The sequence below is a fragment of the Macaca fascicularis genome, chromosome 7 (genome assembly GCF_037993035.2).
Source record: "Macaca fascicularis isolate 582-1 chromosome 7, T2T-MFA8v1.1".
NCBI lineage: Eukaryota > Metazoa > Chordata > Mammalia > Primates > Cercopithecidae > Macaca > Macaca fascicularis.
The window spans coordinates 51,902,615-52,038,078 of record NC_088381.1 but is presented as its reverse complement, the minus strand read 5'-3'; the positions used below and the strand labels follow the sequence as shown (position 1 = coordinate 52,038,078).

General features: G+C 52.9%; 7 protein-coding genes and 1 long non-coding RNA gene across 77 annotated transcripts; 3 read left to right on the top strand and 5 right to left on the bottom strand.

Annotated features, from left to right (window-relative positions):
- The first annotated feature begins 4,556 nt into the window (after positions 1–4,556).
- FAM219B (family with sequence similarity 219 member B) lies at positions 4,557–12,226 on the top strand. 18 transcript variants are annotated; one of them, XR_012415199.1, is made up of 9 exons: positions 4,557–4,793; positions 5,015–5,102; positions 6,156–6,233; positions 6,348–6,405; positions 6,655–6,703; positions 9,507–9,631; positions 10,229–10,337; positions 10,943–11,051; positions 11,618–12,226. XR_012415199.1 is itself a non-coding variant. In XM_045395793.3 (6 exons), exons 1-6 carry the CDS (start codon positions 4,580–4,582, stop codon positions 10,257–10,259), a joined length of 588 nt encoding a protein of 195 aa, XP_045251728.1. In that variant the 5' UTR covers positions 4,557–4,579; the 3' UTR covers positions 10,260–11,251. The 18 variants fall into 18 exon arrangements, 6 of the variants coding, with proteins under 6 accessions (XP_045251728.1, XP_015300216.1, XP_005595710.1 ...); XR_012415195.1 differs by lacking the exon at positions 6,348–6,405; XR_012415194.1 differs by lacking the exon at positions 6,348–6,405 and having other exon boundaries at positions 9,504–9,631.
- Positions 12,227–13,961: 1,735 nt separating this feature from the next.
- Positions 13,962–22,222, bottom strand: MPI (mannose phosphate isomerase). Of its 19 annotated transcripts, none has more exons than XR_012415190.1 (8): positions 22,073–22,222; positions 21,620–21,747; positions 20,676–20,892; positions 19,472–19,613; positions 18,952–19,134; positions 15,833–16,006; positions 14,941–15,498; positions 13,962–14,648 (listed from the first exon to the last, which is right to left on the bottom strand). XR_012415190.1 is itself a non-coding variant. In XM_045395789.3 (8 exons), the coding sequence occupies exons 2-8, from the start codon at positions 21,715–21,717 to the stop codon at positions 14,430–14,432; spliced, it is 1,242 nt and encodes a 413-aa protein (XP_045251724.1). In that variant the 5' UTR covers positions 21,718–21,836; positions 22,073–22,222; the 3' UTR covers positions 13,962–14,429. The 19 variants fall into 19 exon arrangements, 15 of the variants coding, with proteins under 15 accessions (XP_045251724.1, XP_073852477.1, XP_073852481.1 ...); XR_012415188.1 differs by having other exon boundaries at positions 20,676–20,876; XR_012415189.1 differs by having other exon boundaries at positions 20,676–20,876; positions 21,620–21,836; positions 22,185–22,222.
- Positions 22,223–40,521: 18,299 nt separating this feature from the next.
- On the top strand, positions 40,522–72,099 carry SCAMP2 (secretory carrier membrane protein 2). 5 transcript variants are annotated; one of them, XM_045395785.3, is made up of 10 exons: positions 40,522–40,688; positions 60,492–60,560; positions 61,022–61,120; positions 61,647–61,775; positions 62,956–63,073; positions 63,669–63,794; positions 64,473–64,632; positions 66,401–66,502; positions 70,260–70,380; positions 70,628–72,099. In XM_045395785.3, the coding sequence occupies exons 1-10, from the start codon at positions 40,632–40,634 to the stop codon at positions 70,760–70,762; spliced, it is 1,116 nt and encodes a 371-aa protein (XP_045251720.1). In that variant the 5' UTR covers positions 40,522–40,631; the 3' UTR covers positions 70,763–72,099. The 5 variants fall into 5 exon arrangements, with proteins under 5 accessions (XP_045251720.1, XP_045251716.1, XP_045251717.1 ...); XM_045395781.3 differs by lacking the exon at positions 61,647–61,775; XM_045395782.3 differs by lacking the exons at positions 60,492–60,560; positions 61,647–61,775.
- LOC141407217 (uncharacterized) lies at positions 66,003–72,517 on the bottom strand. Its single transcript, XR_012415186.1, has 3 exons — positions 72,305–72,517; positions 67,645–67,837; positions 66,003–66,310 (listed from the first exon to the last, which is right to left on the bottom strand). It is a non-coding gene; the product is annotated as an uncharacterized lncRNA (long non-coding RNA).
- A 158-nt stretch (positions 72,518–72,675) lies between these two features.
- Positions 72,676–79,621, top strand: ULK3 (unc-51 like kinase 3). 25 transcript variants are annotated; one of them, XR_012415185.1, is made up of 16 exons: positions 72,676–72,828; positions 73,410–73,550; positions 73,713–73,756; positions 74,323–74,427; positions 75,188–75,331; positions 75,515–75,597; positions 76,116–76,271; positions 76,457–76,562; positions 76,773–76,813; positions 76,926–77,175; positions 77,315–77,379; positions 77,480–77,558; positions 77,632–77,672; positions 78,027–78,074; positions 78,305–78,371; positions 78,494–79,621. XR_012415185.1 is itself a non-coding variant. In XM_065548199.1 (16 exons), the coding sequence occupies exons 3-16, from the start codon at positions 73,744–73,746 to the stop codon at positions 78,508–78,510; spliced, it is 1,068 nt and encodes a 355-aa protein (XP_065404271.1). In that variant the 5' UTR covers positions 72,676–72,797; positions 73,410–73,550; positions 73,713–73,743; the 3' UTR covers positions 78,511–79,621. The 25 variants fall into 25 exon arrangements, 14 of the variants coding, with proteins under 14 accessions (XP_065404271.1, XP_065404267.1, XP_073852465.1 ...); XR_012415176.1 differs by having other exon boundaries at positions 73,636–73,756; XM_065548199.1 differs by having other exon boundaries at positions 72,676–72,797; positions 77,073–77,175.
- A 4,950-nt stretch (positions 79,622–84,571) lies between these two features.
- On the bottom strand, positions 84,572–89,675 carry CPLX3 (complexin 3). 2 transcript variants are annotated; one of them, XM_073996374.1, is made up of 3 exons: positions 89,352–89,675; positions 88,189–88,276; positions 84,572–86,241 (listed from the first exon to the last, which is right to left on the bottom strand). In XM_073996374.1, exons 2-3 carry the CDS (start codon positions 88,273–88,275, stop codon positions 86,017–86,019), a joined length of 312 nt encoding a protein of 103 aa, XP_073852475.1. In that variant the 5' UTR covers position 88,276; positions 89,352–89,675; the 3' UTR covers positions 84,572–86,016. The 2 variants fall into 2 exon arrangements, with proteins under 2 accessions (XP_073852475.1, XP_005560153.1); XM_005560096.4 differs by having other exon boundaries at positions 89,435–89,675.
- Positions 89,676–90,542: 867 nt separating this feature from the next.
- LMAN1L (lectin, mannose binding 1 like) lies at positions 90,543–103,386 on the bottom strand. 4 transcript variants are annotated; one of them, XM_073996363.1, is made up of 13 exons: positions 103,169–103,386; positions 99,837–99,991; positions 99,614–99,721; positions 99,459–99,517; positions 97,344–97,443; positions 96,898–97,018; positions 96,067–96,122; positions 95,399–95,531; positions 94,941–95,092; positions 93,545–93,612; positions 92,583–92,706; positions 91,811–91,938; positions 90,543–90,824 (listed from the first exon to the last, which is right to left on the bottom strand). In XM_073996363.1, the coding sequence occupies exons 1-13, from the start codon at positions 103,380–103,382 to the stop codon at positions 90,692–90,694; spliced, it is 1,551 nt and encodes a 516-aa protein (XP_073852464.1). In that variant the 5' UTR covers positions 103,383–103,386; the 3' UTR covers positions 90,543–90,691. The 4 variants fall into 4 exon arrangements, with proteins under 4 accessions (XP_073852464.1, XP_045251710.2, XP_065404265.1 ...); XM_045395775.3 differs by having other exon boundaries at positions 90,543–90,821; XM_065548193.1 differs by having other exon boundaries at positions 99,459–99,721.
- Positions 103,387–112,949: 9,563 nt separating this feature from the next.
- Positions 112,950–134,774, bottom strand: CSK (C-terminal Src kinase). 3 transcript variants are annotated; one of them, XM_015453087.3, is made up of 14 exons: positions 133,845–134,198; positions 133,578–133,630; positions 117,841–117,920; positions 117,425–117,538; positions 117,215–117,327; positions 116,661–116,880; positions 115,629–115,722; positions 115,386–115,451; positions 115,208–115,307; positions 115,028–115,118; positions 114,529–114,602; positions 114,234–114,429; positions 114,040–114,126; positions 112,950–113,791 (listed from the first exon to the last, which is right to left on the bottom strand). In XM_015453087.3, exons 3-14 carry the CDS (start codon positions 117,853–117,855, stop codon positions 113,609–113,611), a joined length of 1,353 nt encoding a protein of 450 aa, XP_015308573.1. In that variant the 5' UTR covers positions 117,856–117,920; positions 133,578–133,630; positions 133,845–134,198; the 3' UTR covers positions 112,950–113,608. The 3 variants fall into 3 exon arrangements, with proteins under 3 accessions (XP_015308573.1, XP_045251709.1, XP_015308572.1); XM_045395774.2 differs by lacking the exons at positions 133,578–133,630; positions 133,845–134,198 and adding an exon at positions 134,334–134,774; XM_015453086.3 differs by having other exon boundaries at positions 133,578–134,198.
- Between the last annotated feature and the right edge of the window lie 690 nt (positions 134,775–135,464).

Here is a 135,464-nt window from a genome sequence, read left to right as displayed (position 1 = left end):
GTAATCCCAGCTACTTGGGAGGCTGAGGCAGAGAACTGCTTGAACCCAGGAGGTGGAGGTTGCAGTGAGCCGAGATCACACCATGCCCTCCAGCCTGGGCAGCAGAGCAAGACTCCATCTCAAAAAAAAAAGAGAGCTTGAAAGGGAAGTGGCAGGATAAAAAGAAAATCTCTGGCTGGGCGCGGTGGCTCAAGCCTGTAATCCCAGCACTTTGGGAGGCTGAGGCAGGCGGATCACGAGGTCAGGAGATCGAGACCAGCCTGGCTAACACAGTGAAACCCCATCTCTACTAAAAATTCAAAAACTTAGCCAGGCGTGGTGGTGGTCACCTGTAGTCCCAGCTGCTTGGGAGGCTGAGGCAGGAGAATAGCATGAACACGGGAGGCAGAGCTTGCAGTGAGCTGAGATGGCGCCACCGCACTCCAGCCTGGGCAACAGAGCAAGACTCCGTCTCAAAAAAAAAAAAAAAAATCTGTCCTCCATCTCTTTTAATGTTTAACCTCAGATACTTGCCTGTATGAAGGAATCAGCTCCAGTCAACAGCAGAACGAGAATTCTTTTTTTTTTTTTTTTTTTTTTTTTTTGAGACGGAGTCTCGCTCTGTCACCCAGGCTGGAGTGCAGTGGCCGGATCTCAGCTCACTGCAAGCTCCTCCTCTCGGGTTCACGCCATTCTCCTGCCTCAGCCTCCCGAGTAGCTGGGACTACAGGCACCCGCCACTTCGCCCGGCTAGTTTTTTGTATTTTTTAGTAGAGACGGGGTTTCACCGTATTAGCCAGGATGGTCTCGATCTCCTGACCTCATGATCCGCCCATCTCGGCCTCCCAAAGTGCTGGGATTACAGGCTTGAGCCACCGCGCCCGGCCCAGAACGAGAATTCTTAACTAATGATGGATCCACATCTGTTCCAGGACCAAGAAAGTTTAGAGAATAACTTAGATTTAGAGCCAGGGATAAAGAATAACTGCCCAATGAGGGTTCCAAAAGCCAAGGTAGTAGTCCTTGCTCCTAACAGCCGATAAACTCTCCCCAAGGATTCCCTACCCCCCAATACAAAGAAACAAGACTGGGAACTGGGAGATACCTTATTTGTCATCACTAGGTTTACAGGACCCAGCATAGCACCTGTGACACAGTAGGAGATGAATAAAGCTATGCTGAGTTGAGGAGCCCTAGGCCCAGCAGGGCAGCCAGCACAAGCACTGGGTTAAGGTCTGAGTAGCCGGGGCAAGGAAGCGGGGTTTTGTGCCCTTTCTGCTGTGGCAATTCTTGCTCTGGAACCTCATCCCCTTACAACCTAGAGTTGGTTGGGGGCATTTTTGGTGGTGGGGTGGGTATTTATTTTTCTTAGATTCCTAGTGAACATAATTTCTTTTGTTAAATTGTAAGTTATTTATTTTTTGAGACAGGATCTCACTGTCATCTAGGCTGGAGTGCAGTGGTGCCATCACAGCTCACTGCAGCTCCACCTCCTGTCAGATCAACCTCAACCGCCTGGGCTCAGGTGATCCTCCCACCTCAGACTCCCAAGTAGCTGAGACCACAGGCACACACCACCATGCCCAGCTAATTTTTCTTTTTTGTGTGTGGAGACGGGGCTTTGCCATGTTGCCCAGGCTGCTCTTGAACTCCTGGCCTCAAGCAATCCACTTGTCTTGGCCTCTCAAAGTGCTGGGATGACAGGCGTGAGCCCTAGTGGACATAATTTCTTAAGTGGAAAAGGGAACTGCCCACATCCAGGCCAGGATCATTGAGCACAACTATCACAAGATCACAGTTTCTTCATTAATAATGACTTTAAATTATATAATCTCTAAGATCTCTTCCAGCCCCAAAGTTCTATGATACTAGTTAACCAAAAGAGCAGAAATAGGATATTAATTCCACAAATATTTATTACTATAACCTTATGCTAAAAAGTGAATAAGGCAGTCTGCCCTTGGGGAGTGTAAAGTCAAATGAGAGAATGAACACTAAATCCTTGTAATGCTGTATAAGGGTTGTGTAAATAATAGCATATATTTCTTGAACACTTACTATATGCCAGGTGTCATTCTAAACACTTTACAACTGAACTTCACAATTCCACTTCCATTAGATGGGTTCTGTTATCTCCACTTAGCTAAAGAAACTGAGACATAAAGAGGTTTAATAATTTGCCAGTAGGTGACAGCAAATAATTTGGCTTCAGGGTCTATGTTGAGTCACTCAGCAGTTAAGAGCATTATTGATGGAAGATTGGGAAGAGCGTGCGTGAAGGCTCTCACAGTTTTGTTACAAGTTCCTAGTGATTTTGTGACATTAAGTGGGTTTAGGTCAGGGTTCCCAAGCCCCAGGCCATGGATGGATACTGGTCCATGAGTGAGCAAAGCTTAATCTGTATTTACAGCGGCTCCCCATTGCTCACATTACCACCTGAGCTCCGTCACCTGTCAGATCAGCGGTGGCATTAGAGTCTCATAGCAGCATGAACCCTATTGTGAACCGCACATGCAAGGGATCTAGATTGTGGACTCCTTATGAGAATCTAATGCCTGATGATCTGTCGTTGTTTCCCATCACCCCCAGATGGGACCGTCTAGTTGCAGGAAAACAAGCTTGGGGCTCCCACTGATTCTAAGTTGAGTTGTACAATTATTTCATTATATATTGTAATGTAATAATAAAGTGCACAATAAATGTGCTTGAATCATCCCAAAACCAGCTTTTTTCTACCCCATTTCCACCCCATGGAAAAACTGTCTTCCACAAAACCAACCCCTAGTGCCAAAAAGGTTGGAGACTGCTGGTTTAAATAATATTTGGCTCTTGGTGAAGTCTCCATCAGCATAACCAGAAGAAAACCACTTCTTTGTTGTTGGTTTTTTTTGGTGGGGGAGTTGTTTGTTTGTTTTTGAGACAGCGTCTCTCTCTGTTGCTTAGGCTGGAGTGCAGTGGCCCGATCTCGGCTCACTTTTCACCATGTTGCCCAAGCTGGTCTTGAACTCCCTACCTCCGGTAATCCGCCTGCCTCAGCCTCCCAAAGTGCTGGGATTACAGATGTGAGCCACTGCGCCCCGCCAGAAAACTACTTCTTTGGAGTCCACAGGGAGCTGGGTACAAATTCCAGGTTTATCACTTAACTGGTAAACTTCACCAAGTCTAAGCTTCATTTGTTTAACAAGAATAACTATTGGCTTCATTAGGAGATTATAATGATTAAATACTAAGTTGAGCTATATGAACCTGCTGTTTCTGGAGGCAAAAACAGTCTAACATCATGGGGAGTGGGGAGAATCTACCAAAATGGTAAGGATTCCTTTGTGCTTCTGATTTTTGAAAACTTCAGCCCTAAATTCTTCCTTTTTACCTCTCTTGCCCAAGGCATAGTGCCACGCAACGGTCTGCGTGTCCCTGTGAGCTCAGAGGTTGCACACTGTTGACCTGCCCTACTGAGGCCAGTAAATTAGTCAAGGGACAGCCTCATGAGATTTGGGAGTTCCACAAGGATCTGGAGTTTCTTTCCAGCCAGTCACAAGCACATCCCTTGGGGGCTAGAGAATTCAAGAGCCCTGACACATAGCCTACCACACACAGACTCAGAGTGCACTTTCACCCGCCTTTTCAACGCCTATTTGCCTCACTGTACAATGAGTAGTGACACTGGCTCTATTTTTAAATGTGGAAACTGAGGCCTAGAGAGGGTCAGGTCTTGTCCAAGGTCACAGGCACCTCTTGGTGGTGTTAAGAAGGTGGGGTGCCGGGCGCGGTGGCTCACGCCTGTAATCCCAGCACTTTGGGAGGCCGAGGCGGGCGGATCACAAGGTCAGGAGATCGAGACCACGGTGAAACCCCGTTTCTACTAAAAATACAAAAAATTAGCCGGGCGCGGTGGCGGGCGCCTGTAGTCCCAGCTACTCAGGAGGCTGAGGCAGGAGAATGGCGTGAACCCGGGAGGCGGAGCTTGCAGTGAGCCGAGATTGCGCCACTGCACTCCAGCCTGGGCGACAGAGCGAGACTCTGTCTCCAAAAAAAAAAAAAAAAAAAAAGAAGGTGGGGTTTGGCGTCAGTCAGATGGATCAGCGCAATTACTGCCTCTAGGTGTGTCACCTTCACAAGGTTCTTTAACCTCTGGGGCCTCTTTCTTTTGCTAGAAAAGGTCGCTGATAACGCTTGTCCTCATGTCTCTTCAACTCAAGTCTGCTCTCTGGCAGCTCCATATGTGGGGAGACCCCCAAGGAGACGCTGCGAGAAGTACAGAGTGCGGCGCGCCAGGACTCAAACTGTGGGCGCCCGACCGACGCACACGCGCAGCCCCACAACAATATCAGTATTTAATTTCCACTAGAGGCAGAACTGAGCCTAACCATCACCAGGCTCAAGCCGCCTACCCCAAGAGCGAGAACGGAACTGCCCGGCCTCCCGGAAAGAAGGGCGGAATATTTGGGCCAAGTACCCAGACTACGGAACCGGAGAGCTCCGGAAGAGGACGACCTGCGCCTGCGCACCGCTCTTGCTAAAAGACAGCCCGCCTCTCCCTCGGCCGTCCGCTTGTTTGCCACGGGCGGGGCTGCATCATCCGGCAGGGCGGAGCCCGGCCATGGCGACCGCGGAGCTCAGCGGGCGCGCGGTGCGGTTGTCTACCCCGGGACCCCGGCCTAGCGGGGCTCGGGACCGCGCGCCGGGAGCTGCGGGGCCACCCTCCGGGCAGATTGGTAATAGAGCCCTCCGTCTGGGGGAGCGCACCCCCGCGGCCGTGGAGAAGCGGGGGCCATACATGGTGACGCGCGCACCCTCCATTCAAGCCAAGCTGCGTGAGTGTGGCCCGATGGTCGTGAGAGGTCTGTCCCTGGGCGGGCGGCCGCGTCCCCAGGGCGGGCTCCGGAGCTTCGCTGGGCCTCGGCCCCGGAGGGAAGGGGTTAGCTGCAGCCTGCTCCCGCCCCTTAAAATCCTTTCGGAAAGAGCGGCCTCCCAGCCTTCGGGAGACGCTGCGGAGTGGGGAAGACCCGGCTGACCCGGGCCCTTTAACTTCCAGAGAAGCACCGGGACCTGGCCAAGGCCGTTCTGCGGAGAAAAGGCATGCTGGGGGCCTCGCCGAACCGCCCAGACTCTTCAGGGAAAAGGTCTCAGCAGGCGCCACACCTCCTCTGTGCTAGCAGTTTTAGAGAAGGCTTTAATCCCCAGGACGAGAGACAGGGTGCTCTGGTTTAAGGCCGAGCTAGCGATTCCCCTGGTGCAACCTGTCAGGTTCACTATCTTTAAAATGGGAAGAGGAACAATCTCTTTTCCTTTAAGGATGTGACAGGATCAGAGAAAGAGCTTCGGAATAAGGGAGTTCTGTGAGTGCACGGGCTCATTCACTATCCTTCTCCTCCTCTGTTAGGGAGGAGAATGGTGGCTGGAGTCCCCAGGAATGAGGACGAAGAGCAGTAGGGGTACGGCTAGACCTGTTTTTGTTTGTTTGTTTTCAACAGAATAGTAAACTCTCAGAGCTGAATAGAACCTTATTCAATGCCTCCTTTTACAGATGAGGGTTGAAACTCGGAGAAGTGAAGGTTAACCCTAACCCTTTACCCAAAGGCTTGCAGTTTTTGTGTCCTCTGATTAAATAAGTGGGGAGAGGGTGCTTTTCCTAGTTCAGGCAAGGGGAGGTGTGCTTTTTTCCAAGACCTATAGGAGTATAATACAGGCCGGGCGTGGTGGCTTACGACTGTAATTCCAGCACTTTGGGAAGCTGAGGCGAGTGGATCACTTGAGGTCAGGAGTTCGAGACCAGCCTGGCCAACATGGTGAAACCCTGTTTCTATTAAAAATACAAAATTAGCTGGGCACACCTGTAGTCTCAGCTACTCGGGAGGCTGAGACAGGAAAATCATTTGAACACAGTAGGTGGAGATTACAGTGAGCCGAGATGGCGCCATTGCACTCCAGCCTGGGTGACAGGGCCAGACTCTGTCTCCAAAACAAAAACAAAAACAAAAAGAATGAGGACGTACACATTCTGAGGCACTGTAGCCAGGTACATGGAGCTGCAGGTGGTGGTGGCTGTGACCAGGGAGAAGGCAAGTCAATAGTGCAGTCAATTCTTTCTCCTTCAGGGCAAGGACTCTGGCTATCCCTGTGAAATGCCTATGCTTTCATCTATGCTTGGTCTCTTCTCCCCCATCTCCCCTCAGGTCAGTGAAGTTTAACAAGGGCTATACTGCTCTTAGCCAGAGTCCAGATGAAAACCTGGTGTCCCTCGACTCTGACAGGTGAGTGCTCCCCTTGGAAATACCCCCTTGGGAAGCAGCTTGGCTGGAACTGAAGATCGCTTGATGCCTTTGCTTGTTCCCTGTCTCCTCCAAGGCCCTTCATGTATATTCCAGGGCTGTTCTCTTCTGAACAATATCCCTTCCCAGGATGGCTTGGTTAGAAGACTCATAGGTAATCATGCTGCTCTAGAATTCGGAGCACCAATGTCCAGTGGATCATCCTGCCCTGTTATGTCTGCGTTGTTAGAGTGACCCTGTTCCTGCCAGAACCATTGAGGGAACCCTGTTCGGGCTTGAGTTCTGTTGTATAAGGCCTTTGCTTCACAAGTTTTCCAGATGCCCTTGCATGCTCTCCACCTTATGATTTATAGTCATGCGCCACAGGTACCTCCCTGAACTGACTGTTTTCCTCTTCTCCTAGTGATGGGGAGCTGGAATCCAGATACTCCTCCGGGTATTCCTCTGCAGAGGCAAGTCCAGAGCACCTTTCTGCGCAGGGCCAGGCTGCAGGCAGCATTACCACCACTGTCAAATGCTTGTTTGGTGCCCGCTGTCAGCACAGTACTGTGCCAGACTTCTGGGCTGTTCTACAGTCTTCCACTCTGCCCTCTTCTCCCAGTGGAGGTATAGGTGACCAAGGAGGGCTGTTGAGAATCGAGGAGACCATATAGACTCAGGGCTAGAAATGATCTCAGAAGTCATGTAAGCTGGGCATGGTGGTACATGCCTGTAGTCTCAGCCACCAGGGAGGCTGAGGCAGGAGGATTGCTTGAGTCTAGGAGTTCCAAGACCAGCCTGGACAATATAGCAAGACCCTATCTCTAAAATAAGACTCTAAAATAAAGTATTCTAGGCCACAGCTTAGAAAAGGAATCCTTTTGATAGATCCCAGCTAAGTGTTTACTAGTCTGTGCTTACTTGAATGCTTTTTTGTTTTTTTTTTTGTTTGTTTTTTTTTTTTTTTTTTTTTTTTTTTTTGAGACGGAGTCTCGCTGTGTCGCCCAGGCTGGAGTGCAGTGGCGCGATCTCGGCTCACTACAAGCTCTGCCTCCTGGGTTCACGCCATTCTCCTGCCTCAGCCTCCGAGTAGATGGGACTACAGGCGCCCGCCACCACGCCCGGCTAGTTTTTTGTATTTTTAGTAGAGACGGGGTTTCACCATGTTAGCCACAGATGGTCTCGATCTCCTGACCTCGTGATCCACCCGCCTCGGCCTCCCAAAGTGCTGGGATTACAGGCTTGAGCCACCGCGCCCGGCCACTTGAATGCTTTTTGTAATTGGGTACTCACCACCTCCAAGGAGCCTTGCTACCCACCCTTCCCTCAACACACACACAATTTTTTGTTTGAGTAGCTCTTAGATAAATCTTCCTTAATCTGAATGGGTCCACTGGTCCTTGACCTGCTTTCTTATGTCACACAGCAACTCTAGTCTCTCTGAGATCAGCATTTCTGTCTCTCCCCTGCCCATCTTCTACCAAGCTTGCTTTCTTCCAGACCAAACAACTTCTGTTTCTTCATTTGTTCCATCTATGAAAACTCAGGCTAGGCTGGGCGCGGTGGCTCATGCCTGTAATCCCAGCACTTTGGGAAGCCGAGGCGGGCGGATCACGAGGTCAGGAGATCAAGACCGCGGTGAAACCCCGTCTCTACTAAAAATATAAAAAATTAGCCGGGCGTGGTGGTGGGCGCCTGTATTCCCAGCTACTCGGCAGGCTGAGGCAGGAGAATGGCGTGAACCCAGGAGGTGGAGCTTGCAGTGAGCCACTGCACTCCAGCCTGGGCGATACAGTGAGACTCTGTCTCAAAAAAAAAAAAAAAAGAAAACTCAGGCTAAAACACTCCTGGGATAGCCATGTGGACGTTCTTCCAGAGTGACTGTCCCAGATAGAAACACAGGGATGTAAAATCCTGGCATTTGCAGCTTATTCCCTTTGACAGGTGAAGTGCTGGGGACCTGACTCTACACCACTGGCTTTTCTTACTCTCCTGGAAGTCTTGGCTAATCTCTGAGTTTCTGCCACAGAATACAGCAGTTTGCAAATTGTGTCGTCCTTAAATGTCTGAGTGTCAAAGATTGTGTCTAAGAGGAAGTCTTACACTTTCCCCAGCCTCATGTCTTTTTCTTTTTCTTTTTTTTTTTTTGAGACGGAGTCTTGCTCTATTGCTCAAGCTGGAGTGCAGTGGTACGATCTGAGCTCACTGCAAGCTCCACCTCCCGGGTTCACGCCATTCTCTTGCCTTAGCCTCCCAAGTAGCTGGGACTATAAGCGCCCACCACCACGCCTGGCTAATTTTTTTTTGTATTTTTAATAGAGACGGGGTTTCACCGCGTTAGCCAGGATAGTCTCGATCTCCTGACCTAGTGGTCCACCCGCCTTGGCCTCCCAAAGTGCTGGGATTACAGGCATGAGCCACTGTGCCCAGCCTGCTTTTTTTTTTTTTTTGAGATGGAGTCTCGCTCTGTTGCCCAGGCTGGAGTGCAGTGGTGTGATCTCAGCTCACCACAAGCTCCGCCTCCCAGGTTAACGCCATTCTCCTGCCTCAGCCTCCCGAGTAGCTGAGACTACAGGCGCCCGCCACCACACCCAGCTAATTTTTTCTGTTTTTTAATAGAGACGCGGTTTCACCGTGTTAGGGTGGTCTCGATCTCCTGACCTTGCGATCCACCCTCCTCGGCCTCCCAAAGTGCTGGGATTATAGGCATGAGCCACCGTACACCCAGCCTTATTTTTCTTATGCTCAGTGAACTGATGAAACCAACCAACAGATTCCACTTTTGTAGGGACCCAGCTCTGCTGGCATCAAAGGATAAGTCTAAGTCTAACTGGCAGTGTGTAGAAAAAGCTGCTCACCACCCCCTTCCGCTGTAACCCATGTTCTGCTACGGTAGCCCATTGTTCTGTTATCATTATCCCATATTTTTCAGCCTTGATAGGGACTAGTCTGGGTTCCCAGTGGGAACAGTCAGAGCACTGATTTCAAACATAATTGGGAACTTGATATTTTTATGAATGCCTCAGGATTTAGTGAGAACAGATCCCCTGGGGGTCAGTGACAGTGAAGCTTGGACAGTACTAAGGCTTACTGCTGACTGAGGCACAAGTAGGAGAAGGTGGCACTTCCTCCTGTAGTCCTGGGATATCTGGGGTTGGCCTGGGATGGGACATGGACAGGAAGCCCTGGTAAGGGAATGTGGGCCTATCTTTTGAGTAGCAGTTATTTCTGCTTTGCATCTTGGCCTATAGTTCCCTCCTCTCCTTCTCTTAGCAGGTGAACCAGGACGTGAGCCGGCAGCTGCTTCAGGATGGGTATCACCTGGATGAGATTCCAGATGACGAGGACTTGGACCTCATCCCTCCTAAGCCCATGGCCTCTTCAGCGTGCTCCTGCTGCTGGTGCTGTCTTGGGGACTCTTCCTCCTGTACCCTCCAGTAGACATTACCCTCCAAGATAGGCCCTGCTCACCACGAGGCCTACAGAGCCCTGTTGGCCACTCATAGCTCACAGAGTGCAGTGAGCACTGGAGTCGCTGACCCCTAGAAAGTAACCTGCAGGTAGCCCTTACCTGTTGCTTCTCAGGCCAAAGACCCCCATCTGGGCTGTCGGCTGATAGGTGGAATTCTGCAGTTTTCCTCTGCTGTTGGAGCAGAGTTTGGAGAAGTCACTTTAATAAGGGCAGGACAGAGGAATACTGGTTCTTATGGTGGGTGACAAAGGTGGCTAAGGAAAACACTTGCAGACAGCTTGACTGGTATTTGTCATAGTGCTTCAGGGAGGCAAAAAGGGAGCTCTTGTGCCCAGGCTGTGCTAGATGGTGTTGTATGGAGGCAGAAAATAGCACTTTATGGTTTATTATAGCTGGCAATCCAAAAAAGAATTTAACTGTTTGAGACCAGTTCGAGAAATTCCATTTGCTCTATTTCTAGCTCTAAGATGGCTTGCAGGCTTGTCCTTCAAGAGAGCATAAAGTTAGTCCTTTTGTCCCTCTTCAGGTTGCACCTGTCTAACTATGATGGATCATAGGTTGCTTAATGACACAGCAGGATCCTGGCTTCCAGAATCCTCGGACCTGGGGTATCCCCAACTGGTCCAACTGTCTGGGTGAGTTTAGTGATTCTGGTTCGCCCTTCCCTAGTTAGGAGAAAAACTTCCGACATGTTCATATTTATTTATTTGTATTTGCTTGGTCTTGGTGAGTTTCGTCACCCAGTCTTTGAGCTAAAGATTGGGTCAAAGGTACTGGGGCTGGCCCCAGAAGCCTGCAGTTTTTATTATTACCAGCAGAGGGAGCTACAGGGAGCAGTCTGGTGCCTTCCTATTTGTTTAGCTTTTAAACTTTTGAGAAGTAGCAATGGATGAGAGTGGGTATACAGCTGTGTGGGCTTTGTCCTAGACTGAGGCTTACAGACAGGAAGGGTAGGAGAGACCTAAGCCAGCTCCTAGACCCTTGCCTGAGGAAATCAGTCCACCAGTGTAGAGGGCCTCCCTTCACTGCGGTATGGACCATTCTATTGCCAGATTCTTCTGGTCACAGCATGGGCCTCACTGGATACTCAGGATTGGGCTTTAAGCAGACCTCTGGGTGTAACACAGCCTCTTTCAGCCCCCAGCCCAAACAGCAGGAACAGGCATAATTTCGCTGTACCAAGCCTCTTTCTAGAATTTTTCCAACAGGTTTTTTGGTTTTTTTTTTTGGCTTCACTCAGAACCATGGTGAGCATTCTGTTTTGTTGGAGAGAGGGTCTCTGTCACCCAGGCTGGAGTGCAGTGGTGCATTCACAGCTCACTGCAGCCTCAACCTCCCAGGCCCACAAGGTGAGCTTTGAATGGGCATAGACAGGGTTCCCAGCCCAATAGTTGGGATTGGGGTATAGGTTCTACATGGTAAAGTATCCACTCTCTTTCCCTAGTGGTCCTGTGACCACTAGAGGCATATGAGGGACAACACACTCTTTTTGCTCTACCACAAGGGGTGACTGGAAGATGAGAAAGTCTAATAAAAAGATACAGCCTTATTTGTTATTTGTCTGACAACTGTCCTCACAATGGTAATCCTGTGAGTGCTTGATGGACATCTATCTTTGTGTTTTTCTCAAACCAAGGTTGAGAGGAATATACAGTATCTAGGGGCTGACTTACTCTACCAGCTAGCAGCATCGCAGCAGGGAGATAGGACAGAGACAAGAGTCATGCCATCTTGGGGTCTTGGGAAGAGAGGAGGCAGATGGTTACTCTATTCTGGAATGGGACTCTGCAGCTCCACGCAGGTGGCCAACATTCTGAGCACTTTGTGCAAATGCCTGTAGAGAGCAAAAACATCTCCATCCAGAACCCCTTCCCCATCTGCAGAGACCATGTCCAGGCCTTTCTTGTGTCTGCAGAGGTGAAGTGCACATGTGGAAAGGGATCAAATGTAGCACAGTGTAAAGAAAGACATCGGCGCGGGTAGAGGGACCCCAGTGCGTGCTGGGAGGTGTCTGTGGAAGGTAAGTATAGACCCACATCTCTGTCAGGGAGGTGGTCAGGGCAGAGTGGCCTGGGTGTTTAGCAGCTGCTAGGGGTGAGGGTGGTAGGACCCCAAAACCAAGGCCCTCTTCATTGTTGTTGTAATAATCAACTCTGGCATATTCAGCAGCAGCTGTCCCTGAAGAAGAGGTTTCTGAGCTGGCTGACCCCATGTAGGAGGGTGTTACCTTGTAGAAGAAGCTGGATGGACCTGGTGGGAGAGTACAGTGAGGCAGGGTAGAAATGGTCAGTTGTTTAGGGCCAGTGGCCACATACCAAAATACCACCAATGTGCCCAGGGCCAAACTGCCTTAATTCTGAGTGCTGGGTGTTCTGCAGGTGACAGTTTCCTGGGGAGAAGGGTGTATCCAGGCTTACCTCCCAGCAGGAGTGGTACCATATGGTGTTTATGTACTACTCTGCAGAACTCTTGGCTTGTACTTCTACAGCTCTGTACCTTTATAAGAATAAATGCAATCACACTAGTTGAGCTGTGTCTGTGTTGCAGCAGGATTTTAAAGAAAGGCCTTGGCCGAGCACGATGGCTCATGCCTGTAATCCCAGCACTTTCGGAGGCCGAGGCAGGCAAATCATGAGGTCAGGAATTTGAGACCAGCCTGACCTGACCTGCAATTGTAGATCCTGTCACCCCGTCTCTACTGAAACCCCATCTCTACTAAAAATACAAAAAATTAGCTGGGCGTGGTGGCAGGCGCCTGTAGTCCCAGCTACTCGGGAGGCTGAGGCAGGAGAATCACTTGAACCCAGTAGGCAGAGGTTGCAGTGAGCTGAGATCGTGCCACTGCACTCCAGCCCAGGAGACAGTGCGAGACTCCGTCTCAAAAAATAAAAATAAAAAAAAAGAATATCCTGGATATCGTGAAATGAAGAAATAGCTTAATTAGCTGACTGCAGCAATTCTTTCTGGAAACTCCCTCCCCTTTCTGCTGTTCCCAGTGGGTACAACTTTCAGGCCTCTTTCATTGGACAGCATGAGTGAAATAGGCCCTTGCAAGTCACTTCTATAGAATGGGTTCCCTTTAGCAGAACCTTTCTTTCCAGCTCATATTTATTGTTCTTTAGCTGAAGAAAATTTCGAGGCAAAAAAACCCAGTTTTTTTTTTTTTTTTAGACAGAGTCTCACTCTGTTGCCCAGACTGGAGTGCAGTGGCGTGATCTTGGCTCACTGCAAGCTCCGCCTCCCGGGTTCACACCATTCTCCTGTCTCAGCCTCCCGAGTAGCTGGGACTACAGGCAGCCGCCACCACGCCCGGCTAATTTTTTTGTATTTTTAGTAGAGACGGGGTTTCACCATTTTAGCCAGGATGGTCTCCATCTCCTGACCTCGTGATCTGCCCGCCTCGGCCTCCCAAAGTGCTGGGATTACAGGCGTGAGCCACCGTGCCCGGCCAAAACCCAGGAGATTTTTGAAGGTGGTTTCCTGGGACTCTATTGTATAGGGACTCTAGTGTGGGCAGAAGCCCAGAAAGATTCTTTTGTATGAATTTAAACCTTTATCCCACAGGAAGGAGCCAGTGGACTAAGTGATTAGCCTATTGTGACAGGATCTACGATTGCAGGTCAGAAACCTCAGCAGCAGCAGACAGCTGACAGCTTCTTGCAGGTGTGTCCCACCCCTGGAGCAGGGCATTGGGAGAGATTCCCTCCTTCGCACTTCCTGCCAGTTTAGGAAAGCTAACTGGGCTTCTCCTCACCGTGAAAATTGTCTAATTCGGTTCCTGAGTCCCTGTAATCTGCAACAGTTGAGTATGTTCTAGAGAAGTGGTTGACGATCAATAGTTTCAGCTTTGCAGGCCGTATAGTCCAGTGCAACTCTTCAACTTTGCCACTGTAGCTTGAAAGCAGCCAGACCATATGGAAATGAACAGGTATGGCCAGAACTGGCCTGCCTGCCTGGTTTGCTGACCCCTTCTCTAGGGCCAATTGAAAAACAGGAGCAAAGAGTCTTGCACTGGTGACTGGTGTATCCTTTGAGCCACCTCTGTGTAGGGCTGCTTGCAAGCTGTGCCTCTGAGGCCAAAGCTGGCTTCCTCTCCCACTCCTTCCCATACAAGCGTTCTGGAGTGTAGCCTGCCCACCCCCAGGAAGCTGTATGAAGTAGGAATAAAGCAAAAACTGGGGCATCATGCAGGGAGGGCTCTTTTGGCCCACTTTAGAACAGGTACCCCAAAGGCTGAGTGCTCATTACTCCACAGCCTCGACACAAGTGACCTTTAATTGCTTTGACAGAATAAAAGGGTGTAAACAGTGTTAGTCCACAGGCCTACCCTTTCCCTTTCCTCCTCTGCAGCTGAGGAAATGGGCAGTCCCAGCACTAGAACCCTGTTCTTAGAAATTACCCGGCTGGGTCACATATTTTACCAGCTAGCCTAAAGCCATAGGCTGGAACAGAGTTGGCAAGAGCCTGGCTCAGGTGTAGTGAGGAGTAGAGAGGGAAGACAAGGGGAGTATCAGACCCCTTACACAGGCCTTTCATCCCCAAAGAAGATGGTTCTACCTGGGTGTGTTCAGGAGTCACTATCTTCACGCTCCCTCCTCCACCCCAGCTCTTCTAGGATATACCTAAGGAGTCCAGAGCAAGGAAGGCTGCTTGAGCTGGGCCTCAGGAGGCAAGGCTGGCTGGAATTTAGGGTGGCTGGCAGAGGAGAGCTAGGGAGGCTGCAGCCTCTACAGCAGACAGCAGGCACGGAATATCAGCAGGTCCTTCGGCTCAGTAAGCTTCAGTGAGACACTCTCATTGGCCCCAATGAAGAGCACGCCACCACGCTGCAGAGGGATTGGTGTCTGGGTTGTGGGTGTGCTGGCTATCACTGTCCCCTGTACCACCAGGAGGATGCTGGCAGAGTCCAGTGCCAAGACCTTGTATTCAGTGACAGAGCCAGGGACCTGGGCAGGAAGAAACGATAAGGCAATGCAGCTCAGACTCTGCTCTCATCAGCTCATGGGCCCAGGACAGTCCCCAAGGCACAAAGGAGAGCTCTGCCACCTTCTCCCACAACCCAGGCTCAGTCAGCATAGAGGCCTGGTCCCTGGTATAGGGAGGAATGGGCAGGCCCTGGGGCCACCCTCCACCAAGTGGGCTTGACAGGAAACCCAGCCCCAGGTGTCCTCTACATCGTGACCCTTGCCAGAGATTTTCTTGGCACATGAAGGACACCCATCATGGCCCCTCACTCACCTCCATCTTCATAATGGCGAAGTCTGGTACAGGGGGGTCATAGATTGAGAGGTAGGGGTCTTCCTGACTCCGTGTCGGGAGAAAGAGCCTGTCCTTGCTGGAGCTAGGGGTATAGCTGAGCATTTCACACAGGGTTGGCACATCAATGAACTTGGGTGTCAGGCCAGCACGAACTGTGTTGTCTGAACACGCCATGCACTCCACGCAGTCTGGAGAGACAGTCGTCATGTGCTAAGCTGATGAAGTATGCCTTGGCTCTCCAGCTGTGGGCCTCCTAACCTGAGCTCCATGAATCCCATGCCAAGTTAGGCAAAAATTTCCATGAATTGTATTCTCTGGGAGAATGGGGCTGAGATATCAAATACCAAAAACAGGTGACAGGTCACCCGTCACTGTCAGAGGGGAGCCATGTTAACCCCTGGGGGTTGGGAAGCCCCAACTCTGTAGTCTCCCACTTCTACGACAGAATCCTGTGCATGAGGCATGTGTGGATAAGCAGCCAACGGTCAAAAGGTGGCATCCTTCTGTGGCAACATGCGTATTTTAGTGTAAAAATCCCTGGGTAGATAGGACAGACATACAAAGGCTGTGACATAGAACAACAGCTTTGATCCAGTATAGTCTATGTTCAAATCATGGTTCCCACACTGACTGGCAGGGCTTAAAATCAGTAGCATGGCATCATAGGGTTGGTGGCAGGATTCAAGGCGTGTTCAATGCTAAATGCATTCAACATCCCTACCAGCTGTTGCTTGCTGAGCTCAGGAACCCTCAGAGGTCAGAGCTGCAAGGTCCTTGGGGGTCTCCTTGACCACCCTTCTCCTTTTGTCCAGACAGGGAAACAGGGCCCAGCAGGGATGGCAGTGGGGCTCACTGCTGAAATGTGGCTCACCTCCTTTCAGGTAGGCATGGGGCACATTGGCCTCCAGAAACATGGCCTCCCCAGGCTTCAGGTTAAGCAGGTTCAGGAAGTAGATGGCAAAGCAGCCGATATCACCTGGGTATTGCTGGTGCAGCTGCAGCAAAAGCTCCCCAAAGATGTCTTCCATGTTGTTTCCAGCAGCCACTGAGGGTCACAGAGCACCCCAAGGTCACTTAGGGGCATACTCAGTGCTGTTCATAGCCCCACATTGGCCAGGGAGTCCTAGGAAAAGGTCCCTGCCACAGGAATCCAGAAGCCAAAGTGGCCCTGTCCTGGCCACACCTCCAGCCCTTTGGGGGTCCAGCCTTGCTTGATACTCCAGTCCATACAAATACCATCTTTCATCATATCTTGACTGTTCACATGCCTAGGACTATACTAGCCACTAAAAGGGCTAGAGTATGGTCCTTTCAGGATGGGATTTCTCAGCCTTGGTGCTACTGACATTTGGGCTAGGTAATTCTTTATTGTGGGGGCTGTCCTGTGTACTGATGGATGTTTAGCAGCTTCCCTGGCCTCCACTCACAGGATGCCACTAGCAACCCCATCTGGGTTTTGACGATCAAAAATGCCTCCAGATGACAGCCAAATGTCCCCTGGTTGAGAACCACTGCTCTCAGAGCTCAAAATCTAGGGAGATAACTCAAAAGTTTCATGAAGGGTAAACAACATGCCTGAATTTTCCTTTTTTTTTTTTGAGACAGGGTCTCGCTGTCACCCAGGCTGGAGTGCAGTGGCACGATCATAGCTCACTGCAGCCTCAACTGTCCAGGCTCAAGCAATCTTCCTACCTCAGCCTCCTGAGTAGTGAGAACCACAGGTGCATGCCACCATGCCCAGCTAAGTTTTTTTTTAATTTGCAGAATTAAACGGGTGTCGCTATGTTGCCCAGGCTGGTCTCGAACTCCTGGGTTCAAGTGATCCTCCCACTTAGGCCTCCCAAAGTGCTGGGATTACAGGTGTGAGCCACCACACCCGGCGACTTTCTAGTTTTTAACACTGAAAGTTCTATGTCTTGGACGGGCGCGGTGGCTCATGCCTGTAATCCCAGCACTTTGGGAGGCCGAGGCGGGCGGATCACAAGGTCAGGAGTTTGAGACCAGTCTGACCAACATGGTGAAACCCTATCTCTACTAAAAATACAAAAAAAAAAAAAAAAAAGCCGGGCGTGGTGGCACGTGCCTATAATCTCAACTACTCGGGAGGCTGAGGCAGGAGAGTCTCTTAAACCCAGGAGACGGAAGTTGCAGTGAGCCGAGATTGTGCCACTGCACTCCAGCCTGGGCAACAGAGCGAGACTCCGTCTCAAAAAAAGAAAGTTCTGTCTCAGAGAATCTCTCTAAGTCCACTACTCCAGATAGCATAAGGCAGAATGTGCCGAGGGCCAAGATGTGTCCTGGAGACGACGGGAAAATGAGCTCAGCCTGGGTAGAGTGGCAAGGTTGGACTTCTTTAATTTTTAATTTTTTTTCTTTTTTTTGAGACAGAGTCTTGCTCTGTCTCCCAGGCTGGAGTGCAGTGGTGCGATCTAGACTCATTGCAACCTCCACCTCCTGGATTCAAGTGATTCTCATGCCTCAGCCTCCTGAGTAGCTGGGATTATAGGCACACACCACCATGCCCAGCATTTTTTTTTTTGTTTTTGAGACAGAGCCTCGCTCTATCGTCCCGGCTGAAGTGCAGTGGCACGATCTAGGCTTGCCGCAACCTCTGCCTTGCCCAGCTAATTTTTGTATCTTCAGTAGAGATGGGGTTTCACCATGTTGGCCAGGCTGGTCTCGACCTCCTGACCTCAAGTGATACGCCCACGTCAACCTCCCAAAGTGTTGGGATTACAGGCATGAGCCACCACGCACAGCCAAGCTTCTTTAAAGTGAGGCAAGGGGCCCAGCATAGTGGCTCACGCCTGTAATCCTAGCTGTCTCTACTAAAATATACAAACTTAGCCAGACGTGGTGGCACACACATGTAATCCGAGCTACTCAGGAGGCTCAGGCAGGAGAATTGGTTGAACCCGGGAGGCGGAGGCTGCACTGAGCCAAGATCGCATCACTGCACTCCAGCCTGGGGCAACAGAGACCTCAAAACACACACACACACACACACACACTCTAAACAAAATATGCTTGGGTAAAATAAATAGTCCCCTAAGGCTCAAAGGTAACAGGGGAAACCTGTAGAGGTAAAATAAAGAGAGAGCTCTGGGCCAACTAGAGATGGGGCTGTGGCACCAGGCACGGTGGCTCACGCCTGTAATCCCAGCACTTTGGGAGGCCGAGGCGGGTGGATCATGAGGTCAGGAGTTTGAGCCCAGCCTGGCCAAGATGGTGAAACCCTGTCTCTACTAAAATTACAAAAATTAGCCGGGTGTGGTGGCGGACACCTGTAATCCCAGCTACTCAGGAGGCTGAGTCAGGGAACTGCTTGAACCTGGGAGGTGGAGGTTGCAGTGAGCCGAGATCGCACTCCAGCCTTGGTGTGGGCTGTGGCTGCCAGGCTAAGAATCTTGAGAACTTATTGCCTGCACCACATAAGCTCATTGCTGCAAGTCTGTTATGTTTCGTGTTTCTTACTGCTTGTGTTGACTCCCCACCTTTGGGGTGACACGACCACACCTGTCACAGTTACTTCTTGAACTCTTCTTAGCACAAGATCGGGCACACAGCAGGTAAAGGAAAGATCAAATGACCGAGTGCTGGAGGCATCAGGCCTTTCCAGGAGACGGAGGATGCTCTTGTCCCCTTCCTGCCTCTTTAGCCCCAAGATACAAGTCCATCCATAGACGGCAGCTGCAGGGCTGGGGAAAATCTCAGAATGCCTAGGTGGAAGGCATCCTAAGAGTCTTGTATGCCAGTCTGCCTCCAACCATCTGGAGAAGATGACCAGTTGGGAAGCAGCACTCAACTAAGAAGGGCTCTGCTCCACAAAGACTAGGAAAGCAATGCTAAGTTGCCAACAGGTCATCTAAGTTGGGCCCCTTTTAGTGTTCCACTTGGGCAAGGGGGTTGAGAACTGTCCCTAGAGTCTGGTGTCTGCCGGGGAGCCCAGGCCAGAGCATTGCACCCAACCAGGAATATAACCATGCCCACCTTGCTGGGAGATCCGCTTCACCAACAGGTTGAGCTGTTCCGCCACCACCTTCTTCTCACTCTTCATCAGGTGGGAGAAACAGCTCTGCAGAGCAGAGGCCACAGCCTGGGAGTCATGGCTCATGGTCTGTTTCAGGTGTGTTGCTGCCTCATCTCCAATCAGGAACTGAAACTCAGGCACCTCTACAGGAAGGCCAGGCCCAGGGCCCATATCAGGAATGGTAAGATGGAACCCACACAAGTGGGGAGTTGGAGGACGCCGTCCCATCCCAGCCCTAACCAAAGAGCCAGCAATGCTAAGTAAACTTTGCAGTAGAAACCAATCACTCACCACCAGCCCTTGGCAACCACACCTGAGCCTGGTCTCACTGGCCTGGACCACTGGCTCCAAAAACTGCTTCATGAGGCCCTTCAGTGCCTGTGACATGTGACCCCTGTTCTCAGCCACTGTTCCTATCATCTTGCTTTCCCAGATATCCCTGGCCCAATACGCATGCCTTCAGCATTCTGCCCAACTTACTCTTCAGAAAGGTTACAATCTCCTCAACTGGCCGGAAGCCACACAAGCCCTGGAAGGGGGTGAGGGCAATGGCCATCTCTGGCTTGTGGTTGGCATCGGGGTAGTGCTGTGGAGCCTGGAGGTGCAGCTTCTCTGCCAGCTCCTGTGGGGTGGCCAGGGGAAGAGGAGGATGGTGAGGGTACAGCCATTACCTAGCAGGAACACCAGTGCCACCTAGCCCCTGCTGTCCACCCTCCCCAGTCGCAGGATGGCAGTGGCTGCCTACCTCTGGCAAGGAGCCCAGTCAAAGCATGATGCAGAAACTTGGGGTTCAGCCAACCCAGGGAAGGGAAATGGGGCAAATCCAAGGAAAAGCTGGGGCAGACTTCAAGAGGCTTGGTCTGTAAATCAGGAAACCCAAACACCAGGCCAAGCTCTGACACTAACAAGCTGTGTGGCTTTGGGTAAATCCCTCCCTTCTCTGGGTCTTACTTGGTATATCCAGAAATAAGGAGTTTTGGCTGGGCACAGTGGCTCACACCTGTAATCCCAGCACTTTGGGAGGCTGAGGTGGGTAGATTACAAGGGCACGAGTTCAAGACCAGCCTGGCCAACATGGTGAAACCCCATCTCTACTAAAAATACAAAAATTAGCCAGGTGTGGTGGCACGTGCCTGTAGTCTCAGCTATTTGGGAGGCTGAGGGAGGAGAATTGCTTGAACCGGGAGGAGGAGGTTGCAGTGAGCTGAGATCGTGCCACTGCACTCCAGCCTGGGCGACAGAGCAAGATTCCGTCTCAGAGGAAAAAAGAAGGAAGGAGTTTTGATCCACAATTGCTTAGAATGGGACTCAGGCTTGTGTAGGAAGACTCCAAGGGGGTGGAGCTGAGGGTACCTGCCCTGCCCTGCCCTGCAAGTTGAACTCTTCCTGAAAGCAGGTTAGTAAATGGCAGATATGAATAGATCTGGGTTGGGTGAGGGAAGACCAGGAACGAGTCCCTTGGAATGAGCTTAGAGAAACTCCCCTGGCACAGGCCGGTCAGCTGTTTGCTTAGACTTAGTTGCTGCATGTGGCTTTGCAGAGCTAAATTGGGAGTTGTCAGCCTGGATTTGGCCTTGGGCAGGAGCCTGGCATGGGTGAGGTAAAAGTGGCAGTAAAAGTAATGGGAGGGCGTTAGCATAAGCCCTTCTGTACCCTGACCTCTGCACCGCACTCTGTCCTTTACCTTGTTAGGGTGTGCCTGGATAGACAGGGGTGTTTCAACTGAGAGCACTTTGAAGAGGAAGGGCAGATTGCCATTAAAGGTGTCCTTGACCTTTGAGCCCAAGCTGTCCTGGTTCTCAGCAATCCACTGGCCTAGGGTCTTCTGTGAGATGCGGTTGTCAAAGATCTTGGCATCCCCTCGGGGGTGAGTCCCCATCCACAACTGGAAAGACAGGAAACTTGGGAGGGGAAGGGGGAGAAACCTGGCACCCTGAGTTGGCCTGTCCCAATCCGTTATGCTGTGCTCCCCAGAGGGCAACTGAGTCCTGGGAAAGGCCTCTCAGGTCTGGATACAAATGTTCATGCCATCGTGGACATACAGGGAGGCAGCAGACCCAGGCCCTTTTCCAGACTCTGCCTCTAGCCATCTGTGGAGCCTTGGACTAGTTATTTCCCTTCTATAGATGTAGCTTCTCTGTCTGTCCAAAGAGGAAAATGACACCTGCACTGTCAAGGTAGCAGAAAAACTATAACTCTTAAATGATTCTTTCAGGGTTAACATACATCTTCCAGTTTCAGAAGCAGAGGCGAAAGCCTTCCTATGCTTTGGCTTTTTCTTCATTAAATAGGCAGGAGAAATATTTTAGGTTAATAAAAATGCAAAAAAAAAAACCAGTCAAAGTAAAAAAACTGAATTGTCAAAGAGGGCTGAATTAAAATTCACTAAGTGCTAAGAGTGGTTGGGGGAAGGAGAGTGCTGGAAATCCCAGCCTGTTATGACAAAACCTCTCTTCTTTTTGGTAACACTCTTCTTTTTGGTAACACTCTAGTCCATTAGCCTGAAGAGCCAAGTGGGCCTCCTCCCTCCTTGCTGCCTCACCCTTCCCAGCTGATTCTTATGACTTGCCTCAGGCCCCTTCTCCTGACCTGCGGGTAAAGTAGGCCGAAATACAGCCCGGGACTCACCTCTGCATAGGGCTTGTCCTCTGCGATCTGGGCCAGTGGGTCACTGCTGGCCAACAGCCGCGCCACTTCGCTGTTGTAACCCATCTTCCCCCAGGCATACTGCTGCACCGCACAGGAAAGTGGGAATACTAGGGGCACAGACAGGGTCAGCTGCCACTCCGCTCCTCAGGCCTCACCCTAGTGTCCCAGGAAACCAGGCAAGAGCCGGGGGTGCTCACTGGCGACAGAGTAAATAAGGGGTTTGTAGGCTGTTGGATGAGACCCCCCCTCAGCTGCAGGCCTCGATGTTCCCAACTGTCAGATGGGCAGCAGTAAGGACCATGTGCTGATCTGAGGCGGGGTGGCGGGGAGGGAGCAGGAGGTGCCTATCCCACGGCACAACGTCTAGAAGGGCCCCCTCCCCTCGAAGGTCAGTCCCCATCGCAGGTGGCCCCACCTCTACCCGGCACCCACCCATCTTTCCGCGGAGCGCCAGGAGCGGACTCAACCTGGCCGATCATGCCGGGAGTCGTCCCCAGGACGCGCGCCACCAACACACTCGCCAACACCCCGGCCAACGGCTCACCTCGCGGAGCCGCCATGCTCGCCCCCTGCACCGGGATTAAGCACGTATGTCCTTCCCGGCAGTCCGCGCGGCCCTCTGCGCCCAGAGCTTCACGGGAAATGTAGTTCCCTGAGCGTTCCGCCAGGCCCCGGGGCACCAGTGCCCAGAGGCTTACGGTCGCGATCTTCGGTCTTAGTATTCATTCATTCTTTCCATCGCCGGGCACAGATGTACTGAAAGCCTACTAAGTACCACGGACTGTTCTAAGGGCTGGAGGATACATCAGAGAGCAAGACAGTCTTCCCTCTGCCTTTGTAGAGCGCTTACATTCTGGTGAAGGCAAGACAGACAAATAATCATGTAGTGTGTTGAAAGGTCAAGGCCACAAAAAGTAAGGGGGCAGGTGGGAGTGGGAGGCAGTTTGCAGAATTTAAAAGGCTGTCTGGGCCGGGCGCGGTGGCTCAAGCCTGTAATCCCAGCACTTTGGGAGGCCGAGACGGGCGGATCACGAGGTCAGGAGATCGAGACCATCCTGGCTAACATGGTGAAACCCCGTCTCTACTAAAAATACAAAAAACTAGCCGGGCGAGGTGGCGGCGCCTGTAGTCCCAGCTACTCCGGAGGCTGAGGCAGGAGAATGGCGTAAACCCGGGAGGCGGAGCTTGCAGTGAGCTGAGATCCGGCCACTGCACTCCATCCCGGGCTACAGAGCAAGACTCCGTCTCAAAAAAAAAAAAATAAATAAATAAATAAATAAATAAAAGGCTGTCTGGGCAAGCCTCATGGAGGAGGTGAGGTTGGAACCCAGACTTGGCGATGAGGAAGGCAGGAGTGTTCTTCCAGGACGAAACAGCCACAGCGTGAAAGCCAGGGCAAGGCGGGAATGTGGGACTGTGCCGGGCGTGTTCGGGAGGGAACAGCAAGGAGGCCACTGTGGCTGGAGCAGAGTGAGTAAGACGGGCAGTGAGGAGGTGAGAGAAGAGAGGCGAGGGGGCAGAGCTTTGCAGGCTCTTGCTATTGTGAGGACTTTGGGTTTTACTCCGAGTCTCTTAGCAATTAGAGATTTGAGCAAAGAATTGCTGTGATGTGAGTAGGGACATACTAGTGATGATGATAGTAAATGTCACATGCAAGGACCTTCACTTCTCTGAGCTTTATAGAATAGGGTGAATAATGCCAGCCTGACACCCTTGTTGAACGGTCAGATGGGATGATGTGGGACACCTACAAGGCAGTCAGCACTCTGTGCTCCTCTGATCCTTCCTGTCCCAGGTGCTGTAGAAAGTCAGAACCCCAACTCCTACTCCAGGCTGAGCTGCTTACAAGTTGCACACAGAGAAGTCAGGGGAGTTAGCAAGAGCTGTGCATGGGGAAGGATGGCCTTGGGCCTTGACTCTGCAGTAATCTTGCTATATCCTGTGGTGAAAGGCTTGACATCCAGACCTCCTCAGTCAACAGCCTCCTAGGAGGAGGGCAGTCAGTGGCTCAGGCCTGTAATCCTAGCACTTTAGCAAGCCGAGGCAGAAGGATTGCTTGAGGCCAGGAGCACAGCAGTCAAAGCTCCGGGGAACCCAGAATGAGGAGTTATAGTCCTGACTCTACCCTCGTCACCCTTGCAATACCCTGATTCCCACAGCCTCTACCACATGTGCCCAGGGGAAAGAGGGGTTGCTATTTTCCCTGTAATCCTCTGCCCAGGTGTGGGTATCTGTCTCACCTCCCCTGGGGTCCTCTGGCTCAGATAATTCAGCCTGCATTTCAAAGGAAGCTTTACCATGCACTAAGGAATAATAAAATGGATAATACAAGACTCATGAAACAATGTACTCAATACCTCCTGCTTTGGAATACCACTCCTTCCCCTCATCTCCACTCCCCCAGTGATATGATTTGGCTCTGTGTCCCCACCCAAATCTCATCTTGAATTGTAATCCCCACATGTTGAGGGAGGGACCTGGTGGGAGGTGATTGGATCATGGGAGTAGTTTCCCCCATGCTGTTCTCATGATAGTGAGTGAGTTCTCCGGAGAGCTGATGGTGTTAAAATGTGGCACTTTCTCGCTGTCACTCTCTCCTGCTGCCATCTAAGACATGCCTTGCTTCCCCTTTGCCTTCTGTCATGATTATAAGCTCCTGAGGCCTCCCCAGCCATGTAGAACTGTGAGTCAATTAAACCTTTCTTTTTTTTTTTTTTCTTTTTGAGAAGGAGTCTTGCTCCGTTGTCCAGGCTAGAGTGCAGGGGCGTGATCTCAGCTCACTGCAATCTCCGTTTCCCAGGTTCAAGTGATTTTCCTGCCTCAGCCTCCTAAGTAGCTGAGTGCACACACCATGCCCGGCTAATTTTTGTATTTTTAGTAGAGGTGAGGTTTCACCATTTTTCCCAGGCTGGTCTCAAACTCCTGACCTCAGGTGATCCACCCACCTTGGCCTCCCAAAGTGCTGGGATTACAGGCATGAGCCACCACATCAGGCCAAACCTCCTTTTTTTTTTTTCTTTTTTTGAGATGGAGTCTCACTCTTACCCAGACTAGAGTGCATTGGCACGATCTTGGCTCATTGCAACCTCCACCTCCCAGGTTCAAGTGATTCTCCTGTCTCAGCCTCCCAAATAGCTGGGACTACAGGCACGTGCCACCATGCCTGGCTAATTTTTGTATTTTTAGTAGAGACGGGGTTTCACCACGTTGGCCAGGCTGGTCTCAAACTCCTGACCTCAGGTGATCCATCCACCTCAGCCTCCAGAAGTGCTGGGATTACAGGCGTGAGCCACCGTGTCTGGCCCAAACCTCCTTTCTTTATAAATTACCCAGTCTCAGGTGGTATCTTTTTAGCAGTATGAAAACAAACGAATACACCAAGCAATAGGAACCTTCTCAGATAAGAATGAGGGATTAATGAGGCCCAAGGACTTCTTGGAGCACTCCCCACTACCACTACCACAGAAAACATAGTCAGGGTTACTTGCTCATAGTATCCCTGCAAAGTGAAGGAAGAACTTAGATTGTTGGGAGATACAGACCTCCCCCCAACCCCATGCCACCCTCCTCCAATACAGAAAAACTTATCTGTAAGGGAAACTAGGGTGTGTGGAGAACCTAGAACCTTCTACTTCTTCCCTCTTGCTGGTCTATCTTGAGAAAAGCGATTTTATCTGAGGAATGTGCATCCTTTTATACAATCAGGCCCTGAGAGACATTGATATGGAGGACAGACCCTTCTTAGGTGCCTGTCTGGCCCGCAAGTATGGAGATAAAGGAAAACTTTTGAGTCCCTTCAAGGGAGATTCGGGAACCTAGCTAGCCCCGCACCCAGCAATTAGGGAAGTAAATGAATAACCCACTAAGGAAGAAGGTAATAATAACTTAAACAGCCATCCAAGTAAGCCAGAGTCACAAGATGTTTAGTTCCCTATAAAAACTGAAGATAGGGGCCGGGCGCAGTGGCTCACTCCTGTAATCCCAGCACTTTGGGAGGCCGAGGCAGGTGGATCACGAGGTCAGGAGATCGAGACCATCTTGGCTAACATGGTGAAACCCCGTCTCTACTAAAAATACAAAAAATTAGCTGGGCGTGGTGGCGGGCACCTGTAGTCCCAGCTACTTGGGAGGCTGAGGCAGGACAATGGCGTGAACCCGGGAGGCGGAGCTTGCAGTGAGTGGAGATTGTGCCACTGTACTCCAGCCTGGGTGACAGAGTGAGATTCTGTCTCAACAACAACAAAAAAGCTACAGATAGGGTGCACCGGCTCAGGCCTGTAATCCTAGCACTTTAGGAGGCAGAGGCAGAAGGACTGCTTGAGGCCAGGAGTTCAAGACCAAACTGGCCAACATAGCAAGATCCTATTACTATTAAAAAAAAAAAAACTGGGCCGGGCGCAGTGGCTCAAGCCTGTAATCCCAGCACTTTGGGAGGCCAAGATGGGCGGATCACGAGGTCAGGAGATCGAGACCATCCCGGCTAACACGGTGAAACCCCGTCTCTACTAAAAATTACAAAAAAACTAGCCGGGCGAGGTGGCGGGTGCCTGTAGTCCCAGCTACTTGGGAGGCTGTGGCAGGAGAATGGCGTAAACCCGGGAGGCGGAGCTTGCAGTGAGTGGAGATTGTGCCACTGCACTCCACCCTGGGCGACAGAGCAAGACTCCGTCTCAAAAAAAAAAAAAAAAAAAAACCTGAAGATAATATCTTGGCCAGGTGCAGTGGCTCACACCTGTAATTCTAGCACTTTGGGAGGCCATAGCAGGAGGGTAACTTGTGTCCAGGAATTCGAGACCGGCCTGGGCAACATAGCAAGACCCTGTCTCTAAACATACTTTAAAAATTAGCTGAATGTGGTAGCACATGCCGGTAGTCCCAGCTACTCTGGAGGCTGAGGTGGGAGGATTGCTTGAGCGTGGAAAGTCGAGGCTGCAGTGAACTGTGATTGTACCACTGCACTCCAGCCTGGGCAACAGAGTGAGACTCCATCTCTAAAAACAAATAACACCTTGACATGTCTTCTGGTTTTGTTTTGTTTTTTTCAGAGATGGGTTCTCTCTGTGTCATCCAGGCCTACTGCAGCCTCGAACTCCTGGGCTCAAGCTATCCTTTCATCTCAACCTCCTGAGTAGCCAGGACTATAAGCACATGCCACCATACCTGGCTAATTTTAAAATTTTTTGTAAAGACAGGGGTGTTGCTATGTTGCCTAGGCTGGTCTTGAACTCCTGGACTCAAGCTGTTCTGCCTCAGTCTCCCAAAGTGCTGGGATTCCAGACTCCTACCAGATGGAAAATGCCCACTGCTGTCACATTGACCTCAGATAAGGGGGAACTGAAGACTGACCTCTGACCACCATCCTTTGTTCCAAATTATCCCTGAGGGGTGTAGAGAGAGTCATACCCATGGGCCAAACCTTAGCATTCCTTTCTGCTGACCCCAAGTTTTTAGACAAAGCCTTGCTTACTTAGCCAATTACAAATCAAACAATCTCTGAATCCACGTGAGCCCCCGCTTCAAGATATCCCACCTTTTTGGGGCAAACCAATGTGTAACCTCTATGTATTGATTTATAATTTTGCTTTCCTGAAATGTGCCCCTGCTTTTAAAAACCCTTGCTTGTAAGCCATTGTGGAGCTCAGGTCTCAAGCATTAGCTGCCTGGTTCTCCTTGCTTTGGCACCTGCAATAAATTATCTCACTTTCTCTTGCTGGAAGTCCCAGTGTCACTGTTTGGCATTTTTGTTTTGTTTTGTTTTTTCTTTGAGACAGAGTCTTGCTCTGTTGCCCAGACTGGAGTGCAGTGGCACAATGACAGCTCACTGCAGCCTCTACTTCCAAGACTCAAGTGATCCTCCCACCTCAGCCTCTTGATTAGCTGGGATTATAGGCACATGCCACCATGCCCTGCTAATTTTTTTATTTTTTATTTTAAGAGATTGGGTCTCACTATGTGGCCAGGCTGGTCTCGAACTCCTGGCCTCAAGTGATCCTCCTACCTCAGCCACCCAAGGTGCTGGGAGTATAGGCATGAGCCACTGTGCCTGGCCAGTGTTTGGCTTTTTCTGTACACTAGGAAAGCAGACCCAAGGTCAATTCAGTAACAACATTAAAATGAGACAGCAACCACATTCTACTCCCTTCCTTTTGAGCTATTTATTTATCTCTTGAAACTGCTTGCTATGCCACAACTAGGTATAAATTAACCTAATAATGCCACAATGGACACTGTAACCCATACCCTACAGCTTAACAATGTATTGCCAATCACTAATCAGTGCTATTTCAGTAAACCAATGAGAATTCCTGACAAAAGACTGTATCAGCCCACTCCTTGTCCCTGCCTTTTACCTTTAAAAACATACTTGTGGCTGGGCACGGTGGCTCCTGCCTGTAATCTCAGCACTTTGGGAGGCCAAGGCAGGAGGATTACCAGGTCAGGAGTGCAAGACTAGCCTGGCCAACATGGTGAAACCCTGTCTCTACTAAAAATACAAAAAAAATTAGCTGGGCATGGTGGTGCATGCCTGTAGTCCCAGCTACTCAGGAAGCTGAGGCAGGAGAATCGCTTGAACCTGGGAGGTGGAGGTTTCAGTGAGCTGAAATTGCACCACTGCACCCTAGCCTGGGTGACAGAGCAAGACTCTATCTCGAAAAAAACAAACAAAATAAAAAAAACTTGTAACAAAGGCCTAACAGAGCTCATATCCGAGGTTACTTGGGTCTGAGTCTGAGTCTTGTGGACAGTTGTCTCACTGTGAATCAAGCAACTTTAATTTTGTGACTCAGCCTTTTTCTTTTAGGTTAGCAATCTCTAGTAGAACTGATCACATTCTATTATCTAGTGACAATACGCTTTCCTCACTCTCTTCCCCTCTAGACCATATGTCTAAATCAGCTTCACATTTCTGCCAGTGTCCAGCTTAGGGTTCAATCTATAATAGCAGCATTTTTTTTTGAGACAGTCTCCCAGACTGGAGTGCAGTGGCAAGGTCACAGCTCACTGTAACCTCCACTCCTGAGCTCAAGTGATCTTCCCACCCTAGCCTCCTGAGTAGCTGGCACTACAGGCACACACCACCACGCTTGGTTAATTTTTGTATTTTTTATAGAGGCGGGGTTTTGCCACATAGCCCAGCTGGTCTTGAATTCCTGAGCCCAAGGAGTCCACTGGCCTCAGCCTCCCAAAGTGCTGGGATTACAGGTGTAAACCACCACACCTGGCTGCAGCTAACTTTTATTGTTAGATAGTGGCAGGAGGCAGGCAAATCCTAGGCAGACAGGGACAGATCCCCAGTGAAAACCAACCTTCAAACCAGAGACAGTTTAAAGCCTGAAAGCCAAGCTACAAGTCCTGGGTAAATCCATGGACTGGATCGAGAACCTCTCTTCCTGTTTGGTGCATTTTCCTCTGATTGATCCCCACCCCTCACCTATTTTACATATACCTACCCTTCCCTAATTGGTTTCTTTTTTTTTTTTTTTTTTTTTGAGACAGAGTCTTGCTCTGTCGCCCAGGCTGGAGTGCAGTGGCCGCATCTCAGCTCACTGCAAGCTCCGCCTCCCGGGTTCGGGCCATTCTCCTGTCTCAGCCTCCTGAGTAGCTGGGACTACAGGCGCCCGCCACCTCGCCCGGCTAGTTTTTTGTATTTTTTAGTAGAGACGGGGTTTCACCGTGTTAGCCAGGATGGTCTCGATCTCCTGACCTAGTGATCCACCCGTCTCAGCCTCCCAAAGTGCTGGGATTACAGGCTTGAGCCACCGCGCCCGGCCCTAATTGGTTTCTTACACTGTCGTGCCTACCTTTGGGTGATGACTTTGTTTTAGCCTGTTTTGCATACTCACAAACCCAATCAGCATGTACTCCCCCATTCTGAGCCCATAAAAGCCCCAGACCCAGCCACATTGAGTGAGAGACTATCCAACTTCAGGTGAGGGAACGCCTCACATCCTCCTCTCCACTGAGATCTGTTTTGTCACTCAGTAAAGCTCTTTGTCCCCCTCATCATTCAATTGTCAATGTAACCTCATTCTTCGTGGACATAGGACAAGAACTTGGGACTACCAAACGTGGGTAAAAAGAGGCTATAACACTGGTCCTCTGCCTTACACTGGCTGAGGTCAGGTGCCTCATGTGATGGGAAGCAGTAGCAGGGCCAAGCCAGTACTGGAGCCATAGGCTGGAGTGGGGCAACAGGACTGACAGAGCTGTTAACACACCCGCTGCTGTCCATCAGGCTGCAAACAGTGGGACCAAAAGAACTATTAGCATGCTGTAATACCTACTCTGGGGCTCTGGGGTCATAGGCATCCCTGTTCATACACCACCACTTTCCCCTCAGTGCAACACACTTGGTCCAGCCGCAAGCCCTGCATGGAACCCACTCCTGTGTCTGTGCTTGGTGTGGTGGCCAGACCCCACACTTGCTCACACCTCCTCCCTCCAGGGGCTGAATGCAGGGATCTGCATTGGAGTGGAAGCCAGGCGTGGCTCAGGCGTGACCTGAGCAGATGGGGCATCTCCTGCAGCAAGCCTGGGCCTGAGCAAGGCCCAGGCAAGGGTGTCGCCAGCTGGAGCTGAGGCTGACAAAATTCCTGCCTCAGTTATACACTGGGTAAGGCCAGAGTTCAGTCCTCAGTTCTCCCTTATCTGGAGTCTATGTGACTGCAGTGGGTGTTTTCCATCTGCTAGGGGTCTAGGTTTCTGGAATACAACTCAAGGGCATGTGTCAGCCAGGTGCAGTAGCTCACGCCTGTAATCTCAGCACTTTGGGAGGCTGAGGTGGGCAGATCACTAGAGCTCAGGAGTTCAAGACCAGCCTGGGCTACATGGCAAAACCCCATCTCTACAAAAAAATACAACAATTAACTGGACATGGTGGCACATGCCTGTAGTCCTAGCTACTCAGGAAGCTGAGGTGGGAGTTTAGCCTAAGCCCAGGGAGGTTGAGACTGCAGTGAGCCATGTCCCTGCCACTGCACTCCAGCCTGGATGACAAAGCAGACCCTGTCTCAAACAACAACAACAATAACAAAAGAAAACACAAAAAACAAGAAACCAAGGCTGAGCGCGGTGGCTCATGCCAGTAATCCCTATAATCCTAGCACTTTGGGAGGCCGAGGCTGACAGACCACTTGAGGTCAGGAGTTTGAGACCAGTCTGGCCAACATGGTGAAACCCCATCTCTACGAAAATATAAAAAAAAATAACTGGGCATGGTGGTACGTGCCTGCAATTCCAGCTACTTGGGTGGTTGAGGCAGGAGAATCACTTGAACCCAGGAGGCAGAGACTGCAGTGAGCTGAGATCATGCCATCGCACTCTAGCCTGGGCGACAGAATGAGACTCCATCTCAAAAAAAAAAAATGCTTTGAGATAGCTGAACACATGGTCCCTGGAGGTCACTGGAGGGTAGTCCTCCAGACAGGGCATGGAAACACAACACCCCTTCCCATGGGCCTTGCTCCATGCATCTCTTCCATCTGGCTGTTTACCTGTATCATTTGCAATGTCTTTTGTTGACCTAAAGAGAAAAGAAACTTAGACAAATTTAATACAAGTAGTGTTTATTTGGGCTAAATTTGAGGCCTGTGATCAGGAGCATGGATTCAAGTTGCCCGTAATATGTGCTCTAATTAGCAACAGTTACTAATGGTTTTTTGTTTGTTTTTTCTTTCTCTCTCTTTTTTTTTTTTTTTTTTTTTTGAGACAGAGTCTCACTTTGTTGCCCAGGCTGGAGTGCAGTGACACGATCACAGCTCACTGCAAGCTCCGCCTCCTGGGTTCACACCATTCTCCTGCCTCAGCCTCCCAAGTAGCTGGAACTACAGGTGCCCACTACCGCGTCCAGCTAATTTTTGTATTTTTAGTAGAGACAGGGTTTCACCGTGGTCTCGATCTCCTGACCTCGTGATCTGCCCGCTTTGGCCTCCCAAAGTGCTGGGATTACAGGCGTGAGCCACTGCACTCAGCCTATTTTTTTTTTTTTTTTTTTGAGACAGAGTCTTACTGTGTTGCCCAGGCTGGAGTGCAGTGGCACCATCTCGGCTCACTGCAACCTCCGCCTTCCAGGTTCAAGTGATCCTCCTGCCTCAGCCCCACTAGTAGTTGGGATTACAGGCATATGCCATCATGCCCAGCTAATTTTTGTATTTTTAGTAGAGACGGGGTTTTGCCCTGTTGGCGAGGCTGATCTCGAACTCCTAAACTCAGGTGATCTACCTGCCTCAGCCTCCCAAAGTGCAGGGATTACAGGCGTGAGCCACTGTGCCCAGCCACTAATGGGTTTTTAAAGGAAAAGAAGAGGCAGTTCCTATGTTGTTTACCAATAATTTGCATTAGGCCGGGCATGATGGCTCACGCCTGTAATCCCAGCACTTTGGTAGGCCAAGGTGAGTGGATCACCGGAGGTCAGAAGTTTAAGACCAGCCTGGCCAACATAGTAAAACCCTGTCTCTACTAAAAATACAAAAATTAGCCAGGCATGGTGGCATGTGCCTGTAATCCCAGCTACTTGGGAGGCTGAGGCAGGTGAATTGCTTGAACCCGGGAAGTGGAGGTTGCAGTGAGCCAAGATTGCACCATTGCACTCCAGCCTGGGTGACAGAATGAGACTCTGTCTCAAAAAAAAAAAAAAGAAAATTGCTTTAAAATGACATAAGCTATTGATTGGCTGTACATTGCTCGCTGTATCACAAATTTCAGAAACTTGAAGACAATGGTACAAAAATGCCTTCAACAATGGCCCCAGGCATGTGTCCAGCACCTGACTGAAGTCCCACACTCATCTCTCTCTGGGCCTGATAAATTTTGCATACTTCACATAGCTTACAGTGCTCTGAGGTATTTTTCTTTTTTCACTTTATTTATTTATTTATTTATTTATTTTTTTTGAGACGGAGTCTCGCTCTGTTGCCCAGGCTGGAGTGCAGTGGCCGGATCTCAGCTCACTGCAAGCTCCGCCTCACGGGTTTACACCATTCTCCTGCCTCAGCCTCCTGAGTAGCTGGGACTACAGGTGCCCGCCACCTCGCCCGGCTAGTTTTTTGTATTTTTTTAGTAGAGACGTGGTTTCACCGTGTTAGCCAGGATAGTCTTGATCTCCTGACCTCGTGATCCGCCCGTCTCGGCCTCCCAAAGTGCTGGGATTACAGGCTTGAGCCACCGCGCCCAGCCTTTTCACTTTAATAATAAACAGTTAAATGTTAGTTTGTCTGAGTTCTCTGAGCTCAGATAAATTAATTAATAAATTAGTCAGACTTATGGGAGTAGCCATAGGAATCCTGATTTATAACCAGTCGGTTAGAAGAGACAGGTCACAACCTGGGGCTTGGAATTGGCATCTGAAGTAGTGTGGCAGCCTTGTGGGACCTTGTGAGATCTTGAAGCTGTCCTCACAGGGTTAACAAGAATTCTGGACATAAAAAACAAATATATTTAAAATTAAGCATTAATCAGTCTGGGCCAGGTGCGGTGGCTCACGCCTGTAATCCCAGCACTTTGGGAGGCCAAGGCGGGTGGATCATGAGGTCAAGAGATTGAGACCATCCTGGCCAACATGGTGAAACCCTGTCTCTACTAAAAATATAAAAATTAGCTGAGCATGGTGTTGCACGGCTGTAGTCCCAGCTACTTGGGAGGCTGAGGCAGGAGAATCACTTGAACCCGGGAGGCAGAGGTTGCAGTGAGCTGAGTTCGCACCACTGCACTCCAGCCTGGCGACAGAGCAAGACTCAGTCTCAAAATAAATAAATAAATAAATACATAAATAAATAAAGTAAAATAAAATTAAGCATTACTCAGGCTACACTTAGGGCCACCTCCTTGTAACCAAAAGTCACTGCAGCCCTAGATACTAACCGTCTGCATCCACACTGTTCCTATAAATAGGATGTCTGACATTAGAATCATAAAGCTTTTGTTTAAGAATTGCTTAAGATGGGCCGGGCGCGGTGGCTCACGCCTGTAATCCCAGCACTTTGGGAAGTCGAGGAGGGCGGATCACGAGGTCAGGAGATGGAGACCAACCTGGCTAACACAGTGAAACCCCGTCTCTACTAAAAATACAAAAACAGTAGCGGGGCATGGTGGCAGGCGCCTGTAGTCCCAGCTACTTGGGAGGCTGAGGCAGGACAATGGCGCGAACCCGGGATGCGGAGCTTGCAGTGAGCCGAGGTAGCGCCGCTGCACTCCAGCCTGGACGTCTCAAAAAAAAAAAAAATTGCTTAAGATGTTTTTCAGATCCTTAATTCCGGGGGAACAAGTGATGCCAAGCAGTTTAAAGACTCCTGACCAGGTTCGGTGGCTCACGCACTTTGGGAGGCTGAGGAAGGAGGAACGCTTGAGCCCAGGAGCTTGAGACCAGCCTGGGCAACATGGCGGAACCCCATCTCTGCAAAAATTAGCCATGCATGGTGGGCGTTCTCTTGTGGTCCCAGCTACTCAGGAGGCTGAGGTGGGAGGATCGCTTGAGCTTGGGAGGTTGAAGCTGCAGATTGCAGCCTAGGCCAGAGAGCAAGAAATACCCTGTCTCAAACAAACAAACAAAAAACCCAAGCCGGGCGCGATGGCTCACACCTGTAATCCCAGCACTTTGGGAGGCTGAGGCAGGCGGATCATCACCTGAGGTCAGGAGTTCAAGACCAACCTGGCCATCATGATGAAACCCCATCTGTGCTAAAAGTACAAAAAATAGCCAGGCACGGGGGCAGGCGCCTGTAATCCCAGCTACTCAGGAGGCTGAGACAAGAGAATTGCTTGAACCCAAGGGAGGCAGAGGTTGCAATGAGTCGAGATCGCACCCCTGAGCGCCAGAGTGAGACTCCATCTAAAAAAAAAAAAAAATCCCTAACCCTAAACACTTTGGGGAAATATATTTGGGGTTTTCTCCCATCCCCTCTTTAGGTTGCCCTACGATTAAACAAACCTTTTTCTTTGCTGCAACCTGGTGCCTTAGCGTATTGATTTGCACATCTGGCAATGAACTTACTGCAGTTACAATCTGACACTATCTCCAGGTAGAAAGTATTGGAATTAAATTAAATTGAAGGACACCCAGTTAGTATCTGCTGCAGAATTGCTTGATGTGTGGAGAAACAACCCACACACGTCAGGTGTCAGAAGTATTATGTTGAATGACTGTTGAGGGAGTCTGTAGTTGTGAGGGAGAAAAATCACTGCTTTTTTCATCAATTCTCAAGATAACCCTGTGAGATTGTAACCGCCTGACGGCTTCACCTTGCCTGCTGCCTAGACAGAGCCAATGTATCAAGACAGAGGAATTACAATGGAGAAAGAGTAAATTCATGCAGAGCCAGCTGTGGAGAAAACCAGAGTTTTATTATTACCCCAATCAGTCTTCCTGGGCATTCGGGGATCAGAGTTTTTATTTTATTTATTTATTTGTTTGTTTATTTTTGAGACATTGTCTTGTATTGTTGCCTGGGCTAGAGTGCAATGGCGTGATCTCGGCTCACTGCAACCTCCACCTCCCGGGTTCAACCGATTTCCCTGCCTCAGTCTCCAGAGTAGCTGGGATTACAGGCACTCGCCACCACGCCCGGCTAATTTTTTGTATTTTTAGTAGAGACAGGGTTTCACTATGTTAGCCAGGCTGGTCTTAAACTCCTGACCTTGTGATCCGCCCGCCTTGGCCTCTCGAAGTGCTGGGATTATAGGCGTGAGCCACCGCACCTGGCCTATTTATTTATTTATTTTAGACGGAGTCTCGCTCTGTCTCCCATGTTGGAGTGCAATGGCGCGATCTCAGCTCACTGCAACCTCCACCTCCCGGGTTCAAGCAATTATCTACCTCAGCCTCCCGAGTAGCTGTGATTACAGGCGCTTGCCACCACGCCCAGCAATTTTTTTTTTCTTTTTTTTTTTTTAGTAGAGATGAGATTTCACCATCTTGGCCAGGCTGGTCTTGAACTCCTGACCTCATGATCTACCCGCCTCGGCCTCCCAAAATACTGGGATTACAGGTGTGAGCCACTACACCCAGCCTCAGGGATCAGAGTTTTTAAAGATAATCTGGCTGGTAGGGGCTAGACAAGTAGGGAGTGCTGATTGGTCAGGTTGGAGATGGAATGATAGGGGGTCAAAATGAGTTTTTCTTGCTGTCTTCTGTTCCTGAGTGGGATGGCAGAACTGGCTGAGCTACATTACTGTCGGGGGTGGTGTCAGCTGATCCATCGAGTGCAGGGTCTGCAAAATATCTCAAGCACTGATCTTAGGTTTTACAATAGTGATGTTATCCCCAGAAGCAATCTGGGGAGGTTTAGACTTGCAGCTGGAGGCTGCATGGTCTCTAAACTGTAATTTCTGATCTCGTAGCTAATTTGTTAGTCCAGAAAGGCAGACTGGTCCCCAGGCAAGAAGGGTTTTTTTTTGTTTGTTTGTTTTTGGGGTCGGGGAGGGCTATTATCAATTTTGTTTCAGAGTTAAACTATAAATTCCTTCCCAAGGTTAGTTCAGCCTACACACAGGAATGAACAAGGACCGCTTAAAGGTCAGAAGCAAGATGGGGTAGGTTAGGTCTAATCTCTACCACTGTCATAATTTCCTCAGTTATAATTTTTGCAAAGGTGGTTTCAAGATCAAGATGAGAAAATGGGTCGTGGAGAGGTAAAATAACTGGTCCAAAAGCAAACAGCTGCATTCTCTATATCTCCTCTCTTGTAGAATAAATGAATGATGTCTCTCTTATAGGGAATTAGACAGATAGGTGGGCAGCCACCACATTGGTTATAATTAAGTTCCATTCTTTCTTCACCAGCCCAGCATTGTACTTGGCTGCAGCAGACCCAGAGAGGCAGGACAGCCCTGTGGGGTGTGGACTGTTCTCCTGTGAGGCTGCAAACAGCAAAGATCTGTCTGCTGCCCTTGGAGGGGTGGCCATAGAGGCTTGGGGACAGGCAGTTTCTAAGGGGATACAAAATGGATCCTTCCCCATCCTCCCACTTGCGTGCAGTCATTTCCTGAAGTAAAGCTGAGCTAAACCCTAAAGGATAGTCAGGATTTAGACAGGGGAAAGGAAGGTGAAAGAAACTGATGACCAGGTGCAGTGGTGTGTACCGGTAGGCCCAGTACTTTGGGAGGCCGAAGTGGGAGGATCAGTTGAAGCTAGGAAGGAATTCAACACCAGCTTGGGCAACAAAGCCATACTCTGTCTCTAAACAACAAACAAACAAACAAAATGAATGGATGAGGAAAACAGTAAAATAGTTACTAAATGTGTATCATGCATGTGGGCTGGGCACAGTGGCTCACGCCTGTAATCCCAGCACTTTGGGAGGCTGAGGCAAGCAGATCATTTGAAATCAGGAGTTCCAAGACCAACCTGGCCAACATGGTGAAACCCAGTCTCTACTAAAATTCCAAAAAAAAAAAAAATTAACTGAGTGTGGTGGTGCATGCTTGTAATCCCAGCTACTTGGGAAGCTGAAGCAGCAGAATCGCCTGGACCTGGGAGGCGGAGGTTGCAGTGAGCTGAAATCATGCCACCGTACTCCAGCCTGGGTGACAGAACGAGACTTTGTTTCAAAAACAAACAAACAAAAAACAAAGCAAAACCCAAACCCACAAAAAAAAATAAATAAATGTGTATCGTGTGCTTTATAATACTATGTTAGTGACAGAAACACAACAGTGAGCAAAACAGACCTTAACCCTACCCTCATGGAGCTTCCAGTCTAGTGGAGGATACAGGCATAAAGAACCACCTGTACTAGTATTGGCCGGGCGCGGTGGCTCACGCCTGTAATCCCAGCACTTTGGGAGGCCGAGGCGGGCGGATCACAAGGTCAGGAGATCGAGACCACGGTGAAACCCCGTCTCTACTAAAAATACAAAAAATTAGCTGGGCGCGGTTGTGGGCGCCTGTAGTCCCAGCTACTCGGGAGGCTGAGGCAGGAGAATGGCGTGAACCCGGGAGGCGGAGCTTGCAGTGAGCCGAGATCGCGCCACTGCACTCCAGCCTGGGCGACAGAGCGAGACTCCGTCTCAAAAAAACAAAAACAGGCCGGGCACGGTGGCTCAAGCCTGTAATCCCAGCACTTTGGGAGGCCGAGACGGGTGGATCACGAGGTCAGGAGATCGAGACCATCCTGGCTAACACGGTGAAACCCCGTCTCCACTAAAAATACAAAAAAAAATTAGCCGGGCGTGGTGGCGGCGCCTGTAGTCCCAGCTACTTGGGAGGCTGAGGCAGGAGAATGGCGGGAACCCGGGAGGCGGAGCTTGCAGTGAGCCGAGATCGCGCCACTGCACTCCAGCCTGGGCGACAGAGCGAGACTCCGTCTCAAAAAAAAAAAAACAAAAACAAAAACAAAAACAAAAACAAAAACAAACAAACAAAAAAGAACCACCTGTACTAGTATTAATTACAATCTGCAATAGGTATTGTGAAGGAAAAGTACAGGGCAATAGGAGAGCTTATGTTGGGTGTGAGGTGATGATGTAACCAAGAGAGCGAAGGGAAGCTACCCCTGAAGAAAGACATCTGAACTTGCATTTGAAGGGTAAGGAGAGGTTAACCAGAGGATGATAGTGGGGCATGGGTTAAGTGATTACCAGGTAGAGGGAACACATGTGCAAAGGCCCTGAGACACGAGGGCAGAAGGAAGGTTTGAGGAATTGAAAAGTACTTGCATGGATGGAACATCGGGGGTTGGGCACCAGAATGGGCCAGAAGGAGAGAAAGGTAGGGGCAGATCCTTTAGGACCCTGAAGACAAACTAAGAATTTGGGCCTTTATGAATTTTTTATTTTTTGAGACAGAGTTTCATTCTTTTTGTCCAGGCTGGAGTGCAATGTTGCAATCTTAGCTCACTGCAACCTCCGCCTCCCAGGTTCAAGCAATTCTCCTGCCTCAGCCTCCCAAGTAGCTGGGATTACAGGTGTGCACCACCACACCTGGCTAATTTTGTATTTTTAGTAGAGACGAGGTTTCACCATGTTGGCCAGGCTGGTCTTGAACCCTTGACCTCAGGTGATCTGCCTGCCTTGGCCTCCCAAAGCGCTGGGACTACAGGCATGAGCCACCTTGCATGGTCTGATTTTTTTTTTTTTTAACTGAGACAGGGTCGCACTCTTATCACTCGGAGTATAGTGGTGCAATGATGGCTCACTGCAGCTTCGACCTCCTGAGCTCAAGCAGTCCTCCTGCAGCCTCCCAAGTAGCTGGGAGGACAGGCGCAGGCCACCATGCCTAGCTAATTATGTGTTTGTGTGTGATATATATATGTGTGTGTGTGTGTGTATATATATATATATATTTTTTTTTTTGTAGAGACAGGGAATTTTTTTTTTTTTTTTTTTTTTTTTGAGACGGAGTCTCGCTCTGTCACCCAGGCTGGAGTGCAGTGGCCGGATCTCAGCTCACTGCAAGCTCCGCCTCCCGGGTTCACGCCATTCTCCGGCCTCAGCCTCCCAAGTAGCTGGGACTACAGGCGTCTGCCACCTCGCCTGGCTAGTTTTTTTTTGTATTTAATAGAGACGGGGTTTCACCGTGTTTGCCAGGATGGTCTCGATCTCCTGACCTCGTGATCCGCCTGTCTCGGCCTCCCAAACTGCTGGGATTACAGGCTTGAGCCACCGCGCCCGGCCGAGACAGGGTCTTGATATGTTGCCTAGGCTGGTCTTGAACTCCTGGCTTCAAGTGATCCTCCTACCTCTGCCTCCCAAAGTGCTGGAATTACAGGCATGAGCCACACACCTGGCCCGTTATGGAAATTAATTGAAAAATTTTAACAAAATTTTGTGACAATTTTGCCCCCTTTAAACAGATCTTTGATTACAGCATGAGGAACAATAGACCAATTAACAGCACTGTATTAGTCCAGGGTAAAAATGACAGTGGCTGGGATTCGGTGACAGCAGAGATGAATACCAGAGAGATCCAAATAAATAAGATGGATTTGGCCAGGCAGTGGCTCATGAGTATAATCCTAGCATTTTAGGAAGCCAAAGCGGGAGGACCACTTCAGCCCAGGTGTTTGAGACCAGCCTAACATAGTGAGATCCTTATTTCTACAAAAAAAAAAAATCCATAAATTAGCTGGGTATGGTGGCGACCAGCTGTAGTCCCAGCTACTCAGGAGGCTGAGGTGGGAGGATTGCTTGAGCCCAGGAGCTCGAGGCTGCAGTGACCTATCATGGCGCCACTGCACTCCAGCCTGGGCGACCGTGAGACCCTGTCGCAAAAAAAAAAAAAAGAAAAAAGAAAAAAAAGCGGAGTTGTGGAGAGTGAAGCAGCCACCTCCCCCATGATTGAGGCTCTGTCGCTGAATTCCTTCATTCACTTAATAAATGCTTGATGGCCAGGTTCAAGTCCCAACTCAGGTCCCAAAGCTGATGGACCCGGGAACCCTCGTTCCTAAAACGATGAAATGACATCAGAGGGCGAGCAGCCCTAAAAGAAGCAGGCTCAGCTCTGGTGGAGGACTGCTGGATGATCCTGGCACTTCTCTCTCCCGGAGCACGTTCTGCAGAGCAGGCGCTTTCCTAGTTCTCCCAAGGCCTCTGGCCTCACCTGTCACCCCTGTCCTCTGGCCGGGAATCAGTTTGGACTTCTTCCCAAACTTGGTCTACAGGGAAGTGAAGGGGCCGTTTCCTGTCCCACTTTTGAGAGTTCGCTTTAGAAACATAAAATTGGAAGGTGTCAGATTGATAGGCAGTTGGGAAGGACTCCGGCCACGCCTCTGGCTCCGCAGACCCTCCAGGCAGCCGAGACCCCTGAATCCCCGGCAGAGCGAAGATGTGGACGGAAGCCAAAAGCCCACCCGCCGCACTACTGTGGGCAGGGCAGGGGGGGAGGGCCGGAGCGGACATCGGTGACGTCATAGGGTCACGCCCCTCGGGGAGGGCACCGCGCCTGCGCCAGAACCGCTGCCTCGCTCCCGGAAGTGGAGGGTCTACACGAAGCGCCGCTGGGTCTGGGTGCCCGGAGGCATCAGCGTTCGCGGAGTTCGCCCGCCGGCCTCCGATCGCCATGTCGGCTTTCGACACCAACCCCTTCGCGGACCCAGTGGATGTAAACCCCTTCCAGGTAAAGCCCCCCTCCTGCCACCCAGCTCTCAGATTTCCCTAGGGCCCACGGCCGCCGCCCGGGCCTCTTTTCGCCAGAGCCGGGAGACGTGGCGTAGGAGGGACGGGTCATCTGCCCAATGGGAGAGCGGGCTTTGAGGCCTGGCCTATCGTAACTCGTGGGGGGCGCGACTAGCAACAGGTGGAACTGCAGAGGAGGCGGGGCGCTGAAGTCTTGGAGAGAGTGGGGTCTTCTAGCACCCGGAGACTGGGCTGTGCTAGTGAAGGGGACTGGAGCAGGCACCGTCAGACCCTTAGGGAAGTCCCCTAGCGTCAGGGGGAAGCGAAATGTGGCTATCACATTCCCTCATTCTTGGATAGACACCTGTCCTGAGTCACCTTAGAAGAGGGGGTGACAGCAATATATGAGGAGGTGGTGAAGCCTGTGGTGGGGTGGAAAAATGTGGGAAAAGCCCAGGACACCTGCCACCGCTCCACCACCTGCCAAACTAGTGTATACAGTACAGGAGAGCCCCTGAGATTTGTCAGGGAAAGAAGGCTGGGAGAGGGTGGGAAGGTAGCCCAAGTTGAAAAATGTCCTTGATAAGAATTCCGCATTTTGGCCATGGGTCTAGTTTGGAGTGGATTTTGACCAGATAGGAGAGTCTGGATTAGGGAGGGAGGAGAGGTGCGCGGGGCTCTGAAAAAGTCTGGACCAGGGAACGTTTGTCTGATGGACCTATGTGTGGTGGCAACATAGTTGAGATGCACTGACCTGTGAGCTGGCCTGACTTTTTTTTTTTTTTGAGACGGAGTCTCGCTCTGTCGCCCAGGCTGGAGTGCAGTGGCGCGATCTCGGCTCACTGAAAGCTCTGCCTCCCGGGTTCACACCATTCTCCTGCCTCAGCCTCCCAAGTAACTGGGACTACAGGCGCCCGCCACCACGCCCGGCTAATTTTTTGTATTTTTAGTAGAGATGGGATTTCTTTTCTTTTTTTTTTTTTTTTGAGACGGAGTCTCGCTCTGTTGCCCAGGCTGGAGTGCAGTGGCCGGATCTCAGCTCACTGCAAGCTCCGCCTCCCGGGTTCACGCCATTCTCCTGCCTCAGCCTCCCGAGTAACTGGGATTACAGGTGCCCGCCACCTCACCCGGCTAATTTTTTTTGTATTTTGAGTAGAGACGGGGTTTCGCCGTGTTAGCCAGGATGGTCTCGATCTCCTGACCTTGTGATCCGCCCGTCTCGGCCTCCCAAAGTGCTGGGATTACAGGCTTGAGCCACCGCACCCGGCCTAGAGATGGGGTTTCACTGTGTTAGTCAGGATGGTCTCCATCTCCTGACCTTGTGATCCGCCCGCCTCGGCCTCTCAAAGTGCTGGGATTAGAGACGTGAGCCACCATTTTTTTTTTTTTTTTTTTTTTGAGACAGAGTTTCGCTCTTGTTGCCAGGCTGGAGTGTAATGGCGCGATCTTGGTTCACTGCAACCTCTGCCTCCTGGGTTCAAGCGATTCTCCTGCCTCAGCCTCCTGAGTAGCTGGGATTACAGGCATGCACCACCACGCCGGGCTAATTTTGTATTTTTAGTAGAGTTGGGGTTTCTCCACGTTGGTCAGGCTGGTCTCGAACTCCCGACCTCAGGTGATCCGCCTGCCTTGGCCTCCCAAAGTGATGGGATTACAGGCGTGAGCCACTGCGCCTGGCCCTCTTTCTTTCATTTTTAAGACAGGGTCTCACTCTGTTGCCCAGGCTGTATCGCAGTGGAGGTTATGGCAGCCTTGACCTCCAGGATTCAAATAATCTTCCCACCTCAGTCTCCTGAGTAGCTGGGACTACACGCATGTGCCACTGGGCCTTACTCCTTTTAAAAAAAAATTTTGTAGAGAAGGGGTCTCACTGTGTTGCCCAAGCTGGTCTCGAAATCCTGGTCTCAAGCAATCCCCCGGCGCCAGCCTCTCAAAGTGCTGTGATTACAGGCATGAGCCACAGGACAGTCTTCCTACTTAAAGCCCACACCTTTCTGCCTTTGAGCTGAGAGCACAGGGATGATCTTTTTCTACCATGAGGGGCTGAACTGTTAGCTCCAGAGCTCCTATGCCTCTTGTTTCACATCTGCTCAAAACCTGTTCTAGGGAAGCTTGTTTGTGCTGACTGGTGAATGATGAGCCCTGATGTTCTGCTCTGTCAGGATGTCATCGGCACGTTAATTCACCCTGCTTGTCCTTTATTTTGGTCACTGGCAGCTTTTAAGTTTCCTGCAGGTGTCAGAGAAGTCCTTGAAGTAATCCTTCCTGCCATTCACAGCATGAGTTTTCCCACTTTGAATTGCTTCAAGGGTCGGAGCAAAATCAAAGGAGACTTGAACTAAATAATTATACGCTGTTAGGAGAGTGAAAATGTTTCGCTTCTTTCTTGGTCTCAAGGTGTCTTAGCCAACAGGAGCCCTCAGGGCAAATTCTGATAGCTTGTTCCTTAGAACATCAGGAAATTCTGAACATTCCTCTTGTAGCTTAATGTTTCTTGACAGAGCCTTTGCAAGGACCTTGTCTCTTATGTAAGGCAAACGGTCATCTCTATTCATCGAATAAAGAAAGATTTGCATTTTTTTTCCTGCCAATGTCTTCTGGTAACAGACTTTAATTACAAAACTGCTGTATACTGGGGTTTGGGTTTTAGTAGGATCTTGTAGCCTTATGGTATATGCCATATGTGATGATTTTCCATTTTTTATGTGTTTTTTTTGGTCCTGTCAGAATCAGAAATAAAAAGTCTGATGCTGTCTGACAGAGAGGAAGTCAGTTGTCTAAAGATGCAGAGAGCTTTGCTCTAGTGCTAGCAGAGGGCAAGATAGTTCTACCCTGTATTAATAGCTGCTTGACAGTCTTAAACCTCATCTCTGGCTCCAAAAATGACTGTGCAAACTGTGGTAGAAGTAACTTCTGCATTCTAGCAAGACAGTCTGTCCATCAGGAAGCCCCAGGAAATGGCATGACAGGAAGCAGCTGTGGTCCTGTCAGCCACATCTGGTGGGGAGTCCTGGGTGGGAAGGAGAGAGCTGGCTGGCTGGTGCGATTTGCTCCTCCTCATCCTGGGCTGGGCTTTTCCTCTTGGCACACAGTGGTATGGGGAGAAACAGCTTTGGATGTGAGGCCTCTGAGTCTTCTCCTGGTCAGAGCTACCCGCCCTTTCCTTGAGATGGTGGTGTCTGCTTACCCGCCCTTTCCTTGAGATGGTGGTGTCTGCATTCCCAGGGCTGGGATGTTGGGAGATGCAGCCCTTGGTGCCTGGGTGTGAGCCCAGCTTCATTTACTCAGGGTGTTGGCACCAAGCTCAGGAGAGAGCAGGTGGAAAAGCGATAGACTCAGAAACTGTCACACCTAGTCACACTCCAGAACAGTCGTTTTTATTTCCGTCATGCAGTGTAATGGTGGATTGCAAAAATATACCTGGTGTTTAGAGTCCATGGTTGACTGTTAGAGCTGAGAACATTCTTAGAACTCTATTCTAACCTCTTCAGTTTAGAGATGAGGAAACCAAGACCTCAATGAGGATGGTATGTGCCAGAGTCATCAGCTATTTAGCAGCTGGAAGGGGCTGACCTGGGTCTCATTCCCAGGACAGGGCTGTTTTAAAGGTTTTGAAGCTCAGATATTGGTGTTAAACTGCACTGGGGCTATTTTAGGCTGGCTAAGGAAAGAATGGAATGTAGCATCATCATGTTGTCACCATTCTTGAGAGTACTGGGAGTGGTGAAAGTAACAAATTAGTATTAGCTAAGCTACCTTTTTTCTCCAGTGTGAGGGGATGGAATAATACAGATCTTGTGCTTTTGTTTTTTAAATGTTTTATTTTTTATTATTGTTTGTTTGTTTTATTTTATTTTTTCCACTGGAGAAAATTCTTGGGCTTTTTAAGACAGTTCTTTAAAGCAATGCCAGTCCTGAAAGGTGCTCAGGGTTCCGTGGTCAAATAGGTTTGGGTTTGCTACCTATTTCATTTTTGTTTCTTTATTTTTTTTGAGATGGTGTTTCACTCTTTTCGCCCAGGCTGGAGTGCAATGGTGCGATCTTGGCTCACTGCAACCTCCACATCCTGGGTTCAAGCGATTCTCCTGCCTCAGCCTCCCAACTAGGTGGGATTACAGGCACCCACCACCACACTCAGAATTTTTGTATTTTTACTAGAGACAGGGTTTCACCATGTTGGCCAGGCTGGTCACGAACTCCTGACCTCAGGTGATCCACCCACCTCAGCCTCCCAAGGTGCTAGGATTACAGGCATGAGCCACTGTGCCCAGCCTATTTGTTTTTTCAAAGATTCACAATGATTGGCCAGGCACGGTGGCTCATGCCTGTAATCTCAGCACTTTGGGAGGCCAGGGCAGGTGGATCACTTGAGGTCATGAGTTTGAGAATGGCCTGGGCAACATGGCGAAACCCCATCTCTACAAAAAATACAAAAAATTAGCCGGATGTGGTGGCATGCACTTGTGGGCTCAGCTACTCGGGAGGCTGCGACAGGGGGATCACTTGAGCCTGGGAGGTGGAGGTTGCAGTGAGCTGAGGAGTGCCATTGCATGCCAGCCTGGGTAATAGAGTGAAACTCTGTCTCAAACAAAGAAACCAAAATAAAGATTCACAAGGCTTGTTAGTTTGTTGAAGACTCTGAGAAATCCTACAAAAAGACATTGGCTCAGCTTTATTTGACCCAACATTTCTCACAGTTATTCGACCATGGAATCTGTTTTCTGCTCACTCGTTATATCCTTTGAAACTCCAGTGCACCATTTAGTTGACTTCCTCATCCAAGGTTCTTTATTAAGTGCCTGCTTCCACCCTGCACTGTGGGCGTGGGCTTTTAATGACCTCTTCCTTGCATGTGGTTATAATTGGGATGATTAGAAAACTTCCTGCACAGAAAGAGCTGTGAATGGGAAGTTAAGATATGAGTGTGCCACAGGGGTTTGCCCACCTCCTAGGAGGAAGCAGGAAACTGCAAGCCAAGTGTTGTTGATTTCACAGCCTCCACTGGCACACCCTAATTCCTCTGTTGGTTATGGTGGCTGCTCTGTACCCTCTGAGTATTTCGGTCTCTGCTTCCGAATGATCCAGGGTGTCTGCTCCCAAAAGTTTCTCACTAAGTCTTGTCAGGTGATGAAGGGGTGGAAAGCTAAAGGGAGGCATTGTACCATCCATTTTTCAGCAGTCCACTAGAAATCAGACCACCCAGGCAAGTGCTAGGGCTGCTTTCCCACTTGGCACTTTTGCCAGATTATCCCAGGCAGACAGCATTGATCTCAAGGAGAGGAAGTGGAATAGGTGGTGGCATTGAACAGAGAAAACCTTTCAGTATTTGTAAGTTGCCAAGTCACACAATATCACTTTCACACATTGCCTCCTTGCAGTTAAAAGATAATCTCGGTGTTGTGGCTGCCTCCCAAGGATTTGAAATACTTCTCTCCTGTGGGAGGAGAAAGTGGCAGCAGAAACGTGATTTGGGTGTGAACAAAAGTTACTTGAATTTCCCTGTGCAGACACTGGGACCTTCGCAGAGAGGGTCGGTCCCAGCTTGACTGTAACTTTGGGAATTCTTGGAACCACCAGATGGACCTGGTAGAACTTTACTGTGTAACAGCTCATTGTCTCAAGAAATTTGAAAATGGCAAGGTTCTTACAGCTTCACTGTGACTGCAGACAGCTGCCCAGACTGGAGGATTCCTGCCTTTATTGTTGGCACCTGGAGCCAGGCTGGGTGTTAAAACTTGGGTTAGAGAGACAGATGAACTTTGACTCTTAAGTCTTCTTGGAAACACTTGGGGTAGGATAATCTTGTGTTCAGAGAAATGGTAATATTTAACTAGGACAAACAAGGGGTACTTGCTACTCATTGAGAGAAGAGTGCTGTGCACATTTGCAAGCTGTGACCCATCCAGCAAGTGCTGCTTTGAGATGTTCACGTTAGTGCACATCACTAAGGTTGTGCTGCTCCGCAGGCCTGTGCAGGAGACCATGGTAAATGAGCATAGTATGTGGTCAATGGCTTCTGGCAGGAGAGCTAAGAAATACTCACTGAGGCTGGGGAGCGGTGGCTCATGCCTGTAATCCCAGCACTTTGGGAGGCTGAGGCGGGCGGATCATAAGGTCAGGAGTTCAAGACCAGCCTGACCAATATGGTGAAACCCCATCTCTACTAAAAATACAAAAGTTAGCCAGGCATAGTGGCGGGCGCCTGTAGTTCCAGCTACTTGGGAGGCTGAGGCAGGAGAATCACTTGAACCCGGGGGACAGAGGTTGCAGTGAGCCAAGATTGCACCACTGCACTCCAGCCTGTGCGACAGAGCGAGACTCCATCTCAAAAAAAAAAAGAAAGAAAGAAAAAAAGTGCTCACTGAGAGTGACAGCACATCACAAGTGGGATCAAGGCAGTGTCCAAAGGAGCTGGGAGGGCTCTCAGGAGGAAGGGCAGAGCCCTATGGCACAGAGGGCTTGGGCTGAAAGCAGAAAGCCTGGCAGATGGGAAAACAGGGTTATTCATTTATTTTTTGAGACGGAGTCTCACTCTGTCACCCAGGCTGGAGTGCAGTGGCGCGATCTCAGATCACTGCAACCTTTGCCTCCTGGGTTCATGAGATTCTCCTGCCTTAGCCTCCTGAGTAGCTGGGATTACAAGTGTGCACCAGCATGCCTGGCTAATTTTTGTATTTTTAGTAGAGATGGGATTTCACCACGTTGGTTAGGCTGGTCTCAAACTCCTGATCTCAGGTGATTCACCCACCTCGGCCTCCCGGAATGCTAGGATTACAAGTGTGAGCCACCACGTCTGGCCAGAAAACAGTATTTTTGGGTGAAGGACTGCCAAGAACCAAAAGTCACTCCTGCTTGCTTTCATCCCTGCACTCCTGTGTCGACCCTCACCCCTGCACCCTGAGGCACATCCTCACTCTTAGATCTTATGGTCTCTTGGAGAGTCATGAGCCTGGAATGCGTCTGCTGCTTGTGACTGACATGCTTGTTTGGCCAGTCTCTTGAAATTCTCTCCATCCTTGGCCTCTTTTATCCTGGTAATTCTCACCTTCCTCAGCCTGTTTTCACTTCCTGTCTTGTACGTTTAGGAGTATTCCAGAGTTCTTTTTTTGTTTTTATTCATGCTATTGGAAGTTCAGAAGTTAAACTTTCTCTTTCTTTCTTTTTTTTTCCTTTTTTTTTGAGACGGAGTCTCGCTCTGTCACCCAGGCTGGAGTGCAGTGGCACGATCTCCGCTCACTGCAAGCTCCGCCTCCTGGGTTCACACCATTCTCCTGCCTCAGCCTCCCAAGTAGCTGAGACTACAGGCGCCTGCCAACACGCCCACCTAATTTTTTGTATTTTTAGTAGAGATGGGGTTTCACCGTGTTAGCCAGGATGGTCTCGATCTCTTGACCTCGTGATCTGCCCGCCTCGGACTCCCAAAGTGCCAGGATTACAGGCGTGAGCCACACACCCGCTTTTCTTTTTTTTTTTTTTGAGTCAGAGTCTCACTGTGTTGCCCAGGCTGAAGTGCAGTGGCACAATCATGGCTCACTGCAGCCTCCATCTCCCAGGCTCCAGCAATCCTCCCATCTCAGCCTCACAAGTAGCTGGGACTACAGGCAAACACCATCATGCCTGGCTTTTTTTTTTTTTTTTTTTTGGAGAGATGAGGTCTCACTTTGTTGCCCAGGGTAGTCCTGAACTCCTGGACTCAAGCAATCCTGCCTCACCCTCCCAAAGTGCTGGGATTACCCTGTTCTCACTTTATACCTTCATTTCTATGGCTTCAGAATAGCATCCACATTCCAGCGATTCCAGGTCTAGATCTCTAGTTCTCAGCTTCCTCCTGAGCCTCAAGCCACTATTTCCAACTCACACCTGCGCCTTCCCAATCCTTCCAACCAGAAATATTCCACAGCTATCTCCAACCTGACTCAATATCTTCTCAGATCCTCTCTCTACCCCACCACACCCACCCTTGAAAAACCTGTTCCTGCTCTCCCACAATCACTTATTTTGGGCACTCCTTTCTTTCTTTTTTTTTTTTTTTGAGACAGAGTTTTGCTCTGTCGCCCAGGCTGGAGTACAGTGGCACTATCTTGGCTTACTGCAACCTCTGCCCCCCCGGTTTAAGCGATTCTCCTGCCTTACGAGTAGTGGGGAATACAGGCTCATGCCGCCATACCTGGCTAATTTTCATTTTTGTTTTTGTTTTTTTTTGAGACGGCGTCTCGCTCTGTTTCCCAGGCTGGAGTGCAGTGGCACGATCTCCGCTCACCACAAGCTCTGCCTCCCGGGTTCATGACATTCTCCTGCCTCAGCCTCCCAAGTAACTGGGACTACAGGCGCCCACCACCATGTCCAGCTAATTTTTTGTATTTTTAGTAGAGACGGGGTTTCACCGTGTTAGCCAGGATGGTCTCGATCTCCTGACCTCGTGATCTGCCCACCTCAGCCTTCCAAAGTGCTGAGATTACAGGCGTGAGCTACCGCGCCTGGCCATGCCCGGCTACTTTTTGTATTTTCAGTAGAGACGAGGTTTCATTATGTTGGCCAGGCTAGTCTCAAACTCCTGACCTCAGGTGATCCACCTGCCTTGGCCTCCCAAAGTGCTGGGATTACAGGCATGAGCCACTGTGCCTGGCCTTATTTCCCTTCCCTTACCTGCCCTATAGTCTTTCCATTCCCAGGCCAACCCAGAGAGTTGCTGAGCCCATGGCATTGACGTGAGGAAGGTCTCTGAAGTCCCTCTTGTTCCTCTTCTCCATCCCTAGCTGCTGTCCCCCAATTTGGTCCTCCCTTCACCCATGTTGACAGTTGTGTCCTAGCCAGTCTTTCCACTGTTGTCCTCCCATGCTGTTGCACTCCCTTCACTGCTGTTTGATCATGGCACCCCTGCCTGCAAATCTCTAGTTTTTCCCCGTTGCCTGTAGAGCCACATCCAAAGTCCTACAGTCTGGCCCCACCCTCTTCAGACTGGTTCACTGATATTCCAGACTTCTCTCCACACACCCCTCTACAGCCTCCATAACCTTCTCTCATCTTCTGAACACATGCAAGCTGTTTTTAAAGATTCTCGGCCGGGTGCGGTGGCTCAAGCCTGTAATCCCAGCACTTTGGGAGGCCGAGGCGGGCGGATCATGAGGTCAGGAGATCGAGACCATCCTGGCTAATACGCTGAAACCCCGTCTCCACTAAAAATATAAAAAATTAGCTGGGCATGGTGACATGCACCTGTAATCCTAGTTACTCAGGAGGCTGAGGCAGAAGAATCACTTGAACCCGGGAGGCGGATGTTGCAGTGAGCAGAGATCGCACCACTGCACTCCAGCCTGGGCGACAGAGCGAGACTCCGTCTCAAAAAAAAAAAAAAATATATATATATATATATATATATTTTTTTTATATAGAGACATCCACTCTGTCACCCAGGCTGGAGTGCAGTGGCCGGATCTCAGCTCACTGCAAGCTCCACCTCCTGAGTTTACGCCATTCTCCTGCCTCAGCCTCCTGAGTAGCTGGGACTACAGGCGCCCGCCACCTCACCCGGCTAGTTTTTTGTGTTTTTAGTAGAGACGGAGTTTCACTGTGTTAGCCAGGATGGTCTCGACCTCCTGACCTCGTGATCCGCCCGTCTCGGCCTCTCAAAGTGCTGGGATTACAGGCTTGAGCCACCGCGCCCGGCGCATATATATATATATATATATATATATATATATATATATATAAAATATATATATATATATATAAAATATATATATATATATTAAATAAATAAAGATTCTGTGGTTTTGCAAATGTGGTTCTTGCCTTCCTCTTTACTGTTTGCTAAGTTTCTTTCATCTCTCAAGATCCAACTCAGATTCCAGCTCAGTAGAGCCTTTCCTGACTCTCCCAGACAGCTTAATTGCTCTCTCCTCTATGATCACATTGTGTCTGCCCTCACCCTGTCACAGTGCCGATCATGTGCCATCACCTCTTGCCCTGGTTTCTGTGTGGTTCTCTGTACTATTGCTTCTCGAAAGCAGGAATCAAGGCTTTTTCTTGGTTTCCCTAGCCCAGTGCTTGATGGAATGGTTTGTGTATGGAGAGACTACACAGAGGTGGGAGGAGATAGTAACTGTCCCATTTTGAGGGTAGACTCCTTTAGAGGAGTGGTGCCGGCTCCTGGAAGGCCTTGAATGCCAGGCCAGGTGACTCAGACTTGCTTTTCTGGATGGTTCCACACATCGCAGCTGGTGGCAGGGAGCGAGGCCTGAGACTGTACCTTGCTCACTGACTGCTTTTTTTTCTTTCTTTCTTTTTTTGGAGATGGGGTCTGTCTCTGTCCCCCAGGCCAGGGTGCAGTAGCACAATCATGACTCACTACAGCCTCGACCTCCTGGACTCAGGCAGTTCTCCTGCCTCAGCCTCTGGTATAGCTGGTACCACAGGTACCCACCACCACACCTGACTGATTTTTTTTTTTTTTTTTTGAAATGGAGTCTCGTTCTGTTGCCCAGGCTGGAGTGCAATGGCGTGATCTCGACTCACTACAACCTCCCCGCCTCTCGGGTTCAGGTGATTCTCTTGCCTCAGCTTCCTGAGTAGCTGGGATTACAGGTGCCTGCCACCAACACCTGGCTAATTTTTGTATTTTTAGTAGAGACTGGGTTTCACCATGCTGGCCAGGCTGGTCTCAAACTCCCAACCTCAGGCGATCCCCCCACCTCAGCCTCCCAAAGTGCTGGGATTACAGGTATGAGCCACTGCACCTGGCCTCATTTTTGTATTCTCTGTAGAGACGGGGTTTCACCAAGATGCCCAGGCTGGTCTCAACTCCCGGGCTCAAGCGATTCTCTCGCCTCAGCCTCTTAGAGTGCTGGGATTACAGTCATGAGCCACTGTGCCCAGCCTATTTTTTGTTTCTTTCTCTGTTTAAAAATATGCTTGTGTGTGTGTGTGTGTGTGTGTGTGTGTGTGTGTGTGTGTGCGCGCGCGCGCGCGCATGTGTGTGTGTATGGTGTATTTTTGTTTTGTTTTGTTTTTTCTTTTTTTTTTTGAGATGGAGTCTCACCCTGTCACCCAGGCTGGAGTGCAATGGCACGATCTCAGCTCACTGCAACCTCTACCTCCCGGGTTCAAATGGTTCTCCTGCCTCAACCTCCCGAGTAGCTGGGATTATGTATGTGTGTTTTTAAAATCAAAATAACATGATCACATTATAGAAAATTTAGAAAACAGAAAATAAGTCTTCCATATTTCTACCAGTCATTTGCAACCATTGTTATTTATTTATTTATTTATTTATTTATTTATTTATTTTGAGACGGAGTCTCGCTCTGTCGCCCAGGCTGGAGTGCAGGGGCTGGATCTCAGCTCACTGCAAGCTCTGCCTCCCCGGTTTACGCCATTCTCCTGCCTCAGCCTCCCGAGTAGCTGGGACTACAGGCACCTGCCACCTCACCCGGCTAGTTTTTTGTTTTTTTTAGTAGAGATGGGGTTTCACCGTGTTAGCCAGGGTGGTCTCGATCTCCTGACCTCGTGATCCGCCCGTCTCGGCCTCCCAAAGTGCTGGGATTACAGGTTTGAGCCACCGTGCCCGGCCTTATTTATTTATTTATTGAGATGGAGTCTCACTCTGTCTTCCAGACTGGAGTGCAGTGGTGTGATTTCGGCTCACTGCAGCCTCTGCCTCCTGGGTTCAAGTGATTCTCCTACCTCAGCCCCCTGAGTAGCTGGAATTAGAGGCACATACCACCATGCCTGGCTAATTTTTGTACTTTTAGTAGGGAGGGATTTCACCCTGTTGGCCAGGGTGGTCTTGAACTCCTGATCTCAAGTGATCTGCCCACCTTGGCCTCCCAAAGTGCTGGAATTTTAGGTGTGAGCCATCGCGCCTGGCCTGTATTTTTTTTTTTTTTTTTTGAGACAGAGTCTCACTCTGTCACCCAGGCTGGAGTGCAGTGATATGATCTCGACTTACTGCAACCTCCACCTCCCGGGTTCAAGCGATTCTCCTGCCTCAGCCTCCAAAGTAGCTGGGATTACAGGTGCATGCCACCACACCTGACTAATTTTTGTATCTTTTTTTTTTTTTTTTTTTTTTTTTTTTTTTTTAGTAGAGACAGGGGTTCTCACCACGTTGGCCAGGCTGGTCTCAAACTCCTGACCTCAAGTGATCCGCCCGCCTCGGCCTCCCAAAGTGTTGAGATTATAGGCATGAGATACCGGGCCTGGCCCATAATTTGGTATTGATGTAACAAAGCCCCTTTCCTTTCCTTTCCTTTCCCTTTCCTTTCCCTTCCCTTTCCCTTCCCTTCTTTCCCTTCTCTTCTTTCCCTTCCCTTTCCCTTCCCTTCCTTTTTTTTTCGAGACAGACTCTCGCTCTGTCGCCCAGGCTGGAGGGCAGTGGCGCTATCTCGCCTCATTGCAAGCTCTGCCTCCCGGGTTCACACCATTCTCCCACCTCAGCCTCCAGAGTAGCTGGGACTACAGGCACCTGCCACCACGCCCGGCTAATTTTGCTTTTGTATTTTTAGTAGAGACGAGGTTTAACTGTTAGCCAGGATGGTCTCAATCTCCTGACCCTGTGATCCGCCCGCCTCGGCCTCCCAAAGTGCTGCGATTATAGGCGTGAGCCACCACGCCCGGCCAGAAAACCTTTTCTGTATTGCTGCACCATCTTCATAGCTGTGATTCTTAGTGGCGGTTTGGGCCTTCAAGGAGATGTGTACCAAAATATACCTGTGCTCTCTGTCATTGGATGTTTGTTTCCTGCTTTTTTCTCCTATTGTTAAGTCCTGGTCCTATGAATATCATTGCAGGCACAGAATTTTACATGTTTTTGTGATATTTTCTTAGGACAGATTCTCAGGTACCAGGTCAGAGAGCACCAAGGTCAACCGTGGCTCTTTGTGCACTGGGACCCAACTAGCCACTCTGGAGTTGATTGCTTTTTCTTGCTCTGTCACACTCAGCCTCATCTCCAAAGCCCATAGGACTTCACAGAGGTTCCAGAGTGTTGCTGACTCTCTGCCTCTCAGCGTGACCCTGAATTTTTAATTTAAAAAAATTTTTTATTTATTTATTTTTCCCTGAGTCGAGTCTCGCTCTGTTGTCCAGGCTGGAGTGCACTGGCACGATCTTGGCTCACTGCAACCTCTGCCTCCCGGGTTCAAGTGATTCTCCTGCCGCAGCCTCCGGAGTAGCTGGGATTACAGGCACCCGCCACCATGTCTGGCTAATTTTTGTATTTTTAGGAGAGACGGGGTTTCACCTTGTTAGCCAGACTGGTCTTGCCCTCCTGACCTCAGTTGATCCACCTGCCTCGGCCTCCCAAAGTGCTGGGATTACAGGCATGAGCCACCATGCCAGGCCTAAACTTATTTTTTATTTTTAATATTAAAAAAAAGAGACACGGTCTCGCTGTGTTGCCCAGGCTGATCTCAAACTGGATTCAAGCCACCCTTTCACCTCAGCCTCCCAAAGTCCTGGATTACAGGCTTGAGCCACCGTGCCCAGCTGGCCCTGAATTTTTTTTAGTGCATGAGATGATATTTATTTAATGTGTTTTTTGGAGCCTGAAATAAACCTCACACTGGGAGCCTGGGTAGAATACAGGAAGGGAAGGCAAGGAAAAGTCACAGAGAGCTCAGACAGCCAGCACCTGTGAAAAGCATAGAAAGAGGTTTCCAAACCAGTGACAAGTGTGGTTTTCAATTAGCTGGGCGTGGTGGTACGCACCTGTAATCCTAGCTACTCCAGAGGCCGAGGCATGAGAATCGATTGAATCTGGGAGGTGGAGATTGTAGTGAGCAGAGATTGCGCCACTGCACTCCAGCCTGGGCAACAGAGCGAGACTCCGTCTCAAAAAAAAAAAGGTGTGGTTTTCATGGCCCTTCCTGGCAGAGCTGCAGCCTAACTCTGCCTTCCTCTCTTCCCTCACTGCCTTTACCCTCCAGCTATGAGGAAGTGCCCCACTGTCCTGCAGTGGTGGGGAGCCTTACTGATCTGGGCCTTTGCTCTCTGTCTTCCTTCTGCAACCTGGCCTTTCTTGAAGCCCACTGAGGTATCTCCCCTTCTTCCTGTTTTTGCTCTGCACCTTGCTGTGGTCCCCAGCACCCCCTCAGGGGGTGTCCACTTGTCTCAGATACCAGATTGTGGACTCCAGAAGGGTGAGAGCTGTGTCTTATTCACTGTGGTATGTTTCTCACACTATAGCTGGTTGCTGAATGAAAATAACTGAGGTTAAGAGCCTTTTATTTGTTATAAATTCAGTAAAGGGCATTAGCCAGTCTGAGTGGCACTGCAAGGGGTTTTAGGTTACTCCTCCTTGTAGGTGAAACTTAGCCCTCACCATCCTAGGGCCGGGCACAGTGGCTCATGCCTGTAATCCCAGCACTTTGGGAGGCCGAGGCGGGCAGATCACAAGGTCAGGCAATCGAGACCATCCTGGCTAACACGGTGAAATCCCGTCTCTACTAAAAATACAAAAAAATTAGCCGGGCGTGGTGGTGGACGCCTGTATTTCCAGCAACTTGGGAGGCTGAGGCAGGAGAATGGCATGAACCTGGGAGGCGGAGCTTGCAGTGAGCCGAGTTCGTGCCACTGCACTCCAGCCTGGGTGACAGAGTGAGACTCCATCTCAAAAAAAATAATACTAATAAATAAATAAGAGCCAGTTAGTTGATGCTCAGTTAGTGGGAAAGAAAGTTTATGCTGTTGATTTCCTATTTGTAACTTGGAGTAAAAGCTCATGGTGCTCATTTAGGCCAGTCAGCGTGATCCTTACTCAAAAGACTGTGCATATGTCTTACCAAAAGTGTTCCTCAAGAACCAGCTCTATGGCTGGGCGTGGTGGCTCACGCCTGTAATCCCAGCACTTTGGGAGGCCAAGGCTGGCAGATCACAAGGTCAGGAGATCGAGACTATCCTGGGTAACACGGTGAAACCCCGTCTCTACTAAAAATACAAAAAAATTAGCTTGGTGTGGTGGTGGACGCCTGTAGTCCTAGCTACTTGGGAGGCTGAGGCAGGAGAATGGCGTGAACCCGGGAGGCGGAGCTTGCAGCGAGCCAAGATCGCGCCACTGCGCTCCAACCTGGGCAACAGAGCAAGACTCTGTTTCAAAACAAACAAACAAACAAACAAAAAACCCCAGCTCTTTGAAGGAAAGAAGAAAGCAGGGAAACAAGCGGAAGCCCTTGTCAGTGTCTTCCTGGAGTGGGGTTCATTCATTCAGCCACATATTCACTGAGTGCCTTCAATTTGTCAGGCTCCGTACCAGGCTTCGGGATGCTTTGCCCACTCAACTTTACCATCTTGTGTCCCTGGAGACAGACTTGGATTCACTGACTACTACCCCTGAGATCTTAAGACAAGCTACTTCCCCTCTCTGAGCTTGAGCTTTTCCAGCTGCAAAATATAAATATTCCTCCCTCGTAAGGCTGTTGTGAGGGTTAAATGAGGAGCTGTATTGTAGCTTTTCTCAGCCAGGGTCTCGAGCTGAGCCACAGAACAGAAAAGCTGATTGGAGTGACTCTCTCAGCTCTCTCAAGTACAGAGTATAACTAGTACCATCCTAGGTAACAGGAGAGAAGTAAAGCCATTATAAATAGTGGATTAGGGGGTCATAAGTCTCTCGAAGAACCAGGTCAAGGAAGGCCAGTACAACCCTCTTTTCTGACAGCTCGACATAGTGGCCAGTTCTAGGGCAACTAGAATTTCACAGTAGCATCATTGTGTGGTGAGTTTGGCACACCATAGACACTAAGTAAATGTCAGCTTCCTTCCCCAGTCCCTCCTCCTCCCTCCCTTTCTTGCCAGGACTCAGCTTCTCTTAAAGCCATGCACATCTTTCAGAAAGAGCCTAGGTTTTCTTAAATGGGAAAATATCCACTTGTCTTAGCGTTTTAGGTCACTCTTCCTAGGCAACGTGCTTCCAGGCCCTTGGGCTACTGCTGTGATGCAGGTGCCTCCTGTTTGCTATGCCCTGGCACTTGGGCAGTGCTTCCTAGAGAAGGGGGAGGCCCTACAGCGTGCTGCATGTCTTCTCAAACCACTGAGCTGCTGTGCTGCCGCAGGCCCTTCACCAAGCACCAGGGAACTAAAGTATGAACTAGACACAGATGCACATGGCTGCAGGGAGTTTCTAGCTTACTAATGGAGATCAGATTTGTTTATGAGGAGCCCAGTGAGGGGTGCCAGGCCATGTCTTTAAGATTTTAGGAAAAGGGGAAGGATCAGAGTGAACAGGGCAGTCACCCTATCATCCCCATCACAGTCCCCTTCTGTCTGCCATTCATAAAGGAAATGGCATCTCTTTGTGGGCCTGGAGGTCACCTGTTAAACATGTGCACCTTGGCCAGATGTCTGTATGCTAGCACCTGAAAGTGCTACCAGAGCGGCCCCTTTTCTTCTGTCCTCTGGTGACTCAAGACTCGAGGAGCCAGTTCTGTGGATGGTAGATCCGATTTCAGTGACTTCAGCGGTGGCTAGGTTCTGCTGAGTCTGAAAGGGGAACAGATACCAAGCCCCAAATCTTCCTTGCAGGAAGCCAGATGATTCTAGTAGTAAACCACTGGTCCTTCAGGCATGAAATAACCTCAGGGCCAATTCCTCAGCAACACAGAGCCTCCTGAACTTCACCTGGTCACTTCGTCCAAGTTGCAGGAGCCATCAGGGCAGAGTTGGTGTTCAGCAGGAAGGACACAGCCAGTCTGTCACAGACGAGGTTGGAAGGGGTGGAGGCTGTAGTATGAGGCACGTCCAGACACAGTGAGTTCTGGCTGTATGCCTGGGGACAGTCAGTCATACCCTCTATGAACTGGTGACTCAGGTGGGAAGATAAGAGGTAGTATCTGTGATAAAACCAGAGAATATTCAATGCTGACCCTCAGCTCTATGAATGTTTAGAGTAAGGAGAAAGCTCCCATTTTGGGTCCTTGGATCATGGTGAATATCAGTTTCTACATCTGTAAACTGAGGGGGTCACTCTGTGGATGCATCTAATATTAGCATTGTATTTAAGAATTGGATCTGGACAAGGTGAGGTGGCTCACGTTTGTAATCCTAGCACTTTGGGAGCCCAAGGTGGGAGGATCACTTGAGCCTAGGTATTCAAAACCAGCCTGGGCAACAAGGCAAGACCCCATCTCTACAAAAAAAAAAAGCTTTAAAAATCAGCCAGGCCTGGTGGCTCATGTGTGTAGTCCCAGCTACTCAGGAGGCTGAGGTGGGAGGACTGCTTGAGCCCAGGAGTTTGAGGCTACCATGAGCTATGATTGCACCACTACACTCTAGCCTGGGCAACAGAGTGAGACCCTGTCTCTTAAAAACAAAAAAAAGAGAGAAAGAAAAGAACTGGAGTCGCCGGGCGCGGTGGCTCACGCCTGTAATCCCAGCACTTTGGGAGGCCGAGGCGGGCGGATCACAAGGTCAGGAGATCGAGACCACGGTGAAACCCCGTCTCTACTAAAAATACAAAAAAAATTAGCCGGGCGCGGTTGTGGGCGCCTGTAGTCCCAGCTACTCGGGAGGCTGAGGCAGGAGAATGGCGTGAACCCGGGAGGCGGAGCTTGCAGTGAGCCGAGATCGCGCCACTGCACTCCAGCCTGGGCGACAGAGCGAGACTCCGTCTCAAAAAAAAAAAAAAAAAAAAAAAAAAAAAAAAAGTCCAGGTGCAGTCTTGCCCAACATGGTGAAACCCCATCTCTACTAAAAATACAAAAATTACCTGGGCGTGGTGGCAGGCGCCTGTAATCCCAGCTACTCAGGAGGCTGAGGAACGAGAATAGCTTGAGCCCAGAAGGCGGAGGCTGCAGTGAGCTGAGATCGCGCCACTGCACTCCAGCCTGGGCGACAGAGCGAGACTCCGTCTTAAAAAAAAAAAAAAAAAAAAAAAAAAGAACTGGCTCTACAGAGGCTTCCGGTGGAGGTGAGGCTGGGCCTGAAGTATGGGAGCATCTGGCTTAATAATTAGGGGTGTGGGGTGAGGTGTGTAACCCAAGCAGTGTCTCCACAGGCAGGAACAGCCCTGAATTTGGCCACCCTCAGGGCTGTTCCTCATGGAGCCCAGGCATGGCTGTGAAGCTGGACCTGAGCCCTGCATCTGTTACCAGGAAGGGGAGGGTGCGGAGGAGCTCTCCTGGGGGCGGGACAGGGTGAAGACAACTGCCCCAGGCCAGCAGGGGCACAGTAAAGAGGATGGCAGAGCCCCATGCAGAGATCAAATGGGAAAAGGAGACAAGGTTGTGTTCTGAGGACATTCTTGGATTTTATTAAAAGACTTTAGGCCGGGCGCGGTGGCTCAAGCCTGTAATCCCAGCACTTTGGGAGGCCGAGACGGGCGGATCACAAGGTCGGGAGATCGAGACCATCCTGGTTAACACGGTGAAACCCCGTCTCTACTAAAAAAAAATACAAAAAACTAGCCGGGCGAGGTGGCGGGCGCCTGTAGTCCCAGCTACTCGGGAGGCTGAGGCAGGAGAATGCCGTGAACCCGGGAGGCGGAGCTTGCAGTGAGCTGAGATCCGGCCACTGCACTCCAGCCTGGGTGACAGAGCGAGACTCCGTCTCAAAAAAAAAAAAAAAAAAAAAAAAAGACTTTAAAAAATCCCCGAAACCCAAAAACAACATTTTCTTGGATTTTCATCTGAGCCTATCATATCTCTGCTCTTAGCAAGTGTGCCCGATTTAATAAAATCAGTACTGGCAGCCAGCAGCATGTTTTTGTTCTAGAACCTTAGACTTTTTTTTTTTTTTTTTTTTTTTTTTTGAGACGGAGTTTTGCTCTTGTTGCCCAGGCTGGAGAGCAATGGTGCGATCTGGGCCCACCACAACCTCCACCTCCCAGGTTCAAGTGATTCTCCTGCCTCAGCCTCATGAGTAGCTGAGATTATAGGCATGCACCACCACACCCAGCTAATTTTATATTTTTAGTAAAGACAGGGTTTCTCCATGATGGTCAGGCTGGTCTTGAGCTCCCGACCTCAGGTGATCCACCCACTTCAGCCTCCCAAAGTGCTGGGATTACAGGCATGAGCTGTGTCCGACTACCTTAGACTATCTTTTGGAAAATAAGAGGAATGGCCAGGCACGGTGGCTCACGCCTGTAATCCCAGCACTTTGGGAGGCCAAGACAGGCGGATCACGAGGTCAAGAGATCGAGACCATCCTGGCCAACATGGTGAAACCTTGTCTCTACTAAAAATACAAAAATTAGCCGGGTGTGGTGGCGGGTGCCTGTAGTCCCAGCTACTCAGGAGGCTGAGGCAGGAGAATCGCTTCAACCCAGGAGGCGGAGGTTGCAGTGAGCCAAGATTACCCCATTGCATTCCAGCCTGGGCGACAGTGCAAGACTCTGTCTTGAAAAAATAAAAAAACAATAAGAGGAATAAATGAATGATAAATAAAACAGTACAGAAAGGTTATAAAGTCAATAGTAAGTCTCTGCCCTCACCACCCCATTCACTTGCCCCTCAGCACCCCACCCCGCAAAAAACAAAACAAAACAAAAAAACCCCCACTCTCTAGAGGTAAATACTATGAACCATTTTGAATCTGTATAGGGTACCAACAGGAGCCTGTGTGGTGTGTACTCTCAAGCTTCTGGGTAAAGCTTGCTCTGGGTCTCTCCTGGGCTGAACCTTTTCCAGGAAGGGAGAAGGGACTGCAGCTGTGGTGTGGCAGGGGCAGGCACAGAACCCTTCCAGAGAGAGGTTTCTCAGGGTCCCGGGAGCGTGATCAGCAGCCCCACTTCAGTCAGGCGTCACCGGCTCGCCCGCCGGCCCTGGCCAGGGTTTTCTCCTCTGTGTCTGAGGGCTCTTTTTCACCTTCTCAGGATCCCTCTGTGACCCAGCTGACGAACGCCCCGCAGGGCGGCCTGGCGGAATTCAACCCCTTCTCAGAGGTTGGTGAGCAGGCCCTCTTTCCAAGTCCCGTGACCCTCTGGGGTGGTGCTGGGGTCTCCAGGGCAGGGAGCCTTGGCAAGGACAGAAGCAGCTCTGAGAAGCGGCAATCCTCAAAGGGACAGTCCTAACATGAACCTGGGAAGCAGGGTAAGGATGGGAAAGCCACCAAACGCTCTGTGAAATTCTCCCCTTGAGATCTGTGACCAGGGCCCCTCCCCAAGGAGGTCAGGGCGATGCCCAAGAGTGCTGGACCCAGCGAGCCCAGGGGTGCTGGGTTAGGGATCAGATGGCCTGAACCTGAGGCTTGTTGGCTAGGAAGCCACAGGGGAAGGCCCAGTGCAGGCCCCAAGGGAGTCCCCTCACAGTCAGGGGCACATCACCCATCCTGCTGTGGGTTTGCCCCCTCATCACCAACTAGTGGAGTCCCACTCACTTCTGTCCTTTGATTTGTTCCATGTAGACAAATGCAGCGACAACAGTTCCTGTCACACAACTCCCTGGGTCCTCGCAGCCAGCGGTTCTCCAGCCATCAGTGGAACCAACCCAGCCGACCCCCCAGGTACTGCTGACAAAGAACTCTGGTCTTTTCTCTCCAGTGAGGGAATCACCCAGACCAGTAGCTGAGCCCTGAGGCTCGGGGCAAGCAGAGAGCCTTCAGCCTTGGCCCCCTAAGGACCCTTTTGCTAATTTGTTTGGAGCTGGTCACCTACAAGTAGAGGGGCTGCTCTGCCAATTAATAGCCTTACTCCCTGCATCCCATCCACCACCACCACTGAGAAATAAGCTCTACTCACCAGGCTGGGCTCCTTGGTGCCTCCAGAGAGGGCATTTGTCCCTGTCGTACCCCTCCAGGTCCTCCTCAGGCCTTTGACTTGTTCTCTCTTCCTTGGGGCCCAGAATCTCTCTTTTTTTTCTTTAACTTCATTGATTCTCACCTTCCTTCCTGTCTTCCTTTGTCCCTTCACCAAATACTGTGAATCTTTTCTGCTTTGTGCCTGGTGCTCCACTGCACTGCCTCACTGCCCTCCCACCGCGCTCCTCGCTGCCCCTATGAGCGTGACCCACGGTGGAGTTGTGTGTTGCAGCTCCTGCTTAGACAGGCCGGCAAGTTCCCGCCTGCCCAATTCCTGGCAGCGAGCGAGCTCTCAGAGAGGCAGATGCTCCTAGGAGGAGAAAGTATTCTCAGAGACAGCTACATGCAAAAGCTTCCCAAGGTAGGCCTAGTGTAGATGAGCAGGAAGAAGGGCAGGGCACCCGGAGCCTGCCCAGCGCTCCTCCCAGGCCCCAGAGCCCTGTGGAGGTGAGGCAGCCCTTACATGCGGAGGTGCCTTTCTGTGCAGCTGGGTGGTGGGCTGTAGGGAGCTGGGTCCTTCTCAACTGACGTCACAGACTTGGAGGAGGTCAAGACCCCCAGCGTGGCACAGCGGGGTCAGTTCTGCTCCTGCTTCTGCCACCAGTGCCTGAAACTTCCCTCCCCAAGGCAGCCTTAGGTCTTTGAAGAGTTTTTGGAGAGGTTGGTGTGTGTATACATGTGTGTGTACACATTTGCCTGGTTTGTCATCCTGTGAGATGACCAGTTTGAGATCTCTCCCTAAAAAGGACTGGAGTCTCATCTATCAGGAGGAACCTGGCCCTAATGGCAGCAGCTGCCAGCAGGTGCAGGGCCCCGGGGCCAGGTCTGTTCAGCCTCATGTACAGTCAGTCCCTTACTGTCACTCAGAGGCTCTGCCCTGCCTGAAGAGGAGATAAGCATGGACTCTGCACACCACTAAAGCCAGGCAGGGCAGGGCTACACCTAAGGGGCTGTCCTGGGGTATAGCCAGTCGCAGTTTAGGGGGACCTCAGGAGGCAGCTTCTGGGGGCAGGCCAGGGGACAGGCTGCTTGTGCAGATCCTGAGGCTCAGGCACACGCCATCTGCCCTCACATGTCTCCCCTTTCCACTCACTGCTAGCAGGCTTGCACTGTTTTCCTTCTCATACATACACCCAGGCTCTTCAAATGAGGCTTGGGTCTGTGGGTTTCTTGTTATAGTTTAGTTTCTTGTAAGGTCTTTTTCCCAAAGGTCACAATCACTGAGCTCTGCCTTGACCCAGTATGAGGAAGAGGTGGAGAAGCCACTGGGGATAGTTTTCCCAACTCAAGCTTAGGGATGAGGGCAGAGGAGAACCTAGTCATGGCCAAGGGACCAGGAAGGTGCGGGGGCAGTGGAAGACAGGTTGGCTTCTCTAAGGTGGTCTCTGGTACCTAAGACACTCTGGGAGGTGGGGACTGCTTCTGGGACTCCTTGCTGGCTGTCCCTGCCTGGGGCAACGCCTCTCTGCCTGCCCACCCAGGCTGACACTGTTTCTGTTTGTTGTGTCTGGCTGTCCCTGTACCTCCCCTGTTCTCTCCAGGCTGCGGTGTCTGCAGCCCAGGCAGGCCTGCTTCGGCAGCAGGAAGAACTGGACAGGAAAGCTGCTGAGCTGGAACGCAAGGAGCGGGAGCTGCAGAACACTGTAGCCAACTTGCATGGTAAGGGAGGCTGCTGGGGCCTGGGGCTGCCCTGCCTGGCATAGATGAGTATCCTGAACCCTGTGTGGAGGGCCTCCCAGCATTCACCTTGAGCTGCCTCAGAGTTTTGTGGGGCTCTTCTCGTCACAGGACACTGGTCCTAGGAAGAGCAGTACGTTGCAAGTCAGGAGACCTGTAGTGTGGTTGTAATGGCTGTAGATTACTTCTGCACTCCTTCCTAGCTCTAAAATGACTTGATTCTTTGATAGCATAGGGGCATTGGTCCCACAATTCCTTGCTAATGGTGATGAACTGAGTTATCACACTTGTGGGCTGCTTGTTAATAAAAATAATCACTTAGGCCATTTAGCTCTCTGTATTTCCCAGTGCATTTGGGATCTATTATCTCAGTGTGAGCTTGGTGGTATCTCTTTGGGTTCCATTCCTGTTCCATCCCACTCCATGCAGACTCCAAGCCCTGCTTGCTGGAGCCCCTCTGGGAACCAAGCCCTGCTTGCTGGAGCCCCTTGGCCCATACACTGTGCTGGCGTGCACGCACCTCGATGCCCCTTCTGAGGCTGGGCCCTCACCTCGTCACTCCTTTTCCCCCACACAGTGAGAGAGAACTGGCCCCCTCTGCCCTCGTGGTGCCCTGTGAAGCCCTGCTTCTATCAGGATTTCTCCACAGAGATCCCTGCCGACTACCAGCGGATATGCAAGATGCTCTACTATCTGTGGATGTGTGAGTCCCGCTCCTGCCCTCCAAGCTTAAGGGCGAATTGGGTGTGACTTCAGAGCCCCATCTTGGCCCTGGCTGCTCCTCCCTGGTATACAGGCTTTTAGCAGACTCCAGCCTTCCTCAGTGCCTGGGCTGGGTTGGGGAGGTGCCTCTGCCCACAGGCTGCCCCCTGTCTGGAAACCTCCTTGAAAGGGGCAGTCCAGACCACAAATCGCGGAGGGTGGGACTAACTAGAGGCTTCCAAGTTCCTTCAGAGCTCACTGCACTAAAAGGCCCTCCTTAGGTGAAGGCCTTCCCTGTCCACAGGCCTGTGGATTCTGAAGGGTAAGGAAGAAGACTTCTCCAGCAGCTCCATCGGGGGCCATCCAGGGCCAGGGAAAAGCATTGCTAAAGGAAAGACTTCCTTCCCCAAGGACCAGCCCTGGGTCTGCATCTTCCCTCCACACCCCTCAGACACCCGGGCTGTCCCATCACCTCTCAGGAATGTAGTTTGATCCCTGGTTTTGAGGTCCCATAAAACCAGGATTTGGGAGCTATCCCTGCCTAGGTACAGAGTGGGCTCCTCTGTCTCTGCAGCTGCCTTCGCAGCATGAACCTCACCTCTCCTAGGGAGTGGCCGCCACATTGGAGCCCCTCAGCCACCGTGGCGCAAGTCATAACTCTGTCCTGTCCCCTCCCCAGTGCATTCAGTGACTCTGTTTCTGAACCTGCTTGCCTGCCTGGCCTCGTTCTCGGGTGACAGCTCCAAGGGAGTGGACTTTGGCCTCTCCATCCTGTGGTTTCTGATCTTCACTCCCTGTGCCTTCCTTTGTTGGTACCGACCCATCTATAAGGCCTTTAGGTGAGTGAGGCCGGGGCAAGGGGTGAGATTTTATGGCTGGCACCCCAGGTAGCAGGCTAAGGGCTATAGGCCCTGGGACCCCATCCAAGTCTTAGAGCAGAACAGAATGTAGGGAAATCCACGTTCCCTACATTCTGTTCCTCTGTTCCCACCCAGAGCAGAGACTGGGGGCCCTGTTCTTCAGTTTCTGTACCTGAGGTCTACTCTGGGCCCTGTCCTTGGACCAGGCACAGGAGACTTAGAGAAGGGACCTGCCATCCCACTGCTCCCAGTCTAGCTGATGCCGTTACTGGGAAGAGGGAGGGGACGCTCTTTGGGAACTGCCTTCTGAGGCTCTAGGGTGTGCTTCTCTGGTAGTGTCAGATGAGTGCTCTCCAGCGCTCTTCTCCATGACTATTGATGCTTCCCAATAACTCAGAGTGCCAACACCTAAGCTAGATACTGGGAACATAGCTGGATACACCTTACAGACCCCCAGGGGTTCTGGAATTGTACCTCAGGGTTGATGCTTTCAGGGCTGTGAGCCCAGCAGGCCCTGGGAAGAGGGGATAGGGCAGTGGCTGAACCATCCCTGTACCATTGGAGGCCCTGAACCCTCATTGTTCTAGCCCTCAAGGACACAGAGATGGAAGTCCTCAGCTCTTGAGAGAGTTTTGTCTGGTGTCCCCTATTCCCCAAATATTTTTTTCTTCCACTCAGATGTACAGGTTTTGTTTTGTTTTGTTTTGATTGTTCTTTGTTACTACGTATCCTTAAGTTCTATTGTTTTTGTTTTTTTGTTTTGAGAGGGAGTCTCACTCTGTCACCCAGGCTGGAGTGCAATGATGCGATCTCGGCTCACTGCAACCTCCCCCTCCTGGGTTCAAGTGATTCTCCTGCCTCAGCCTCTGGAGTAGCTGGGCTTACAGGCACACACAACCACACCTGGCTAATTTTTGTATTTTTAGTAGCAATGGGGTTTCACCATGTTGACCAGGCTGGTCTTGAACTCATGACCTCAAGTGATCCACCTGTCTTGGCCTCCCAAAGTGCTGGGATTATAGGCGTGAACCACCGTGCCCGGCCTGTTTTGTTTTTTTGAGACAGAATCTCTCTCTGTCATCCAGGCTGGGGTGCAATGGCACAGTCTCAGCTCATTGCAACCTCCACCTCCCAGGTTCGAGTCTCCTGTCTCAGCCTTCCAAGTAGCTGAGATTACAGGCACACACCACCATGCCCAGCTAATTTTTGTGTTTTTAGTAGAGACAGGGTTTTGCCATGTTGGCTAGGCTGGTCTCAAATTCTTGGCCTCATGCGGTTTTATTATTAGAGATTTATGCCTTTGGCTTAGTTTTTCTTGCCTGTTATGAAACGCAAGTACTCCAGAAGATGGAGTGTTAGGCTCTTTATTTTTTAATTTACTTATTTTTCTGAGACAGTGTCTTACTGTGTTGCCCAGGCTGGAGTGCAGTAGCACGATCTTGGCTCACTGCAGGAGCGTTAGGCTCTTTATATTGTCCTTTGGGGGAGCAACTTTATCAGCTCTTTGAGGAAGGGGTCAAGCACTGACCCCTTAAATTGGAAGGCAGTGAAAGGCAAGCTCTTCTTGGTTATGGTGGGGTATGTGTGTGTGTGTCCCTGTGGATGGTGTGGCTGGGCCCCTGGAGCTCTGTCTCTTGCCCATGCTGCCTCCTGGCTCCTAGAGAAAAGAGATGTCACACCAAGTAAGGATGCTGAGGAACATGGCCCAAGCCCTCTTGTGACTTCTCATTTCTCTCTCTCTCCACAGGTCCGACAACTCTTTCAGTTTCTTTGTGTTCTTCTTTGTATTTTTTTGTCAAATAGGGATCTACATCATCCAATTGGTTGGCATCCCTGGCCTGGGGGACAGGTGAGACCTGGGCATCACAGAGGGAATTAGGCTTTGGATAGGGGACTCAGCCTCTCTTGCCCTGTTTTCTAGCTCCCAGAGAGCCCCGCCAGTGCCCTGCTTTTCCCGTGGCGGGGAGTGGGTGAGTGGGCCAGCTCAGATCTGCTTTGGGCCTTCTTTCCAGTTCTTTATCAGTAGCCACTCACTTTTTTTTTCTCCTTGATACTAAAGGCATCAAAAGACACACATTATCGGTCGGGCGCAGTGGCTCATGCCTGGAATCCTAGTACTTCGGGAGGCCAAGGCAGGCAGATTGTTCAAGCCCAGGAATTCGAGACCAGACTAGGAAACACAGGGAGACCTTGTCTCTACCAAAAATAAAAAAAAATTAGCCTGGTGCAGTGGCATGCACCTATATAGTCCCAGCTACTTGGGAGGCCCAAGCAGGAGGATCGCTTGAGCCCAGGAGGTTGAGGCTGCAGTGAGCCATGATTGCACCACTGGATGCCAGCCTGGGTGACAGAATGAGATCCTGTATCAAAAAATAAATATTAAAATAAAAAGACACTATCTTTCCCTGCTCTCCACTTTCTAGGGTGTTGTGGGTGAACTTGGTTTGACTCTTTAGGCTACCATGACAGTGTCTTGCACTGGATTGCAGCCTCTTCCTTTTCTCCTGCCACACCCTCCTGGAAGCTGATGGATGCCCAGGCCTTTGCAGACTGGGCTGCGACTTTTTTCAGATGCCTTGTAACTTAAGGAGACAGGTCCCTCACCTCCCCTGGACAGGCTTGCTTCTTCTGGCTGCCCTCTTTGAGCATACAGCTGGTTTGAGTTTCCAGGATACCTCAGTCCTCAGCTCAAAATTAACCTCAAAAGAAAAGCTGATGGCTGATGTTTTCCTTTCTGCTCCAGTGCACAGGGAGCATTGCAGAAAGGTCAGACTGGCACTTGGCTGACAGCCTGAGCCTGGAAGGGCGGTGCTATTTTGGTCCCCTCCCTCCGGCAGAGCTGGCAAGTCCAGAGCAGTGGGGAGAGAAGGGCTGCCTCCCCTTACCCTCCAAGCAACTGCACGCTGCCCCCCCACCACCCCTCATGCTTCTTGCCCTGCTCTTGTTAATCTGGTCCCTTTTGACCAGTGACCCAATTTCATTACTCATTACCTAAGACAGACCCTGCTAGAAAAACTGTGATTCATGACGGCCGTTTGCACCTGGACTGGGAATCAGAAGGCTTGAGTTGGCTGGGTGCGGTGGCTCACGCCTGTAATCCCAGCACTTTGGGAGGCCGAGGCAGGTGGATCACTTGAGGTCAGGAGTTCGGGACCAGCCTGGCCAACATGGCAAACCTTCATCTCTAAAAAAAAAAGAAAAAAAAAAAAAAACAAAAAAATTAGCCGGGTGTTTTGGTGGGAGCCTGTAATCCCAGCTGCTCTGGAGGCTGAGGTAGGAGAATCGCTTGGACCTGGGAGGTGGAGGTTGCAGTGAGCCAAGATTGCGCCACTGTACTGCAGCCTGGGCGAAAAGAGTGAAACATCATCTCAAAAAAAAAAAAGTGTTGCTGTGTCACCCAGACTGGAGTGCGGTGGCAAAATTATAGCTCACTATCACCTTGACCTCCTGGGTTCAAGTGATCCTCCTGCCCCAGCCTCCTGAGTAGCTAGGACTACAGGCATGCACAACCATGCCTGGCTAATTTTTAAAATTTTTTGTAGAGACAGGGTCTTGCTAGCCGAAGCTGGTCTCAAATTCTGGCCTGAAGTTATCCTCCTGCCTTGGCCCCTCAAAATGCTGAGATTACAGGCATGAACCACCGTGCCTGGCCTACATTAATTTTTGTATATGGTTGAAATAAGTATTTAACTTCATTTTTCTATATGTAGATATCGTTGTTCCAGTACCATTGGTTGAAGAGACTATTCTTTCTCTTTGAGTGGTTTTGGCATCCTTGTCAAAAATTAATTGACCGGCCGGGCGCGGTGGCTTATGCTTGTAATCCCAGCACTTTGGGAGGCCGAGACGGGTGGATTACCTGAGGTCAGGAAGGAGTTTGAGACCAGCCTGGCCAACATGGCAAAACCTCATCTCTACAAAGAATACAAAAATTAGCCGGACGCATTGGCAGGTGCCTATAATCCCAGCTACTCGGGAGGCTGAGGCAGGAGAATTGCTTGAACCTGGGAGGCGGAGGTTGCAGTGAGCCGAGATCATGCCACTGTTCTCTAGCCTGGGCTACAGAGCAAGACTCAATCTCAAAAAAAAAAAAAAAAAAAGAAAGAAAAAGAAAAATTAACTGACCATAGGTGTATGGGTTTATTTCTGGAATCGCAGTTCTATTCCATTGATCTGTTGATCTATATGTCTATCTTTATGCCAGTCCTACACTATTTTAGTGACTGTAGCTTTGTAGTAAGTTTTGATGTCAAGAAATATGAGAATATCCCTTTTACAGATGAGGACATGGGGCTCAGACAGGTGACAGCAAGTTGGCCAGTGATCCTCCTTCCAAGAAGGTGGGTCCTCAGGAGTGAGCAGCCACGCTTTCCATACTCCCCACCAGCAAAGCATCAGAAAAAGGCCCAGCCCAGTGCTACTTTATTTATTTATTTTATTATTATTGTGTTTTGAGATGGAGTCTCTGTTGTACAGGCTAGAGTGCAGTGGCGCGATCTCTGCTCACTGCAAGCACCGCCTCCCAGGTGTTCACAACATTCTCCTGCCTCAGCTTCCTGAATAGCTGGAACTATGTAGACACCTGCCACCACCACGCCTGGCTTATTTTTTGTATTTTTAGTAGAGACGAGGTTTCACTGTGTCAGCCAGGATGGTCTCAATCTCCTGACCTCGTGATCCGCCTGCCTTGGCCTCCCAAAGTGCTGGGATTATAGGCGTGTGCCACTGCGCCTGGCCCTTTTTTTTTTTTTTTTTTTTTGGGAGACAGGGTCTCACTCTGTTGCCCAGGCTAGAGTGCAGTGGCGTGATCACGGCTCACTGCAGCCTTGAACCTCACAGGCTCAAGTGATCCTCCCACCTCAGCATCCCGAGTAGCTGGGACCACAGGTATGTGTGACCACAGCCAGTTAATTTTTTTTTTTTTGAGTCGGAGTCTCGCCCTGTCACCCAGGCTGGAGTGCAATGGCATGATCTCGGCTCACTGCAACCTGCACCTTCCAGGTTCAAGTGATTCTCCTGCCTTGGCCTCCCGAGTAGCTGGGATTGCAGGCGTGTGCAACCACGCGCAGCTAATTTTTGTATTTTTAGTAGAGACAGTGTTTCACCATGTTGGCCAGGCTGGTCTCCTGATCTCAAGTGATCCGCCTGCCTCAGCCTCCCAAAGTGCTGGGATTACAGGTATGAACCTGGCCTTTTTTAATTTTTTGTGGAGACAGGGCCTCCCTCTGTTGCCCAGGTTGGTCTTGAACTCCTGGGCTCAAGTGATTCTCCTGCCTCAGCCTCCCAAAGTGCTGGAATTACAGGCAAGAGCCACAGCACCCAGCCCAGTGCTACTTCTGACTCTGTGAAGGCAGCAACCACATCCTCCCCTTCAGACCTCACATAACCAGAAGATTCCCCTTGTGAGTGGGGTAGTGTGGGCCCGTCAGCCTTCATGGAGGTCTGGCCTCACAGGCCAAGGGCTTCTGGCTCATAGGGCTCCCTGTGCTGTGGGGAGATGCCAAGGTGATGGTCAGGACACAGTGGCCAGTTGGAGAAGAGCCCCTTATGCTGACTCTTGGGGCCCACTACCACTTTGCTCCCTCTGGCCTCTTCTTCCCTTATAGCGGTTGGATTGCAGCCCTGTCTACACTGAAGAACGGGTCCCTGGCCGTATCAGTCATCATGATGGTGGTGGCTGGCTTCTTCACCCTCTGTGCCGTGCTCTCAGTCTTCCTCCTGCAGCGGGTGAGTGGTGTGGGCAGGGCTGACAGCAAATGGGAGGAGGCAGGCAACTGTTTTGCCACGAGATGTTCTTCACCACTGCAGTTGGGTCTCCTAGGCTCCCAAAGGTCCAGCACCTTTCTCCGGGGATCTGGGTGGGGGGTCAGGCAGTGCCGGGCTTCTGGTGACCCCTTTGGGAGTATGTCCTGGATGGCTGGGTTCCTGGTGGGCCCAAAGGGCAGGCTCCTCTCACCCCACCCCTCTTCGCCAGGTGCACTCCCTCTACCGCCGGACAGGGGCCAGCTTCCAGCAGGCCCAGGAGGAGTTTTCCCAGGGCATCTTCAGCAGCAGAACCTTCCACAGAGCTGCTTCATCTGCTGCCCAAGGAGCCTTCCAGGGGAATTAGTCCTCCTCTCTCTTCTCTCCCCCTCAGCCTTTCTCTCGCCTGCCTTCTGAGCTGCACTTTCCATGGGTGCCTTATGTGGTGGTGGTTGTGCCCAGCACAGACCTGGCAGGGGTCTTGCTGTGGCTCTTCCTCCTCCCTCAGCGACCAGCTCTCCCTGGAAGGGGAGGGACAGGGACTTTTTTTCCCCCTCTATGTACAAAAAAAACAAAGCTCTCTTTCCTTTTCTAGTGATGGTTTGATAGGATTCTTTTGTCTCTGGAAGCAGTGGGACTGAAGTTCTCTTCATCCTGTGCACACACAGACACCCCCACACAGTTGGGATCACAGGCTGACCTGGGCCCACCCCAGCTGGAGTTTTCTGCCAGGGTCCTGGGCCTTGACTCCCCCACCCTGCAGGCCTGGCCTGAATCTGGCTTCTCAGACACAGCCCAGCCCTTCCTGCCCCGGCTGGGGATAAGCCTCTCACAGGCTCTGGTGGACAGATCTGTTCTCCAGGTCACTCCAGTGGTCTCCAGGCTTCCAGAGAAGGCTGGTTGCCTCAAGTTCTTGCCTGCCTCATAAATGGATCCAGAGAAAACTGGCTGCCTTCGGCTCTTCCCTGCCTCACATTCCTCATAAACGGATTCATAGCCCTTTAGCCCCCTGCACCCTCCTGCAGGGGACTGCACTTTGAGCCCTCTGGAGCCCTCCCTTGCTGAGCCTTACTCTCTTCAGACTCTGAATGTGCAATGCGGTTGGCTGGGGTTTGGGGACGGGAAGGGACCAAGGACACTGACCCCAAGCTGTCCTGCCCAGCGTCTTCCAGGAGGGCAGGGTCTGCCTGTGCTGGTGAGGTTGGTTTAGCCCTGTTTACTGTGACTTCCCCTCCCCTGAGGGACGGCTGCCTTTGCCTCTGCCTCAGATGCCACCTGCCCTACCCATGCTCCCCATCAGCGGCATCCAGAGTTTCAGGAAGGGCAGGGCCAGCCAGTCCAGAACCGCATCCTTCAGCAGAAACTGATGAGCCATCTCTTGGAGGGCCCCCTAATACCCGGTGGAGTCTGGCTCACACCCCGGTGGGGGGTGTCACTGTGATGGACAACTAGGAGTCCACCTTTAAAACCAGCACCCTGTTCCCCCAGGCTGCCGAGCCGGTGTGTGGACTGGGGGGCCTTCCCACAAAACTAGCCTCCGGCTCTAGGCCCCAGGCAGCCGCAGGCCCCAAGCCACTGAATGATACTGGCAGCGGTTGGGGTTTTATAAACTCCTTTCTGGTATTTTTTCCCCTCTATGTACAAATGTATATGTTACGTCTCAATTTTGTGCTTAAATAAAAATAAAAAGACATTTTCAGACAACACTGGTCCACATGTCTGGTGGACTTGGGAGGACGAGGCAGCCCACAGGATTAGGGGCTGGGCGCTGCTGCTAAGATTGGAGAGCCGGCACAGTTAAGATGCAATAAATAGGTCCTCAAGGCCCTTCCTCAGAAAAGTGAAAAGCAACTGGGAGGCCCGGGAAGCCAACGCGGCCTCCTCCAAAGAGGCCTTCTCGTTCCAGTACCTCTGCTTTCAGAGCTGCGGGTCCTGGGCAGGGGCCCTGGAGGCCTCCCGGACGCCGTCTCCCCCACACACGTCCGCTCCTCTGGAGCCCGCGTCCTCACGTGGGCGATCTCAAGACGCCTCTGCGCCCGCTGGGAGTCCCCGGAGACCGCGCCAGCAGTCCTCCGCTCACTTCTAGGCTCGCGGGGCCTCTGTGTCCCCACGTGGGCCCTGCAGGAAGTTGCCGGGCGCATGACCCGGCGAGGTGTGGGGACGGGGGAGGGGCACCGGGAGCGGGGCGGAGCCGCGTCTCCGATGCGCGCTGCATTTCCGGCGGGCGGCGCTGGGGGCAGCGTGGAGCAGCCCCGTGCTCGGCCCGTCCCCCAACCCGCCGGAACCGCCGCCCGCAGCGAGGAAGCGCCTGCGCGGGCGCGGGCGGCCGGGATGGCGGGGCCCGGTTGGGGCCCCCCGCGCCTGGACGGCTTCATCCTCACCGAGCGCCTGGGCAGCGGCAGGTACGCCACGGTGTACAAGGCCTACGCCAAGGTGGGTGCCGGCCGGTGGCCCCGTGCCCGCCCGAGCTAGCCCGGCTGGTGCCGGCCGGGGAGACTCCGAGAGGTTAGCGACAGTGTGGGAACAGTTAGGGGCGGGAGGCCGGCTTCGCCCCAGCCAGACCCTCGGCGGAGGTTGGAGCCGACCGCCACGCTTAGGTCTTAAAGGGCGCACCTGCACCCACCTGCAGGGTCAGTGGCTGAACAGGCTCAAAACAGGTTACCTGGTGGGCTGGGAGGAGTCTGGGACTGGAGCCAGTTAGGAGGCAGAGTGGGCGGTTCTGGAACTCTGAGTGACATGCCTCTGCTGGGAGCACTCGAGAATGCAAAGAAATGGATCACCTAGCTGAGGGCTGGAGAAGACCAGGCTGAGACTGGGTCGGGAAGCCAGGACTCCAGAATCAACATTCCTCACTGACCTCACAAGGGAAAGCTGGGAAGCCCGTTGCTGGTGTGCAGTAGGTAGACCCGGGGAGGGGGCGGAGTCGGGGGACAGAGGGAACCAGACAGAGCCTTTCCAGTCAGGCAAGGTCCTGGCCTCCTCAAGGCAGAGCCCCCAAATCTCCTGTCCCGCAGAAGGACACTCGTGAGGTGGTAGCCATAAAGTGTGTAGCCAAGAAAAGTCTGAACAAGGCATCGGTGGAGAACCTCCTGACGGAGATTGAGATCCTCAAGGGCATTCGACACCCCCACATTGTGCAGCTGAAAGACTTTCAGGTGCGAGCCTTGGGCGGGGCCGCTGCCAAAAGGGAGCTGGAGAAGGGACACTCTCTTCAGGCTGCCTCTCTACCTCTAAACACAGTGGGACAGTGACAATATCTACCTCATCATGGAGTTCTGCGCAGGGGGTGACCTGTCTCGCTTCATCCATACCCGCAGGATTCTGCCTGAGAAGGTGGCGCGTGTCTTCATGCAGCAGTTAGGTAAAGGACTGTGACCCCAGGCTGACGCTCCGTCCCTTGTTCTCTGCCCCCCGCCATCCCACCCCTCCGCCAGGCTTAGAGCCTTGGCACACATTGCAGCTGCCTCCTGCACAGTCTGAAATTTTAGGGTCCTGTTTATCTCATACACTCAACCCTTGCTCAGGGATGCTGTGGGACAGATGAGGGAGTAATCCCCCTCTGTGGGGTGTTGAGGCTTCCATACATAGAACATAATATAAGGACCTTGTAGAACATTGCAGAGTCCTGTAGGTAGGACGCAAGTGCTGTGCCAAGGAAAAGAGCAAGATTCTCTAGGACTGGGGCATCCAGAGAGGCTTCTGAGAGGCGGGGAGACTTGTGAAGGGGCAGAGGGGAGGAGGGTGGGCACTCGGGTGGGGTGGCAAACTCCTAGAAGTGGTGGGATCTTGGTGCTTATATGGAAAACATTAGACTAGCCAGGCAGGAACTGGGGCTGTGTAGGCTTGAGGAGGCAGATGTGAGCCGAGCAGGCAAGAGGCAGGTGGGAATGGGCTCTGAACTGTCTCTTTGTGGGTCCCACTCCTCAGCTAGCGCCCTGCAGTTCCTGCATGAACGCAGTATCTCTCATCTGGATCTGAAGCCACAGAACATTCTGCTGAGCTCCTTGGAGAAGCCCCACCTAAAACTGGCAGGTCTGTGTCTGAAACAGCAGGGATGAGGTTTGGAGAGTGCAGAGGCCTCCCTCTCCCTGGGCTCACTCAGCAGCCCTAGTTCTCATGGAGCCCTCTATAGAGTCCTCAAAGAGTAACCGGCTGTGAAGTCTGGGGTTGGGCCCTGCCATCAAAAGGCAGAACCTTTCTCAGGCTACCCATGCTCAAGTCCAGCAGCATAATGGGTGGAGTTAGGGCTCAGTCTGTGGCCAGAGTTGGGACTCACTGTGTGTCCAGGTTTGAGGGTCAGTCTGGGAACAGTGCTGGGGTTCAGTGTGTGACCAGCATCAGGGATCACTCTGTAGTCAGGGACAGGACTTGGTCTGTCATCAGAATTGGGGCTCAAGTCTGTGACTCCATCTGTGGCCACATAGGAGAGTGTGTGGTGCAGGAGTAGGAGGTGGTGACCCTTGATAAGATTTGGACAAGAATTGACACTGGAGGCCAGAGACTGTGGTAGAACCTAAGCCTGGAGACAGTAAGAGGGTGGGGGCTTATCCATGTAGCTAGTGTGATCAGGTGGGCTTCCTAGGAAAAGGTGCCCAAGGGAGCTGTGCAGGATGGGTAGGTTTTACATCCCAGAGGCAGATATGAGAGGGTGTTCCAGGCTAATGATGAGCAGAGGCTTGGAAATAGGGTTGATCGGGTCTGGAGGGTGGAGAGGAGCCTGGGGTGAGGCTTTACAAGCCAGGAGTGGAAGCAGCTGGAATTCAAACCCTGCTGCCTCACCTCTTGCCTGCAGACTTTGGTTTCGCACAGCACATGTCCCCGTGGGATGAGAAGCACGTGCTCCGTGGCTCCCCACTCTACATGGCCCCCGAGATGGTGTGCCAGCGGCAGTATGACGCCCGCGTAGACCTCTGGTCCGTCGGGGTCATCCTGTATGGTGAGACCTCTTTTCCCTGCTTCTCACGCTGAGGCCTACAGTGTTTCCTCAGGCAAGGCCTCTCTGGGCCACTCCTGAAGGGTTCTGATGAAAACTCACTGCTGGCCCACGACCCCTGCTGAGGGGCTTCAGGCCAGGCTTGACCTATTCCCTCCCAGCCTCCGCTCTGCCTCCCTTCCACAGAAGCCCTCTTCGGGCAGCCCCCCTTTGCCTCCAGGTCGTTCTTGGAGCTGGAAGAGAAGATCCGTAGCAACCGGGTCATCGAGGTGGGTCTAGCAGGCCCTTAGCAAGCATTGGGGGGCAGAGGGAGTCAGGGCCCTGAGGGTTTACACCTCGCTCTCACCTGCAGAGACTGGAGTGTGGGCTCCAGGCTGCCTTTGTAGTGGAGGGGCGTGCTCTAGACTGGAAGTCGAGGTGCCGGGCTGTCCCAGGGACTTAGGTCAGCCCACAGCAGGCAGCACAGTGCCTATTTTGCAGGACCTTGTGGGGAGAAAGCCAAAGCAGAGCCAGACCCAGCCTTCCCAGGAACATAGTCCAGGGAGGGAAATAAGGACCCAGAAACACAATTGTAGCTCAGCTCAGGGCTCCAGCGAGGGTGCGCCAGGAGCCCAGGGATGGAGGCCTGGCTCCTCACTGGCTCCATCATCTTGACCCACCTGTTCCTCCTCGGTTTCAGGTTCCCCACCTGTCCAACGCATACCTCGGGTTCCTCGCCGACCCCTGGGCTAGAGGTTGAGGGGCTGGAGCCCAGTGTGATCTGTCCCTGCCATTCCCTTCCCTACAGCTCCCCCTGCGACCCCTGCTCTCCCGAGACTGCCGGGACCTACTGCAGCGGCTCCTGGAGCGGGACCCCAGCCGTCGCATCTCCTTCCAGGACTTCTTTGCGCACCCCTGGGTGGACCTGGAGCACATGCCCAGTAGGGAGAGTCTGGATCGAGCAGTGAGCAGGCGGATGGGGCTGGGGTGGGCTGAGGGTGGGCTGAAGGTCTCGTTGACCTCTTTGGTGGTGAATAGGTGACTCGCCCAACAGAGACAGAGGGTGGGCTCAGGGGAGCTGATCTCCCATCTTGGTGAGCGTGGGAGGGTAGGGAGGTGGACCTGACCCCTGATCTGCCCATCCCCTAGACCACCCTGGTGGTGCAGGCTGTGAAGAAAGACCAGGAGGGGGATGCAGCAGCCGCCTTATCGCTCTACTGCAAGGCTCTGGACTTCTTCGTACCTGCCCTGCACTGTGAGTCCCAGGCCATGCCTGAAGCCCCTGGATGCAGCAGGGATGGGAGTCGTCTGTGGCTGCAATAGGTGGATTCCAGTTTTCTATCCAGAGTGTTGTAGGCAATAAAGCAGAGCATAAACCTGGAATATTGTGTTTGGAGGGATTCCAGAGGGTTCGGTGTGGGGCAGGGGTTCTCGCAGACTCCTCATATGACCTCACTTTCCGCAGATGAGGCGGATGCCCAGCGGAAGGAGGCAATTAAGGCGAAGGTGGGTGAGAGTCCCCATGAGGAAGTGGGGGGGCAGGGGGTAAGGCCCTGAGATCTCAGGGCCCCTGGGGAATGGCTGTCTTAGAATTGGAACTTCCTGTCCTGCAACACAGAGCTTGGAATGGGTCAGGCCAGCCTCATTTGCCCCGACGTTTATAGCTTGCGGCAGTCACTAACAATGCAGAGGGAGAACTTGGAGGTGGGTTCTGGCAAGGGCAGCAGGTGAGACAGCACCTCCTCAGGCCCTTTCCCTGCTACAGGTGGGGCAGTACGTGGCCCGGGCCGAGGAGCTCAAGGCCATCGTCTCCTCCTCCAATCAGGCCCTGCTGAGGCAGGGGACCTCTGCCCGAGATCTGCTCAGAGGTAGACTTCCGGTTCCTGGCTGACCCCAGGGGCCCCAGCAAACCTCCCCACAGCCTGAGGGGGAGGCGGGTGGGGAGAGGCATCCTGCAGGGAACAGGCAGGTTGCTTCCCCCACCCTGAGCCTTTCCTCTCATCCTAGAGATGGCCCGGGACAAGCCACGTCTCCTAGCTGCCCTGGAAGTGGCTTCAGCTGCCATGGCCAAGGTTTGTGCCAGTGAGAAGGGTCTAGGTGGGATAGGATGGGGCAGGGTGGGGAGATATCCAGGCCATGACCCTAAGCAGCCTGGTGTCCTTGTGGCTGCAGGAGGAGGCTGCTGGTGGGGAGCAGGATGCCCTGGACCTGTACCAGCATAGTCTGGGGGAGCTGCTGCTGCTGCTGGCAGGTGAGGGCCCCCATTTCTGCCCCCCAGAGGGCCCCTGGCTGCCCTGCCCTCACCACACGCCCTCTCTTTACAGCGGAGCCCCCGGGCCGGAGGCGGGAGCTGCTTCACACTGAGGTGCCCACTGAGCTTGAGAGGGTTGGGAGGCTTCCTCTTCCCCTTTCTTTGCTCTTACCTGTGGGGATCTCTTTGGGTTTCCTCTGGAATGTCCCACTCTCAGGGTGTTCCAGGTCTGCAAGTCAAAACCATAGGGCTGGGGTACTCAGACAGGGCAGTGGAGGATCTGGGAACCCAGCAGCAAAAAGTCTGGGAAGGCTTCCTGGAGGAAGGAGCAGATAAGGGACTCAGGAGGCAAGTTGTTCTGACGGGGCAGAGGGTTCTAGAGAGCATCAGGGTTGAGGAGGAGTTCCCTTTGAAACCCCACCCCCCGCCACTCTCCCCCACACCCAAGGGCATATCTTTCCTTGGCAGGTTCAGAACCTCATGGCCCGAGCTGAATACCTGAAGGAGCAGGTCAAGGTGGGCACATGGGGCCACGCTGGGGCTAGGGTCTGTGGGTTCTGTTGCTCTCTGCTTGTGGCTGTCATCCCTACCCTGCTGGTGTATGTCTGCTCTCCCGCCTCCTCTGCAGGCCTCCCTGTCCCTGTATCTGCCCTTCACTCTCTCTCTTGCTCAGCACTGTGCGCTGTGGCTCGTGTGTCTGCCTCCTGGCTGCCTCTCATCCCTTGTGCTGCCTTCACATCCCACAGATGAGGGAATCTCGCTGGGAAGCTGACACCCTGGACAAAGAGGGACTGTCGGAATCTGTTCGTAGCTGTGAGTCTTGCCCTGGGGTCGATCCTCCATCCAAAGAGGGGTGAGGGCTGGGGGCCCTGGGTTCTGCCTCCCTTACCAAAGACCTGAGACTGACCCTCCACCATTGCCTCCCCCCCCCATAGCTTGTACCCTACAGTGACCCCAGAAGAATGATTGGACAGACGTGAGCCATCTGGAGCAGAGGGGTACTAACCCAGGCTGATGCCAAGAATGAAGTGGCCCACTGCAGCCCTGGCGAACAGGCTTCTTGGATAGACAGTGCTGAGACCCCCACATTCCAGAGTCCCCAGCCTCCCTCAGGTTACTCTGCACCCCACAGACGGTTTGATGGCTGTGCTGTATGCTGGAGGGGAGGGCAGGACTCTGGGAGAACAGCACTTCTTTCATGAGACCTTTGTTTGTTATTCGGTGGTTACTGGATCCTGTGCCTGTCAGTTTTGGAGCATGCAGCCGTCTATCATTTTTTGCTCTGAGAAGAGGGCAAGGGGCCCCTGCAGGGCACTTCTGTGCTTGCCCTCGCCCTGCCAGTAGGCAGCTGTGCCCCTGGCCTGCCCTTCCCGGGACCCCTTATTCCAACTCAGCTCCTCCTTGCACTGGAATGGGGGCACTCCAGCACCCCTCAGGGACCACCCACCCCACAGTATGCACTCAGCCCCACAGAACCCACCAGTCTTTCTGGGAACTCACACCTGCCCGCCATCTCGGTACTTTAAATTAATCCTTCAAGCATGAAAGTTGTATCTTTCGGGGTGGGGCAAATTTAAGAAGACCATTTCTTGTTCCTGCCCTGGCCTAGGGAGCACTCAGGAAGGTTCCTTGGTCCTCATCTCTCCCACCTCCGTTCCTCTTTGGGCCCCACACTAGCCACAGCGCGGGCCTTGTGCTGGAATTTGAGCCTGGGAGAGGGAGACGGTCTGACCCAATGCACTCCAGGCTTCCCACTTCTAGGCCTGTTCTGCCGCTGTGGAGCCCTGGGCAAACCCCTTCCCCTTTGTGGGCCTGGGTCTCCCCATCTCTTCAATGGGGCTGATACCTCCACAGCCCACAGCATGGGCACTTATGAGTACAAAGTGAATTTAACCTGGAAAATAATGTATTTGAGAGTTTCTTTTAAATAATCAGCGGGTGTTGGTGATTTCTAGCCCTTCTGCCCTTAAATGCCTCCTTGGGCAAGAGTTGTCTGTCCTCCCTGCAGGAGGCTGGGTGTGAAGAGTATAATTCACTGTTTCTCTATTAAATTATTTTCTCTACTTGGGCATCTGTTCTTGCCTTAAGAACAACAGGAGGGGGGGCCGCTGCCCACAGGCTGGGGCAAGAAGGACTGCAGCAAAAGCTGGGGAAGCTGAGGTAGGGTTGGGGAGGTCACAGGTTGGAGGGGAATGCTGAGAATGATAGCCACATCTGCCCTTAGCCCCCAGGGATCCAGGAGAAAGGCTGACCAGGGTCATTCCTGCCCACACCCAGGCGACCAGTGGGGAGAGGAGCACAGGCCTGGGAGCTGGGAAGGCTTTTTCCCTCTTTGCTCCTCAGCTCAGCTCCAGGAGTGCAGTCTTCCAAAATGCTCTGCCCTCCACACTGCACACTGTCTCACCCCAGACAGGATCTCTTGGCCTCCTACCCCTTCTTACCCTGGGCTAGTGAGGGAGCAGTGGGCTGGACTGGGGGAAAGGGCATCTTTTAAGGTATCATGCTCACACCCAGCCCCCAGAGGCTCCGTTTCCAGCAGACTCTGTACCCTGGCCTTCCCCCAACCCCACACACACCCCAGGTGTCAATCTGATCAGCACTTGTTGGGAGTAGGAGGGGAGCACATCCCCTGGCTGCCAGCAGGGGAGCAGTTCCTTAGACTTACACCCATTCCCTGCGGGTTGCTCAGTCATCCCAGGATTTTCCATACCTGGATGGGAACAGACCCTGGGAACTATTCTCCCTGAAGCCCCTGGCGTGGCCATCGGGGGGCAGTGGGGAGCAGTGTCCCAGAGGGCAGGAGGAGCTGCTAGAATTCTGGCTCTGCTACTTGGCCTTGAAGTTTGGGATCCATCCATTAGCCTATTTCTTCATAAAGTGAGGTTGAGGATAAGGGCCCCATGGGAATTTGTAATGAGCTATTGCACATGGGCATGACATACAGTAAGAATACAATAAAATGTGACTTTCAGATGTAGGGAGAGAAATGTACTTCAGATTATCTCTGGAAATGAGCCAGACAAAAAAGCCTCAATATATAAAGTGAGGGAACAGGAGGGGAATGAATGGACCTGGTGGGGTGGATGAATTGAGAAGATGGGAGGGGTTGGGCATGGTGGCTTACACCTGTAATCCCAGCACTTTGCAAGGCCAAGGCAGGCAGATCACGAGGTCAGGAGATGGAGACCCGCCTGGGCAACATGGTGAAACCCTGTCTCTACTGAAAATACAAAAATTAGCCGGTCGTGGTGGCAGGCTTTTGTAGTCCCAGCTACTCGGGAGGCTGAGGCAGGAGAATCGCTTGAACCCAGGAGGCAGAGGTTGCAGTGAGCTGAGATTGCGCCACTGCACTCCAGCCTGGTGACAGAGTGAGACTCCGTCTCAAAAAAAAAAAAAAAAGATGGGAGGAAGGGTGGAAATGTAAGACAAGATGGAAGACTAGAGGAGAGACTTGAAGGGTGATAGATTGAGGGTTGGCCCATCAACCCCAGTTGCTTATTTGTGATCACTGTATTGGCTGGCTGAGAACAGAGGCCTGAAGTTCTTATTCAAGTAGGTGTGGAGAGCAGTGGGCCCCCACAGGGAGGACTCAGTACCGGAAAGGCCTGGGGACTGAGGCTGCTGGAGGAGCCTCTGGGAAGGGGCCCTCCTTGAATAAAACATCTAGATGGCCTCTAGGTTTCTCCTGTGTCCAAGCCACCCGCCAAGCAGGGAGGCAGCCCAGTAGGAGGCTGGGGCGACTGGGGGCAGAGCTTGCTTCTAACGGCAGAAGCCTGTAGGAAACGTGCAGATCCACTTTCCAAAGGTCATGTTTTCCTTCTTAGGAGACAGAGTTGTTTTCGCCTCTCACTTTCAACGCTCTGAAGGTGCCCAAAGCAGGATGGCTACCTCCCAGCAACGTTCAGGGGACTGCCCTGTCCTCCTACCTCCATCCCAGTCATCCAAGCACAGAGCCAGCCCTGGGCCAAGCTAGGGGAAGCACCCGAGCCTTCTCCCACGGGGCCAGCCCTGGAAGACACAGATGGGCCTCAGGAGCAGATAGAGGTACCCAGGTGTCCAGCTGGCCCTTCTTTATCCTCTTTACCTGGGATGTGGGAAAGGACATAGAACCTTTGTTCCTGTGGAAGGTCATCTAGAAGGGCTCTTGTCCCCAGAGGCCAGGTTGCTGTCCCAGCCCTCCGTGAAAGGGCAATGGCCCAACGCCGAGGCTGGGGCCTGAGGGAAGGAGCACACCAATGACAGCTTCCCTAGAGGAACTCATCCCCGCACCTACACACAGCAGATCCCACAGACACAAGACAGCCGTGTGCAGGCTCATAAACCCCCGCAGGCCCCACACACACGCTCATGAGCACACATGCAGGCGCAGCTCCTGCTGAATGAGGCTGAGGCCTCCTCAGTGCTGCTGCTGCTCCCCTGATCTCAAACCTCAAATGGCCTCTGGGGACAGCTCTGCCTGGCAGGCACTGGGTTGGAGGCACGGCCGTGGGCCCTGTGACTACACCCCCAGCCCCACCTCAGGTCTGTGGGATAGAGGACAGAAGCCCCAGCCTCACGGCTGAGTGTCAGCTGGGTCAACAGGCAATGTCAGCAGCTCGGCTCAGCTAGCAAGCATGTCCCAGGTGTCCTTAGTGCCTGCCTGGGGCCTCTGATGTCTGAGGAGGAACCATCTGGCTGTCGAGGGAACAGGAGATCCTCCATGCTCCAAACCCTGGTCACCCTCCCCAGTTCCTCCCGGGGGACCAACTGGCCTTGGGAAAGTCACTTGTTTCTTGGCACCCTCTTTCTGCTGGCAACTGGGCCTGAGCTGTCCGGGTGGGTAGAAGGTAGGAGTGGGGGACTGCAGGCTTCTTGGGCAGGGTTTCCCTGAAATCTTTTGCATTGTGGAACCAGAGCCTCTGAGGGTGAGGTGGCGGGACAGGCAATCATCTTTGCCTCTTCCCTCCTGCTGAAGGGGTTTGGGGAAGTTGGAGGGGCTCTCTTAACTACCTTTTAACATTTTTTGTATGCTCACACTGCCCACAAGGGTATGAAGGAGGAAGGAAAGGGGAAAAGAAAAGGAGGGAGGGGGCCAGGCACGGTGGCTCACGCCTGTAATCCCAGCACTTTGGGAGGCCGGGGTGGGCAGATCATGAGGTCAGGAGATCGAGACCATCCTGGCTAACACAGTGAAACCCCATCTCTACTAAAAATGCAAAAAATTAGCCGGGTGCGGTGGCGGGCGCCTGTAGTCCCAGCTACTAGGGAGGCTGAGGCAGGAGAATGGCGTGAACCCGGGAGGCGGAGCTTGCAGTGAGCCGAGATCACATCACTGCACTCCAGCCTGGGTGACAGAGCAAGACTCCGTCTCAAAAAAAAAAAGAAAAGAAAAGGAGGGGCCGGGCGCGGTGGCTCAAGCCTGTAATCCCAGCACTTTGGGAGGCCGAGACGGGCGGATCACGAGGTCAGAAGATCGAGACCATCCTGGTTAACACGGTGAAACCTCGTGTCTACTAAAAAAAATACAAAAAACTAGCCGGGCGAGGTGGCGGGCGCCTGTAGTCCCAGCTACTCGGGAGGCTGAGGCAGGAGAATGGCGTAAACCCGGGAGGCGGAGCTTGCAGTGAGCTGAGATCCGGCCACTGCACTCCAGCCTGGGCGACAGAGCGAGACTCCGTCTCAAAAAAAAAAAAAAAAAAAAAGAAAAGGAGGGAGGGAGGGAAGGGAAGGAAGGAGCAGGCCATAAACATCAGAGTCATAACTGCAGGGTACTAATGGGGTTCTAGGATGAAATGGGAAGTTTTGGTGGCAAATGACTCTGTGGCCCTCATATCACACCAGGTGGGTGGACCAGTCGCAGGACAAATATGTGAATATCCTATTTAGACATTGGATTGTCTAAATAGGAGAGGGTAGGAACAGCTTGGGAAGACAGTAGTAGTTGATGTATTCAGGGCCCAAGGGCTTGGGAGTTGGGGGCAGGTGCAGAGGAGGAGCTCCAGTTGGGCCAAGTCAGCCCCCAGCTGCGTGTGGGTACAGGACAGGCACTGAGTCAGCAGAGCGGCAGCGGGTGAGGGCACACAGGTGAGAGGGGTGCAGACTGACAGAGACCCAGATTACAGGGCTGATGGGGAGGGGGAAGGAAGAAGGGAGGCCAGGCATGCCCAACAGAGCTGGGGACCCCTCAGCCTGCCCTCATTGTCCATCTCTATCTGAGCCCCACAGCCTCCTCCACCCCATTCCAGGGGTAGTGCAAACTAGTCAAGGTTTCTTGGGGTTCCATTCCCAGGGTGAAGGGGAAACAAATGTTTCCCTTTCTTTAATCCAGCTCCTGATCTTTAATCCAGGTTCCAACCAGCCTTGCTTTGACAGGGTTCAGGGAGTACACGTCCCCCAGCCCCCACTGCCCACCACCCTCTCGGCCCTCTCCCTCTCAGCCCTGCAAAACACTGAGGGGGAAGAGGTCTGTCCAATCCCATTAGGCAGAAGGCCCTGGAGGGTGGAGTGCTGACGTGAGCCTTGCTGCTGACGCTGCGGAGGCAGCCCATGACCCCCCTACCCGGCTTGGGGCTCTGGCTTGGGTCTCCTCCAGCTCTGAGAAGGTCAGGAGGAGGCCCTGGCCCGGGAGCAGCCCAGGAGTAGCTCAGAGGCCCAGGCCCATTCCCTGGGGACACTCCAGGGCTGGGCCTGTGTCTCTTCCTGCCCTGTCTCCCCTCTTCCAGCCCCCCATGACCTCCTATACAGGTTTGATGGGCTTTGTTCTTATTTTACAAAGCAGATCTCATGGAAACTTTGCCCTTGAAACCCAACCCTCAGATGGCCGCTCCTGCCTGTGAACCTTGGCTGGCTTCCTCACAGGCTGGGCCCTGGACCTCGGGGTGGGGCACCTGGGGTTGGCCCCGTAGCACCTTCCTCCTGCCCAGGCCCCGGGGGTGACCTGCTTGGGGAGCTTCCTGGCTGGTTTCTGAAACCTCCCCTGCCCCCTGCCCCTCAGCGCCTGCCATGGGTGAGCAGGATAAGATCTGGGCTCTTCGTTTTTTTAAAAGAATGAGTTACATTTATTGATAGTTTGTCACATGCTTTATAAATGGTCACCGTTTGAAACATGTATTATTACTATTTTGGGGAGGGGGGACTCTTCATTTTACAGAGGACAAGCAAGACAGGCTCAAGGAGGGAAAGGACAGGCTCAAAGTCATCAAGTGTGGGGCTGGAATGCAGTTGCCCTGTCTTCTTTCTTTTTGCATATCTTCCATCTCCAGGGTGAGGAGGGCTGTAGGCACAGGCACCCAAGACAGCTGTGGTCCAGCCCTGGCCCCACCTGTGGTCTCAGTGATGCCCCAGAGGTCCTATCTTCCCCACATAATGAGGCTGCGCCATCCTCCTCAAAGCCAGACCTATTTCATAGGCCCCAGACCCCACCTTCACCCAGGGCCCCCAGAGAACAGAGCTGGAGACACTTCCACTCCTAGCACTGGATGCCTCCTCCCTCCTGTGAAGCTGTAGGTTGTGGGGTGGAGGACACCCCTTTAAGGCAGGCTCAGGGGGCTGTGAACTCCAAGACTCCTGGAAGCCAGTAAGAAGTGGGAAGGTAGGCACACCATTTGGGATTTTTATTTTTCACTGAGCTAGGAGAGGAGATTCCAGCTATGGAATCCAGAGAAAGTTCTACAGGAACAGAACAGAAATTGGCTGGGCCCTGGGCCCAGAGAAGGCCTGGAGCCGCTTACTGTTCAGTGCCAGCTTCATCCTTGGCACTCTGCCTCTCACACAGCATCACTTCGGCTCCCAGAGCCCACAGTGGCAGCCGCTGGAGGCTGTGGTGGTAGCTGCTGCCCTGCCCAAGGAGGGGTGTGGGCTTGGCTCTGAAAGTCTAAACCAGAAAGAACCTTAGAAATCATTCAGCCATTCCCATTTTACAGGTGATGAAACAAGGCTCAGAGAGAGCAGGGGCTTTCAAGAACAATAAAGGTGGAGACTAGAACTCAGGCCTCCTGTCTGCCCAGGGTATCTGCCCAAGCGCTCTCTGAGAGTATCTCAGTGTTGGTGTCTAGAGGGGCTGGACACGCAAGGGAGCTGGCCTGTGTGTGCATGTCTATGTGTGCCGGGATGCATCTGTGGCTTCTGTCTCTGAACGTGCTAGGGGTTTTGTGTGCTGTGTGTGTCTTTCTGTGGGTGCCCCTGTGTGCAGGAACTTGGGGCCACGGCCAGAGAGGGATGGGCATATTCCTGCAATCTTGGGAGGCCTCCACAGGCTGAGCTGGCGGGGAGGGTCCTGAAGGGTAAGGTGAAGATGGGGGCTTTGCTCCCAGCAGAGAGGAAAAAAACAGAAGATAGGGTTGGGGCATGGATGGGAAAGGTCTTGGAACTAGGATGGGGCAAGGAAAACAAAGCCCCAAATGGAGTATGGGTCTCTGGAAGTTGACACACACTCAGCCCTCATGGGGGCCCAGCCCAGTGGGTAACCCCGGGGAAGTGGTCACATTACGTGACACTTCTCAGCTGATTGCTTGAGGTCCCCCAGTGTGGCCTGGGCCTTGTCCTTGAGTGAGCCCAGGTCCAAGCCAGGAAGGCTGGCCAGCTGCCCAAGGACTGAGGCCTTCTCCTCCTCCTCCTCTGTGTCCTCCTCGATCATCTTGGCCAACTCCCGGGGCAGCTCCACGTCTCCACCTGCCATCTGGATCTGGCTCTCATCTGTCTCGTTCTGAAGGGAAGAGAGGGTGGGGTGGAGTGGAAGTCTGTGAGAACCCAGAGTTGAGAGGACAGGGAGGAGGCTTGGTCTGGGTTCCAGGCCCCTAGATTCTCTCTCTTTTTTTTTTGGTAGAGATGAGGTCTCCCTATGTTGCCCACACTGGTCTCAAACTCCTGGGCTCAAGTGATATGCCCACCTTGGCCTCCCAAAGTGCTGGGAATACAGGAGTGAGCCACCGTGCCCGGCCCCCTAGATTCTTGAGCCCCCACATCCCAGGATCAAGCATTGGATGCTTGGACATGGAGACCTTTCATATTACCTTATTTCACTCTGAGATACTGAAGGACCAGCACAGCGAGTAAAGACAAAATGAAAATACTTATGAGTCACACTGTTACAGTCAGCTAAGTCATGTTTTGACTCTTGTTATGCTTAAGGGTGTAACCAAAAATAGTGATGGGTACCATTTATCAAACATCTATTACATCTATTACATGGCAGATGTTGAGCTGGGTGCCTTTACTTCTCACAATGACCCTGTCAGGTAGGTAGGTATTGTTACTCCCACTTCACAAATAAGGAAATTGAGGCTTCAGGATTTAGGTAACTTACTTTAAATTCAAGTTACTTAACTAACTTAAGTAACTTAAATTGTCCAAGGTTACACAGGTAGGATGTTGGGGAGCTAGATTCAAACCTATGTCACTGATTCCAACATCTGTGTTTTTTGGCATGGCACCTACGATGGCCATTGCCCTTCACTGTTCTTCTGGGGGGCGCCTCATGTCCTACTCAGTTGCATCCAAGTCTTGGTTCTTCTGCTCAACTCTGACTTCCCTGATGGCAGGTGTCTCTTATATGCCTAGCACAAGTATCTGAGGAATGACTTTATTTCCAGGAGAGTTTGCAGTGAGGCAGGCTTTCTGGACCGGTTTTTCCCCGTGAGAGATTTCCAAAAAATTGGTGGCCTGTGGGCAGTCAGAAGCAGCTGGGGACTTAGTAAATATTTGTTGAATAAGTGAATGTGATGTTCATATATTTGGTCATTCAATTCAAGTGGAAGATCAAAATCAGGAGCACTATAGCCCTGTGCTATTTTCCCGAGTCCAGCACAGTTCTGGGTGCACTAGGGCGATATTCTGGGAGAGATTTGTGCTTCAGTCCCCTCCTTAGACAACAGGAGCAGCACACTTACATGCCCATCTGGTGCTGCACTGCTCAGGGGAGCATGGGGGCAGGGATCTCCTGAGACATACTCTCTGGCTGCTTGGCCAGCCAAGGGGATACTTGGCTCTCTACAGGCAGACTCCATACCCTGGAAAGCAGCCTGGGGCCCTGGAGCAAAGGCAGGCTCATATTCACCGGCTTGAGGGCTGGTCCCAGCTCCATGGCTCACTGGCTGTATGATCTTAGCCAAGTCCCTCCATCTCTCTGAGCCTCAGTTTCATCATTTGTGGCTGTGGGTAATAGCTGCCTGGCAGCATTATTGGGGGTTAGATGAGGACATGAAGGTCAAGTACTTGGCACACACAGGGCTTCTCTTCCCCACCTTAAGTAAGTTCTGCCCTCCAGTAGGTTCAGAAACCCCCAGAGCACTCACTTCTGCAGTCAAATCTGCTTTCTGCCTCCCCTGTGTCTTCCTCTGCCCAGGCCTGGCCTAGGCTTGGTGGGGGTACTGGGGGGTGGAGGAGAGAAGAGGCCTAGATTGGCTCCAGAAATGCAGACCTGTCAGTTTCATGAGAACTGGGGTCCCCTCAGCACAAAGCCCTGGCCCTTCGTGGGCACAGATTAACTATGAGTGAGTGAATGAATAAATGAACAAATGAATGAGAAGGAAGGATCTAACCAAGCACCCTGTGAGTCTTATAACTGCGGGCTGTGGTGCCCAGAATGGGACGAAGGAGTTGAGAACCCAGAGCTCAGGGTCCCAGATGTGCCTTGCAGCCGGGGCCAGCTTACCTTGGGTAGCCGGTATTTGTCTCGGAAGTGGCTCCGCAGTGTGGCCCGCTCTGCCTTCCTCTGTGTGAACTGTGCATCCCGCTCCATCCTGCAGGGTCACCAGGGGCAGAGTCACCATGAGGGCAGAGAGAAGGGAGTTGGAGTCTTCGAGGGAGGGACAGAAGGGGTCTCTGAGTCCTGGCAGCACTGCTGTATTGGTCCCTGTGTGTAGCAAAGGCACTCCAACCAGGACAGCCAGGTCTCTGCTGCCTCTCCCCATCACAGTGCCCTTTGTTGTCTCTGCTGCTGGATGGAACTAGGGGCCAAGGTGGCAGTCTGTCTAGCTCTCTCTGCAGACCCTAATTATTTGTCCCTCATGGCCTCCAACTTGGTCTGTTGTTCCCTCACTGAGAAGCTATGTCGTGTAGGGAAAAGTATTCAGGACAAACTTGGGTTCACACCCCAGCTCCACTACCATTTTAGGTATATCCTTAGGTAAGTCACTTACCTTCCTCTTCTGTAAAATGGGGATAAAGTTTTGCAACTCACAAAACTGGTATCAGGATTAAGCGAAATAATAGCTATCATTTATGAGACTTTATCATGTGCCAGGTGCTGCTAAACAGTTTACATGCGTTGGCATTTAATCTTCATAAATATACAAGACACGTATTATGATTACCATCCCCACTTTCCAGAAAAGGAAACAGAGGCACAGAAAGGTTAAGTAACTTGCCTAAAGTTACCCAGCTAATAGGCAAAGCCAGGCTCTGAACCCAAGTAGCCTAGCAGCAGAATCCAGCCCCAAACTCTGTCCCAGCACTGCAGGCACACAAGTAGGCTCAATGTCTGTGAGTGCCCCCATCTCAGGGTCTGCCTCCGCGACTCTGAGCCTCCTCGGCTGCACCACTTTTTTCAGAGCCTCAAGCTCAGAGGAGCCCCAGTTGGAAGACACAGGCAGCTGGGACCAGATCGGATTAAGGGATTATTGTTTCGTCAGAAACGCACGTGCATCCCCCTCCTCGTCCCAGACTCCGGTCGCCCCTTCCCCCGCTCCCCCTTGACCAGAGTATGAAGCTGGAGCGGGGTTTTGGGTTTGAGATGGGATGGGTCTGGGGGCAGTGTAGAGGACACCTCCCGGTCTCTTACCGTGTCTAGGAAGGTAGGGGAGAGGGGATTGGTACCTGAGGCTGGCCCGGGGATGGACTGAGCAGCTGTGGGGTTGGGGAGGGGGAGGTCGTTGGAGCCAAGAAGGGATCCCACTCACTTCTCTTCCACCAGTTGCTTCTGATACTCCTCGTACTCCTCCCGGCTCATGCCCTGAGCTTCGGCTGCCGACTTGTCCCCATCCCCCTTGTCCTCGCCGCCTCCCAGGCTCCCAGTGAGGTTCTTCAGCTGGCCGCCCACCATGGTCTTCACCATAAACGCCATGGTCTTCGCCGGCTGGGGCACTGGGCGCCTGCTACCACGCGCTAGGCACCGGGCACGTCCGCGCCTACTTCAGCACTAGGTCTTGCGGACAGCTCCCGCCGCGGGCCCGCGCCCCACGCTTGGCGCCGCCCGCCGCCCGCCCCCGCCCGGGCCCGCCCCCACCTCCCCAAACCCCTCCTCACGGGGGGCGGGGGGCAGCACGGGGCTGAGAAGGCTGGACCACGTGCCTGCTCCCCACTCCCGCCTCCCCCACGTGCCTCCTTCAACGCCGAGCTCCGCTGGGCACTGCTGACAGCGGATTAGGGCCTGCGGTGGTGGGGTCGCTCTCCCGGGAGAGGGGTTGAGCTGATACACTCCTGGAACCCTGTTCCCTAGCGTCTTCCAACTTTCTCCTCTCCTGGGCCACTAATAACTGGAATTTCAGCTGGGAGATCCAGGTAGCAGCAAGGGGTAAAAACCCAGCCTTGGGCGCCCCTCATTCTCCCCACCCACCCAACTCACTGAACCCAGCAGCTGCCCAAAGAGCTTGACGCTGGAAAAGGGAGGGAGACCTGAGGGCGCGAGCGGGAATCCCAGTTATGGTTCCGCGAGTTGGCCTCTCAGGGTTGCTCTGTCACGCGCCTCCCCTGCTGCCCCTGGAGCAGTTAGGAGTGGGGAGGGAGAGAGCTGCTCAGTGATGCTGGCTGAGCTGGAGGGACTCAGGACGGACACTGCTCTCTGTTCTGGGTGAATTTGAGGACAGAATTATATACAGTCATGGCTCTCTTTTCCTCCATAATCGAGGGTTCAAAGCCCGTGGGGTATCTGGTCTTTTGGAGGTTAAGCCAGGCCTTGGCCTCCTTGCCTGCTTGGAGCGCGCTCCTAGCCAGCTACTCAGAAGGGGTGGAAGCCTTCACAGAGATTAGGGTGAGGCTGGAAAGAAGACCAGCATATCACAGCATGGGGAGAGGGAAATCACCTTTAATAAGATGGGAGTGTGCTGAAAGCTCAGGTGTGGGTGGGAGCTGGGCACCCAGACGAAGAGGATGCTGATCAAGCACCCACCCCAGACACTGCCTGCTTCCCAGTGATGCAAAGCAGGCTCTGAGGTGGGTCAGGCAGGCATGCTGGCAGGGAGAGGCTGCCTCCTGAGAATCCCCGGGGCCCTGGGGGTGTGTGGTGCAGGACCCAGAGGAAGGCTGCCTGTGGACAGACACTCCTGCAGGCTCTCGTTCAGCTCCTGCCTGCTGCGAGAGAAAAGGTTACAGGCTACTTGCATCTCTCCTTTATGGGCTTTTGAAAAACCAAGACTCTCGTGCTTGTCTTGCTACACTCACTGCACCACAGCCTCCCCTGTTCTTGGACTTTCTGCGGCTCTTTGGCCTGCTGCATATGGTCCACGCTTTCCCCCCGGGCATGTAAGGTCTGTCCTAGTGGCTCCAGGCTGATTGTCACCACTGCACTCCTGTGCATGGGCTGAAGCCTGTGAGCATTTCCACCTTGTGCTTTTTAAAGCTTAGCTCATTTTACTCCTCCTCCAGGACCATCCCAGCCCACACGGACTCTTCTTATCTTGAAATTCCACCAACAAAGATTGTCAGTCTCATTGCTGAGGCCCTTAGCACACCCCACATCTCTAAATGGTGCACGTTCATTCAGCAAACACACACCAGGCAAAACTAGTGACCTCCTCTCACTTTTTCAGATCTCTGCCCAATTTCACAAAGGTCCTGCCCTTTGCTCCAACACTACTGAACTTGCCACTTTGTCTCTAAAATATTATGTTTTTCTCATACCTCCCTGCCTTTTCTCATGCTGTTCCCTCTGCCTCTATGCCTTTACCTATCTTGTCAGGGTGGAAAACTCCTAGTCACCTTAATGACCATATCAAATGTCCCTTCCAGGTTGATTCCCTAACCAAGGGGGGTCAAGTGTGTTCTGCATTCTTGTAGCCCCTCAGCTTCCTAACATCATGGCATTGACTACACAGGGTCAGTTAGACCTGTGTGAGTGAGCTCCATGAGAGCAGGACCCAGATGGGGCTAGGGGATGAGCAGGTGGTCAGTGGTGCTTGGTGAGAGAATGGGCCCTATCCTGCACTGTGCTCTTTGTGATTTGGGGACTGGGCAGGTCCCCTCTGGGCTGAAGTGTCCCCTCTCCTAAATCCAATGGCTATAGCTGAGAACCAGGAGATGCCAGTGCTGTGGGAAGTCCTACTCACGGGGTGGCCCACCTGAAGTGCACGTAGCTGAAGAAGCCTACAGTCTGAATGAGGAGGAAGAACAGGAAGATGCCAGGATGCAGGCACGAGGAGGCCCTTGGGGGCTGGCCAGGTGGGCGGGGGGCCTTGGCCGCTGCCTTCTGAAAGGGGAAAGTCTAAGGTCCTAGCTTAGTTTCTTACTCAAAAGGAGGGGGAGGACCTGGAATCTAGGCCATGTGCATGCTCCGTTTCCTTTCCCCAGGCTTGGGGTGTCCTGGGTCTCATCCAGGGAACTTGGAGAGGGGGCAGTGTACAAAGCTGCCTCCCCCACCCCAGCTCCCATGGCTGCATTTGTGGGAACAGCTGGGAAGGCCTGGGATCATCAAGGGGCCCAGGGCTCAAGAGAAGAGAAAGAGAGAAGTAGAGAGCCAAAGACAGGGTAAGCAGGGTGAGAGCGAGGGAACGAGGATGGGACAGGGCATGGGGAAGATCCGATTCCACCACTGGACTCAATGATCTTGGACACGGCCCACCCCATTTGGATTGAGGGGTGTCCAGGGCCCTGCTGGTGCTGAGTCTGTGGGACTCTCCAGAGAGCAGAGAGGGCAGAGAGAAGATGAGATGCGTGCTGGCATGTATGCATGCACATACAGACACTGACACAGGCACAGATGTTCTTGCCAGCAGTCCTGGGAGGGGAGGGCAAAGGCAGGATGGCTCGGGGCTGCCAAAGTGCTAGAAGAAGGGTGACTGAGCCCAGACATCAGGGTTGGGGACCCCATGCTCCCCACTACTTCCCCCTCACCGCCGGGCCCTGAAGCTCCTTCTGCAGGAGGCCCAGGATGTGGTCCAGCTCTAAGAAATGATGCTCAGTGCCCACAGGCAGGTAGGAGACCTGGGCTTCTGCGGCCATGCGGACAGCTGCATCCCTAATCGGGGGTGGAAACCAAGTAAGATGACTCATTACCTCTTTTGCTTCCACGCAAATGGCCTAATCATTTCCCATCTCCCCAGGGGCAGCACATGGGTGAGGAACAGGTACCATCCATGGGGCCCCTTCTTGGGGACTGGTCTTTTCTCCTCCAACCTTCTTCCTAGATCCTGAGACTTTAGCTCAGATAAAGATCTCCCTAAAGCTATCTGTGTCAACCCCAGGCTCCCCGGCTCTGCCTTCCATCCTGGATTTAACTCCTTTCCTTCTTCTCATCTAGGTGCCTCTCCACCCCCAACCCTAGCCATCTAGCTCTGTGTGTACAGGGGGGCTTTAGGCTTCAGGTTGGGACGCATGCCTCCTCCACGGCATCCCCAGAACTCCCCCAACCCCCAGGGCTCCAGAGATCCAGCCTAGAGTGGGATAACAGGAAGCTAATGCGGGCACAAAACCAAGTCAGGGACTGCCTCCTCCAGCTGGTCTGGTCTTGGCTGTGCTCCCTCTCCAAGAGCCCCCATCAAAATGCCCCTCATCCCAGGAGCTGCCACTGAAGGAACACTCAGATTTCTTAACCCTCCTGAGGGTGGGAGTGTCTGAGGCGGCCTTCATGATGGGCTTCTCCTGGAGAGAATTGCTTTTCAACAAGGACTTGCAAAACATTAAACTTGATTCAGTTAAATTCAAGTCAACTCAACAAACCTAACTCCACCCCCAGCCCTTCCAATTGACAGGCTGTGTGCTGGGCACTCAGGAAATGATGGAAAGAATGAAGGGCTAATGGAGGAACTTCAGGCAGAGAAACAAGGTAGTGGAGGGGTCCCCACCGAGTCCCTTACCTCATCTCTTGCAGGGCCTGGAGCAGAGTCCTCTGTCCATGGAGCAGGGCATCGACCTTAGCAGAGTCCTGCCGGAGGGCCAGCCTCTTGTCTAGGGCCCAGGACACAGCCCCTCTCTTGTCAGAGCCCACCTTCCCAGGTTCACTGCAGCCTCTTCCTTCCAGAGGCCTTCCCAGATTGCCAGGCCTTCCTTATTTGGACACACTGTGTTTCTCTGACCTCATCCACAGGGGCTTCCCGCATTCCCCCTCCACTCACACCCCTCTCCCCAGGGGTGGTGGTTTCCTCCCAACAGTGGCCACTTCAGGGTTTTCTCAAAATACCTCTCCCTTCTTATTTATTTGAGATGGAGTCTTGCTCTGTCGCCAGGCTGGAGTGCGGTGGCACAATCTCAGCTCACTGCTACCTCCGCCTCCCAGGTTCAAGCGATTCTTTGGCCTCAGCCTCCCAAGTAACTGGGACTACAGACGCATGCCACCATGCCCAGCTAATTTTTGTATAATTTTTGTATTTTTAGTAGAGACAGAGTTTCACCATGTTGGCCAGGATGGTCTCGATCTCTTGACCTCGTGATCCGCCCGCCTTGGCCTCCCAAAGTGCTAGGATTACAAGCGTGAGTCACCACGCCAGGCCAAAATACCTCTCCCTTCTAAAAGTGGTTCTGTCACCTGAAGGAGGCAGAGGCCCAGCCCAGTCCTCTCTTTCCTGGTTCGCCCAGGGCACTATCCAAGCTGGGGCCAGTGCTGGTCAACACCCAGTGTTTGGGTCCCTGCCTTACTGAGTGGTGTCCAGGGCCTGAGGGTAGGATCAGAGAGGCCTGGCCCTGGAGTGTGAGTCCCCTCCCCTTTTCCCCACACTAGCAGCCCAGCCTAAGCTGCTCTGACACAAGATTAAAACCTCGAGCTGTCAGAGTCCAGCAAAGCCCGCAAGAGCTGCTGGCCTCCTCTGCCCAGTATCTAACACCTTGGCTGAGTTTAGCTCTCAGGCCCCCAGGCTGGGCATGACCCGAGGCATGACTCCCTGGGGGAGGAGCCAGATGGCAATGGAGATGAAATGAGGCTTCTGGTGCAACTGAGCATTAAGCAAGCCGTATGCAAATTGCATGTGAAGCTACATGCAAATTAGCACCTAGTCTATTTCTGTCATTCATCTACAGAGCCGAGTCCAAATATCTGGCATCTCCTCTCCCCAGCCCCAGCCTCAGCCCCAGCCCCGTGCGCATTTGGTTGTGCAGAGATGCCATCCCGCATTCTGCCGTACCCCATCCTGTGACCTGCAGCATTTCATCCCTGCCCTCCTTTCCCTCCAGGCCTTAGGGAGACCAGTTGCTTACTACAGTGCTTGCTCCTCTTTCAGGCCCGCAGGTGGAGCCTTGGATGCCTGTGGGGCTACTCACCCAGCCTCCATCAGGCCTGGCTTGGCCTGGGGGCCCCAGCTGCTTCTTCCATTGCCTCTCAGCCTGGGCCAGCTGCTCGGAGAGACCCCGCAGAGCCTGAAGGATCTGGCTGTGTCTGCCCAGCGTCTCCTCCAGGTCAAAGAGCCTTTCCCCTGGGGATTAGGGCAGAGCTGGGATGGGCAGCCAGCCATGGTGGCATAACACAGCCTATCTTATCTTTGGGGGGGCTTCTTGGAGGAGGTGCCAGAAGGTGTGGCTGCTGTCTCTAAGACCCTCTCCTGGAAAATGAGTCTGAGTGGTAAGGTGGAGATAGGACAGAACAGTTGGGCCCAGGGCCTGCTTAGATATGGCCTCCTCAGGCCTCAGTTTCCCTTCTGATTAAAGGACTCCTGGTCATAAGGGTGGAGGATGCTGTGACACTCAGATGAGCGCCACCTGCCTGCTCTCTCAGTCCCTACCTTCTCCTTGAGCTTCAGAGCCTGACTTTGGAGTTACATCCTCCCTGGTGCCCAGGCCCAGCCTTGCCCGCAGCCCTTCCAGCTGCCTCGCCAGACGGAGCTGCTCCATCTCCAGGAAGGGCTGAGGGGGAACCTGGGGGAGGAAGACAGAAAGTCGGGCCCCAAACCCATGGGACATCCAGAGGCGAGGGGAGCCTTCCCACAGGCTTCCCCACGAGCCCAGTCTCCCTCCCTGGCCATCTGGCCCTGCGGTTTCCAGCCCTCTGAGTTCTGCCTTCACACAGATCCCCACCCTCTTCCCTCCCTGCTGTGGCCTCAGGCCTGTATGTGCTGATCCGCGGCTCCTTTAAGCTCATCTCCTCCAGGCAGCCTTCCTTGAGCCCCTGGCTTGTTGGGACCCCTCCTCTGTGCTCCCACAGCCCCCTGTGCCTTTTGAGACCTGGCACTGATCACTCTGAACTGTAATGTCACAGCCTGAGCCAGCCAGCCTGTGAGGCCTTGCAGACTGGGCCTGGCCCACAGCACTGCCCAGCACAAGGTCTGGCCTGAGCAGAGCTCAGAGGCCAGGTGGAGGTAAGGGCTGGAATGGCAGGTCTGAGGGCACCATGACATGGGCAAGGGCAGGGTCCCTGGGCTGCCATTCCCAGGTAGGCCAGGGCTGGCATCACCTCTGGGCTGGGCTCACTCAGGCTGAAAGTCAGGAAGGACAGGACATCATGATCATCTGGAAGGGGACAGATGAAGGAGAAGTAAGACCCCTCCACCCAGCAGCCCCCTTGCTCAGCCTCCACCTTCACTGCCATGATATCCCACTGAGGCAAGAGGGGTGACTTTGGGCCATCACCTGATGCTTGTCTTGCTCACTTCATAGGAAAGATGTGAGGGTTGACAGGTAGATGGGTGGGTGGTGAGGGCTGAACCTCACACTCAGTCAGAGGCAGGCCCCTGTGAGTGGCAGAACTGGATGATCCCAAAACATCCTGGGCTACAGCCATGGCAGCAAACCAAGTGACACCCTCAGGCCCCCAGAGCACAGTGGCTACTGGTAGTAGCAACTGCGCGGTGGCCACCTCTCCAGCATAGCTCTGACCATATCTCACTCCTCCTCAGAAACCAGACTAAGGTCCTGGCATTCAAGGACTCCCACGCTCTGGTTTCCCTCGGCTTTCCCACTGTGGGATCCTCTGTGGACTCTCCATGGCATCACATCTCTTTGCTCCATTTTCCTAAATGTCCCTCCTTGCTGTCTGTCTTCCACTTGTCCCACAGCTCCCAGCTAGGGGCACTTATGGGGACAGCACTGAAATCAAAGTTTCTCTTGTTTTATCCCATTTGAGACTTGCAAGTCTCAAGGCAGACGTGACTTCTCCCAAGGGGCGTGGAGGCCCAGGTCATGTGGTGAAGTGGCTGATGCCACCCCAGTGCGCTTTAGAAGGTGTGCTCAGGGTGATTCATTCATCACTGCCCTTCTGCTCTTACCTGACCAGTGGGATCCTCACCTGCCAGGATGCCGGTGGCTGCTGAGACCCCAAAGAAACCTCCAGGGACCAAAAGCAGGGGCCCCACATCCACACAGAACTCATCTGGATCACTGGGAGTGAGGCCGCTGTTCAAGGACACCTGAGGGACACAGAGGGAGTGAGCGGTAGGGGGTTGTCCCTACCTCTGACTCCCTGGCTCCACTGGCCATAGGAGGGCAGGTGGCCCTAGGGCTTGGTATCAGAATGGCATGGAGGTGACCAGCACTCCTGGTCTCATGTGAGCCCTTACATGTATGTGCTCTGGGTGAGTGTTAGGATTCTGTGTAGGGATCCCCTGTGGATGTTGGCCCGTGTGTGCTAGGGGCCTCACGTGGTGTCACAGGCACTGGTATGTTGGGGCCATGGGCACGCACACACAGCAGCTCTGTAACTCAGAGTCCTATCAGAAGCAGGAAGTGACTCACGCGCAGCCTCTGCCCCCAGTAGGTGATCCGTGCTCTGAAGGGGTGTGGCCGGTTCCGGAAGTCCCAATGACAGGAGCCCAGCACTTGGCTGGCTCCATACCTGTGGGCAGTTTGTTCATTTGTTTTTGAGAAAGAGTCACACTCTGTTGCCCAGGCTGGGGTGCAGTGGTACAGTTGTGGCTCATTGCAACCTCTGCCTGCTGGGCTTAAGTGATCCTCCCACCTCAGCCTCCCAAGTAGCTGAGACTACAGGCATGCACCACCACACCTGGCTCATTTTTGTATTTTTAGTAGAGATGGGGTTTCACATTTTTGGTCAGGCTGGTCTCGAACTCCTGACCTCAAGTGATCCACCCATCTTGGCTCCCAAAGTGCTGGGATTGTAGGAGTGAGCCAACACGCCTGGCCTTTGTGGGCAGTTGGAATCCAGTTGAGGATATACAGGACTCAAGGCCTGGCCAGTAAGGGCAGTCCCAGAAGCCACTCTGCCCAGATCTGCTGTGCCACCTCCCTTTCCGCTGGGTGAGCTGGCATGGGATAGGTACCTTGTCTAGCTTGAGTCTCCCTTCTTGTAGCCTGCTCCCTTGGCAGAAGAGAGAGGGGCAGGGGAAGCAAGCCCTGCCTGGCAGAGTGTTGGGACTTGGATTTACAGAAGGGACCAGGGGCCTCCCTGTGGCCCGTCCTCAAGGGGACAAAGGCCTGGACTAACAATGCAGTTTCTGCCCTCCATCCCTCCGACCCACCTATCACCCTCGTCCTATCACCCGTCCCTCCCTCCTTCTTCTCTCTCTCTCTCTCTCTCTTTTTTTTTTCTGAGATGGAGTCTTGCTCTGTTGCTCAGGCTGGAGTGCAGTGGCACAATCTCAGCTCACTGCAACCTTTGCCTCTTGGGTTCAAGTGGTTCTCCTGCCTCAGCCTCCCGAATAGCTGGGATTACAGGTGCTTGCCACCATACTCGGCTAAATTTTTTTTTTGTTTTTAGTAGAGACGGGGTTTCACCATGTTGGCCAGGCTGGTCTCAAACTCCTGACCTCAGGTGATTCGCCCGCCTCAGCCTCCCAAAGTGCTGGGATTATAGGCGTGAAACACTACGCCTGGCCCCTCCCTCCTTCTCTTAAACTCCAAGTCCCCTGTGCCTCTGGCTTCCCCTTCCTCTCCCAGCTGACTCAGGACGGATGACCTGGACATGTCCTGGCAGCCAAGGACAATGTGACCAGGCTGCCTCCCTGACGGGTCGGCATGGCAGGCTCTGGGGAGTCAGGAGAAGAGTGTTAAACGCTGAGTGTCTCTGGACACCTCAGGTACTCACAGCAGAGCGTGTGACAGTGCCGCCTTCCGCCAAGAGGGAGGCAGCACAGGGCAGGGGAGAAGCCAGCACCAGAGCAGCCACCTGGGTTTGTGCCCCGACCTGTGTGACCTTGGGCAAGCCATCTCATCTCTCCAAACCCCAGTGTTGCCATCTCTAAAATGAGGACGGTAATTGGAACGACCTCATAACAATGTTATGAGGGTTAACTAAGACAGTAAATGAGAAGGACGTGGTGCTGGGCCTGGCATATAGTCAGCTCACTCCGTAAATGCAGGCAATTACTCTAATTGTTATGAGCCGAGAGAAGGTTGCTGAGAGACACTGACAAACCGGCCCAGCTACTGAGGAGGCATCCGGGCGGCTGGGGAGGGACAGAAGCCAAATCATCTGGGAAAGCGAAGGGACAGCTAAGCAGGGAAGAGCGGGGACCCTTCAGGAGTAAGTCTGGGCTCAAAGTTCAGCTCTGCCCACAGCACGTCCCTTCCCCTTTCTGGGGCTCAATGTCCTGACCTGTAAATGGGACGAATAACCCCCACTTATGGAGGGTATTGGAGATGGGATGAGATCATGGGAGTGAAGATACTCATCACAGGCCACAGCCTGTGTCATTTCACCTGGGGCTGTTGGGTTGCAGGAATCAAGCCCCATGGGTGTGGGCTTCGCCTGAGTGAGAGTCCAGCAAGGATGGCAGCTCTGGGAGGGTGGGCCCCCTGCTGGAGTAGGCTGGGGCAGGGGCTCGGATGGGGGGGATGGGCCCCTCCCAATGCAAAAATGGAGGTGAGGGGTCGGTCTAGACAGGCCCTTACCCAGGCTGCTCAGAGGGGATGTGCCCATCGCTGGCCAGCACACGGATGGCAGGACTGTTCTGCAGGAAGATGAGAAGCAGCCTGAGCTGCGGCCACGGCGGGAGGGGGAGGGTGTGGGCGGGAGGGGGGCTGGCAGGCAGGAGACAACTACGCACCTGAGTATCCTCTGCCGAGGAGTCAAAGAAGATCCCGATGCCGTCCCATGAGGCCAGCCCCCCGAGGATAGAGCCTACATGGCCCCTGCCCTGGGTGTACCACACGGCCTGTAGGTCGCCAGCCCCTCAGCTCAGGGAACCGTGTGAGATACTGGGACCCCAGGGCTCATCACCTGCCTCCCTGACCCACCCTGCTCTGTCAGCTCTGGGAGAGGACACTCACCATGCCCTGGGCTCCCCGGCGCCCCAATCCCGTCACCCTCATCTGCACCTCTACTTCCCAGGCAGAGAAGAGGACAGAGGCCCTGCTCCACACGGCGCCACTCCGGTTCCTCATGGATGGTGTCAGCCGCACTTCCTCCAGGCCCAGGATGGCGTCTGTGGACCAGGGCAGTTCAAGCCCCAGGCCCCACTATACCCCAGTTCCCCCTTCACTCTCTCTCAACGGCCTGGGCTGGGCTCCCGGAAGAGGAAGAGACAACGCCAAGGCCTGCCATTAAATAACCAGCCAGCCAGGGAAGCAGGAGTCAGAGCCCAGCACAGCTGGAGGGGCCTTTGCCGGGGAGTGCAATGAATGCCAGCACTGTCCGCATCGTCAGTGAAGCCTCGCTGCAGTGTGTGTTGTCTGTTTTTTTTTTTTTTTTTTTTTTTTTGTTGAGACAGAGTCTCGCTTTGTCGCCCAGACTGGAGTGCAGTGGCCGGATCTCAGCTCACTGCAAGCTCCGCCTCCCGGGTTCACGCCATTCTCCTGCCTCAGCCTCCCGAGTAGCTGGGACTACAGGCGCCCGCCACCTCGCCCGGCTAGTTTTTTTTTGTATTTTTTAGTAGAGACGGGGTTTCACTGTGTTAGACAGGATGGTCTCGATCTCCTGACCTTGTGATCCGCCCGTCTCGGCCTCCCAAAGTGCTGGGATTACAGGCTTGAGCCACCGCGCCCGGCCTGTGTTGTCTGTTTTTATAAGACCGCATCTAACAGATGAGGAAACTGAGGCTCAGAAAAGTTAAGGAACTAAGTGGATTGGATGGAATTCAGCTCCCTATGACTCCTAAGTGCAAGCTTTTTCCACCACGAGAGAGATTTGTGTCTAACTCTTCCCATTTCTCAGATGAGGAAACTGAGGCCTTGTGACAAAAAAGGAAGTGCCTGAGACCACAGAACACAGGAGAGCACTTTAGGAGAAGTAACTGCAAGGAGGCCCAGGACTCTAGGCTGTGGCCAAATGAGGCTGGAGCTTCCTGGTGGACAGGACCTAGGGGCATTCCAAGGTGAGGAAAGCAGGAAAGCAAAGTTGCGGAGGTGAGAACCGGCCTGCAGAATGGCGATGAAAGAGTGCAGGACGGAGTGTGTGTGTGAGAATTGTCACTGGCGGTGGTGGGGTGGGGAGGAAGGAGCCCTGCATGGCAGGACGGAGGAATGGGAGAGAAACTGAGGCAGTCTTGGCAAGAACTGGGGGCAGGGAACTCAGAGGCCCTACTCCAGCACGCTCCCCACCCTCCAACCTGCCAGCCTGGAACCTGGCCCAGGGCCCAGACTCTGCCAGGACGTTCTGGAGGCTGCTAATCCCGCCTGTTTGCTCTATAGAGCAAAGGCCAGGGATGGGGGTAGGGAGGCTCAGAGCTGCAAGGCCACAAGTCCCAGGGCCTCTGGAAGCTGTCACTGCCTCTGAAATCCTTGCAGGAGGCAAGGATTGCCCACTGTCTACTATGCTTTCAGCCTTACGAGGCCTGTGGGTGAGACCTTGCCCCAGACCATGGGCCCCTTCAGCCTGGCTCTACCCTGTGTCTCTGGGCTGGGCACAGAGGAGCATCAGGGTGAACCAATGAATGAATAGACAATGCACACATCACTGGGTGATCTTGGAGAAGGTGCCTCTGTTCCCTTACATGATCTGTGACACCCAGACTTGGCAAGACCCAGAGCAGTGAGCATTGTATAAGCTTGCCATCCTGGTCTTGAGGCAGGGGCCGGTATGGTGTTGTGAGAAACAGCCCACTTTTTTGTTACCTCCTGTGTCTTTATGAAAGAGGACTGGAAGAAACCCTACTGATAGGGCCTATCATCTTAAAGGGATATATTTTGGGCTGGGCGCAGTGGCTCACGCCTATAATCCCAGCACTTTGGGAGGCCGAGGCGGGCGGATCATCTGAGGTCAGGAGTTCGAGACCAGCCTGGCCAACATGGTGAAACCCCGTCTCTACTGAAAATACAAAAATTAGCTGCGTGTGGTGGCACGCACCTGTAATCCCAGCTACTCAGGAGGCTGAGGCAGGATAATCACTTGAATCTGGGAGGTGGAGGTTGCAGTGAGCAGAGATCACACCATTGCACTCCAGCCTGGGCAACAAGAGTGAAATTCCATCTCAAAAAATAAAAAAATAAATAAAAAGGGATATTTTTTCCTGGCCTAGTCAGGAATCATGCCATTTCTCAGAACTAACTTTTTTTTTTTTTTTTTTTTTTTGAGACAGAGTCTGGTTCTGTGGTGCCCAGGCTGGAGTGCAATGGCAGGATCTCGGGTTCAAGCAATTCTCCTGCTGCAGCCTCCCGAGGAGCTGGGACTACAGGTGCGTGTCACCACGCCCAGCTAATTTTTGTATTTTTAGCAGAGACGGGGTTTCACCATTTTGGCCAGGATGGTTTCAATCTCTTGACCTCTTGATCCACCTGCCTCGGCCTCCCAAAGTGCTGGGATTACAGGTGTGAGCCACTGTGCCTAGCCAAGAACTCACATCTTATAGACAGAAATCCACAGCTGATCTGCTTTCTATCTTTGCTTTGCCTGCTAAGAGGCTCAGAATTAAATTTATGGCCTAAATCTGAGGTGGACAGACCTCACAGCCTATGTTTTGGAAGCCATGCTCCTAGACTATTTCATGCTCCACTCTAATCCTCATTGTCCTTGCTCACTCCTAATGTAAGCAAGCTCCCTTCTATCTTGTAGTTCCATCATCACAAATCCTTTTTGGAACAAGATCTGGTAGAAGACACACTCTTTGTAGGTCCAGGTTTGGAAGTCCCTGAACACAAACCTATGGGCTAAGATGCTCTCATGCCTGCTTCCACCCACAACACACATACAGGGAAAGGCTGGTGCCCACTCGCCTGGAATGAGGATGCCTCCCTCCAGGTAGCCCCCAGTTCTCATGGCCAGCCACAGGCCTGCTGGGATGGAGCCAGGAGAGTGGAGGTTTGTGCTGGTCCACATTGCCTTCTGTGTGTCTGGGACTTAGTGTGTGAGCATGTGTCTGTGTGTTCACAGGTCAGAGAGACAGAGGAAGGGCAGGGGTCCAAGGAGAGGCAGAGGAGAAGAGAGAAGTCCTGCCGCAGGGAAGCAGAGAGGTAGAGGAGAAACAGCCTGGGCAGGGGTCGGGGGTGTTGAGGGGGTGGAGCAGGAGACAAGCCTGGGAAGGGTCCTGGGGTGCCTGGCACTGTCCCAGGCCCTACCCCACCCTGGACAGAGGATGGCTGTGACAGACCCACTCCCCACCAAGTCACAGCCCCTCCAGCACTTTGAGGGACCCTGGGCATGGCTGGTCCCCATCCCTGCCCCTCACCTCCATGATGGCTCCAGAAGGGTATTCCAGCCCCAGGCAATGCCAGCCTTGGGCCTTTGAAGCTGAGCTTGTATTCAAACCTGCGCAGAGGAGGACGCGCCGTCTCAGGACTGTGGGGTTCCAGGAGCAGGAGGAGAAGGCAGAACAAGGGACCTGGACCACTGACCACCGGCATTGTGAAGGCGCCTGATGTCTGGGCCCTGGGGTAGATCATAGCTGAGAGGCCGGGGAGAGGATCCTGGGATAGGGCCAGGCAGGGAGGAGCTGGGGACTGGCCAGGAGCTGGGTTTTGGCACTGTCCTCTCTCTCCCTCTCCAGCATAGACATCCTGTTCCTTCCAGGCCTGCTGTCAGGCCCCGCCCCTCCCTCACCTCCAGTCTGACGTAAGCAGCGGGACCCCTCGACAACCCGAGCTCTGCCCCTGCTCCTGACTCAGGCCGTCCTTCTATCTCCCCTCACATCCAGCAGCTGGATGTGGTGGAGGGAGGGGGGCACCCAGGGTTGGGCTCCACCCTTCAGCAGCCCTGGCCTCCCCTCCCAGTTAGGGAGACAGGCCTCCACATCCTGCCTGTGTCCTCCAGCATGGGTGGCACGTCTATCTGGACACCCATCCTTCTCTCCTCCCTGCCCCCTCTCTTCCTCTCCCTCATTCCCCCAGGCTCATCCTTCCAGGCAGCCTGGTTTCCTCAACAAATGCATTACATGAAAAAAAGAAAGGGAGTCTTTAGAGACAGCACAAAAACGCAACGTGCAGACCTTGTTTGGAGCCAAATTTTAACCCAACTGGGAAAACAAAAAAAAAAGATATTGGGGAAATTTGAACAATGGATATTTTTGAACAATGGATATTTGACTATACTGAAGAATTGTTAACAAATTTTAGGGCCGGGCACCGTGGCTCATATCTGTAATCCTAGCACTTTGGGAACCCAAGGTGGGTGGATCACCTGAGGTCAGGAGTTCAAGACCAGCCTGGCCAACATGGTGAAACTCCGTCTCTACTAAAAAAAAAAAAAAAACAAAAAATTAGCCAGGCGTGGTGGTGCATGCCTGTAATCCCAGCTACTTGGGAGGCTGAGGCAGGAGAATCACTTGAACTCGGGAGGCAGAGGTTGCAGTGAGCGGAGATTGCTCCATTGCACTCCAGCCTGGGTGACAAGAGTGAAAATCCATCTCAAAAAAAAAAAAAAAATTAAGGACTAATATGGTATTGTGGTTATGTTTTTTATTTTTTATTGTATTTATTTATTTATTTATTTATTTGAGACTGAATCTCGCACTGTCGCCCAGGCTGGAGTGCAGTGGCGCGATCTGAGCTCACTGCAAGCTCCGCCTCCTGGGTTCACACCATTCTCCTGCTTCAGCCTCCCAAGTAGCTAGGACTACAGGTACCCGCCACCACGTCTGGCTAATTTTTTGTATTTTTTAGTAGAGACAGGGTTTCACCGTGTTAGCCAGGATGGTCTCGATCTCCTGACCTCGTGATCAGCCTGCCTCAGCCTCCCAAAGTGCTGAGATTATAGGCATGAGCCACCGCGCCTGGCCTTTTTTTTTTTTTTTTTTTTTGGATACGTGGTGTCTTCCTATGTTACCCAGGATGGACTCAAACTCCTGGGCTCAAAGGATCCTCCTGCCTCCTGAATAGCTGGAAATAAAGGCATGAGCCACCACGCCTGGCTTGTGGTTATTTTATTATTTTTTTTTTTTGAGACGGAGTCTCGCTCTGTCACCCAGGCTGGAGTGCAGTGGTGCGATCTTAGCTCACTGCAAGCTCCGCCTCCCAGGTTCACGCCATTCTCCTGCCTCAGCCTCCTGAGTAGCTGGGACTACAGGCACCCGCCACCACGCCCGGCTGATTTTTTGTATTTTTTTTTTTTTAGTAGAGACGGGGTTTCACTGTGTTAGCCAGGATGGTCTCGATCTCCTGACCTCGTGATCCGCCCGTCTCGGCCTCCCAAAGTGCTGGGATTACAGGCATGAGCCACCGCGCCCGGCCTGTGGTTATATTTTTAAAGTGTTGTCTTTTGGAGAAACATACAAAAGCTTTACAGATGAATTGCTGTAATGTCGGGGATTTGCTTCAAAATATTCCAGGGAGCAGGTGGGGTAGAGATGAGACAGAACTGACCTTGAGTTGGTAAGTGCTGAAGCTGGATGGCAGGATGCAGGGGTTTCTTATATCTTCTCTCTACTTTTATTATTTTTTTAAACAGGGTCTCACTGTCACCCAGACTGGAGTGCAATGGCAGGATCGTAGAGGAGCTAAGACTATAGGCATGCACTACTGTGCCTAGCTAGCTATTTGTTTTTTGTTTTTTGTTTTTTTTTTTTGAGACAAATTCTCACTCTGTCGCCCAGGGTGGAGTGCAGTGGCGTGATAAAAGTTGGTTTTCCAGAATGACTCATTTGCCAAGAATTCTGGATAGCTGAAATTTTACTGTGCTTTGGAGGTTCCCAATAGGAGTCAGTGACTGAAGCTTTACAAATGGATTAAAATCAAAGTTGTGAAATGTTAAATGTGAAATGTTAGGACATGCTATAAGAAATCATTTCACAGGCCGGGTGCAGTGGCTTACACCTGTAATCCCAGCAATTTGGGAGGCCGAGGCAGGCGGATCACCTGAGGTCGGGAGTTCAAGACCAGCCTGACCAACACGGTGAAACCCCGTCTCTACTAAAAATACAAAATTAGCCAGGAGGCTGAGGCAGGAGAATCGATTGAACCCCTTGAATCCAGGAGGCAGAGGTTGCGGTGAGCCAAGATCGCGCCATTGCACTCTAGCCTGCGTGACAAGAGTGAAACTCTGTCTCAAAAAAAAAAAAAAGCCGAGCGCGGTGGCTCAAGCCTGTAATCCCAGCACTTTGGGAGGCCGAGACGGGCGGATCACGAGGTCAGGAGATCGAGACCATCCTGGCTAACCCGGTGAAACCCCGTCTCTACAAAAAATACAAAAAAACTAGCCGGGCGAAGTGGCGGGCGCCTATAGTCCCAGCTACTCAGGAGGCTGAGGCAGGAGAATGGCGTAAATCCGGGAGGCAGAGCTTGCAGTGAGCTGAGATCCGGCCACTGCACTCCAGCCCTGGCGACAGAGCAAGACTCCGTCTCAAAATAAATAAATAAATAAATAAATAAATAAATAAATAAATAAATAAATAATAATAATAATAAAAGATACTATTTTGCAACACCAAGCCTTCACCTGCCTCCATTTGCTCCTCCTGCCTTGACAGCCACGCTGGTGGATAGGTGGTCCATTCTGTCCCCGCCTCCTCACTGGATCCTCAAGCCCCTGGCTTCCCGCTGCTGTCCCCACCACTCCATGGAAAACGCCCTTACAAAGGCCTGAGCAGTGATGCCTGTTCTTTGGTCCTAGGAGACCCTTCTCAACCCAGTCTCTGCTACTTGAAATGCTGCTGACATCCACCTTTTCTCCATGACCCCTCCTGCACCCTGAGTCCCCCCAAGGCCCACCTGCTTCTCCCCCTGCCCCTGGCTGCTCCCTTCACTACTCCCTTGCCAGCTGCTCTCCGTGCCTACCTGCATAAGCCTCAGGGCTTGCTTCTCCCCAACCCCACACTCCCTGACCAAGCTGCTCCATGCCCTGACTTCAAGCACATCCCTGTGCGCACCTTCAAATCTACTTCTAGCCAGCCTCTCCTGGAAGACTTGAATGAATGTGTCTCTTTGCAGGGGATATCCCTGCTTGGATGTCTCTAAGGCCCCCAGGAATTCCAAACTGAATTCCTCTTCTCCAGCCCCTTCATCTTCCTCCAGGCCTCAGGTCTCCCAGGCGGCACCACCCCCTTACACCAGAGTGGAACTGCTCCCATATCCTTTCCTCTGCCTCATCCCCACATCTAGCCGTAGGCAGGCTCTTATATTTGTTCTTGCCATTCATACTGTGTTACCTGGTTCCTTAACCTTGTCAAGTCTTAGTTTTCTTATCTGTAAAATGGGAGCATTAATGGCATATACCTCCAAGAATTGTTTGAAAAGTAACATGGAACGTATTTAGAACAGGGCCTGGCAGACAGTGCTCAGCTCAGTAGGACAGCAGCTCCTTCATCCTCCTCTTCCCCACTACCTGCTGACTGCAGCCTCCTCACTGTCTCCCAGACTGCAGTGAGAAAGGTCTAAAATGCAGATCTGGGCCGGGTGCAGTGGCTCACGTCTGTAATCCCAGCACTTTGGGAAGGTCAAGGCGGGTGGATCACCTGAGGTAGGAGTTCCAGACCAGTCTGACTAACATGATGAAATCCCGTCTCTACTAAAAATACCAAATATGCATGATGGTGCATGCCTGTAATTCTAGCTACTTGGGAGGCTGAGGTAGGAGAATCGCTTGAACCCGGGAGGCAGAGGTTGTAGTGAGTCGAGATTGTATCATTGCACTCCAGCCTGGGCAACAAGAGTGAAACTCTGTCTCAAAATAAATAAATAAATAAATAAATAATAAATAAATAAATAAATAAATAAATAAATAAATAAATAAAAATACAGCTCTGGGCCGGGCGCGGTGGCTCAAGCCTGTAATCCGAGCACTTTGGGAGGCCAACACGGGCGGATCACGAGGTCAGGAGATCGAGACCATCCCGGCTAACCCGGTGAAACCCCGTCTCTACTAAAAAATACAAAAAACTAGCCGGGCGAGGTGGCGGGCGCCTGTAGTCCCAGCTACTCGGGAGGCTGAGGCAGGAGAATGGCCTAAACCCGGGAGGCGGAGCTTGCAGTGAGCTGAGATCCGGCCACTGCACTGCAGCCTGGGTGACAGAGCGAGACTCCGTCTCAAAAAAAAATACAGATCTGGCCATGCCACACCTCTGTCCTAAGCCCAATTGCTCCTGGCTATCTTCCCATAAAGTTGAGCGCCTCATTGGGCCTACAGAGGCAGGTGAGGTCCAGGCCCCTGCTTTGGCTTCAGCCTCGCTGGCTCCCAAGCCACACCCCTTGGCATCTGAGCCCCAGCAAGCTGGTCAGCTTGCTGTCGCACCTCACCACCTTTGGCCGGGCAGTGCCCTTCCTTTGCCAGGAAGGCCCTTGCTGTCCCTGCCTGTTCTCTGAGTGTCTGAGAAGCCTCCCTGCACTTCCCACCGCCTCTGCCCCACTGGTGGAGTGCTGGTAGCAGGTATTCCCCCACTTTTCCAGCCAGCAGACTGAGTCCTGAGAAGGCTCCCCATCAGTTCACAAGCTCCTTAAGGGTAGGATCTATGTCTTGCTCATCTGTGATGAGCCGGTGGCCAGAGCAGAGAAGGGAGAGATGAGAGAAAAGAAAGAGGAAAAAACAAGTAGAAACAGAAAGAGAGGCTGGGTGCAATGGCTCACACCTATAATCCTAGTACTTTGGGAGGCTGAGGCGGGCAGATCACTTGAGGTCAGGAGTTCGAGACCAGCCTGGCCAATAAATACGGCAAAACCCTCTCTCTACTAAAAATACAAAAATCAGCCAGGTGTGGTGGTAATCCCACCTGTAATCCCAGCTACTGGGGAGGCTGAGACACGAGAATCGCTTGAACCCCAGAGGCAGAGGTTGTACTGAGCCGAGATCATGCCACTGCATTCCAGCCTAGGTGACAAGAGCTAGACTCCATCTCAAAAAAAAAAGGAAAGATGAATGGGAACATCCAGCCACCTGGGCCTGCAACCCTCAGGGTCCCATTGGCTGAGCCCTGTCCTTTCACTCCTGTTTGTTTTATGCCTGACCCATCTCTCTTGTGTTGCTTGGTTGGCCCCTGTTGTGACCCTATAGCCACGGGCTTCATTGTAGGTTTCTGAACCCTGGCTAGCTTGGACCAGCTGTGAGAGCTGATTGATGGAATCCCCATCCCCCGCTGTATTCAGTGAAGTCAGGTTGGTAGCTTGAAATTGACCACAGTGAGAGTATTAACTCCACGGATATCAGCAAATGCTATAAATCAGAGCTACCCCACCCAGCCCGTGTCCTAGATTTGGATATTAAACATTCACCAGTGCACCACTGCCTGAGTCTCTCTCCTCTGCACTTTCGGAGGGACTATCCCTCTCCCATCTCAGGTTGGTTCCCCCATGTTCTGGCTTCCCACCACCCACCCCCTGCTCTAAGGAAGGCTCTACCATCTATATACCACCCCTCCTGTCTATATCTCTTGCCTTACTCTCAGTACTCAGTACGATTTGAAGGTCAATGTCCTTCCCTTTGGCAGCCAAATTTGCTCAAGACTCTGCTGTCTTAAATCTACCAGCTGGGTGCGGTGGCTCATGCCTGTAATGCCAGCACTTTGGGAGGTCAAGAGATTGAGACCAGCCTGGCCAACATACTGAAACCCCATCTCTACTAAAAATACAAAAATTAGCTGGGTGTGGTGGTGGGCACCTGTAGTCCCAGCTACTCGGGAGGCTGAGGCAGGAGAATCACTTGAACCTGGGAGGCAGAGGTTGCAGTGAGCTGAGATGGCAGCACTGCACTCCAGCCTAGGCGACAGATTGAGACTCCATCTCAAAAAAAAAAAAAAAAAAAAAAAAAAAAGAAAGAAAAGAAAAAAACTAAATCTACCACATCCTTCTGTCACTCTTCCTCTCTCATCTCCATTACAACTTCATTTCCCAGACTGTCCACCTCTTGCGTTGCTCACACCCTTCTCTAGTCACTGTGGAATCATCCCTTATCAACACAGGTGTTGTGGCTAAACCCGAGGGGCAATTTGACAGGGCACAGTGGCTCATGCCTGTAATCACAGCACTTTGGGAGGCCGAGGTGGATGAATCACTGAGGTCAGGAGTTCAAGACCAGCATGGCCAACATGGTGAAACCCTGTCTCTACTAAAAATGCAAAAATTAGCCAGGCGTGGCGGCGGGCACCTGTAATCCCAGTTACTCGGGAGGCTGAGGCAGAAGAATTGCTTGAATCCAGGAGGCGGAGGTTGCAGTGAGCTGAGATTGTGCCGGTGCTCTCCAGCTTTGGCGACAGAGTGAGACTCCGTTTCATAAATAAATAAAACCAAGTGGCAGACTCAGCCTCCTTCTCTGTGCCTTCTGGGAGGCGGGGACCCTGGTGGCTTCCTCCTCTTGAAGTTCTTTTCCCTTGGCTTTTATGACATGGCACTTGTGTGGTCAACCTCCTCTTCTTGACCTTTTTTTTTTTTTTTTTTTGAGATGCATTTTCGCTCTTGTTGCCCAGGCTGGAGTGCAGTGGCATGATCTCGGCTCACTGCAACTTCTGCCTCCCTGGTTCAAGCAATTCTCCTGCCTCAGCCTCCTGAGTAGGTGGGATTACAGGTGTGCCCCACCACCCCTGGCTAATTTTATATTTTTAGTAGAGATGAGGTTTCACCATGTTGGTCAGGCTGGTCTCTAACTCCTGACCTCAAGTGATCCACTGGCCTTGGCCTCCCGAAGTGTTGGGATTACAGGTGTGAGCCACCGCGCCCGGCTTCTTTGCAGTTTCAAAGCTTCACTTAAAACTCAATGTGTGGCTGGGTGTGGTGGCTCACACCTGTAATCCCAACACTTTGGGAGGCTGAGGCAGGAGGACCGTTTGAGCCCAGGAGTTCAAGGCTAGCCTAGGCAACATAGGGAGACCTCGTCTCTACAAAAAATTTAAAAATTAGCCGATCATGGTGGCATGCACTTGTAGTCCCAGCTACTTGAGAGGCTGAGGCAGGAGGACTGCTTCAGCTTGGGAGGTCAAGGCTGTAGTGAGCTGTGTTTGCACCACTGGACTCTAGCCTGGGCGACAGAACGAGACCCTGTATCAAAATAACAAAAACCTTAACATGGTCTTAACAGAGCTCGTGATGCTCCCTCCTAAGCATGAGTCTCCCATCCTTGCTCAGCGGATGCCCCCTGCTGCCCTCCCTGCATCCGTTCTGCTCAGTCAGGCCTTGCTGTGGCCTCTCCCTCTCCTCCACCCTCACACAGAATCCATAGCCAAGTTCGGTCAATTTTAGCTCTGGGGCTAAATCTCTCTGGAGACCGTCTCTCATCTGGACCAGTCCTCACTGTACTTCCTGAAACTCCTCTACCAGTAGCTAGGGTGGTTTCAAAAACACGTATCTGGGCCGCGTGCAGTGGCTCACGCCTGTAATCCCAGCACTTTGGGAGGCCAAGGTGGTGGATCACTTGAGGTCAGGAGTTTGAGACCAGCCTGGGCAACACGGTGAAACCCCGTTTCCACTAAAAATACAAAAATTAGCCAGGCTGTGGTGGCGCATGCCTGTTGTAATCCCAGTAACTTGGGAGGCTGAGGTAGGACAATCGCTTGAACCCAGGAGATGGAGGTTGCAGTGAGCTGAGATGGCACCACTGTACTCCAGCCTGGGTGACAGAGTGAGACTTCATTTAAAAAAAAAAAAAGATTATCTGACATGTCACCCTCCTGATGAAACTTGTCGTTGGCTTCCCATTATTCTGTTTGATAAAAGCCAAGTCTTTGCCACAGCCACAGTCTCACCTCTCAGGCCTGGCTGTTTGTACATCCTCACCCACCTTCTTGGAGATCTGACAAAGCTGCCCTCCGTCCAGTCTCAGCATTTCTTCCTGGAATGCTGCTAACTCCTGCCGTACAACCTGTTCATTCCGCTTCAGATCTCAGCTTAAATGCTGCTTCTTTCCAGAAGCCCTCCCTGATCTACAAAGATTCCCATGTTTTGTGTTCCTCCTGTAGCACTTAAGTTTGTCACCGCCTATATGTGACTATTTGATTGTCTTCCCAACTGTGGACTCCACAGGGTGTGTTTTGCTTACTGATGAACCCCAGTCCTAGCAAACAGTAGGTATTCAAATATTTGTTGTTGAATGAATGGTGTAGTTTTAGAAAAATTAGTCTGGCAGTGTGCAGAGAAGATGGAGTGGAGGTGGCAAGGAGGCTGTTGCACTGGGCCAGGAGAGATCATGGTGGATGGAACTACAGCGGGGCTGAGGAACAGACACAAGGTAGACTTCAAAGTCAGATCTCCCTGGATTTCAGGTCCTGTTGGCTGGTAGAGGAAGCGTCAGGGCCACAAAAGGACAAGGGGAACACCCCACCTGCCTGCCTCAGGGAATACATGAAGCCTCCTCACACCTTCAGAGGTTCTGTACTGACCACTGCCCCTGGACAACCTGAGTGAGGGGAGAAAATCTCATGGCTGGTCCACATTCCCTGTATGTGCCCTGACAAGGTGGGGTGGGGAGTGAGTCCCCCTGACTGGAAGGTGCCAAGATTTCCCCTCTGCCCTGCATCCTCAGCCCCTGCCAAGTCTGGTATGACATAAGGCCTGGCACATGGCAGGGGTGGGGACAGGGCAAAGCTGTGACATCATGGGTAAAAGTAGAGAACCACCAGGAGCTTTCTTGTACCCCTCCGGGTCAGCATCTTCTCAGGCATAAGACGCTTCTCTTCCTACCAGAGGAAGCCCACTGGGCCCACCATTGCTTTTTCTCTCTCTCGCACAGGGGGCTTGACTAGAATCCCGTTCCCATCTGTGCAGGCCTGGGCTCCCTCCCATCCCTGGCTCTAGCCCTCCTTGTGCTGCAGGCTTGAACAACACACCAGGGGAGGCAGCTGGAACCCCCAGGCAGCATCCTGTGGACGGGGCTCCAGAGCTGGGCTCGGCGGTAGCTGGACAGTGGGGCGGGTGGTGAGCACTTCCCCGAGGGCAAACACAGGACACTCACTCGTGCAGCTGACACAAAGCGGCGGCTACATCTCCCGGCCATGCTCCCCACCCAGCCCCACTCACAGAGACAGGGGGATGGACAAGATGGCATGGGAGGGACGACCGGGCAGGACAGGCAGGCTCGGTGGAGGAAGCGCCGAGGCGGGCGGCGGTGTCCTCATGGCGTGGTTTATTACGATTCCATCTCACAAGGCGGGTGGGCGGGTGGCAGCGGCACACGAAATCCAAGCCCCTGACAGACGTCTGCCTCGGGCGCATGCAAACAGTGCAACATGGTCAAGCGCAAACACGGGGCGACCGAGGAGACACGGGACATGGGACACGGAATGGGGAATGAGGCTGGGGCGAGGGGTCCCTAGAGAGGGGCCCGGTCCCCCCCACCCTCATGGGCAGGACAGGAAAAATAAGATTCGTACTTCTTGTAAAATGCCCATTTGCTGGGTACTTTCTTTCTCCTTATCTTGAAAAATAATAAAAAATAAACACACGGAAAAAAAATCTCAAAAAAGGAAAGGAATAAAACTCTTAAGAAGGCGAGCGGCGGGAGGCCAAGGAAGCCCGACGTGGTGGGGCACTGCCTCCCGCTCCGTGGCCTCCTTCCTCCCTGGCCCCTCAGTGGGCTCCCCAGGCCCCACACGTGGGTCCAAGAGAGACGGGGCCGGAGGGATGCAGGCTGGGACACAGGAAAAAGGCCCACCAGCCCGCTGGGGCTCAGTTCAGGCTCGGGCCCAGTGAGCAGGGGCACCAGGTCCATGATCTTCCAGGTTCAGTCCCCACAGGCCCATGACCCGGGCGGAGGCCAGCCGTCACAGGTGCAGCTCATGGGTTTTGATGTGCTCAAGCTGCTCTCGGAGCTGTAGGAAGGATGGCCGCATGGCGGCGTCCAGGTGCCAGCAGTTCTTCATGACCTCATAGACTGCGGGCGGGCAGCCATCGGGGGCATCCATCTTGTAGCCCTTCTCCACCCGAGGGACGACGTCCTTCAGGGGCTGTGGCCAGGAGGATGGCAGGAGTCAGTCCAGGGCCTGGCCCCAGAGAAGACATCTACCCAGCAGCCTCTCAGGGATGCCCATCAGCTCTGCCCCAGACCCAGGCCCGGAGAGTGGCCTGTGAGCTCCCCAGGGCAGGCCTGAGGCTTCCAGGCCTTGACTGGGGAGGCAGGGCCCAAGGAGGCTCATGCCCCTGCCAACCCCTTCGTTGCTCCAAGAGCCACCCTGATCCCAGTACCTATACTCACAATTCTTGGATAAGGCACTCGCCCAAAGGAGTAGATTTCCCAGAGAAGGATTCCGAAACTCCACACGTCAGACTTAGTGGAGAATTTCTGCCATGTGGATGGAAAAAGCAGCGTCAGATCCTGGGACTCTAGGGGTGGGGAGCGACCCAGGACTCCTGCCCACCTCTGTAGGCCCCAGGGGAGGCCTGCCCCACCTTCTCTCTCAGGGCCTCAGGGGCTGTCCACTTGACTGGCAGCTTGCCCGTGTCCTGGGTGCTGGACGCCTCCTTGGTGAGACCAAAGTCGCTGACCTTGGCCACGTTGTCCTCAGACACCAGCACGTTGCGGGCAGCCAGGTCTCGATGCACGAAGTTGTTGCCCTCCAGGTATTCCATGGCCTCGCAGACATCTCTGGGGGTAGGCCAGGCACACGTCCCCTCAGACTGGGGCCCCCATAGCAGGGCAGGGTACCCCTCAAACCCTACCCATCCAAGAGGCTGCTTCACTCACAGCGAGAACTTGAGGAGACAGTCTCCGCCCAGCACTGACCGACCCCGAGACCGCAGGTAGTCCACGAGGCTCCCCTGGGAGAAGGAAGGACAAACCAGGCCCAGAGTCAGATGTGCCCTGCAGCCCTCTCACACAGCAGGCTGGGGCCGGGTGGGTGTTGACACTCCAAGGAGGTGTGAGACAGGGAAGGAGTGGGGAGGGGCCAGGACATCCGTGCTGGACACTGCTCTGTGTTATTCCTGCCTTATCCCTTGACTCTCACAAATCTCTGAGATAAGCTGTTATTATCTCCATTTCCCAGATGTGATGCTGAGGCTTGGAGGTGACATGATTTGTCCAAGGTTACAGTCAATAAACTGTAAACCAGGACAAAAGCCCAGCCCTGGTGACCTCAAAGGTCACTTGGGGTCGGGGAACCGAGGGAGCAGGGGCCCCAGAGCACAGTGGGGGTTTCGGGGCAGTTGGAAAACCCGAGTGCCGGGTCTCAGCAGGTGCCCACCTTGGCCATGTACTCAGTGACGATGTAGAGCCCGCCCTTCTCCTCCACGATCACGCCCAGGAGCTGCACCAGGTTGCTATGCCGCAGTTGCCTGGGGCAGGACGAGAGTGGTCAGAAAGGGGAAGCCAGAGCCTCACTCCTAGCTTAGGCCAACCTCCCCCCTACCCTGCCCCAACTCACGTCATGACTGAAGCTTCAGCCAGGAAGGCCTGGGCGGTGGCGTCATTCTTAATGCACTTGACAGCGACTTTGTTCCCTCGGTAATCGCCCAGCATCACGTCTGGGGGCAGAGAGGTTGGCTTGTTCCCAAGTTCTGAGTCCCTTGGCGCCCCCCCTCAGGCAGCCCAGCCCAGCTCACCTCCGAACTCCCCCTTCCCAATGGTCTGCAGTAGCTTCAGCTCCTTCATGTTCAGGGCCCAGCCACCTGTGGGGAGGGGCCAGTGAGGGCCTGGAGGCTGCTAGGGACATGGCTGGGATGACAGAGGCTGACTGGACTATCAAGCACATGGGGTTCTCTGGAGGTTCCTGGATAAGGGCAGTGCCAGGAAGCCTGCGTGGGAGGAGGTGGGTGGGCAAGAGGTCTGGAGTGGGGTGTACTCACTGCGGTAGAACTCATCCTGGGCCGCCACCGTGCCCTCCATGACCTTTGGTTTAATGAGGCGCGTACAGAGTCCATCTGCGTCTGAGGTGTAGTGCTGCAGGGTGTGGGCGGCAGGGTGCTCAGAGACAGCCCAAGGTGCCCCATATGCACCGTCCAGGCCTGACCACCAGGGGGCGGCAGAGGCCGGCCCCGCCCAGCCTGGAGTCACTGAGTGGGGAGGGCTCCCCATTTCTGGTAGGGCAGGGGTTAGGGAAGTCCCGGATTATGACGTATGGCCCATTTCCCATGCCACCCTACATGTGGCTGCTGGACACTCAGCTGTTGCTACCACTCTGGACCCCACAGGTATCCAATGCAGAGGGCAACCCATGGCTCGGTCCTGACACCAGCCTCTAGCCAGGAGAGCCCAGGACCCCACCCTCACCTGCCACAGGCCAAGCCAGGCCAGCAGGGGAGGAAGATGAGAGTAAATACAGAGGGACACGGGAGGCTGTCTGTGGCTACCGGATGCCAGGTGTGGCCTGGCCAGGACTGGCAGAGCGGGCCTGGGAAGCTGCAGGGACCCGTGGGCATGTCCATGCAGGTTGCGAGAGCCTCAGGGGCCCTGGCGATCAAGGCACATGGCTCATGCTTCTGCGCACACTTCTGGGTATGCAGGTCTGTGAGTGGCTGGAGGAAAGTTAGCTCTGGGATCAGACAGACTCAGAATCCAGTCCTGGCACTAAATTATAGCTGTGTGACCTCAGGTGGGTCCCCTAACTGCTCTGAACCGTCGACTCCTGGTCTATAAAATGAGGATAAGGCTCCCCTCCTCGGGGTGGCACTGTGGGGTCAGAGGTGAGTCCTGGCACACAGCAGCTGCTCCACCAAGGTGTGAGGAAACGAGGGCTCACAGAAGTTGCCCCACATGCCTGGTCACCAGGCAGAAGCAGTGGGGCTGGAGCTAGAAGCCAGGGCTATGTGCAAAGGCCCCAGATGGGTTTAGGGTGTGTGAGGGTGGAAGTGAGGACCCACGGATACCCCCCAGCTCACCTCCACCAGCTGCATGAGATTCTCAAAGTACACCTCCTCGTCGATGCTGAGCTTGCTGGCATGGTACATGATGCGGTAGTGCTCCACCTTGCCGTCGCAGCTCACGCACAGCGTGTAGTCCCCAGGGTAGTTGGTGCTCTCCCGCACCAGGAACAGGCCTGTCTCCGGCGGGTACAGAAGCCGCTCAGCCTGCTCCCGTGTGATCTTGCCGTGGAACCAACTGGGGAGCAGCAGGGCCGGAGGTCACGGTGGCCCAAAGGTACTGACCCTGGCTCCCCTTTCTGAAGGGTTTCCCTCTGCTTGGCACCCGTGGCTCACACTCGCTCAGTCAGGCATTTGAGGCCCTCCTCTTCTGCTCCCTGTCCCTTCTTCGACACCCTCCTGCCTCTGCTCCCAGCCCTGCTCTGTGAGGTCCCGCACCCGTGCCCTATACCTCCCTCCTGAAGCCCTCCCCAACACCCCAGCCCCTCACTCTGGCCTCCCTGCTTGTTCCTGATGCTTCTCCAGGAGGACCAGGGCCCCTTCCCTCCCCAACCCCTCCTTGTAGTACTCACGGCATGAGGCTGAGTTTGGTACCCGCCTTCACGCCCTCCCGCTTCTGGACGTAGTTGGCTGGGATGATGCCCTCACGGCCCACCTTGTTTTTGGCTTTGTACCAGTTGGGGTCCTGGGGAGAGGGCAGCCCAGACATGCTCTCAGGCCCACCTCCCCCTGCAGAGGGAAGGCCCAGCAGTGAGAGGGTGGGGTGGGCGCCACCTGATTACCTTGGTGACGGCCACAATGGTGAGCACGTCTCCTTTGCAGAAAGGCAGGTCTTGCTCGGCGGTGCCGTGGAAGTTGTACTTGGCAATACATTCTGTACCGGATGGCCAGGAGGCCTGCAGGACAGGTGACAGGTGGGCAGGTGCAGCCTGGGACCCCTCCAGCCACCTGCCCGGACACCCTCGTGGTCACAGCCTTTGAGCTGGCCTCTGTGAGCCTGGGTGAGGTGCTCTGCCCGGAGAAGGAGCCCTGGGTCCCTTCCTGTTGAGACTCCCCCACTTCCCCCCGCCTGTGTCTGACTGGGTGCTGGGAAAAAGGGGAGTGGGTTGATCTAAGCTACATCCTCTCTCCTCCACTAAGCACCCCACCGGGGCCGGTGGGAATGCTGGCATGTCCCAGACCCTCACCCTTGTGGTACCTGTATTGCTGACATCTTCTCAGGAGCTCTGGCGTCCCCGAGTCACAGTAAAGCCGACCCGTCACTTGGTACCATTAGACCTGTGGGGAAGAGAATGAAGAATGAGGAGGGGTGTGAAGAAATGCCCCCCAACTGCTGAGATCTGGCTCCTCACTGGGTGTAAACAGGTGCCAAGAGCGTCCTGTGCTGGAATTTGACACACGGGCCATTCTCTCCAGTCCTGGCAGGCTGACGGTACTGGGTAGAGGAGCATGAAGGCTGAGGACCCCCAGGGACAGAGGGAGCCACCAACCCTAAGGCCACAGGGGCCCTTCCAGGACTGACAGAAAGGAGCCAAGGGGGCTTAGAGGGCTAGCAGGACTATGGCCACCTGCCCATCGGCCCCATCAGCCCCAGGCCTAGTTCCAGCTACGGTTCTGTGGGGAAAAGGGCCCTGGGGCAGCTCTAAGAAGGGGCTGTGTGATCTGGAAAAGTCCCTTATGCTGTGGGCCCTCGGGTCCTTCACCTGCAAAAGCCTGCCTGGGCATCTCTAAATGTATACCAACCCCACTTCTAGGTACACACCAAGAGGACACAGGGCATGTGTCCACTTAGACAGACATAGGAGGGCTACAAGCGGCATGCTTAGTAATAAACCTCAAACTGGGAGCTGCCCAGATGCCGATCCAGAGGAAAATGGATAAACAGTGGCATATTCACAAAAGGGACTACGAACGGCAGCAAACTCCAACCATCAAATAAACTCCAACACAAACTCCAACCATTAAATAACCCTGATGAATTTCTTTTCCTTGCTTTTTTTTTTTTTTTTGAGACGGAGTCTGGCTCTGTCGCCCAGGCTGGAGTACAGTAGCACAATCTCGACTCACTGCAACCTCTACCTCCTGAGTTCAAGTTATTTTCCTGCTTCAGCCTCCTGAGTAGCTGGGATTATAGGCACGCACCACCACACCTGGCTAATTTTTGTATTTTTAGTAGAGATGGGGTTTCACCATGTTGGCCAGGCTGGTCTCAAATTCCTGACCTCAGGTGATCCACCCACCTCGGCCTCCCAAAATCCTGGGATTACAGGTATGAGTCACCATGCCTGGCCAATCCTGATAAATTTCGAAACATAATGATGGCCAGGCACAGTGGCTCACACCTGTAATCTCAGCACTTTGGGAAGCTGAGGCAGACAGATGGCTTAAACCCAGGAGTTCAAGACCAGTTTGGGCAACATGGTGAAACCCAGTCTCTACTAAAGATACAAAAATTAGCTGAGGGCGGTGCTGCGTGCTTTTAGTGCCAGCTACTCAGGAGGCTGAGGTGGGAGGATTGCTTGAGCCTAGGGAGGTCAAAGCTACAGTGAGCCAAGGTCACACCACTGCACTCCAGCCTGGGTGACAGAGTGAGACCCTGCCTCTAAATAAATAAATACTGTAATCCTAGCACTTTGGGAGGCCAAGATGGGCGGATCACGAGGTCAGGAGATCGAGACCATCCTGGCTAACATGGTGAAACTCCGTCTCTACTAAAAAATACAAAAAACTAGCCAGGCGAGGTGGCGGGCGCCTGTAGTCCCTCCCAGCTACTCGAGAGGCTGAGGCAGGAGAAAGGCGTAAACCCAGGAGGCGGAGCTTGCAGTGAGCTGAGGTCCGGCCACTGCACTCCAGCCTGGGTGATAAAGTGAGACTCCGTCTCAAAAAAAAAAAAAAAAAAAAAAAAAAAATATATATATATATACACACACACACACACACACACACACACACACACACACACACACACACACACACATATATATATATATAAAATGTTAACCAAGAAGCCAGACACAGAAAAGTACACATTATGTAATTCCATATGAATAAAGTTCAAAATCTGGCCAAACTAATCCATGCTGTCAGGATAGCTGCTCTTGGGACAGGGAGACTGGAAGGAATGCAAGGGGACCTGTGGGGTTGGTTGTCTGACTGTCTGAGCCGAATCATGAAGTGGGTCCACTCTGTGACAGTTCACTGAGCTGTACCCTTGTGATCGGCACACTTTTTGGTGTACAGTTGACCATTGAACAACTCGGGTCTGAACTGCGCAGGTCCAGTTACACATGGATTTTTTTCCTTTTTTCTTTGAGAAAGGGTCTCACTCTGTTGCCCAGGCAGGAGTGCAGTGACATGACCATAGCTCACTGCAGCCTCAAACCCCTGGGCTCAGCCAATCCTCCTGCCTCAGCCTTCTGAGTAGCTGTTACTATCGGCATGCGCCACCACACGTGGCTGGATGTTTTTCAATAAGTTACACCGGGTATGCCTGCATTTTCTGCCTCCCTTTCCACCTCCTCCGCCTCCACCTCCGCCAACTCCGTGATGGCAAGACCAACTCTTCCTCTTCCTCCTCAGCCTACTCAATGTGAAGGATGAAGACCTTCATAATGATCCCTTTCCACTTAAAGAACAGTAGATGTATTTCTTCTTCCTTATGATTTTCTTTTCTTTTTCTTTTTTTTTTTTTGAGACAGAGTGAGACTCTGTCGCCCAGGCTGGAGTGCAGTGGTGGGGTGACTCACGGCTCACTGCAACTACCTCTGCCTCCCAGGTTCAAGTGATTCTCATGCCTCGACCACCTGAGTAGCTGGGATCATAGGCGTGCCCACCACAGCAGACTAATTTTTGTATTTTTAGTAGATACAGGGTTTCACCATATTGGCCACGCTGGTCTCGAACTCCTGGCCTCAAGTGATCCTCCTGCCCTGGCCTCCCAATGTGCTGAGATTACAGGTATAAGCCACTGCACCCGGCCATATGATTTTCTCATTTTATTTTCACTAGCTTACTTTATTGTAAGAATACAGTATATAATATACGTAACAAACAAAATGAGCGTCAACTTTATCTACAAGGCTTTCTGACAACAAAAGGCTATTAGTAGTAAAGTTTTTGAGGAGTCAAAGTTAATATATGCTTTTTTGACTGCAGGGAGGAGGTTGATGCCCTCAACTCCTGTGTTGTTCAAGGGTCAACTGTATATTTACTTCAATAAAGTTGACTCCCCAAAAAAGCTACCCTAGCCAACCCCATTCCCTAAGAGCAGCAACCCACCGGTCTGCACATACATACTTTGTAGTCCCAGCCCAGGGCCCCCTTGGACCTGTCTCAGGAAGCACAGGGGCTGGAACTACTGTTTCCTTTCTACAGGTGAAGAAACTGAGGCTGAGAAAGGGCCAGTGGCATCTTTGTGGTCACAGTGTGTTAGAAGAGAAACTTCTCCATGAGCCTCTTTGCTGGGCTCTTTGATACAATGGATGAGGTCTGGGGGCTAGCCTGACAGTCACAAATACTGCTACCTACCCCAATGGAAAAAGACATTTTATTTTATTATTATTGTTATTACTGAGATGGAGTCTTGCTCTGTTGCCCAGACTGGAGTGCAGTGGCATGGGAGAAGACATTTTAGTGCAAAGTGCTGGGGGTGCAAAGTAGGCAGGGGCTGCAGAGCTTAGGCAGGCTCCCTGGAGGGGGAGCTCTGGGGCTGAGCCCTGAAGACTGCAGGGCTTAGACAGGCAGACGGCAGGCCAGGGAAGGCACCGGAGTTGGTGCAGCAGTCTGAGCAACAGTGTCAGGCAGGGGACTGACACAGTGTGAGAAACTGGCCCGGGTGGAAGCTGATGGTGAGGGAAGCGGGGAGGCAGACCCTGCCCATCTGGGGCTCTAGGACCCCACATGCTTCCAGAGTCCACCCTGAGCACCGCTGCTCAGGGGACACTGTAGGGGATGGTTTCAAGTGGACCTAGCATAAACTCTGCCAGGCAGCAGGGGGGCTTCCACTGCCAATGTGAGGAACCAGGGTTTGATTCTGAGGGTGATGGGGCCTCAGCAGGGGAGCATGTGATCGTAGAGAGCAGAAGGAGCTGGGGAGGAGACAGCCAGGAAGAACCAACACTTCCAGGCCACACACCTGGCTCTATAGTCAGGCCTGGGCTTAATACTTGGCTCTGTTGATTGTGCGACTTGGGGTGAGTGACTCAACCCTTCTAAGTCTCACATCCCTTACTTACATTGAAGGGGAGGACAGGGATCCCCTGCAAGCTGGCTGAGGAGGGGCTGGAAAGAAACCCTGAACTTGGAAGTATCTGGTGCGCCCCTGCCCCATCCCCTGGACGAAAGAGCTTCTGTTCCTCCCAGAACACAGGCCCTTCCTATTCCCAGAGGCCAGGCCATCAACTCCTGCTGTTTAGGCAGGGACACTGAGGCTCAAGGAGGATGAGCCTGAAACCTGCCTCCATCCACATGACTCAGTCACCACTGAGTACAGGAACCACCCCTTGCCTCCCGTGGACTGTAAACTGTGGAGGTAGGGATGGCAGGGACCCCTTGCCCCTGCCTCCCGTGGACTGTAAGCTGTGGGGGTGGGGGTGGCGGGGAGGGAAGGAGGATTATGAGCTCTTCTAACCCTCTTACCTCCATTTTACAGAAGCAGAAACTGAGGCTCAACTGGTTGAACAATTTGCCTGAAGTCACATAGCTAGTTAGGGGTGACAGAGCTTGAATTAGGGTCCCACTAGGGCTGGCTGGGCCCCCAACCTTTAGGTCCTTCTGAATAGGGGCCCTGCTAGCATTCCATATCCCCATGCCTCCCTCTTCCTCCCCAAACTCCCTGCCACCACAGCGGGGCGCGGAGGCTGCTGCGCTGTTAGTCACCCTTCCAGCTGTCAGTTTGCAAACACTCCCTTCCTGGCCTACAGCTGCTGCCACCGCCGCCTCCCCACTGCCTTGATGATAATAATAAAAATAATAACAGGCCCTGTTTTCTGAGCACTTATTCTGTGCCAGGCCCTGTCCTTGGCACGTTATGGCTCATCATATCCTCTAACAACTCTGAGACAGAGAAGCTATTATTATCCCCATTTTGCAGATGAGAACCCCAAGTTCCCATGTGGGGTTCTTGCCCCACAGGGGCAAGGCGGGCGTCCCTAGGACCACACCTTGAGTGAGCATCCTGTCCCACTCAGGTGTCAAACTCCTGAGCTGCTGAGCCAGCCCTCCCCACAGCCCCGTGCCGCCCTGCCTGACAGGCCCCAGGAGTTGCCATGGGGACCACACTAGCCTAGGGGGAAGAGAGAGAGGAAGGAGGAGGGAGGAGGGAGAAGCAGCCAAGAGGGGCACAGGGGCAGCACTCAGGGAAGGGTGAGCCTAGGAGTGGTCAGGGTGGGCCGCCTCAAGGAGCTGGGTTCTGAAGGCTTCAGAGGGTCTTGAAGCAGGGAAGAGGGCTAAACTCATCACCTTTACTCTGCTGGCTGTGACTCTAGGACCCAGCTTCCCCATCTGTGCAATGGACTGGTGATAACCCTTGGCTCTGGGGGCTGCTGTGAGGACTGGAGTTGGGCTCTCAGCACCAGAACGGTGCATGCCTTGCCACAGACATCCTGCAAGTGGGGGCTGCTAACCCTCTTGGACGGTTCCTCCCTGGTGGGGTCATGAGCCCCCCGAAGGAATGAATAAATGAACAAACAAAAGGGGGAATCCAGTCTGGCTACATTACACTGAGGTCCCATAACCAATGGGACTACAGTTAACTCCAAAGTTAACCCCAAAGGGATAGCAGCTATCACCCACCCCCACAGAGCTAGGGGACAAGGGGCTTGGGATGTGGCAGGACCGGTGCTTCACTTTGACTTCCTACCCCAAACCTGGCTCCCAGTAGCCCTTGTGCTGGGGTCCTGGAACAGGCTGGCATTGTGCCCAAGTGCTGACGTCAGAGACCGCAGCCAAGATGGCTCAGTGGCCTCCCAGCCAGTGCCTCGGCTGGGGTCCCCTTCTTAAAACATCTCCAGAAGGTGAGAGCACCCTCCCACTCCAGGTCAGAGGCTGAGAGCCAGAGTGGCTGGGAGGAGCTACTGCAAACTTAGGCTTCCACAGCTCAGCAGGGCTCAGGCACAGAGAGGGGGTCTTTCCTGGGGTTATTTAAACTTAAGAGTCAGGCTCCTCTATGGAGCAGTGCAGGAACATCGTCCTGGGTGTCAGAGGCTCTGAGTCCTGCACCTGGCTCTGCCATCAACTTGCTGTGTGACCTTGGGAAAGTCACTTGACCTTTCTGGGACTTGCTGGCTTCTGGTACCTTAGCCAGACCTATTTCCCATCTGCCGTTTCCAGGACACCTGTGCCCTGTCTCCCTCCCCGTCTTGCCATTCCCTTCCCACTCTCTCCTCCTTCTTCACCAAGGGACTTCCACTCAACCTTGGGGGTGCAGCTGAGGAACTGCTTCTGGAGCACCCATGCCTTAAAAAAAACACAGCAGGACAGTCCCTCCAGTGCTGTCTGTAGTAGCAGGAGATGATGGAGAGACAGCCCTTATGTCCCTCAGTGGGGGGCTGGTTGGATAAATTACAAGATGTCCCTAAAAGGGGACAGCATAGCTCTAGCTGTGATGGGGCCAAGGGAGATCTCCAGGTGCCGATACTGAACACTCCCCATGATAGAGTATGGAAAATGGCAAAACACCAGCTCAAGTCATTGAAGAAAAAGTTGCCAGGGGAGCAGAACAGACACAGCTTCCAAGTCCCATCCCACAGGCTAATCGGAAAGATGAAGGAGCACCTGCTCTACACGGAGACGTGCAGACACCCTTGGAACCAAGTGCTCCAGTGAAGCATCACCAGCAAGGCGACGCGTGGACACTAAGTGCCTCCTGGAGGAGGACTCTGCATCGCCCAGCGGGGCGTGCCGGCCAGAGCTGTTCCACTTGACTCCAACCAGGGAGAAGCAATCAGACAAATCCACAACAATTGGACCGGACTCTTCATGTCAATGTCATAAAAGAGCAAAACAAAAAAAGGGCTGGAGAATGTTCTAGATTAAATAGGACACTAAAGAAACATGACAACAAGATTCAATGAATGATCTGGAATTGAATTCTATATCAAGGGGTGGTTGGGGAACAGCTATAAAATCACTTGGGGACAGGGGAAATGGACATAACAGATAATATGGAATTCATGTCAATTTTCTTAAGTGTGATCATGACGTGATTATGTAAGAGATACACGCTAAAGTTCTTACGGTGAAAGATACAATGCGTACAACTAACACTCAAATCAGCAAAAAATACACACAAACGCCTATGCAGATAAAAGAAGAGCTAGAGTAAATGTGGCAAAATGTTAAGAACTTGCAAATCTGCATGAAGGATATATGAATATTCATTATACTATTACTTCAACTTTTTGGTAGGTTTGAAATACTCAACATAACAGGCTGTGAAAAAAAGCCAGGTGCAGGTTCTCTATGGAATACTACAAGTTGTGTTTTTAAAGAGGTATTAATACAATACCTCCCTAAACTCAAATATGCCTTGATTATCTTTGGAAAGACAGAGGAAACTGGTAACAGAGATTGCTTCTAGGATGGGAAGGGCAAGTGAGATCAAGTTCAAGGGAAACTTACTTTTTACTGTCCATTTGCTATTCTGTCCTTCTGGGCTTTTTAAAAAAGTATTATTATTTTTTTAAAGCCACATGCATCTATTACCTTCCCCCTTAAAATGAAACTGGAAATAAGAAACTTTTTGTAAACCACCTCTCCCTGGAGCCTTCCTTGGGTCCCCAGCTGTGTTGGGTGCCGAGGCCTCCAAGGCCTCTCACACATCCCTGTGCTCCAGTGAGAACCTCACTGGTTGTGGCCTGTGGTTTAGGGTGGACTGGGAGCTCTGCAGGGGGAAAGTGAGGATCTGATACACGTCTGCATGGGCTGGGCCCAAAGTGGCTGCTCAGGAAATGAGTGCTGAATGAATGAATGAACCAACGAACGTCAGGCTTGTGGTACATGGCTGTACCACACAGAGGTCTCATAACCAATGGGACTATAGTTAACCCCAAAGGGACAGCAGCTGTCACCCCATTCTCGCAGGGCTAGGGGACAAGGGGCTTGGGATGTGGCAGGACCAGTGCTTCACTCTGACTTCCTGCCTCAAACCCGACTCCCAGCAGCCCTTGTGCTGGGGTCCTGGGAACAGGCTGGCATTGTGCCCAAGCGCTGAGGTCAGTGGCTGCAGCCTCAGGCAGGCCTTTCTTGGGAGCCCAGGCTGACAAGGAGTGGGGAGAAAGAACTAGGAGCCCAGAAACTCCCAGGCTGCCCTTTTCCCACCCTGGAAGCAGCTGTAGACCCCCAAGGCCAGGCATGTGCTGAGGGCCAGGGGAGGTCAAGGGGCTCCCTTGCCCTTCCCCCGTTGCCAAAACTCTGCTGCCTAATGGGGCGTGGGAGCCTTCAGTAACTGTTTACACCCAGCTAAAAATACCCACTGAAAAGGGAAGTGCACAAAAGACCTGGGGGAACTCAGGGCCATGGCCCCCGGAGACTCTGGTGCTGCCACAGGACCCAGCTGGATGCTCTGGGGGATGGGGACAGCCACTGCAGGCAACAGGCAACAGCAAGGTCCACCTTGCCTTCTCATTCTTTGAGCCAGTGTTTTGGAAGCTTTCCTGTGTGCCCAGAGCCATGCTTGGTGGGCCAGGATATCCGGGTGGAGAAGGAAAGGACTCAGGAGATCCTGCCTTTGGGGACCCAAGGTCACCATTCACCTGCCTCTTCTCTGTGCACCGGCCAGGGCTGGATGCTGGGAACCCCCATAAAATGCAGACCTGGCTCCTGTCCTCCTGGTTACTGGATGGTTAACCATGGCCTGGTGTGCTCAGTGCCTCCATAGACTGAGACAGGGGCTACCCAGGAAGGCTTCCAGGAAGAAGGGTGAGGGGAGCAGGAGCTAGAAGGCTTTCAGGGGAAAGTGACTGAGAGAGGGGTGCCTTGGAGTAGACCAGGATTAAGACTGCAAACTGTGGTACAGAGCGAGTTAATGAAGACTGAAGAAGGTTCAGGATAGGGGCCCAGGGAGCCTCTGAGCAGGGCCTACAGGTCATAGTACAGATACAGGCAGAATTAAGTTTCAGATCTGGGCCCGCCCCTCCAAAGGGCAGTGCACCTGAGGAGGGCGGGGCACACACCAGCAGTTGGGCAAGTTTGGCAGCAATAAAATCAGCCCCACCTCTGGTTCTGCAGAGGACACCAGGCTGATGCACTGTGACATTCCCCACTGCACATCAGGCAAGGAAGGGTGCTGGAGGGCTTCTACTGACCCCTGCAGCCTGTGCTGGTGGTCCCTCAGCACCCCCACTGCATAGGTGTCTCAGGGTGGGCAGCAGTAGAATTGGGCGCCAGGACCTTGGAGATGCCTACACCTCCCGGGGGGTCACGAAGGAACAGAAGAATGTCTGCTCTGGCTCCAGTGCACGCTGCCCTACCCCCATCCCGGGGCTCCCGTCAGCACCCTGACCGAAGGAGAGGGGCGGATTTAATGGATAAATACCAAATTACAGCAACTCACTGGCTTTTTTTTTCCTGCCCCCAATGGTTCAGTAGGACCGGAAATCCCGTCTAGCGGTTTGGGAGAGGTGGGGGCTGGGGTTAGAGCAGGCTAATGGGGAGCCTCCTCCCCAGGCACCACTGCGGCTTGAGGCTGCCATTCCTGGCCCAGAAAGGTTTCTAATTACCGCTCAGGAGCCTAATTACCTACGTGTGCTGGGCAATGGGGACTCTGGGCCTCCCCAGGGCCCTAACCCAGGCCTCTGCTCCTCCACCCCCTTAGCACAGGATGTGGTCTTTGCATCTTCATTTGCCTGCATTTACATATAGCCTCTCAGCACTAACCTTCAACGAACCCTTCAAAGTCATGTTCTTGTCCCTCACCCCAAAGGCTCCTGGCCACATTCTAGGTGGGGAGACTGACAGCTGGAGGCCCATGAGCTGTCTAGAACTTTGGCCCCCAGATTTCTGGTCTCCCCACTTCAGAACCACGACCCGCAGAACACGCAGCTCAGAAGGTAAAGCTGTGGGGACCAACACAAAGGACAGACTTGCTACTACTTAAGGGAGATGGGGCCGTTACCAACACACTGCTCTAGCAAGAAGGGCTGCAGAATGAGAGCACAGGAGTTACAGCCTACTGACCCAGCCGGGTTTGGGGCACTGCATTAGTTACTTAATCCTTCAAACACCCCATGGGGCAAGGACTGGTGATCTCTCACAGAGAAGGAACAAGCTGTGCGGGGACTTGAGCTCAGAGTTGTCTGAACCTTGGTTAGGGGACCTTTCTTCCCACCTTTCCTTGTGCAGGACAGATGACATCCTGAAAATGGATAGGTGGGGGGCACCAAGGGAAGGTCTGCCCAGAGCTTGGCTGTTCTGCTCTGGGAAGCAGAAGTTCTTCTGTGCCCAATTCTTGCTTGTCTGCACACCTCGGCCTCTCAGAGAGGCCAAGAGCCTATCGAGGGACACACAGAAAATAGCCAGCAGCCCCAGAGAGGGAAGAAGCTCCAAAGAAAGACCTCTGTCCCTACCATGCTTCTTCTTCAAACGCTTCTTGACTTTCACAGGCCCTTCCCCTCCGGGAGGCCCTCCAGGCTGCCCCAGCCCACGCACAGCCCCAGCTTCAGAGCTCCTACCAGCCCTGCCAGGAAGTGAGAACCACAGGCCTCCCCTCACTGACTCCTGGTTTCCTCCACCCGCCAGCAGAGGCGCTCTCAGGGTTTGTTCTTCATCCTTCCCTCCTGTCTCCCTGCAGCATGGACAGCACAAGCTGCAGATAGACGCGCGAGTCTGCATGAGGACCAGGTGTCAGGCTGGGCTGAGAAGCAGCAGCCAGGGTCCAAGGGGGGCAGATTATGCCCAGGTTTTCACCTGCCCACAAGGCTTACAACCATACCACGATCAGGACAGCCAGGGAGGCACCAAGCAGCCTCTTCTACTTGTTCCTTCGACTCCGGGCCCAGACCACAGAAGGAGGGGTGGAGGGAAGCTGCGGTTGAAGGGTGTGTGCACAGCTAGTGTGTGATGAGAAGCTGCCTTCATCTTAGCACCTTAAAACCAGGAAGAGAAACTGAGCAGGCAGAAAGGGCACGCTGGGCTGCATAGAGCCCTCCAGTCCCTGGGGGCCTGCTGAGGGGAACTCTCAAATAGTCACTGGACAAACCACTTATCCTTTCTGGGCCTCAGTTTCCCCACAGGAAAAATGGGATTCTTTTTTTTTTCTAATGGGTCCTGCCAGTCTGCCCTGATTGGTGCTGTCTACACCTAATGGGCCACGTCATGGTAGATAAAAGAGCACCCCCTCAACTGGTGGAGTACTCCTGATCCTGAGGAGCAGGGGCTCAGCCACCCAAAGCCAGCCTCTCCCTGCTCACTTCTCCCCTCAGTCATGCAGGGAGCACCAGCTCTTCTTTCACCAGCTTTTTATTTTTAGGTCTGAATTTGACTTTAATCATTACTTAGCGGATTCTATTTCCAGCCCTTGGATGAAGGGACCCAGAGGGGAGGAGGAAGGGAGGTAGTGCTCCCTGCCAGGCGCTGGGGGTGGCCTGCTCCTCCACCCATCCTGTCCCCAACCAAGGGCGGGGGAAACTGAGAAACACCCAAAGGGCTCTCATCTGAGCCAGGCCAGGCCAGCATCTTGGGACGGACCCCACCCTGTGACCTCATCCCATCCCAAGCTGTGGGACAGGAGGGCAGCTGTCATGCCCACTTCCCTTACACTAAGAGCAGGGAGGAGGGAGACACTCCACAGGCCAGAGTATGGCAGCTGGAGTCTGAGGTCGTGTGCCCAAGGGACCTCTGCACTGAATGGGCCACCTGGGGGAGGACCCCTTCCCTAGGTTAGTCCTGGGCCACCCTAGGGTCATCTGGGGCTACAGTCTCTTAGGCCCAGGGTTGCCAAGCAGAGACCAGTGTCCTGCTACTGCCCACAGGGTGGCTGTAGGAGGGCACTCCCAGTTACTCTGGTCTCCATAAAAGCACAACAAGAGGAAGCAGGTGTGTCACAGTGAAACACACTCAGGTTAGACCTGGGGAACACCTGCTGAGAAGGGGAAGGCTAATACATGAGTTTCCTAATGTGTCCAACTCCCTCCTGGGAAGCTCTGGGAGGCTCCAGAATCCCCCTACCCTCAATCTCCCAGCCTGCTTCCCTTCCTTGGCTACTGGGACAGGGTGGGAAGATGAGGCTGGCATGGCTGTTCTCGGGCTGGGGTTCAGGATGCCTAGGTTCCTTGTCTAAGTCTCAGGCTAAGCAGGCCTCTATTTCCTCTGGGAAAATGCCAAACTGGGCTGACCTAGCCAGAGCTGGGAGGCGGGAGGCAGCCAGGCTCTTAAGAGGCCTTGTCGGCCGGGCGCAGTGGCTCACACCTGTAATCCTGGTACTTTGGGAGGCCGAGGTGGGCAGATCGCCTGAGGTCCAGAGTTCGAGACCAGCCTGACACGGAGAAACCCCGTCTCTACTAAAAACACAAAATTAGCCAGGCGTGATGGCACATGCCTGTAATCCCAACTTGGAAGGCTGAGGCAGGAGAATCACTTAAACCCGGGAGCCGGAGGTTGTGGTGAGCCAAGATCATGCCATCGCACTCTAGACTGGGCAACAAGAGCAAAACTCCATCTCACCAAAAAAAAGAAAAAAAAAAAGAGAGAGAAGATGCCTTGTCTATTCAGCTCTGATGCTGGGAGACTGGAAGGGGAAAGGGTGGAGTCAGGTCCTGGACCCTCACCAGCAGCCCATCTTCCCAGGGCCAGCCCCATGCTGTAGGCCAGGCAATCACATGGTAATGGGGAGAGGGGAGGGCAGGGAAGGGCACTGGCCATAGTATTCTAGAACCTCAGGGCCAGGGGGTTTCAGAGGGGCTCCCCAGGCAGAGACCACCTCTTTGCCAGGTGAGTGGTCAGCCAACGTTGGCTCGTGGCTCAGGCACCTTCCCCACAGGTTGAGGCAGCCAGCAGTGGACACTCCTTCAACAATGCCAGTCCTACTCATAGAGGGAGTGGAGGAAGGCCTGTGCCAGGCACTTTAGAGCCCCTTGGTTAGTTAGTTGACACTGTCCTTACACCTTCCTCTAAAGTAGGTGTCACCATCCTGTTATTTATATAAAGGCAGCTCAGCAGGTCAGTGACCTGTCTAAGGTCCCTCCACCCTGGGTCTAAGTGGCATGTCTGAGCCTGGAACCCATATTCAGTTGAGTGCCAAGTTGCCTGTGCCCTCCAACACCCTGGCTGCTTTTGGGACTCACAGTAATGACAACCACAACAGCAACAGAGGGGAAAGATGCACACGCTCCAGTGTATGGGTAATGGCGCTGCAGCAGGCCAGCCTGGAATATTCTGTAGCTTTTTAGAAGCAGTATTACTTAGACCATGTAGCACCATGAGAAAATGCCCACAGACGCAGTATTAAATGAAAAAAGGTGTCACGGTACACACACTCCAGTGACAACGGCGACGAAGGAAAAAGACAGGGAAAAGACCAGCAGGGAACTCCAAAATGCTAACACAGTCACTGCCTGCTGAAGAAATAGTGGGTGATTTTTGTTTCGTTTTCTAAATTTCCTGTAGCGCTGTTTTGTTATTTTCTAAATCAAGAAAATGAGTACATTCGGTTTCCCTAGAACGAGCTCAGATTCACTTCCCTGGGACCCGCCTGCTCCCTAAAGCTGGCCCAGGTGTCTGGGACAACTTCTGCCACGGGATGCCTTTCTCATTTGGGACAGTCCCTCAGACATAGGAGAATCTGTCTCTACTTTCTCTTTCCCAGACTCAATCAACATCCTTGGTTCTTTGAAGACGACTTGTCAAGGTTTTAAAATCCTTCAAAAGATGGAGCCCAGAACTGCACCCAGACAGGTCTGCCCCCTTTGGGGGGAGCAGCCACATCACACTGTGGATCATGGGCCTCAACCCCTACCTATATTTGTTTGGAGGAAGCTGCATTCTGTCCCCAAACTTTCCAACCCTTGCCATGGGCCACTCTGTGTGGCTCAGCCTTTTGGGGTCTGGCCCCCCTGCAGTGGTAAATGGGAATATTTTCTGGTCTTTCCTTGCCCCGACCCAATGCAGAGAGAAGAGCAGCCGCTTCTGAGAGGGAGGAGGGCACCAAGCTCACTCCCTCTCAGAATGAACGAAAAGCACATCCCCGCACACGTGCTAGCCAGAAGCCAGACTCCTTTCTTCAAAGGCCCTGGACCCTGGGTCGCACCCTCACAGCTCACAGTTGGTAAAAATTAAAATAAAATAAAAATTAAAAAGGCTGGCTTGGGGTGGGAGGGAGCCAACCATGTCAGGCTCCAGCCCGAAGTCCCTCAGGCTGGAAAGGAAGTTAGGGCTGGTGTGGGGCCATGTGAGGGGAGTCTCACAGGCCCAGGACATCTGGGTCCCCTCCACTGTGCATGTCAGGACAGCCAGAAAAAAACTGAAAAAACAAAAAAACCTAAATTGTGAGCAGGGACCCAGCAGGACAAAACTGCCAGCAGCTCCAAGGGAGCCCAGACACCACTCAACACCCTCCAGGGCACTGCCTGCTCTCCTGGGCCAGAGGATCCTGCCAGGCCCCGACTTCACCCCTGCTGCCCTTGCCCTGTTCCTGCTGTGGCTACAACCAAGAAAGACATTGGAACGGCCAGGGTACTAGGAGCTTGAAATAGGCCCCCTGGGTGTCCCCACTCTGTAGCCTGCTGCCAGTGGAGACAGGGCTTCCACGATTCCCATCTGACCCCATTTATATTCTGAACTTGGCTGCTCCTGTGCCAGCTGGGCCATAGGTGTGGGGAGCGCTGGGTCAGGACTGACCACCAGGTTGTTTCAACTCAGAGCCGGGGCCAGGAGCCGGCCTTCCTGCCACACCACACAGATGGCCCCACACCACACATTCCCCACATCTCCTGCTAGCTGACCCAGCCACAGCTGGGGCCGGAAGCCCTTTCACTCCCTCCAGCCCTCTGCAGGGAAGCACGTGCTCAACCAACAGCCCCTCCGGGGCCAGGCTGGGGGGCCTGTATACCCAGTGGGTGAAGGTGCCTGCCTGGTTTCCTTCCACCCACAGCCATCCAGCCCTGCAGAGCTGGGGATGAAAGGATAGCCAGCCTAACTCCACTAGGGGCCTGGGGTAGCAACTTCTCCCTTTGAGCCTCGGTTCGCGGGTGTACAAAATGGGCGGGGAAGTGAACTGGTAGTTAAGCTCCAAAAATCTGCTGGCTGGACACACCCCTTCCTGACACCTGGTCTGGACCACAAAAAGCCTAGGAGAATGGGTGCCCCAGGGTGCCAGAAGGTGGGGGCATGGTGCTAACGCTCAGTCACCTCCACCCAGGCGGAAGGCCTGCCCAGTTTCCCACCCAAAGGTCAGAGGTCCCTTGGCTTACGCCTGGTCTTCTGAGAGGCCAAGGGTGACAGACTCAATCCCAGGACCTGGGCTTCTAACTGCTCACCCGAGGTGGCTGGGCCCTGGGCTTGCTTGCAGCCCGCAGGGTCACGGTGGGATAATGAGGGAGGGATCAGAACCAAGCAAGTCAGGGCACCTGCAGGGAGGTCCTGGACAGGGAACGGCAGGGGAGTCCAGCACTCTCTCTAGGGACCTGGCCCATACGGATCCTCTTCCTCCAGACTCCAGCCACCTCCTACTCTGAGCTCCACAGAGCGGGGACTCGAGATGACCCGAGAAGACAAGTCCGTGGAGCTTAAGGGCAGTACGTCCCTCGTGCACTCCCTTCCCATTTGGGTTCTGACAGTGGCTCCTGGGAGAATTCGAACCCTTGCAAGGGAGTAAAGGAGAGAGGGGAGAGGGGGGAGAAGGGGGGAATGGGAGTGGACGCGACAGTGGCAGCAACAGAGACCAGACGCGCGACCTCCACCCTCTTCCCTCCAGGGGACACTCCGGGACGGCCGGGCACTCACCTCTCTTGGGGCACTGCGGTCCAGGCCACCCCGCCGCGGGCGGCATCAGCGGCCTGCGGGACGGTCCATGAGGTCAGGGGGGAGGGGAGGGGCACAGGGGTCCCCAGGGGGTACGGTACAAAGAGGTATGAGTGCGAGGCGAGGGGAGGAGGGACCGCCAGGCAGAGGCAGGGGGACGGCCGCAGGGCCCGGGTAGCGGAGGGAAGAAAGGCGGGGGAAGGGGGCGGGAGGGAGTCGGGGGGAGGAAACAATGTAGCCGGCGCGGACCCGGCAGAGTTCCGCTTCCGAGAGCCGCCACTGAGGTTCGATTTTGGAACGTCGCGCTGGCTGCCGGGGGCCGCCCCGGACGCTCGATCCCGGCCGCGAGGCTCCTCGCGCTCCACGCCCCGCGAGCTCCGGCGGCCAGAGACTGGCTGGGGCGGGAGGGACGGCGGGCCGGGGTATGGCCCCGACGGCGGCGCAGGAACCCGCCCCGGCAGGATCCCCCGGGCAAGGCGCGGGTGGGGCAGGAGCGGGAGGGCAGCAGCGGGCTCGGCGGCGGCGGCCAACCTCGGCTTGCCCGGGGCTCCGCTGGGAGGAAGCTCGCAGGCCTGGCGAGAGGAAGCGCGGCCCGGATCCTCCGCCCGCGGCAGCGCGCCTGCGCGAGGGGGCCTGCCCGGCGCGCGGCGGGGCGTGGGCCGGCAGGGCGGCGCCCCCTGCCGGGCGCCGGGGGCACTGCGGGGGGTGTGTCCGCGCCCACGCCCTGCCCCCACTTGCCTGCCTGGCTACGTTGAAGGCTCCAGGGTCTCCCCCACAGCGCACACCAGCCGGCCTGGGAGCAACCTCCCAGCCTTCTCTGGACGCAGCTCTCCCGCTGCCAAAATGCTGGGGGCCGGGCCTGGGCCCCTCTCCTCAGGTCTGTTTGTGGAGAGTGGGCCTGACTCCCGGCAGAAAGCCTTCATTCATTCATTCACCAACATTTCCTGGCGCTGACATCGTGGCGGAGCCTGCTCTGGAGTCTATTGGCAAGATCATTTCACTACCGTCAAGGCGTTCTCGGTCGGGTGGGGGTAGACTGACAGGCCAACAGACAATCGCAAGGAAATAATTGATCAAAGTGGAGAGGTGGCGGACACGGTTCCCAGGAGGCAGAAGGAAAGCGAGGGCTAACGGGGAGACCTCACAGAGCTGGGACTGGGCAGAGGGAACTGCACGCACAAGGGCGGGGAGTGCGGAGGGAGCTTGGTGGCTTCTGGGATCTAAAAATAGCTCAGGCGGCTGCCGCTTGCAGTGTGGGTGGGGGAGAGTGGTGGGAGATGGGTTCCTGCAAACAACAGGGGCAAAAAAGATCTAAAGAGCCTCATGGGACTTTCTTGGAGTTTATGTTCAGCCTGGAGGCAATAAAGAAGTTGTCAGCAGCTCCGTGACCTTGGGCAAGTTACTCAACCTCTCTGTGCTTAATTTCCCCGTTTGGTAAAATAGGTGATATATAATGGCACCGACTTCTTAAGTTTTTGTGGGGAGGGGAGGAAATTAGTTAATACATTTAAAGTGCTTAGTGTGCAGTAGCTGGCACGTGAGGAGCCCTCCGTTAAGCAAGGGCTGTTATATCATTGTTAAAAAGAAGCAGGGAGATGACCTGCTCTGAGCCACAGGAGAGGACAGCGTGCTCAGGCATGACGCAGGTGGGAGAGTGCAGGGTGGCGGGGGAACAGAATGGGGGTACAGTGGTGAGGGCGAGACTGGGGAACAGAATGGGCATACAGTGATGAGGAGGAGACCAGAGACTCCAGCGTAGGGAGGAGGTGAAGGTGGGGGACTTTCTAGGGACTAGACCCTGAAGCAAGGGTCAGGCTTATGTGGACAGAGGGAAGAGGCACTCTTGGGGTTGGTGGGGAGGAAGTGGGG

What these genes read in the sequence shown, in the direction of transcription:
- CPLX3 (XM_005560096.4), bottom strand. Translation starts at nt 89,598, where the DNA reads ATGGCGTTTATGGTGAAGACCATGGTGGGCGGCCAGCTGAAGAACCTC. An exon ending in AAGCAACTGGTGGAAGAGAA is followed by an intron (nt 88,277 to 89,434) that starts GTGAGTGGGATC and finishes GTGACCCTGCAG; the next exon opens with GATGGAGCGGGATGCACAGT. An exon ending in ACAAATACCGGCTACCCAAG is followed by an intron (nt 86,242 to 88,188) that starts GTAAGCTGGCCC and finishes TCTTCCCTTCAG; the next exon opens with AACGAGACAGATGAGAGCCA.
- MPI (XM_045395786.3), bottom strand. An exon ending in GATTGTAACCTTTCTGAAGA is followed by an intron (nt 19,135 to 19,471) that starts GTAAGTTGGGCA and finishes GCCTTCCTGTAG; the next exon opens with AGGTGCCTGAGTTTCAGTTC. An exon ending in GAAGCGGATCTCCCAGCAAG is followed by an intron (nt 16,007 to 18,951) that starts GTGGGCATGGTT and finishes TGTGACCCTCAG; the next exon opens with TGGCTGCTGGAAACAACATG.
- CSK (XM_045395774.2), bottom strand. An exon ending in CCATTGTGGCCGTCACCAAG is followed by an intron (nt 117,328 to 117,424) that starts GTAATCAGGTGG and finishes CCCTCTCCCCAG; the next exon opens with GACCCCAACTGGTACAAAGC. An exon ending in CCAGGATGAGTTCTACCGCA is followed by an intron (nt 115,452 to 115,628) that starts GTGAGTACACCC and finishes CCCTCCCCACAG; the next exon opens with GTGGCTGGGCCCTGAACATG.
- LMAN1L (XM_065548193.1), bottom strand. Translation starts at nt 103,382, where the DNA reads ATGATCTACCCCAGGGCCCAGACATCAGGCGCCTTCACAATGCCGGTG. An exon ending in CCAGGCCTGATGGAGGCTGG is followed by an intron (nt 93,613 to 94,940) that starts GTGAGTAGCCCC and finishes GCCCTCCGGCAG; the next exon opens with GACTCTGCTAAGGTCGATGC. An exon ending in AGGAGCTTCAGGGCCCGGCG is followed by an intron (nt 91,939 to 92,582) that starts GTGAGGGGGAAG and finishes TTCCCCTTTCAG; the next exon opens with AAGGCAGCGGCCAAGGCCCC.
- SCAMP2 (XM_045395785.3), top strand. Translation starts at nt 40,632, where the DNA reads ATGTCGGCTTTCGACACCAACCCCTTCGCGGACCCAGTGGATGTAAAC. An exon ending in GCTCTACTATCTGTGGATGT is followed by an intron (nt 63,795 to 64,472) that starts GTGAGTCCCGCT and finishes TCCCCTCCCCAG; the next exon opens with TGCATTCAGTGACTCTGTTT. An exon ending in CAGTCTTCCTCCTGCAGCGG is followed by an intron (nt 70,381 to 70,627) that starts GTGAGTGGTGTG and finishes CCTCTTCGCCAG; the next exon opens with GTGCACTCCCTCTACCGCCG.
- FAM219B (XM_045395792.3), top strand. Translation starts at nt 4,580, where the DNA reads ATGGCGACCGCGGAGCTCAGCGGGCGCGCGGTGCGGTTGTCTACCCCG. An exon ending in CTCCATTCAAGCCAAGCTGC is followed by an intron (nt 4,794 to 5,014) that starts GTGAGTGTGGCC and finishes TTTAACTTCCAG; the next exon opens with AGAAGCACCGGGACCTGGCC. An exon ending in GCCCTCTTCTCCCAGTGGAG is followed by an intron (nt 6,858 to 9,503) that starts GTATAGGTGACC and finishes TCCTTCTCTTAG; the next exon opens with CAGGTGAACCAGGACGTGAG.
- ULK3 (XM_005560097.3), top strand. Translation starts at nt 72,727, where the DNA reads ATGGCGGGGCCCGGTTGGGGCCCCCCGCGCCTGGACGGCTTCATCCTC. An exon ending in AGGAGGCAATTAAGGCGAAG is followed by an intron (nt 76,814 to 77,072) that starts GTGGGTGAGAGT and finishes TCCCTGCTACAG; the next exon opens with GTGGGGCAGTACGTGGCCCG. An exon ending in CTTCAGCTGCCATGGCCAAG is followed by an intron (nt 77,380 to 77,479) that starts GTTTGTGCCAGT and finishes TTGTGGCTGCAG; the next exon opens with GAGGAGGCTGCTGGTGGGGA.